This window comes from Scyliorhinus canicula, chromosome 21, assembly GCF_902713615.1.
Source record: "Scyliorhinus canicula chromosome 21, sScyCan1.1, whole genome shotgun sequence".
Taxonomy (NCBI): Eukaryota; Metazoa; Chordata; class Chondrichthyes; order Carcharhiniformes; family Scyliorhinidae; genus Scyliorhinus; species Scyliorhinus canicula.
Window position 1 is genome coordinate 62163037 of NC_052166.1, and position 144179 is coordinate 62307215.

A 144179-nucleotide genomic window follows, 5' to 3' on the forward strand; every position below is an offset into this window, starting at 1 on the left:
TGTAAGGGTTATATGGCCAAGCTTGCGAATGGCACTTTCGACTTCTATTTAAAAATGACTTAATCTGTTCAAGGGAATGATCAATTTGGTCAGAAGAGAAACAAAAATATTTTCCGCAAAGTGCATTTAGCTAACAGTCTTATTAACAGCACTGTTTTTGTACCAGTGCCACTGAAACAAAGTAGGAACTATTTGGAAAATTCACATACTTGTGAACAAATCTGTATTATACATAAATACTGTTAAGTCACTTAAATACTATGGGTGCTCTTTTACACATTCACAAAAATAATCAGCTCAAATAGAATGGGATTTTTCTTTCCAATGAGGGGGGAATAAATCAAATATCTAAGGCACATGGTTCTGCATGTTTACAATCTATGAAATATTTTATGATAATCTACATCTTAAACATGATCAACAATGCTCAGTCTAGTCACAGCATGCAAACACCCTTGGTCACGAAAGTCTTAGTTCATTCTAAGATTTTGTTTGGACTCTCTTCCCCCCCCCCCCATCCGACAGTAAGTATGTCTTACCTTAAGAAACAAAAGGTCTAAAGCCCAAGCTGCTTTCCTGAAATTGCTGCCCTCTGACCCGTTAAATGCCCAAAACATTACCAGCAAACATGAGAATATTTTCAAGACTTACCAGTTGAAAAACAAATGCTTGCTTCAGTCACTCTTCTTATGACACCACTTTATATATTATATTTAATATATAGACTTTATATATATATATTATATATATACACACACACATATATATATTTATATATATATATGTATATATAAATATATATATATATATATTTTATGTGTCTCAAAAAATATCAGTTGCATTACTCTAAATATTAAATTCCAGCTAGATAAGTTAGCACACATTGTAGTAGTTTACTTGGCCATTGCAGTGTGGGAAGAGAGCCAGATTGACAAGGATGAGAACGTAATTTTTCTTTTAAAAAAAATTATACTTTGCAATCCCATTTTCCATCACAGTTAGTGTGTTTTTTTTATATGTGCAGGTCAGTTCCATTTTAAGAGTTTGTTAATGGACCAACAGCGCTAAAATAATCTGGACACTATTTACCATCATGAAAGGCAACTTTCAAATCACCCCAGTTGCTCCTTGTTCAGGCCTTTCGATGGGGAGGAACTGCAAATTCTGTTGTCGCCTCCATAAGACGGGTTGAACTGGAAAGGTCTGTTTCAGTGTTATAAAGGCGTCTTCATTTCTTCATGACATACTGTATACAGGTGGGATAAAAGTTACGTCTTCAGGCAACGGGTACAGGTCAGTGGCTTAAATAACACTGCCAAATGTTGAGAGCGTTAGTATGCATGCAAGCCATTTCAAATAACATGATGCGCTTCTTTCTGACCACAGTGTAAATCTTCACAAGGTCCCTGCATATGTTCCATCCAGTTTGCGCATGGGTGTTTCAGATCTATTGTTTGAGGAAGCTTCCTCTTGATCAAAAGTGTGGCCTGTGCTCGGTGTGTCAGCGGCCAAAATATTAGTGCCAGCAGCTTCTCTGATTACCGACTCCGCCATTTCGTTTTGTTCACACGACTGGTCAGATTTGGGAGACTCCACGTCTATGCTTATAGGGTTTGTTCTTTCTCCAAGTAAAGTCCCAGGGTCACTTCTCTTCTCAGCTTGACTATTTTGCTCAAATGTTGTCCCAGTTCCATACAGTTCTGGCTCCAAGCTGCCTCCACCACTCGCATCGCCAATAACTGTACGGTACACTTCCATTCCGTCAGGCAGCATCGATTTGATCTTGGGAAGCCAGCGCTTGCGAACCCGACGAGCGTTAGTGCACATGTCAGCAGCAATCACATTCATCTCACTTTCTTTGAAGTTGGGAGCAAAATTCTGACAATACACTGTGAAAATAAATTCAAGCAAAAATCAACCACTAAGCAAAATATAATCTGCCTACAGAGAACCAATAGCATTTAAAACAATGCTGAGCACTAAAGTTTACTGGGATCAAAAGTTATTATTAAGTGACCAATTTAATAAGTAAAAGGGGTTCACATTGAAAAGGTGAAAACTGTGTCAATTCTTGTGAAAGCACAAGAACTGGGATTTTTACAACTTCAAGGCATCCCAAAGCACCTTAGAATCAGTGAAGTAGGTACACAGCAAGACCCAACAAATAGCAATATGTTAGAGGTATACCGCCCATGGAAGTGCTGAGGGTTTTGGGCAAGTCTCATGACCGGTACAGGCTTGGAGGGCCGAAGGGCCTGTTCCTGTGCTGTATTGTTCTTTGTTAACAATCAGATAATCAATTTCAAAGATGATGGGTGTGGGTGTAAACATTTTTTAGGACACTGGAGAGATTCCTTGCTCTTTGTAACAGTCACATGGGAGTTTTGACGTTCACCTGACAAGGCAGATGGGACCTTAGTTTAGTATGTCATCCAAACGATGGCACCTCAAATAATGCAACACTCCTTCGGTACAGTACTTAAATGATGTTCTCGAGTCTATGAAGAGGGATATGAAAGCACAACCTTCTGAGAGGTGACTGCCCTACCAACAGAGCCAATGTGATCTGTTTTCAGTCCAAAACAGTCCAGCATGTTTTCATGACTATCGCAGCCAATTTGTGCACATCAAGCTCCCACAAAGTGATAATGACCAGATAACATATTTTTGTGATGTTGATTGACGAAAGTATTGGCCAGGACACCAGGGATAACTCCCCGCTCCTCTTCAAAATAGTGTCATGGGATCTTTTGCATTCACCCAAGCAGGCAGAGGAGGCCTTGGTATGCCTTGTCCGAAAGACAGCACCTCCAACAGTGCAACAATTCCTCACTACGGCACTGGAGTGTCAGCCTTGATTTTTGTGCTCATGCCCTGGAGTGGAACTTGAACCCAGAACCTTGTGACTATGAAGTGAGATACAGGTAATACAGTCTAGATCAAAACAAAGTTATTTCAAGTTCTTCTAAATTTATAAAAATAAAACTTTGAATACCCAATTATTTTCTTTTCCAATTAAGGGGCAATTTAGTGTGGCCAAACCACCTAACTAACCTACACATCTTTGGGTTGTGGGGGTGAAACTCACGCACACAAGGGGAGAATGTGCAAATTCCTCACGGACAGTGACCCAGGGCTGGAATTCAAACCCGGTCGTCAGCGCCACAGTCCCAGTGCTAACCACTGCACCACATGCCGCCTTCAGTTCTTCAAAGATTTTTCACAGCTGGGCACCCGGTAGAGAAATTGATGTATTTTTAAAAATTCACATGTAGTCTTAATTGGGAATCAGTAATTGCAACATTTAATCCCCAACCGAAATCAGGGGCATTGTCTGACCTAATGGCATCATATATGCATGACAAGAGTACTTAAGTGCTTACCACGGACAGCATGACATTCAAACAAAGTGAACCTATCATTCCACTAGGAGAACTTCTGGCTGCACTCGATTCAAATTCCAGTGTAAAAGTTAAATACTAATCACATTTCTATTCGGAAAATCATGACACTTTGTAAAGAGCCATTTTCCAATTCTCTAGCGCTGCAGTTCTTGGTTTGTTAGCTTCACTTTCAAGGGTAAACAAGCCGAAGTTTGTGGAATTAAAGACTTTAGTCTAAGTATATATGTGAAAATGAAATGAAATGAAAATCGCTTATTGTCATGAGTAGGCTTCAATGAAGTTACTGTGAAAAGCCCCTAGTCGCCACTTTCCGGCACCTGTCCGGGGATAAAGTATATATTTTGATGATGTAGCAATATGAATCAAGTCTGTCCCATATGTTTACATTCTGAGCCTCTGCACTATAAACCAGAATTCAACAAATTTGCACAGAGCAACTCTTGTAAGCAACAGTTACAGTGTGGCACATTTTGTTTTGATGGTTCAACTTCTAAAACCTGAAGAAACTACTGTACTTGGGCAAGGCTTCCCTTCGTGGTCTTCAGAGAATCATAGAATCCCTACATTCAGCCCAGCAAGTCTGCACCGGCCCTTGGAAAGAGCCCCTTACTTAAGCCCACCCCTCAACCCTATCCCTGTAACCCCACATAACCTCTCTGACACTAAGGGGCAATATAGCATGGCCAATCCACCTAACCTGCATTTCTTTGGACTGTGGGAGGAAACCGGAGCACTCGGAGGAAACCCACGCAGACACTGGGAGAAAGTGCAAACTCCACACAGTCACCCGACGCTGGAATTGAACCCGGGACCCTGGAGCTGTGAGGCAGCTGAGCTAACCACTTGTCTTCCACTAGGGAATTTTTATAGCAAGTGTACAATGAGTGCAACCAAGGGTTGCATTAATTCAAATGTTCAACAGATTTGTGGAAGGTTGCTCTAGTTTCTCAATTGGTCTGGGGAAAAAGGAGCTGGCAAGCAAAGCATGTCACTTGTACACAGTTGGAGCTGTTGATTATGATCTCCTTGATTTCGGTCATTTTTAGGATTAATATATTGTTTAAGATTTATTTGTCCATTCAAAACTTTATCAATGTTGAAGTGCTTTCTAATATTTCCCAGGGGTTACAAGAGCAACTTCTCTATTGGTTGAGAAATCTTTCCTTTGGATCATTTGGTATAACTAATTTTGCCACTTTGTTAACCTGTCATTTTCCTAGCAATGCTTTGCCAGAATAAACTGTCCCCTATATAGATTTAAACTTCATGGATGGAATAAGCTTGTTGTCCACTTTGCAGTCACTCCTAATTTTATGCCTTGCATTTAAAACTGGCTCGGGGCTGTTCAATGCAAGTTCAATGCAATTTTAGTTCTTTGTTTCTTCCTGATGTAATATTAACTATTTGGTTCTAGTCGTAAAATGACCCAAGTTTGAGAACAAATGTGATATGCTTTTTCATTAATCATTCTAGTTACTGTTGCTGATAACCAGTGGACATGCAGATATTTACCCTCATTTCAGTCACCTCCAGGCTGGAATAATATATTGGTCACCCTCCCATCCACTACTCACCAAAAATTCAGCTCATCTACATCTGTCTAGCTCCAAGTCAAAGTCCCACTTTCAACACTGGTCAACAATGATTCTGGGTTACTTTAAACTTATAAATGTTAGGCTAATGTTTAAATTGCTCCCCAGTCTTCACCCTTTCTAACCTCGGAAACCTTCTTTCGACCTACAAGTCATTCCCCAAATTCTTAGCTTCTCGGATTCTAGCCCACCTCGTCTTCAGCAAACCAAATCCCACACCCTGGAATTGTCTCCCCAAACTACTTGACTTAATCTTCGTCTCCTCCTTCTAGGTTCTCTTAAACCTCATCTCTTTGGCCATGCTTTTGGTCACCCCACCTCATCCTCTTCATTTACCTTGCTGTCAGTTATATTCATGTCTGAAATAGTTTACTACATTAAAGGGTGCCAATTAGTGCAAATTATTGGTGATGTACTTTTTCATGTTCATGATGCCAAACATCTTTTATCTGTGCCCTAGAAATGTCTAACACCAATTATGGTGGTGGGAAGGTTCCTAAGCTCCACTGTGTTTTGAAGTCCTTTGGAGAATTCTGGAGGATTGGGGGGTGTGCAGGACAGGAGCTGGTCGCTGGGAAGAACCACAAAATCCATGAAAACTTTCTGGATACTAGATATTTCTCTAATTTCCAACATTAAACAGTACATACATTCTCACTGATAACTCGAAGACATGGCAGGAGATCCCAGACCCGTGTCATGCTCCTCGTGTGCGATGTGGGAGCTCAGGGACACGTCCACTGTCCCTGGCTCTTTCACGTGCAAGAAGTGTGTTCAGTTGCAGCTCCTGTTAGACCGCTTGACGGCTCTGGAGCTGCGGATGGACTCACTTTGGAGCATCCGCGATGCTGAGGAGGTCGTGGATAGCACGTTTAGCGAGTTGGTCACACCGCAGGTGAAAGTTACTGAGGGAGATAGCAAATGGGTGACCAAAAGAAAGAGCAAGAGTAGGAAGGCAGTGCAGGTGTCCCCTACGGTCATCTCCCTGCAAAACAGATATACCGCTTTCGAGACTGTTGAGGGAGATGGCTCACCAGGGGAAGGCAACAGAGGCCAGGTTCATGGCACCGTGGATGGCTCTGCTGCACAGCAGGGCAGGAAGAAAAATGGCAGGGCTATAGTGATAGGGGACTCGATCGTAAGGGGAATAGACAGGCGGTTCTGTGGACGCAATCGAGACTCCAGGATGGTATGTTGCCTCCCTGGTGCAAGGGTCAAGGATGTCTCGGAGCGGCTGCAGGACATTCTGGGGGGGGGGGGGGGGGGGGGGGGGGTGAACAGCCAGCTGTCGTGGTGCACATAGGCACCAACGATATAGGTAAAAAACGGGATGAGGTCCTACAAGCGGAATCCAGGGAGTTATGAGTTAAATAAAAAGTAGGACCTCAAAAGGTAGTAATCTCAGGATTGCTATCAGTGCCACGAGCTAGTCAGAGTAGGAATGTCAGGATAGATAGGATGAATGCGTGGCTCGAGAGATGGTGCAAGAGGGAGGGATTCAAATTCCTGGGGCATTGGGACCGGTTCTGGGGGAGGTGGGACCAGTACAAACCGGATGGTCTGCACCTGGGCAGGACTGGAACCGATGTCCTAGCCCCCCTGTTTTCTAGAGCTGTTGGGGAGGGTTTAAACTAATGTAGCAGGGGGATGGGAACCGATGCAGGAAGTTGGAAGGTAGTAAAACAGGGACAGAAGCAAAAGGAAGTAAGGGGAAAAGTGCACGGCAGAGAAGATATCGTCAAAAATCTAAAAGGGCGACAGTACAAGGTACAGTGACTGAGGGGAGCTCAGTGAATAGGCCCAGTAATAACAAAAGGAATAAAACTGGATATGTTAAGATTCAAAACAGAGGTAAAAAAACCAACATAAGTGTACTTTACCTGAATGCTCGTAGTATTCAGAATAAAGTAAATGAGTTGATGGCACAAATCATCGTAAATGACTATGATTTAGTGGCCATTACTGAAACATGGTTAAAGGATGGTCACGACTGGGAGTTAAATATCCGAGGGTATCAAACTATTCGGAAGGACAGAGTGGATGGTAAGGGAGGTGGTGTTGCTCTGTTATTTAAGGATGACATCCGGGCAATAGTAAGGGATGACATCGGTGCTATGGAGGATAAGGTTGAATCCATTTGGGTGGAAATCAGGAATAGTAAGGCGAAAAAGTCACTGATAGGAGTAGTCTATCGGCCACCAAATAGTAACGTTATGGTGGGGCAGGCAATAAACAAAGAAATAACTGATGCATGTAGAAATGGTAAAGCAGTTATCATGCGGGATTTTAATCTACATGACGATTGGTTTAACCAGGTCGGTCAAGGCAACCTTGAGGAGGAGTTTATAGAATGTATCCGCGATAATTTCCTAGAACTGTATGTAATGGAACCTACGAGGGAACAAGCGGTCCTAGATCTTGTCCTGTGTAATGAGACAGGATTGATTCATGATCTCATAGTTAGGGATCCTCTCGGAAGGAGCGATCACAATATGGTGGAATTTAAAATACAGATGGAGGGTGAGAAAGTAAAATCAAATACTAGTGTTTTGTGTTTAAACAAAGGAGATTACAAGGGGATGAGAGAAGAACTAGCTAAGGTAGACTGGGAGAAAATACTTTATGGTGGAACAGTTGAGGAACAGTGGAGAACCTTCCAAGCGATTTTTCACAGTGCTCAGCAAAGGTTTATACCAACAAAAAGGAAGGACGGTAGAAACAGGGAAAATCGACTGTGGATATCTAAGGAAATAAGGGAGAGTATCAAATTGAAGGAAAAAGCATATAAAGTGGCAAAGATTGCTGGGAGATTAGAGGACTGGGAAATCTTTAGGGGGCAACAGAAAGCTACAAAAAAAGCTATAAAGAAGAGTAAGATAGAGTATGAGAGTAAACTTGCTCAGAATATAAAAACAGACAGTAAAAGTTTTTACAAATATATAAAACAAAAAAGAGTGGCTAAGGTAAATATTGGTCCTTTAGAGGATGAGAAGGGGGTTTTAATAATGGGAAATGAGGAAATGGCTGAGGAACTGAACAGGTTTTTTGGGTCGGTCTTCACAGTGGAAGACACAAATAACATGCCAGCGACTGATAGAAATGAGGCTATACAGGTGAGGACCTTGAGAGGATTGTTATCACTAAGGAGGTGGTGATGGGCAAGCTAATGGGGCTAAAGGTAGACAAGTCTCTGGCCCTGATGGAATGCATCCCAGCGTGCTAAAAGAGATGGCTAGGGAAATTGCAGATGCACTAGTGATAATTTACCGAAATTCACTAGACTCTGCGGTGGTCCCGGTGGATTGGAAATTAGCAAACGTGACACCACTGTTTAAAAAAGGAGGTAGGCAGAAAGCAGGAAATTATAGGCCAGTGAGCTTAACTTCGGTAGTAGGGAAGATGCTGGAATCTATCATCAAGGAAGAAATAGCGAGGCATCTGGATAGAAATTGTCCCATTGGGCAGACGCAGCATGGGTTCATAAAGGGCAGGTCATGCCTAACTAATTTAGTGGAATTTTATGAGGACATTACCAGTGCAGTAGATAACGGGGAGCCAATGGATGTGCTATATCTGGATTTCCAGAAAGCCTTTGACAAGGTGCCACACAAAAGGTTGCTGCATAAGATAAAGATGCATGGCATTAAGGGTAAAGTAGTAGCATGGATAGAGGATTGGTTAATTAATAGAAAGCAAAGAGTGGGGATTAATGGGTGTTTCTCTGGTTGGCAATCAGTAGCTAGTGGTGTCCCTCAGGGATCCGTGTTGGGCCCACAATTGTTCACAATTTACATAGATGATTTGGAGTTGGGGACCAAGGGCAATGTGTCCAAGTTTGCAGATGACACTAAGATGAGTGGTAAAGCGAAAAGTGCAGAGGTTACTGGAAGTCTGCTGAGGGATTTGGATAGGTTAAGTGAATGGGCTAGGGTCTGGCAGATGGAATACAATGTTGAGAAATGTGAGGTTATCCATTTTGGTAGGAATAACAGCAAACGGGATTATTATTTAAACGATAAAATATTAAAGCATGCCACTGTGCAGAGAGACTTGGGTGTGCTAGTGCACGAGTCACAGAAGGTTGGTTTACAGGTGCAACAGGTGATTAAGAAGGCAAATGGAATTTTGTCCTTCATTGCTAGAGGGATGGAGTTTAAGACTAGGGAGGTTATGTTGCAATTGTATAAGGTGTTAGTGAGGCCACACCTGGAGTATTGTGTTCAGTTTTGGGCTCCTTACTTGAGAAAGGATGTACTGGCACTGGAGGGTGTGCAGAGGAGATTCACTAGGTTAATCCCAGAGCTGAAGGGGTTGGATTATGAGGAGAGGTTGAGTAGACTGGGACTGTACTCATTGGAATTTAGAAGGATGAGGGGGGATCTTATAGAAACATTTAAAATTATGAAGGGAATAGATAGGATAGATGCGGGCAGGTTGTTTCCACTGGCGGGTGAAAGCAGAACTAGGGGACATAGCCTCAAAATAAGGGGAAGTAGATTTAGGACTGAGTTTAGGAGGAACTTCTTCACCCAAAGGGTTGTGAATCTATGGAATTCCTTGCCCAGTGAAGCAGTTGAGGCTCCTTCATTACATGTTTTTAAGGTAAAGATAGATAGTTTTTTGAAGAATAAAGGGATTAAGGGTTATGGTGTTCGGGCCGGAAAGTGGAGCTGAGTCCACAAAAGATCAGCCATGATCTCATTGAATGGCGGAGCAGGCTCGTGGGGCCAGATGGCCTACTCCTGCTCCTAGTTCTTATGTTCTACAGCTTCAGGCATATGCAGAACTTCACTCTGCATCTATGTTGAAGAATAAATAATCTACAACTCACATTTTACTGCATTCAAGACCCTGCTATCCAAAGGCTTTCTGCTGGGGTCACTTGTGGAGGAACGAATCCCAGTGCCACAGCTATTTGCCAAAGTGTTCCTGAAAGGATCATGAAAAACGTCATTATTCTTGGTGGACCCAGAGTACATTAACTGAGCAAAGGATGCAACTTAATCGAACCAGAACGCTGTATGGTCAAGGCACTTTTCACTCACCTGTCAAAGAATGAGGCAAGCAAGCGGCGGAGGAGGACCTTGTGTTTGACCCCTGCACAGAGATGACAGTTCATCAGCTGACCTCGTGTGATATAAACTCCTGAACCTACAAAGGGATGAGATCATTAAATACTTGTGCTTTACAGCTGTATCTTTGCTGTATCGTTTTCACAATAGACAACAAACATAATAGTCTAATAAATGGTGGACAATCTTTGATTGTTTCAGGTGGCTTGAAGGGAAAATTAACACTTCTTTAAAGAGGGATCTAGTATACATTTGGATTATTGAAAATTATACATATAATGGAGCACCCGCCAAATTCCTGCCAGGGCCAGATGATTGATCATATGTTGATACAGCTAAATATGAGGTAGCAGAGATGCATTTAAAAAGCTAGCCATCAGGCCAGGTTGCAAAAAGTGCCAGAATAGCAACAGGAAACTCCTCATACTAACAGGAATATTCATTGGATATTCCAATTCAAACTGTTGTTAGTAGAATCAAATTTCTAAGTTTTGGCTACATATCAGAACATTCTCTAACATTTTCCAGAATGTCATGTTTCCTAATCCCAATTTGAATACTGTGTATAATTGTAACGCCACTTCTCCACCCAGATTCAAAAAATACCAATTGTTTCTGAAGTGAGCTACAGGTCCCTAAAAGTACCCAAGCACTTTAAAAAAAAATCATTGAATTGATAGATAGATAAACCTTGATAAGTCTATTTTTCAGCAAATGTGCTGTACACGGTTGAATTTTTGTTTGGCACAGAATCCATCATGATCTCTGGAGGAATTGGTGGACATAGAAACCTTAAAGGTTTGAATAATTAGAGCGCACAACAGTCATGAATAAATTGAATTTACATAAATGTTTTATTCATTAGAAGCCATTTCATTTGTTCCATTGAGGAGCTTTGTATCAACACTAGTTATGCAAGGTTGAGCATAAAGGACATACTGAAAGAGTGCAGCATATTTTCAATTTTGCTCATTGCTGCAAAATCTTTTGTAGCTAAAAAGATTATTCAATAGTAATTGGTTTTCACCTGCAGAGTTTGTGCATATTTAAATGGATGCATCAGATAACATACTTAGAAAATTTGTGATACATCATGGAGTTCTTGTTAAAATTTAGTATACAAGCATCCACAATGCTGTTTCTTAATTTATTTTAGGTCCTTAATTTATTTTATTGCCAACAGTTCCATATCTCCTTACATTGAATGAATCGAGTCTCTCAGAACTGGAATTTTAGGTTCAAGAGGGTACAGCTATCTAAAATTCACCCATTAATGAGAAAACATTTTTTTATCATGTGAGAAGTTGGAGGGTCAGCGGGTTCATAAAACTGTATGCAGAACATTTCAATATTTTATCAACAGTTCATTTAAAGAAAAACCTTCAAGGTGCGGATTTTGCTACCAAGACCAACACTTGTTACCCTTGAGAAAGTGATGGTGTGTCTTGTTGATTTACTGCAGTCTATGTGGTGAACGTTTTCCCATCGTGCTGTTAAGGTGGGAGTTCCAGGATTTTGAATCGGCAACAGTGAAGGAGTGGTAACGATACATCGTATGGGGATAGTGTGCGACTTGGAGGGAAACTTGCAAGTGGTGGGATGCGAAGATCACCGTCTGCCCTTGTCCACTGGGTGATAGAGGTCATGGGTTTTAAAGTGTTATTTATGAAGCACTGGGAAGGTGTGGTGTATCTTGTAGCCAGCACACATTGCAGCCACAGTACACCTATGAAGCAAGGAGTGGTCAAGTGGACAGCTTTGTACTGTCACGAGTTTTATTGCATCTGCATCCAATCAGAAAAGCGGAGGGTATTCCATCACACCAGTAAATTGTGCCGTGTCGGTGGTGGAAAGGCGACAGGGGTCAAGAGTTGCAATACAAAATAATTTAAATTGCATTAGCATATGGCTGTTACATGTGTTAACCTGTTTAACATCCTCTTTAAAAAAGTGGACAAGGCAGCATAGTCATACATTGCAACTTGGAGCCTTATAATCATAAGTAATAATCTGCTTGTTAGAATAAAAATTTCCTGTTTGTAAAACTTCAAAATATCCTTTTCTAAACTCCTCAAAGACTGCATTAGAACTTAAAACTAAGCACAAGTTTTGCCCCATTCATTTTTGTGCTTTATGGGGCTTCACTGATACATTGACCTGTTTATATTATTGGTATATCATCAATAACCAGTAGGGTGGTTAGAATGTGAAGTAATCGTTGCTGCAACGCCAAGCCTCCTATAAATCATGGACAATGCTGGTGGTGAACATTCATGGCCATGCTGCAAGTGAGGCTGAAAATGGGGTCAGGGGGTCAGGTCAGGAGGGGAACTGCAACCGAAAACTGCAGAAAAAACGCCAAACTTCAGTCATCGCATGTCATTCCAGCATGTGTTAAATCCCGGAATGACAAGAGTTTCCAATTACTTTCGTTTTAAAAGTGACCCCATTCAGTTGCTAGGTTGCTTGTGAGGAAACACTAAAACACTATGAATTCACAATACTCCCTCCCCCTTTAAATCAAAGGTCCCTGACACAATAAACAGTATAACATTATCAACCAGCAATATGAACAATCGATCAAGTCAATACACTCAGGGTTCCGGAGCTCATCATTCTTGGTGTGGCTTTCAGTTAATCTCGGGCATCTGCTTTTGAGTACGTGCTGCAACCTCTGGTGCTTTTGGTTTGGTGCGAGTGTCGTCAGTGGTTATCTTAACCGGAGTTGACAGTAGTTTGGAAGTTGAGAATCCGTTTGGTTAGTGTCAGGTTCTCAGGAAGGTCCAGGTTCGACGGTTCTGCCTCTGGCAGATTGGTTCTGATCACCAAAAATTGATCATCTCAGGTTTGTACAGTGTAGGCAACCGGTCGTGTGTGCATGGATGGTGCAGGAATCCACTTTTCACCAGAAATTCTGAACCCTGGTGAAAAACGCAATGTTTTGCCTTGTTCTCCTGCTTTATGATGCCACTTTCCCCTCGACAATGTGTCTCTTGGGTGGTTTTAGCAAATCAGATACGGAGTGTAGTTTACGTTTAACTATTAGCAACTTGGGCTGTTGAGTGCGCAGTATTCCAGTAATGTAGTAACCCAATATCGCTTTGCTGCACCAGCAATAGCTAGTACATTTAATAATGGGCTGCATGGTAGCAGAATGGTTAGCACTGTTGCTTCACAGTGCCAGGAACCTTAGTTTGATTCCCGGCTTGGGTCACTGTCTGTGTGGAGTCTGCACGTTATCTCCCTGTCTGCAGGATTCTTCTATCATTCTTCTCATTCAGCTACAAGGCTACTGGTGAGGAAACACTAAAACAGTGAATACACAATACACAACATGTATCAGAAGTCTAGGAGGAAAATGAAGGAATCCATGTTTCAACAGCATGTGTACTTCTGATTGTTCCTTACTGAATCTTACTGTTTCCTCCCAAGAACGGCATTGGAGATTTAGGGAACACATTGCCCTGCAGTGTGTGTGCGCGTGTGACACTGACACACACACACTTTGCAAAAATAACCATCCAATCAAAAAATTCTTCAACATTCTTCTTTTGGTCAAATAAAGTATCTTGCACTCCGGTTGTTCCAAAGCATTTTTAAGGGGAAGAATGCAGCGCATTGAAAACTGCAGTGTGCATTTTGTCTACTAAAGGCAACCATACATATGTACCAGCAGAGGTGATGTGTTAGGCAGGTTGGTTTGACGTTGACTGCAACTGGATACAGGGAAGCTAGAAACAAACGTCTGACACTGGAGATGATCCAACCCTGTTTTATTTAACTATGTACATGTTCAGCTGTGGGTTTACACTCTATTAATCCTACTGATGACCTCTTACCGGCTCGACCAGACTTACTAGCTACCACATGGCAGGAGTGCCCACTAACTTGTGCACTCTGACTGTCTCAGTATCCGGGTCCCGAGAGAGAGAGAGCGAGTCTTAATGCCCTGAGGGCTTCATAGTGGTGGTGTCCTGCCTGGTGATTGGTTATTCTGTGTTGTGTGTTCATTGGTCATCCTGTGTGTCAATCACTGCCTGTCTGCATCTCATTATATACATGAGTGAATATTATGACAAGAGGGAGTTTAGAAGAACAAATAAATTGATGTTTTAACAGCATGTGATGTTGATTCTGAATGCTCCTCACTGAGTTCTATCAAGTCCTGCTGCTTTGTCCCAAGAACATTACAAGCATTACCACCTGAAAGAGCATGGTACAGACTTGTATGTCAGCTCAGCCAGAGAAATATTAAATAGTGGCTATGTATCTCCCACTAGGAGGAAAGTAAAATCACTTGAACTATTCGCTGGCCAAACCCCCCCTGTCCACAGACAATAGAAGAAGAGAAAGCAGAGATTATTTGTACTTTGCAATCTAAGATGCCATTGGTTATTTCCATTATTGTCGTGGATGATGAACACTATGTTTGTTGCATATTGCAAATTTTAGAAAATGTCAAGTGGCTGGAAATGGGTTTCAAACAGAAACTTGTATTATACAGTTTATTGATGTAGTAAAAACATTCCGAGGCACTTAACGCTTGGTCAAAAGAGAGACAGAGATGCAAAATGACTTAGGGAGAGAATTTCAGAGCTCAGGAGGCAGAAGGCATGACCACCAATTGAAAATTAAATCAGGGTTGTGCAAGGGACCAGAATTAAAGGAAGAGATCTGATCAGCAAACTGCCTGAGGAGTAAAGCCATGGGGGGGATTTGAACACATGGATGAGAAGGTTTTTCTACTTGGAGACAGAAACAAAGTAGAGGTAAGTTGGCAGGTAACGGAGTGTAGTTGGACAAGCAGAAATCAACTTGCGGGATTAAGACATGAATAGAGGCTGGCCAGTAAGTTGCAGAAGAAAGCCAATTGTTTGAAAACAATTTTATCCTGCTAGACATAAACATGTAAAGCGTGTGCATTTAAAATTCCAGAAGCCTAATTAGCTGTTAAAAATCGCTAACTGAAAGGTGATCACCCATGGCTCGGATAAGACTTCTCCAATGAATGTTGGCTTGACAAGTTTACTTTTGGAACTGCATCATCTCTGCTTGCATAGCACACATGGAGAGGAAAGCATGATAGGACAATACCAAAACATACAATTATTGTTCATCAAGTTTAACAACTTTCCATTGATCTGTCCGATAGCTCCAAGTGTTGTAAATCTACTGACGTTTCTCAGGCAACTACTGTCCCATAATTGAAAACTATTTTGAATGGCAGCTTAAAAGCTACAATCTAGGAGTTGTTTGGGGGGGGGGGGGGGGGGGGGGGGGGAGGAGGAGAAGAAGAAGAAGAAGAGGGGCACTGACATTGTGAGATGCGTCCCCCTGTGCTCCATGATTTAGTGACTCTATTCATAATATTTTAGGCATACTTTTATTGTTTTTCTGTCACTCAGCTAACAGTTTGTTTATAAGTAATATAATTTTGCTTGCAAATGTTTGAGAAATGCCTGGATCCTGATCTCAGAAAGAAGCTGCGGTAGTGATCCGTGAAGCCTTGGCATGTCCGGATGCTATTCGGGTGAGCAGAGAAGTGAATTGCACAGATAAGGGGGTCTTTTAAGTGTAGAGCTGTACATGGACACATTGGAGTCACTGAGAAATGATAAATATGGGAAAATCGATACGCTGGCCACAAGCCTCTGTTTGGAGATAGTCTCCTTCAGGGAGGAACTGAAGTCCTCCATTACAACACTGCAAGCAGCCTCTGAACCTCAGGAAAACAGTTTGAAGAGGAACTTGAGCACTCAGCAGTGTTCTGTGGAGACCTGCAGACTGCAAAAACCATCTCCCAGTCGAAGTCAGAGGCGCAACAATATTTGCCTATTAGTGTGGATGGTCCTCGCCCTACGGAGTGTGTAGCACAGTTTTTGCTAAAACTGGAGGACAGGCTTCTCAGACCGTGCCCACAGGTCATGGTGAATGAGACCCAAGGATGGCAGGGATACACACCCCTTCATTATGCGGGTTCACGACTACCATGTTCGTGACCAGATCTTCCACCAAGCCACGAAAGCTGCTCCCCTACTCTACCGGGACAAGAGACTGTCCATATTTCCAGACTTCACCTCCACGGTTGCCAAAGAAAGAACTGTCTTCGGCAGTGTGAAGCACCTCCTGCACTAATGCCCACGAATCAACTTTGGCCTCTATTTCCCCGCCCGACTGAGAATCACTCTCCCAAGTGGAGCCGAGTAATCATTTGGAGGCTCATCTGCCGCTGCAAATCTTCATCAACCGTGCAATAAAATATGATGGTAATTCCGAAGATACAGAGGAACAGAATGTTCCCTGAAGAAAGATGCAAGTTTTAAAATTATTTTTATAAATGCATTTATCTTCATTCTGTGCATTCGCTATGTAGGTCAGAACTTTGTTAAACTATAGTCATTGTTAGCATGTCACTCAGCCTCTTTTAGCAAAGGGTTTTAGTACATAAAATCTTGTCTGGGGAGATGCTTTGAGGGTATATTTTTAGTATTTCTATTATCTCTCTTTCTCGCTTTATGTTTTGTCTTATAAAATCTGTTCGAGCATTTATAACATTGCTTGACATAGGCCAAGTTAGTTTTACAATATGTACTCCCCTATCAATGATGATGACTGAAGTTATGTTTTACCCAAAGGAAATAAGTCTCAATCTAAAAAGTCACAATGGCAGGGGGACCTGCTCTTAAGTCTGCCAGCTAGAATGTTAAGGAGTCAAATCAGCTTATCAAGCATAACAAAGTCTTGCAGCATCTTCAACATCTGGGTGCACAAGTTGTGTTCCTCCAGGAAACCCACCTTAATCTCAGATCAGTTTAGACTTTGCATTGGGTGGGTGGGCCAACTTTATCATTCAACTTCTCACCGCAAAACACGGGGTGCACAACTTTTAATACACAAGTTCTTACCATTGGTAGCTTCAACTGTTATGACTGATGCGAATGGCCGATGTTATAGTTACGGATAAGAGATACAAACACTCCTGTAATCCTTGCGAATAGATTGCTTTCATTTTTGTCGTCCCTGCCAGACATGGGCTCACATTTACTTATTTTAGGGGGCGACGTTAATTGCTTGCTGAATCCCACTTTTGATCACTCCTCTGCTAAAACCAACATGTCTTTGATGCCTGCTGAGATTATTAAATCATTCCTTCAGCAGTATGCAGTCCCAGAACTCTTGCATTTTTTCAACCCTCTAGCAAGGAGCACTTCTTCGCCTCTGTTCATCATGCATATTAGACAATAAACTTCTTTCGGCTGCCTGCTCTTGTTCACACACCATAATTATTTGTGATCACATTTCTCTGACAACAAATTTATTACTTCGTGGCAGGGCTGAATTACGCTCCGCCAACGATTTAATACACGTTTGCTCGCAGGTGATGACTTTGTTAACTTTTTGTTGGCCCAGATAGATGCTTTTATACCTATTAACGATACCCTCTGATATCTCTGCCTTTGTTCTATGAGAATCCTTGAAGATCTACTTAAGAGGGCAGATCATATCCTAAGCTGCCCATGAAAGAAAACAGGAGTAAAAAAAATTGCTGAATATCCGAATGCATTATTCAATTGGACAACATATGTGCCACTAATATATCTCCAGCTGTATACAAACGAGGATCATCTCAGATCGGCCTTCCTGAAAGTGAACCCACGGAAGGCGATGGGCCCGGACGGGATCCCTGGTCGTGCACTCAGAGCCTGCGCATACCAGCTGGCAGAGGTATTCACAGACATCTTTAACCTATCCCTACTCCACTCCGAGGTCCCCACCTGCTTCAAGAAGACCACCATCATACCGGTACCAAAGAACAACCAGGCAACGTGCCTCAATGACTACCGCCCGGTGGCCCTGACGTCAGTTGTAATGAAGTGCTTCGAGAGGCTGATAATGAAGCGCATCACCTCCATACTCCCGGAACGCCTTGACCCACTTCAATTCGCATACCGTCGCAACCGGTCCACATCAGACGCCATTTCCCTGGCCCTACACTCATCCCTAAAGCATCTCGAAAACAAGGACTCCTACATCAGACTCCTATTTATTGACTACAGCTCCGCCTTCAACACCATAATCCCAGCCAAGCTCATATCAAAGCTCCAAAACCTAGGACTTGGCTCTCCACTCTGCAACTGGATCCTTGACTTTCTGACCAACAGACCACAGTCAGTAAGAATGAACACCAACACCTCCTCCACAATAGTCCTCAATACTGGTGTCCCGCAAGGCTGCGTACTTAGCCCCCTACTCTACTCCCTGTACACACACGACTGCATGGCAAAACTTGGTTCCAACTCCATCTACAAGTTTGCTGACGATACGACCATAGTGGGCCGGATCTCGAATAACGACGAGTCCGAATACAGGAGGGAGATAGAGAACCTAGCGGAGTGGTGTAACGACAACAATCTCACCCTCAATGCCAGCAAAACTAAAGAGCTGGTCATCGACTTCAGGAAGCAAAGTACTGTACACACCCCTGTCAGCATCAACGGAGCCGAGGTAGAGATGGTGAGCAGTTTCAAATTCCTAGGGGTGCACATCACCAAAAATCTATCCTGGTCCACTCACGTCGACGCTATCACCAAGAAAGCACAACAGCGCCTATACTTCCTCAGGAAACTAAGGAAATTCGGCATGTCCACATTAACCCTTACCAACTTTTACAGATGCACTATAGAGAGCATCCTATCAGGCTGCATCACAGCCTGGTATGGCAACTGCTCGGCCCAGGACCGCAAGGAACTTCAGAGAGTCGTGAATACCGCCCAGTCCATCACACGAACCTGCCTCCCAACCATTGATTCCATCTACACCTCCCGCTGCCGGGGAAAGCAGGCAGCATAATCAAGGATCCCTCCCACCCGGCTTACTCACTTTTCCAACTTCTTCCATCGGGCAGGAGATTCAGAAGTCTGAGAACACGCACGAACAGACTCAAAAACAGCTTCTTCCCCACTGTCACCAGGCTCCTAAATGACCCTCTTATGGACTGACCTCATTAACACTACACCCACGTATGCTTCATCCGATGCCAATGCTTATGTAGTTACATTGTATATATTGTGTTGCCCTATTATGTATTCTCATGTATTTTCTTGTATTTTCTTGAATTCTGTTTAATTCCCTTTTCTTCCCATGTACTGAATGATCTGTTGAGCTGCTTGCAGAAAAATACTTTTCACTGTACCTCGGTATAGGTGACAATATGGCAGCACGGTGGTTAGCATAAATGCTTCACAGCTCCAGGGTCCCAGGTTCGATTCCCGGCTGGGTCACTGTCTGTGCGGAGTCTGCACATCCTCCCCGTGTGTGCGTGGGTTTCCTCCGGGTGCTCCGGTTTCCTCCCACAGTCCAAAGATGTGCGGGTTAGGTGGATTGGCCATGCTAAATTGCCCGTAGTGTCCTAAAATAGTAAGGTTAGGGGGGGGGGGGGGGGGGGGGGTTGTTGGGTTACGGGTATAGGGTGGATAGGTGGGTTTGAGTAAGGTGATCATTGTTCGGCACAACATCGAGGGCCGAAGGGCCTGTTCTGTGCTGTACTGTTCTATGTTCTAAATCCAATCCAATCATTATATGCCGACTTTGATACTTTGCACATCAAGCGGAGGAGACGCAATTTAAATCATGACATATGTTATGAACATGGTGACAAGGCAAGTAAATTGATGGCACACCAACTCAATCAGTTACAAAGAACATAGAACATTACAGCGCAGTACGGGCCCTTCGGCCCGCGATATTGCACCAACCTGTGAAACCATCTGAAGCCTATCTGACCTACACTATTCCATTTTCATCCATATGTCTATCCAGTGACCACTTAAAAGCCCTTAAAGTTGGCGCGTCTACTACTGTTGCAGGCAGGGCGTTCCATACCCCTACTACTCTCTGAGTAAAGAAACTGCCTCTGACATCTGTCCTATATCTACCACCCCTCAATTTAAAGCTATGCCCCCTCGTGTTGGTCATCACCATCCAAGGAAAAAGATTCTCACTGTCCACCCTATCTAACCCTCTGACTATCTTAGATGTCTCTATTAAGTCACCTCTCAGCCTTCTCCTCTCTAACGAAAACAACCTCAAGTCCCTGAGCCTTTCCTCGTAAGACCTTCCCTCCATACCAGGCAACATCCTAGTAAATCTCCTCTGAACCCTTTCCAAAGCTTCCACATCCTTCCTATAATGTGGTGACCAGAACTGCACGCAGTACTCCAGGTGCGGCCGCACCAGAGTTTTGTACAGCTGCAGCATGACCTCGTGGCTCCGAAACTCAATCCCCCTACTGATAAAGGCTAGCACACCATATGCCTTAACAGCCCTATTAACCTGGGTGGCAACTTTCAGGGATTTATGTACCTGGATGCCGAGATCTCTCGGTTCATCTACACTACCAAGAATCTTGCCATTAGCCCAGTACTCTGCATTCCTGTTACTCCTTCCAAAGTGAACCACCTCACACTTTTCCGCATTAAACTCCATCTGCCACCTCTCAGCCCAGCTCTGCAGCTTATCTATGTCCCTCTGTAACCTATAACATCCTTCAGCACTATCCACAACTCCACCGACCTTCGTGTCATCTGCAAATTTACTAACCAATCCTTCTACACCCTCTTCCAGGTCATTTATAAAAATGACAAACAGCAGTGGCCCCAAAACAGATCCTTGCGGTAACCACTAGTAACTGAACTCCAGGATGAACATTTGCCATCAACCACCACCCTCTGTTTTCTTTCAGCTAGCCAATTACTGATCCAAACCGCTATATCACCTTCAATCCCATACTTCCGTATTTTCTGCAATAGTCTACCGTGGGGAACCTTATCAAACGCCTTACTGAAATCCATATACACCACATCAACCGCTTTACCCTCATCCACCTGTTTGGTCACCTTCTCAAAAAACTCAATAAGGTTGTCCTCGACCCATCTAATTCCACAGCTCCAGACTCCTGCAGGCAAACCAATTGATTCTCAGCAGATAATAGTCAATTGAAAGAATATTATACCCCCATGCATAAATCCGATCATCCTATTGATACAGCAGCCTTTGAGAAATTTTTTGAATCTTTGAATGTTCCCACCATTAATCCCAACTCAATGAGTTGCTTAGGAGGAGCCTTTTTACCATAGATAAAATCAGTAAGGCAGCTAGAGCCACCCAATATGGAAAACGTCCAGGACCAGAAGGATATCCTACGAGTTTTATAGATTCGCAGACAAACTGAACCCTCTACTGGTTAATATGCTTAACCATCGTTTGAATCTTGTTGATCTTAAAAAATAAAGATCCCCTTGAGGGTAGTTCTTTTAGCCCAATTTCATTGCTCCATGTGCACCTATAACCAATAGCTAAAATATTAGCTATGCTTTTTGAGTGTTTTCTATATCGAGTCCATTATTTCTCCTGACCAAACAGGATTTATAAAAAAATAGACACTCCTTTTTAAATATCTGACAACTTTTTAATGTTATGTGCAGCTCCTCAATCACAAAACTCCCAGAGATTTTTATTTCTTTAGATGCCGAGAAGTTATTTGATCATGATGATTAGAACTACCATTATGATTTGAAAAAATTTGGGATTAGGCACAAATTTTATTTCTTGGGTTAAATTGTTGTATTCTGTCCTGCTGTCATCAGTCCAAACAAATACCCACTCAAATTTTTCCCTCAAAATATTTGTTATAACCATTAAGCCCCTTGCTCTTGTATTTTGCGATAGTCAGTGTATGGACCGTATGTAGTGTGGGACATCCAACAGAGGATTTCATTTTATGCAGATGGCCTGCTCCTTTACATGACAGACCCTCTCATGCGCTTGTCTAATGTTTTGTCTATTTTTGAGGAATTTGGTCATATTTTGTGTTATAAACTCAATTTAAGAATGATCTTTTTCCTTTGACTGTTGCAGTTTATAACGCTCCACTGCATACACTATCTTTTAAAATCTCCTTTAATCTATTTATCTATCTGGGGTGCGTATAACATACACATTTGACAATCTCTTTAAATGTAACTTCGCCCCTCTTCTTGCACTTGTAGAACAGTACTAAATTGTCTCTAGCAGGTCGCATTAATGCTATCAAAATTAATTCCTGTCCCAAATTTTCATATCTTTTTCAGTGTATCCCAGTTTTCAACCTTAAATTGTTCTTTCATAAACTCGGTCGTCTTATCTTTGGAATAGAAAAGGTCCCAAGACTTTTCAGAGCAATTTTACAAAGACCAAAGTCTTCAGGAGGCATGGATTTACCCCATTTCCAATTTTATTACTGGACCGCCAACTTTAGGACTATCCTGTATTGATTACAGGCAGACATTCATTGATTGAGCCGGTCTGGGTGCACTTGGAATCTTCGTCTTGTACTTCTTCCTGCTTGGTGGCTCGAATTTTACTCTCCCATTATTTGAACTACTTCTCTACACCAAGATTATTATTGTTAAGTCGGACCTTAGAATTTGGATACAATTTGACTTGCAAATATGATCAATTCTCTCCCGAACCACTCAGCGAACCACTTTTTTCTGTCCTCTATCTTGGATGGAGATTTTAATATCTGGTCCACTTGCGACATCAAAACACTTGCATATGCTTTTATAGCTATTAATGATGCCCTCAGATATATCTGCCTCTGTTCTATGAGAATCCTTGAAGACCTACTTAAGAGGGCAGATCATATCCTAAGCTGCCCATGAAAGAAAACAAGAGTAAAAAAAAATAGCTGATATCATTGATACATTTGCATCATTCCAACAGATTATGGACAAATTTTCCCTCCCCAGGACCTTCTTTTTCAGATATTTGCAGGTAGGTAACTTGTTCACAACATGACCCCTCAGTTCCCTACACTTCCCTCCCACTCTCCTATTGATACAATTTTGACTCCAGCCCTAACTGTGAGAGGAGTTATATTTAGTTTGTACCCCAAAATCATTTCTCTTCATAGTCCTTCATTATCAACTGCAAGGGCGGGAGCAGAATTTATGCAAAGAATTTATAGATGAGATTTGGGATGCAATATTATATTGCATTTATTCCTCATCTACCTGTGCTAAACACTGTGTGACACAATGGAAAATCTCCCATTGTAACCATCTCACTAAAGTCAGACTTTATAAGATTTATCAAGGTATCGACTCCATCTGTTATCGACCCCACCTGTGACAAGTGTCATCAGGCCCAGCTACCGAGATACACAAGTTTTGGTCTCATCTAACCGTGCAGAGTTACTGGGCAGCCATCTTTAAAAGTATTTCTGAAATATTTCAAACGCTGGTTGACACAATTACATTGACTGCACTTTTTGGTGTGCTATCAACAACCCTTCCATTGGCCAAACAGAAGACTGATTTCAAAGCCTTTGTGGTTCTTCTGGCAAGACGCTTAATTTTACTTAGAATGAAGTGATGCTCCCCATCACTCTCCCACAGGAGATTGGGAAAAATAAGGTGCACATTACTACACAATTCTACGAGATTTGGCATCCATTCTTAGCATATGTGAAGAAATTACAACTTACCATACAGCACATTAAAATTTGATTTCATTAGCCCGAATTCCCATTTTATTTTTGTTAGTTTACTTAGACCACCAGCATGCATGTTTTTTTTCTTCTTCTCTGGTGTGTGCATGTGTTTGAAGGGGACAGTGTACACAACTTGATGGTTCTCTGACTTTACACTATTATCTCTCCTCTGTACCACAAGACATTAATGTAACCTGATATTTACATTTTATGTTTATGCCTGGAAAATCTTAATTAAACATAAGTTTAAAAAAAAAGCTACAAGCTAAAGAAAGCGGAAAGCAAATATTTTGCCTATCAGAATTCCCCATGATATGACATACATACAAGCATACAAAAAAGACAGACAGGAAAAGACTGGCTAGCTCATTAAGTCTGTCCCAAGCAGTTGTAATGCAACAAGGTATTATGACTCCTAGTATATTCTCTTACATATAGTCATGCAAACAATCTGCCTGTCATCGACCCTGGTCCAATACTTACAGCTCACTGATTGAGATCACAAAGTTTGAAATAATGTTCTCATGAATTTGCACATATAAGCTCCTGTTGTGAACTCCTGGTGTTCTGAGACAAAAATACCAAGAAAAAGCATTTGCCCAACTTCTAGAGCATCGACACTTCAAAAAGGTAAATACTAAAAAGACGGAATTGTCTGGGCTTTAAGAGTCAGATCATCAAGATCGAGGTGTAATATATCACAGGCTGCAGCTTGGGCAATGGTGATAGAGACACTCCAGTGGTTCCAGCTATACATAATTGAGCCATGGTAGGAGGCAAAAAGAGTGGGAAGGAAAACAAAGGAGAAGAAAATGTAAAGATTGTTCCAGGATCCTTGCTGCTCAATTGCGATCCCTATTGATTGATGCAGGTGGATGTTGTCACAGTTCAACCTCAATCATTTGGTTATCAACTCACTTTATTAACAGAGCGATCTTTTATTGTACTTCAAAAATGTTCTACAATACTGTACTTAAACTAGTCAACAAAAATTGCAGAAGAAAGCCAAAAGACAAATCGCCACTAGACCAGAAATTAGCAGGACAGTGGTGTGCGGCTATTGATCATTTGGGAATGAGGAACAAGAATTCACTTCCCCACCACATACCCCACACTCCCTGCCATGGAATTTGTTTTTATGAACATCCTTTCCCTGCTGCTAAAGTTCTGCACCTGGAACAAATTGGTGTCCAGCACAGTTCTCCGAGCTACTCTGGAGAACACCATTCTCCAGGACTTCCACTTCTCACCTCTCCTGTCCAACTGGGTTACAGTGGAATTACATCATTCACAAGCATTCAAATCAAAATCAAGCAATAAAGCATGCACTAGACTCAATGTTTCTTTTTATTTAAAAAAATTGCGGTGTGGGGAAGACCTCGGAAGCCATGAGTCAGCAAACCCCATCAATTTGCTTCCGTTTATTTTTCAGTGATTCTAGATCCTTGGACCTCTTACATACACGATTGATCAAGATTTTAAATGATGTGTACCTGAGACAAGTTCTAGCTTCTCACCAGGATCACCCTCGGAGTACAGCTTTGGGTGACATCTGTAGCCAATTTGACTGATGAGACTAGCAGGAAGTGCGACCAGATCACGACGAACAAGCACACAGGAGCGATTTTCTACTGCCATGTGGTTTGCCAACTGCCCAACTTTCTCTTGTGCTGAAGGATAAATATGTAAAAATAATTAAAACTACAGCAATGCACAAAAACACTGCAACGGTGCCGTTCAAATCAACATAAATTGCTGTGGTTTGAGAGAAGGAAATTTGGGTTTATATTCCTTCATCTTAAAGATCCAAGAAAATGCAGTATTTTTTATACAATTCACAATAAAAGCAAACGGCTGTTTCTCCTTAATGCTTGAACTGAAACTATCAGTGGTTAAATCGGTGTGTAAATGTGACTAATGTTCAGTCAGAAATCTTTTTGGTCTTAGTTTGTTGTCGTCAATCATTAAGCAGCTTCATCAATCATTCAGCATCTCCTGTGATTCACAAGGAACTTCCATATAATGCTAAACCGAAAGTCTGTCCAGCTTTTGCCGCAAAATATGTTACAATTTAAAACTGATGGTTTCTGCAAATGCTGACAAAAATTAGATTTAAAACAAATGTGTCAAAAGCACAAGTGTTTAAGGGAAAACCCTGACTATTTATATACCAGGAATTCATCAAAGTTTTAAAGTTGTCACTCTTTTGCAGAATTACACTAATGAAAAGGCTTGAATTATTTAATAGGATTAAAGAATACTGCAGAGAAGGATGCCATTTGGATCATCAGATCTCCACCAGCTCTTTCCAGTTAAACCTATTCCCCCAATCTGCCCCACATCCCTGCAACCGTTTCACCCTCAAATGTTAATCCAATCAATACCCCCTGATTGCTACTATTGAATCTACACCAACACTCCATCAGGCAGTGCGTTCCAAATCCTAAACACTAGTTGTGTAGAAAGGCTTTTCTTCATGTTGTCTCTTCTTTTACAATTGTCTTAATTCTATGGTCACACCATGGTCATGAATCTAAAAACTGTATATTTATCAAATTTGCGGTTTAATGAGAGCACAGGTACAAGTAAAATGATTCAGTTTAAAGGATAGGAAGTTGCAATTTATTTACCCTGGAATTTGTGTTTATACCTTTACAATGTGGTTCAATTATTTCCCATAACATCCATACCAACATCATCATAATTGTAATTTTTTAAAAATGAAAACATCTGCAACACAGGGGGGGGGGGGGGGGGGGGGGGGGGGAGAGAGGAGGGGGGGGGGGGGGGGGAAGAGAGGGGGTTGTTGGGTTACGGGTATAGGGTGGATATGTGGGTTTGAGTAGGGTGATCATTGCTCGGCACAACATTGAGGGCCGAAGGGCCTGTTCTGTGCTGTACTGTTCTATGTTCTATGACTCCTTGTAGCAAAGTATTCTAGGCATCAACAAATCTCTGCATAAAGAGATCCTCACCACACTGACTCTCTCAAATCAGAGGAAATGTTTCCGCTATTAATACCTTGCACTTATACATGTCCCATTCCTCCTTACAGGTGTATTATTAAACGGAAGAGTTAGATTTAGAGGAGCATCTTAAAAGGAAGAGGAGAAGGTAGGGAGATAGGCAGATACTGCACCACAGTATCACAAGATTTCAAAATATCTTCACAATAATGATTCCCAATGCCACAAGATCCTGATTGGCAGGTAGGTAACTGAGGGGCATTTGAGCAATGGTTAGATAGGAGAATGTGACGTGCCACAACTTGTGTGTTCTTCCTATAGATTAGTCATGAAACACTAGCAGAGATCGCAGTGACCTGAAGCAAGTTGAGTGTGAAGGAGAAGAAATCAACTGAAAACTATCTACGTAAAGACATACAATAATTGGCAACTACAAAAACAGAAATTAGTACTATATTCAATATCAAATGAGCAATATTCTTTTTTTTAAATAATTTTTATTGAAAAATTTTGATTTTATACAACATTGATGCACCTAAGTAAAATACCGAAAATAACAATAATATTAACAATCATATACATTCGCCCCATCCCCATGAACAACCCAGCATTTTAACAACAACGCAAATTAACACACTATAAAGTTACAGAATAAACACTACAATAATACACCCCCCCCCCACCCCGGGTTGCTGCTGCTATTGACCAAGTTACCTATCTCTGAGCCAGGAAGTCCAGAAAAGGCTGCCATCGTTTATAGAACCTTTGTATTGATCCTCTCAGGGCAAATTTGACCTTCTCCAATTTTATAAATCCCGCCATGTCACTGATCCAGGTCTCCACGCTTGGGGGCCTTGCATCCTTCCATTGTAACAGAATCCTTTGACAGGCTACTAGGGACGCAAAGGCCAGGACACCGGCCTCTTTCGCCTCCTGCACTCCCGGCTCTACCGCAACTCCAAAAATCGCGAGTCCCCACCCTGGTTTGACCCTGGATCCAACCACCCTTGACACCATCCCCGCCACCCCCTTCCAGAATTCTTCCAGTGCTGGGCATGCCCAGAACATATGGGCGTGGTTCGCTGGACTCCCCGAACATCTGGTGCACCTGTCCTCACCCCCAAAGAACCTACTCATCCTAGTCCCGGACATGTGGGCCTGGTGCAGCACCTTAAATTGGATGAGACTAAGCCTCGCACATGAGGAGGAAGAGTTGACTCTCTCCAAGGCATCTGCCCAAATCCCGTCCTCTATCTACTCCCCGAGTTCCTCCTCCCATTTAGCCTTCAGCTCCTCCACTGACGACTCCTCCACCTCCTGCATTACCTTATAGATGTCAGACACCTTCCCATCTCCTACCCACACCCCCGAAAGCACTCTGTCCATCGTCCCCTGCGAGGGCAGCAAAGGGAATCCCTCTACCTGTCGCCTAGCAAACGCATTTACCTGCAGGTATCTGAACATGTTCCCTTGGGGAAGGCCAAATTTATCTTCCAGTTCCCCAAGGCCCGCAAACCTCCCGCCAATAAACAGGTCCCTCAATTTGCTGATGCCCGCCCTTTGCCACCCCCTGAATCCCCCATCCGTGTTCCCCGGGATGAACCGATGGTTGCCACCCAGTGGAGCCTCCATCGAGCCCTCTGTTTCCCCCCCGATGCCGTCTCCACTGTCCCCAGATTGTTAGGGTCGCCGCCACCACCGGGCTCGTGGTAAACCTCTTAGGGGAGAGCGGCAACGGTGCCATTACCATGGCACCCAGGCTCGTACCTCTACATGACGCCATCTCCATTCTTTTCCACGCCGCCCCTCCCCCCTCCATCACCCATTTACGCACCATTGACACATTGGCTGCCCAATAGTACCCCAGAAGGTTGGGCAGCGCCAGCCCGCCTCTATCCCTTCCTCGCTCCAAGAACACCCTCCTCGGAGTCCCATGTGCCCACACAAAGCTCAGAATACTGCTGGTCACTCACCTAAAGAAGGCCCTGGGGATAAATATGGGCAGGCACTGAAAAAGGAACAAGAACCTCGGAAGCACCGTCATTTTGACGGACTGTACCCTCCCCGCCAACGACAATTGGCAGCATGTCCCACCTCCTGAACTCCTCCTCCATCTGATCTACCAGTCTGGTGAAGTTATGCTTGTGAAGAGTCCCCCAGTCCCTGGCCACCTGCACCCCCAGGTACCTAAAGCTCTCCCCTGCCCACCTAAGCGGGAGCCTACCAATTCCTTCCTCCTGGTCTCCAGGGTGCACCACAAACACCTCGCTCTTGCCCAAGTTTAATTTATAACCTGAAAAGGTCCCAAACTCGGCTAGCAACTCCATCACTCCTGGCATCCCTCCCACCGGGTCCGCCACATACAGTAACATGTCGTCGGCATACAACGGCACCCTATGTTCCTCTCCACCTCGCACCAAGCCTCTCCACCTCTCTGAATCTCTCAACGCCATCGCCAGCGGCTCGATTGCCAGTGCAAACAACAAGGGGGCAACCCTGCCTGGTCCCTCGGTAAAGCCGGAAGTACTCCAACCTCCTCCTATTCGTGGCCACACACGCCATCGGGGCCTCATATAGCAGCCTTACCCATCTAATGAACCCTTCACCAAATCCAAACCTCCCCAACACCTCCCATAGGTACCCCCACTCCACTCTATCGAAGGCCTTCTCCGCATCCAGCGCCACCACTATCTCTGCCTCCCCCTCAATCGCCGGCATCATGATGACATTCAACAATCTCCGCACATTCGTGTTCAGCTGCCTCCCCTTCACAAAACCTGTCTGGTCCTCGTGTACAACCCCTGGCACACAGTCCTCTATCCCGGTGGCCAGGATTTTTGCCAGCACCTTAGCATCCACGTTGAGGAGAGATATGGGCCTGTATGAACCACACTGCTGGGGGTCCTTGTCCTTCTTTAAAATTAACGAGATCAGCACCCGCGACATCGTCGGGGGCAAAGTCCCCCCTTCCCACGCTTCGTTGAGTGTCCGCACCAGCAAGGGGCCCACTAGGTCCACAAACTTTTTATAAAATTCCACCGGGAACCCATCCGACCCCGGTGCCTTCCCTGACTGCATCTGCCCGATCCCCTTAACTAGCTCCTCCAGCTCAATCGGCGCACCTAGCCCCTCCACCTTCTCCTCCTGCACCTTCGGGAAAGAAAGCCTGTCAAGGAACCTCTCCATTCCCCTCCTCTTCCCCCGTTGGCTCCGACCGATACAGTTCCCCGTAAAAGTCCTTGAAGACCTCATTCACCTCTACCCCCTTCCGCACCACATTCCCACTCTTGTCTCTCACTTCTGCAATCTCCTTAGCCACATCCCGCTTACGGAGCTGATGAGCCAGCATCCTACTTGCCTTTTCACCATGCTCGTACACTACCCCTTGTGCCTTCCTCCACTGTGCCTCCGCCTTTCTCGTGGTCAGCAAATCAAATTTAGCCTGCAGGCTGCACCTCTCCCCCAGCAGTCCCTCCTCTGGTGCCTCTGCATACATCCTGTCCACCTCCAGCATCTTCCCCACCAGTCTATCCCTCTCACTCCTCTCCCTGTGTGCCCGGATGAATATCAGCTCCCCACGAATTACTGCCTTCAGGGCTTCCCAGACCATCCCCACCTGAACCTCCCTCGTATCATTCACCTCAAGGTACCCCTCAATACTTGCCCGGACCCTCCTACACACCTCCTCCTCCGCCAACAACCTCACATCCAACCACCACAACGGACGTTGGTCCCGCACCTCCCCCATCTCCAACTCTATCCAATGCGGAGCGTGGCCGGAGATTGCAATGGCCGAATACTCGGCCTCCTCCACTCTCGGAATCAGTCCCCTACTCACCACGAAGGAATCTATCCGAGAGTAGACCCTATGTACGTGGGAGAAGAAAGAGTACTCGCGTGCCCTCGGCCTCACAAACCTCCATGGATCCACTCCACCCATCTGATCCATAAACCCTCTCAGTACCTTGGCCGCCGCCGGCCTCCTACCCGTCCTAGAGCTGGACCGATCCAGTGAAGGATCCAACACCGTATTAAAGTCCCTAGGATCAGACCTCCCACCTCCAGATCCGGGATCCGTCCCAACATACGCCTCATAAAGCCCGCATCGTCCCAATTTGGGGCATACACACTAGCCAGTACCACCTTCTCTCCTTGTAGCCTGCCCCTAACCATAACATACCTACCCCCCTTATCCGCCACCACCTCCGATGCCTCAAACAACACATTTTTCCCCACCAGAATCGCCACTCCCCGGTTCTTCACATCCAACCCAGAGTGGAAAGTTTGCCCCACCCATCCCTTCCTCAGGCGGACCTGGTCTGCCACCCACAGGTGGGTCTCCTGAAGCATTGCCACATCTGCCTTTAGCCCCTTCAGGTGAGCCAGTACCCTCGACCGCTTCACCGGCCCATTCAACCCTCTCACATTCCAGGTGACCAACCGGATCAGAGAGCGTCCCGCCCCCCCCTCCCCCGTCGGCTAGCCATAGCCAGTCGACTGCCCGCCCCAGGCCAGCACCCCCTGCCCGACCCCGTCCCCATAGCGATAACCCCTCACCTCTGTCCCCCCCAGCCCCCACCAGCTCCTTCTTGACCCTACCAGCAGCAACCCGGTATTCCCCTACCCCCCCCCCTCGCTAGGAACCCTCCCAGCCGCGAACCGTCCTCCACTGAAATGAGCAATATTCTATTATACGACTATAGATAGTGTAGTTTTAGCCTGTTGTTCGGTGTGCTTTTACTTAATTGCTGTTTAATAACATTTGCTCTAGAGTCGCCATGTATCTTTCTGATACCACCACGAGGTTCAAAGCCAAGTGCTGATCAATAACTCAATACACCAGTTAGTAAGTTTCAAATCAAAACACATTTATTATACACACAGTCAATCACTACTCATGCATAAAACTCTACTTACTAGACTATCACTATAACTAAAGGCCTATACTTAGCTTTCAAATGACCCACCAGGTCAGAGCAATAATGGCCGTTGTCCGGTTCTGAGTCTGCAGGCTCCAAGCTGGTATGGAATAGTAGCTAGGAGCGCCTATCTCGTAGCGTGCGTTGACTGGAGACTTACTTGGTTGGTGCAGCTGCTAGGCAGGTCTCTCCTTGCTGAGAGTCACGGTCAAGAGTTCTTTGAGAGCTGCCGAGAGATCCTGCCAAGAGAGCGAACTGAACTTGAGGACTCTACTTTATAGTACCCAGGGGTTTCGTGCCCTTGTGGGCGGACCCTGGACTTGGTCCCAATCAATTGGACCATGTCCCAATCGGTTCTATCGATTTCTCCAATACTGGAGCTGTTCTCTGATCGCTGGACGGTTCCTATGTGTCCGTTGGCCTTCCTTTGTCCTGGCTCCCGATGGCACCAGGGAGTCTGTCTTGGTCCCGATCGCTTCAATGTTTCTAATTGTTCCTGGGGATTGCTCATTAGTATGTAGATGGCTATTGGTTTGGGTTCTGTCTGGGTTCTGCAAGTCTTAATACACAGGAAACCTTGCACCTGCTGTTTTCCTGTGCCTGGCCAATTTTCCCTGTATTCTTTGCGGGCATCCATTTTGGAATCGGGAAGTGGCCACCCCAGATGGCTACAAGCCAAGTGCTTTTCCTTGTAAACAAACCTTTTTTATCTTCAGTGTTTAAATGAAAGCAAATTGATTAGAAGAACACGTTCATACAAAAAGAAAAATCAGCCAAAAGATTGAAACTATTAAATCTTGTCTAACAGGCATAGTGCAGGCTGCCAGTAACTTCACTGAAGCCTACTTGTGACAATAAGCGATTATTATATTATAATACTGATGAATGTTTATGGAGTAGAGGTGGGAATAAGTAATCCAGCCCAAAACTACCTTGCTCGGATTAAGTTCCCTAGGCTCTATGCTCTGGACAAACAAATACCTGAATATCACTCTTTTAGCCTTCTATTATATTTGGCGATCATTTCTCTTTTCTGGAGAAGTCTAGGGATGAGATAATAGAGGTCTTTAAACTTATGAAACTATTCAATAGGGTAGACATGGAGAAAATTATTCCTCTTGTGGGGAACCTAAAATTAATGGTGATAAACGAGATTGTCACTAATAAATCCAATAAGACGTTCAGGAGAAGTTACTTCACCCATGGAGCAGTTAGAATGTGGAACAACTTCTACGTGAACAGCTGAGGCAAATAGCACAGACGGTATTTAACAGGCAGCTATAAAAGTACATGAAACAAAATGCAATGTTATGTTGATAGGGTTAGATGAAGTAAAGTGGGAAGAAGCATACGTGGAGCCTAAATACTGGCACGGACCAGTTGGCCCAACTGGCCTGTTTCTGTACAGTAAATTCTTTGCAATTCCAAGTCTCATTTTAACAGGCAGGGTAACTTCCTTTGCAATTCAGAATCCAGTGATAATTGAAGTTTTAAAAACCTGCCATTTAGAAGCTACTCATTGCAAGAATTCTGCTTGTAAACAGACCCTACATACTCACATGATGACCTTGTTGCTTTTTGCCATGTCATGTGATGGCAGTTTTATTCAGGAGATTCTAATATCTAGCCACAGCCTTTGAATTAAATGTTACCAGATAGCTGCAACTTCATTACTCTCAAAAGTTTCCAGGGACAATTGTTGTGCCCTGAAAATATGTTCTTCAAATATTAGCTCACATCCCTTGAAAATGTCTACTAAAATCAACAGGAATTAATTTCAAGTTATACATCAATAAGTTAATTTGTCTAATTTTAAAGCAGTGATGTTAAGATAAAGATGTGTGTACAGCAGAAATAATGTCTTTCCACTTTTACACTACTTTAAGCAGTAACAATCCAAGTACAGCAAGTCTTACATAAAATACATGAAATGAAGAAGGGCAAACATTCGCTACCCCAGAGTGCCGTGGATGCTGGGAGAGTGAATAAACAGATTTTTAATTAGCAATGGGTTGAAGGGTTACGGAGAACGGGCAGCATGGTGGAGATGAGGCCATGATGAGATCGGCCAGGATCTTACTGAACGGTGGAGCAGACTAGAGAGGCTAAATTATCTACTCCTGCTCCTAGTTGTTATGTTCTAAGAAAGAGCTATTATGACTAAATCCACCTTCCAGCTCTTGGTCTGTAGCCCTGTAGTTAACAGCACCCCAAGCATAAATCTGGTGTTCTTGTTTAATAAGGGGATCAGAGGTTATAGGGAGAAGTCAGGAGAATGGGGATGAAGAACATTACCATCCTCAAATGGCGGCACAGACTCGATGGGCCGATTGGCCTAATTCTGCTCCTATATCTTGTGGTCATCCCTCAAACTGCTAATTTGCAGTCTCCATGCTTTTTAAGTGCAACTTTCCCCATAGAAACATCCTAGAAACGTGCTACATTGTACAGCAATCTTTAGTGGGGTTTGATGGGTAGAAATTGGTCTATTTAATTAAGCCAATTGTTGCATAGAGTGGCCGTGGTGACCATTGAAACTTTGAATTCCTCAAAATTCTTATTAACAAAGCAAGACTTTTCATTCTGTTAATTAACCTTGCCAGATTAGAAACTTTATGTAGCCTTGCAAACACTGAAGTGACTACATCCAAACGTTTCCAGGATAAAACAAGCTAAACTGAAACATAGACTTAATAATCAAAGAATCAAGCTAATATTTTAAATCTCAAGTAACTTTTTTTGTTAATTTTAGGGAGAGAAAACTCACCCATGTTACAATGAAGTAAATGGGAAGTGTTTGGCAGGTTTCTTTGTAAAGTAAATTGATCTTTGTACTGCATTTTGGGCTTTCATAGCTATTCCCTATTCTGTGCGTTCATTTATTGAGCAATTATAAACTAATGTGCAACTTTTTATGCAAAGCCAGTCAGCCCTGAGTAAGTAGCTTACTGACATTTTGGAGGTATTCTGAAGCTTTGTTGGGTTCCCATGGTGAAAACAGGAAAATAGGAAATATAAACAACTTACATTTATATAATTTCGTTTATGTGGCAAAACATCTCAAGGGATTTCACAGGAGCGCAAACAAAATCTGGCTGTCACCACATGAGGAGATATTACAGCTGGGTAATGAGAAAGTAGTTGCATTCAGGAGGCTCTAATATTGAGCCGCAGTCTTTGAATTAAATGCGATTAGATAGCGGCAACTTTATCTCCAAGATTCTAAGCCGAGATCAAAACGGTAGGGTTTAAGGAGCAGAAAGAGGTGGAGAGATTTTGGGGAGCAACCTTTGGAACTTAAAACTCTGACAGGTGAAAGTATGGTGCAGTGATAAAAATTGGGGCCAGAATTGGAGCATACATCAACAGATAGGCAAGTTTTGACACAATATGTTCCTTTTGCAAGGGGTACAATATCCTGGGTGTAAATGGGGGAAAAAGAGACCAAGTACATCCCACACAAAAAGAAAAATCAGCACACTGTGCAATGAGATGACAACTTATACAAGGCTTCACCAATAAATCATCATGGCATTTATTTCGGAAGGCTAACAATTGAAATGTGGATGGTGGCAGAATATCATCCGCTATTTGACAGTAAGGCAGAGTTTTTTTTAGTTGCAATCTTTTTGCCAACTGTGGCATGGCTGTTCAAATAATCACAGTGACAACACTGGCGTTACAAAGGACAATGCAATGAGTTGCCAAGCAGTAAGGCAGGTGGTTATAAATGGAAAACAGAGGAAATCCAATCAATATGAATGGTGCACATTTACAAAGGATTGTGCCACAGAGGTTTAACTAGCTATACAAAACCATGTTAAATAGATCAGAACATTTCATTTACTGGATCATTGGGCAGACTGGGAATGCCATAAAAACAGAGGCCAAGTAGAAACATCAGCTTTTTGACCTTTAAATGGAACAACTGACCTGAATTTACTTCTATTACAGAAATGGCAGTTATTATGCCCGTAGTAAAAAAAGTGTGAAAGAATGAAGCCGGAAGTACCCTCAAGATTAACTACAGTTGTTTTTAAAGCTATTGTATAATCTAGGTAGTAAAGCAGGTTTTAATTTAAAAAGTATAATCTGGAATGATGGTAATACATGGTTAACCTGCTGATGAGTGATATCTATGCACGACTATGCTATTAGTTGCTCTACGGAATGTAAAACAATGGTGTCATCATTAAGTCTGCTGGAGTAAAGTAAGCATGCAACAGTCAAGAGTCATTTACAGCACAGGAGGGTGTTTTGCCCATCTGGTCCGTGTAGATCCCCCTCAGAGCAATCCATAAGTCTCACTGCCCTGGAAGTTTATTATCTTCATGTACTCCCCAATTGCCTTTTGAGATCATCGATTGTTTCTACTTCCACCAGCCTCACTGCACAAGAAATTCTTCCTCTCATTCTTCCTGCAACGCTTGCCTGAAATCCTAAGTCTGTGTCCTCCTCGCTCTTGTACCAACAGCTAATGGGAGATGTTTTTCCATGTCTAGTGTATCTATGCCTGTCATAACCTTGTATTTCGATCAAATCTTAGCCTTTGCTCCAAGGAAAACAACTCCAGCCTTTCCAGTCCAATCTTGTAGCTAAACCACTCATCCCTGAAAACTTTCTTCTAAATCTCCTCTGCAACCTCTCGAAGACCTGCAGATCATTCCTAAAGTGTGGCGGCCAGAACCAGACACAAAACTCTATTGGGGGTTTAATTAAGAGTTTTAATTAGGAGTCTTATGAAGGTTCAGCATAACTGCCCTCCGTTTGTACTTGGTGCCTCTAGTTATGGAGCCCAGATCCCATATGCTTTGCTAACCACTCACTCAATATGTCCTGCCTTATTTGAAGATGGGTGCACATGCACCCAGAGGCCCCACTGTTCATGAACAATTTGTAATTGTGCCATGAAGTCTATATTGCCTCTCCATTTGCCTTCTGCCAAAATGCATCTGCTCACACTTCACTGTATTAAATTCCATCTGCCACTTGTCTGCCCATTCTGCTAGCCCATCTATAGGGGTTGCAGGCAATTCATATAAAACTCAACTAGCCACACCGACAAGTGCACCATCATCAGCAAATGTTGAAATTTTATTCCGTTTTCCAAGATCTAACTCTTGGATATTCAGATATAGTAAAAAAAAAAGGCAGTGGTCCTAGCGCTGACCTTGGGGAACAAAACTGTCTCCTACCCTCCAGTCTAAAAAGCAACAATCTACCATGACTTGCTGTTTGTGTCATTAAACCATTTTTTAAAAAATCCAATTGGATTCCGACCCTTGTACTCCATAAGCCTCAATTTGCTGTTAATCAACCTTTATGTGGTACGTTGTCAAAAAACGTTATCTTAAAATCCACGTAATCCACAACATTCCCCATCAACCTTCTCTGTTACTTCATCAAAAAAATATCAATTAAATTAGCCAAACACAATCTGCCTTTTACAAACCCTTCTGCTCAGTGCACCTGTCGAATTTCTCCCTGATCATGGATCAAAAGCTTCACGCACCCACCACTGATGCTAAACTAACCAGGCTGTAGTTGCTAGGACGGTTGATAGTACCGCAGCAACAAAATGTATGGTGCAAATAAACAGGTGAAAAAATAATCTAGGGACCAAAGTCAAAAGATTTTGGGCAAAAAAGGTTTTTGAATACAAATGCCAGCTAAGATTTTGAACCCTCTGTTAAATTACCAAATACTGTTAATATAGAATTACAGGCTGCGATTATTCCCAACAGTAGGTTATAGCATCAAGCCATTCTAACTCCTTTACGGTTTAATTGTTTTGATAGAACAGCTTCTATAACAATTCAACAATGAATTGAAAGGTCCACTGAATTCCACTCCTTTGATAAGAGCCCACCATTTGCTGGGAAAATAACAACAACTTTAATGCATACACTCCGATTGGAATGCAAAGACCCCAGCAATTAATAGTGAAGAAAAGGGACCCCACAAATCGCAGGATGATTTGCACCACTCAACCTTGAGAAAAATTAAGCTTGCCATCAACCTCCCCGCCACTTATGCCGCAAATACAAATTAAAATCATGGCAGAAAGTTAGAGCTGCTATCTCACCGCATAAGGCCTCTGTTAATGGAATGATTTATGGTATTGACATGTGGAGGTCCTTAAATGGAACAAGATTAGACTGCGGTGTCTCATTCCTTCAGGTAGCAAACTGTTTTTAAATTTAAAAAATACTTTCTTTCTGTTCCTTTGTTTTCTCCCTCTCAACTCAATTTTTATTTGTCTTTATTTCAGTTTCGTATCTAATTTGACTCCAACTCACGCCCCATCTCCTCTTCTGTTGTCACTCAATCCCTTTCTCATTCGTTAAATCTCATTGGTTGAGATGGACTGTTGGCTGGTCATTTTGGCAGGAAGAATAAAAAAGCATATTATCTAAATGGTGTCAGATTGCAAAGCTCTGAGATGCAGAGGGATTTGAGTGTCCTAGTGCATGAATTGCAAAAGATTGGTATGCAGGTACAGCCAGCAATTAGGAACGCTAATAAAATAGGAGAGTAGGGAGGTTAAGCTTCAGTTGTACAGAGCATTGGTTAGGCCACACCTGGACTACAGGTCTCCTTATTCATGGAAGGATGTAGATACATTCAAAGCAGTTCAGAGCAGGTTTACCAGACTAATACCTGGAAAGGGTGGGTTGTCTTATGAGGAAAGGTTGGACAGCTAGGCCTGTATCTGCTGAAGTTTAGAAGAGTAACATAGAACATTACAGTGCAAAGTACGGGCCCTTCGGCCCTCGATGTTGCGCCGACCTGTGAAACCATCTGAAGCCTATCTGACCTACACTATTCCATTTTCATCCACATGTCTATCCAGTGACCACTTAAATGCCCTTAAAGTTGGCGAGTCTACTATTGTTGCAGGCAGGGCATTCCACACCCCTATTACTCTCTGAGTAAAGAAACTGCCTCTAACATCTGTCCTATATCTACCACCCCTCAATTTAAAGCTATGCCCCCTCATGTTTGTCATCCCCATCCGAGGAAAAAGACTCTCACTGTCCACCCTATCTAACCCTCTGACTATATTATGTCTCTATTAAGTCACCTCTCAGCCGCCTTCTCTCTAACGAAAACAACTTCAAGTCCCTGAGCCTTTCCTCGTAAGACCTTCCCTCCATACCAGGCAACATCCTAGTAAATCTCCTCTGAACCCTTTCCAAAGCTTCCACATCCTTCCTATAATGTGGTGACCAGAACTGCACGCAGTACTCCAGGAGCGGCCGCACCAGAGTTATGTACAGCTGCAGCATGACCTCGTGGCTCCGAAACTCAATCCCCCTACTGATAAAGGCTAGCACACCATAAGCCTTCTTAACAGCCCTATTAACCTGGGTGGCAACTTTCATGGATTTATGTACCTGGATGCCGAGATCCCTCTGTTCATCTACACTACCAAGAATCTTGCCATTAGCCCAGTACTCTGCATTCCTATTACTCCTTCCAAAGTGAACCACCTCACACTTTTCCGTATTAAACTCCATCTGCCACCTCTCAGCCCAGCTCTGCAGCTTATCTATGTCCCTCTGTAACCTATAACATCCTTCAGTACAATCCACACCTCCACCGACCTTCGTGTCATCTGCAAATTTACTAACCCATCCTTCTACACCCTCTTCCAGGTCATTTATAAAAATGACAAACAGCAGTGGCCCCAAAACAGATCCTTGCGGTAACCACTAGTAACTGAACTCCAGGATGAACATTTGCCATCAACCACCACCCTCTGTTTTCTTTCAGCTAGCCAATTACTGATCCAAACCGCTAAATCACCTTCAATCCCATACTTCCGTATTTTCTGCAATAGTTTGCCGTGGGGAACCTTATCAAACGCCTTACTGAAATCCATATACACCACATCAACCGCTTTACCCTCATCCACCTGTTTGGTTACCTTCTCAAAAAACTCAATAAGGTTTGTGAGGCATGACCTACCCTTCACAAAACCATCTTGACTATCGCTAATCAACTTGTTCTTTTCAAGATGATTATACACCCTATCTCTTATAACCTTTTCCAACATTTTACCCACAACCGAAGTAAGGCTCACAGGTCTATAATTACCAGGGTTGTCTCCACTCCCCTTCTTGAACAAAGGGACAATATTTACTATCCTCCAGTCTTCCGGCACTATTCCTATCGACAAAGACGACATAAAGATCAAGGACAAAGGCTCTGCAATCTCCTCCCTGGCTTCCCAGAGAATCCTAGGATAAATCCCATCTGGCCCATCTATTTTTACACTTTCCAAAATTGCTAACACCTCCTCTTTGTGAACCTCAATCCCATCTAGCCTGGTCGACTGTACCTGAGTATTCTCCTCGACAGCATTGTCTTTCTCCAGTGTAAACACCAATGAAAAATATCCATTTAACGCTTCCCCTATCTCCTCTGATTCCACACACAACTTTCCACTACTATCCTTGATTGGCCCTAATCTTACTCTAGTCATTCTTTTGTTCCTGATATACCTATAGAAAGCCTTAGGGTTTTCCTTGATCCTATCCGCCAACAACTTTTCGTGTCCTTTCCTTGCTCTTCTTAACTCTCCCTTTAGGTCCTTCCTGGCTAACTTGTAACTCTCAAGTGCCCTAACTGAGCCTTCATGTCTCATCCTAACATAAGCCTTCTTCTTCCTCTTGACAAGTGCTTCAACTTCCTTAGTAAACCACGGTTCCCTTGCTCGACCACTTCCTCCCTGCCTGACAGGTACATACTTATCAAGGACACGCAGTAGCTGTTCCTTGAATAAGCTCCACATTTCGATTGTACCCATCCCCTCCAGTTTCCTTCCCCATCCTATACATCCCAAATCTTGCCGAATAGCATCACAATTGCCTTTCCCCCAGCTATAACACCTGGCCGAGTTCATTACCCAGTACCAAATCCAATGTGGCATCGTCCCTTGTTGGCCTGTCTACATACTGTGTCAGAAAACCCTCCTGCACACACTGCACAAAAACTGACCCATCTATAGTACTCGAACTATAGTATTTCCAGTCAATACTTGAAAAGTTAAAGTCCCCCATAACAACTACCCTGTTACTCTCGCTCGTGTCGAGAATCATCTTTGCTCTCCTTTCCTCTACATCTCTGGAACTATTTGGAGGTCTATAGACAACTCCCAACAGGGTGACCTCTCCTTTCCTGTTCCTAACCTCGGCCCATACTACCTCAGTAGACAAGTCCTCAAATGTCCTTTCTGCCGCCGTAATACTTTCCTTGATTAACAATGCCACACCCCCCCCTCTTTTACCATCTTCTCTGTTCTTACAGAAACATCCAAATCCTGGAACCTGCAAAAACCATTCCTGTCCCTGCTCTACCCATGTCTCCGAGATCGCCACAACATCGAAATCCCAGGTACCAACCCATGCTGCAAGCTCACCCACCTTATTCCGGATGCTCCTGGCGTTGAAGTAGACACACTTCAAACCAGCATCTTGCTTGCCGGTGCCCTCTTTCAAACTTTTAACCCTATCCCTGACCTCACTACTCTCAACATCCTGTACACTGGGACTACAATTTAGGTTCCCATCCCCCTGCTGAATTAGTTTAAACCCCCCCCGAAGAGCACTAGCAAATCTCCCCCCCCAGGATATCGGTACCCCTCTGGTTCAGGTGAAGACCATCCTGTTTGTAGAGGTCCCACCTACCCCAGAATGAGCCCCAATTATCCAGGAAACCAAAACCCTCCCTCCTGCACCATCCCTGTAGCCACGTGTTCAACTCCCCTCTCCTTATTTCTCACTTCACTAGCACGTGGCACAGGTAACAACCCAGAGATAACAACTCTGTTCTAGCTCTCAGCTTCCACCCTAGCTCCCTGAATTTCTGTCTCAAATCCCCATCTCTCTTCCTACCTATGTCGTTGGTACCTATGTGGACCACGACTTGGGGCTGCTCCCCCTCCCCCTTAAGGATCCCAAAAATACGATCAGAGACATCACGAACCCTGCCACCTGGGAGGCAACGTACCAGCCGTGAGTCTCTTTCGTTCCCACAGAACCTCCGTCTGTTCCTCTAACTATGGAGTCCCCAATGACAAGTGCTCTGTTCCTCTTCTCCCTTCCCTTCTGAGCAACAGGGACAGAGTCTGTGCCAGAGACCTGTGCCCCATTGCTTACCCCTGGTAAGTCCTCATTCCCCCCCAACAGTTTCCAAAACGGTATACTTGTTATTGAGGGGAACGACCACAGAGGATCCCTGCACTGCCTGCCGGTTCCCTCTCGTTCCCCTGACGGTAACCCATCTACCTTCTTCTTTTACCCGAGGTGTGACTACCTCCCTATAACTCCTCTCAATAACCCCCTCCGCCTCCTGAATGATCCAAAGTTCATCCATCTCCAGCTCTAGTTCCCTAATGCGGTTCTCGAGGAGCTGGAGTTGGGTGCACTTCCTGCAGATATAGCCAGCAGGGACACTCGAGGTGACCCTTACCTCCCACATTCTGCAGGATGAACATTCAACTGCCCCAACCTCCATTCCCACTGAACTAACTTCCCAACTACTGAAAAACCAAAAACAAAACAACAACAAAAAACTTGTTAGTTTAGCAATCCGACGGACAGGACTTTTTTTTTTTGTTTAGAGGAGGAGGATGGGTGGGAGACACTACCTAAGTAGTGTTTCGGGTAAAGCAACCACACAAATGTGTACCTCACTTACCCAGCAGTCCCACGTGCGCTCCGCCTATAGACGAATTAAGTTTTTTAATTAAACAATCAGTCACTCACCTTCCCGGCAGTCCCCTGGACAGCACTCCCTCTCCTCCTGCTGCTGAAACACGCTGCTCTCCCCTCGCTCTCACTATGTCCCTGCCGCTCTCCTCGTGCTCTTTCACGGAGTCTCTTTTATCCTGAGTCTCCGCCGCTCTCCTCGCGCTTTCACTGTGTCCCCGCCGATCTCCTCGCGCTCTTTCACTGAGTCCCCGCCGCTCTCCTCGCGCTCTTTTATCCTGAGTCTCCGCCGCTCTCCTTGCGCTCTTTCACTGTGTCCCCGCCGCTCTCCTCGCGCTCTTTTACTGTGTCCCCGCCGCTCTCGTCGCGCTCTTTTATCCTGAGTCTCCGCCGCTCTCCTCGCGTTCTTTCACTGTGTCCCCGCCGCTCTCCTCGCGCTCTTTTATCCTGAGTCTCCGCCGCTCTCCTTGCGCTCTTTCACTGTGTCCCCGCCGCTCTCCTTGCGCTCTTTCACTGTGTCCCCGCCGCTCTCCTCGCGCTCTTTCACTGTGTCCCCACTGCTCTCCTCGCGCTCTTTCACTGGTGGCTTGACTGAAACATATAAGATCCCAAGGGGTCTTGACAGACGGATACGGGAAGAACATTCCCCCCTTGTAGCTCACTATTTAACAATAAGAGTTTGCCCATTTAAGACAAGGGGTATGGAGACATTGGTCCTCTTGAGGGCTGGTATCTCTTTGATACTCCCTTCCTAAAAAGGCAGTGTAAGCAGAGTCTTTAAATATTCTTAAGTCAAAGGTGGATAGATTCTTGATAAGCAAGAAGGTGAAAGGTAATCGGGGATAGGCAGGAACGTAGAGCTGAGGTTACAATCAGGCCAGCCATGATCATATTGAATGGCTTCAGGGGCCATATGGCCTACTGCTGCTCCTCATTCGCATGTTTGCTGTGTTATTTACCAAGTTCGCAGTCGTCACCTTGGCGTCACCTGCATTCTAACAATGTGTGGTGCAAATTAAAAGATTGGAGCTCAAAGGTGAGGATGCCTGCCACCAGCTAATTCTAGGAAATTACAATAAAAATCTAACTTAAGTGCAGCTGTCTGGAGGGTTCATAGATCATGTTTGTTTTCTGCGTACCTACTTTTGAATTATATTTCACTTAATAATTGATATTAACTCTAATTCAGCCAGAGTTACTTAATGTTGCTGGGATTGCAGCTTGGCACTATGATAATGAAGAAGCAATGCACAACATGGGACTTTTATCCCATTCTCAGCACAGAGCCTAGCACCCAGCACATCTTGCTATAATTTGCAGCTCATTCCAAAAAATGCAGATCTGCAGATTTTAGATTAACATTAACAGAGAGATCTACATTGTTGTGTTCCATAAGACCTAAAGAAATAAGAACTGGGTAGGCCCTTCGGCCCTTGAAGGCGACTCCATTCAATAGGATCATGGCTGATCCAACATCCTCACATCCACTTTCCTGCTCTTTTCCCGTATTCCTTTACTGATCAAGAATCTATCTATCTCAGCCGTAAATATACACAAAGTCCCTGCCCCTACAGCTCTCTGTGGCAAGTAGTTTTATTTCTAATATTAAAAAAAAATAATTTACGAGATGTGGGAGTCGCTGGTTAGGCCAGTATTTATTGCCATTCTCTAGTTGCCCGTCAGAGGGTGGTGCTGAGCCCCTGCAGTCCCCAAAGTGTAGGTACACCCACAGTGCTATTAGGGAGGGAGTTCCAGGATTTTGCCCCAGCAACAGTATTTCCAAGTCAGGGTGGTGGGTGACTTGGAGGGGAACCTCCAGGTAGTGGGGTTCTCAGGTATATGCTGCCCTTGTCCTTCTAGATGGTAGCAGTTATGAGTTTGGAAGGTGCTGTCTAAGGAACCTTGGCGAGTTACTGCAGTGCATCTTGTAGATGGTACACACGGCTGCCACTGTGCATCGGTGGTGGAGGGTTTGAATGTTTGTGGAAGCTGTACTGAAAAAGCTTGGCTAGGGAGGCTGCCATCTCCAAAGACTCTTAACCCTCAAGATATTCCTCCTCATCTCGGGTCTTAAATTGACACCCCTTTATTCTGAGACTATGCCCTCTGGTTCTAGACTTTCCCATGAGGGGAAATATCCTCTCTGCATTTACCCTGTCAAGTCCCTTAAGAATCTGATATGTTTCAATGAGATCACCTCTTATTCTTCTAAATTACAATGAGCAGCGTCTCACCCTGATCAACCTGGAGGCCAAATCAGTGAGAGTGTCTTTAAGACATAGATAGGTTCTTGATTAATAAGGGGATCAGAGGTTATGGGGGTGAGAAAAATATCAGCCATGATTGAATGGCTAGCAGACTCGATGGGCCGAGTGGCCTAATTCTGCTCCTATGTCTTATGGTCTTATAACCATTGCTCATAAGACAATCCCTCCATATCAGGGATCATCCCAGTAAACTTTCTCCGAAAACCACAAATGAATTAATACTTTTCCTTAAATAAGGGGACCAAAACTGCTCACATTACTCCAGATTTGGTCTCCCCACCTTGTACAGTTGCAGCAAGACTTCCCTACTCTAATACTCCAACCCCCTTGAAATAAGGGCCCACATTCCATTAGCTTTCCTGATTACCTGCTGCACCTGTATGCCAGCTTTCTGTGTTACATGCACAAGTACCCCCAAGTCCTTTGTGCTGCAGCTTTCTCCATTTAAATAATACTGTTCTTTTGTTCTCCCTTCCAAAATTAACAACTTCACATTTTCCCACATTATCCCCCATCTGCCAACTTTTTACCCATTAACTTAACCAATGAATATTTCTTTGCAAACTGCTTGTATCCCTCTCTCAATTTGCCTTTCCACTTATTGTTGGGCTGTCTGCAAATTTGGCTACAGTACATTTGCTTCCTTCCTCAAGTCATGAATATACATTGTAAACAATTACAGACCCAGCACTGATCCCTGTGGAACCCCACAGGTTATAGGTTGTCAACCTGAAAAAGAACCCCTTATCGCCACTTGCTGTTTCCTGCCCATTAGCCAATTATCTCTCCATGCCAATATACTACCTCCAACATCATGGGCTCTTATGCTATGACTTAACCTTTTGTGAGGTATCTTGTCGAACACCTTCTAAAAGTCCAAATATGATACATCTACTGGTTCCCCTCTAACCACTGTGGTTGAGATTTCCTCAAAAAACTCTAATTAATTAGTCAGACATGATTTCCCTTTCATAAAGCCATGCTGACTCTGCTGGATTAGATTATGATTTTCCAAATGTGCTGCTATTACTTCCTTAATAATGGATTCCAATATTTTTCCAACAATAGATTTTCAATCAGTTTTCCAATCCTCCGGTACTTCTCCAGAATCCAAGCATTTTTGGAAAATTACAACTAATGACCGTCTCTATAGCTTCTGCTTTTAAGATCCTAGGATGCAAGCCGTCAGGGATAAAGGGCTTAATCAGCCTTTACCCCAATTTCTCTAGTGATGATATTTAATTCCTCCCCCCTTATTTTTGGGGGGGAAATATTTTTATTAAATTTGTAATATTTATATAAACAATAATCGAACAACCAGATTTATCAATAACCTCAACAAACAAATTAAAACAAAGAACCCCTCCAACAATTATAATCCCACCCCCACAATATACCATCCCCCCCCCCCCCCCCCCCCCCCCCCCCCCCCCCCCAATGTCAACAGTAACCAGATCCTTGTAATGGATTATAAACAGACGCCATCTACAATAGAGACCATCATTCGCTCCCCTCACCGTAAACTTGACCTTCAAAGTGCAAGAACTCCATCAAGTTACCCAGCCATGGTGCGGTACTGGGAGGCGTTGTCTGCCTCCAACCCAACAGAATCCATCACCAAGCCAACAATGAGGCAAAGGCCACAGCATCTGCCATCATAGCATTCCTCCATTCCAGCTAGTCTGACACCCCAAATATCATTACTGATGGGCAAAGCTCCAAATTCACTTTTAAAATTGTCGATATGGTGTTGCAAAAAGACCCCCCAAAACCCACCAATTTGGGGCAGGATCAGAACATGTGCGTATGGTTTGCAGGCCCTCTCAAGCATGCTTGCACCTATCTTCAACCCCTTCAAAAACGGACTCATTTTGGCTGTGGTGAGACGTGCCCTGAACACCACCTTGAGCTGTATTAAACTCAGCCTTGCGCAGGATGATGTAGCATTCACCCTGTGGAGAGACTCACTCCAAACCTTCTCCTCCAAAATGAGACAAAGCTCCTTCTCCCACCTAGCCTTCACCTCCTCCACCGAAACCGGCTCTTCCCCCATGATCTGACCATACAACCTGGACGTACCAGCACCCTCCAACCCCGCACAGGAGAGAATCCAGCAAGGTGGATGGCGACAGGCCCGGGAATGTCGAAAAAGCTGGCCTGACTGAGAGACCCAGTCAAGCACCTGAAAGTACCTAAACATATCCTCCCTCCCCCCCCCCCCCCCCCAAACTCCCTCCCCCACTCTCCCAAAAGCCTTTCTCCTTCAGTCTTCCCAGTCAGCAAACCGACCCTCCAAATACAGGTCCTTAACCCTCTCCAGCCCATTACTTTACCCCCAAAAGTGGCATCAAGTTACCCCAGTTGGGATGAACAATTGCTGCAAATAGGGAACCAACTTGACCCCCCCCCGCTTAAAATAATGGCAAACGTGGAGATATACACCAGATTCGCCAAATACTTGGCTGGAGCAAAGAGCAGAGAGGCCGTCGCCAACACCTCCAGACAAGACCCCTCACATGACCCCCAGCTCTAACTGTATACAGGCAACCTCCCAATCCCTGGACCAACCTAACACCTTCTCTGCATTGGCATCATGAAACAAAAGGTTTTACAGTGCCAAGCACCCCTCATCCGTAAGACCATCCTCCAGATTGGAGGAGATTGCCCCGCCCATATAAACCCCATTATAAACTGCTCCAGTGCCCGGAAAAATACTTTAGGGAGGGAAACCTGAAGACGCTGAAACAAAAACACGATCTTGGCAATATTAGTTTGCACCCGGCCCACCAGAGACAACGGAAGGCTGTCCTATCTCTGCAAATCCGCCCTCACCATAATTGCCAGACTAGTAAAGTTCAGCACGCGAAGCCCCGTCAATCCCGCACCATAATACAGCAGAAGCTCAATCCAGCACACGAAAAGGCAGCCCTCTCACCTCAGCTCCCTCCCCCAAAATACTCCGGTTTCCCAACATTAAACTTATACCGTAAAAAAGAGCCAAACCTCTCAAATATCTCTACAATATCAACCACCACTACCCCGGGTCCCTTACATACAACAAAAGATAGTCAGCGTACAATGACGCCCTGGACTTCTCCTTCTCCTCCCTCCTGATATTGCCTCATACAACAGCCAAACCCACAATACAAACCCAGGACCAAACCCAACTTTCTCCAGAACCATAAGTAAATAGCTCCATTGAACCCTGTTGAAGGCCTTTTCTGCCTTGCCAAAGACACAATTATCTCCGGCTCTAGCCCCTCCACTGGTGCAAGAAACATACTAAGTAACAGCCTCACGTTAGAATACAACTTCCTATCCTTCACAATGCTCATCTAATCCTCCCCCACAACCTCTGGGAGACACAGCTCCAACCTTAACACCAACACCTTGGCTAGAAGATTTGCACCCATATTAAGCAGAGAGATCGGCCAAAACAACCCACATACTGGGTTGTCCCTCCTTAGAAGGAACAAAATGGAAGCCCTCCCCAACGTCCCTGGAAGGGAACCCCGTGCCAATGAATCATTAAAAATCCCCAACACAAATGGAGCCAACTGAACCACAAACCTCTTATAGAATTTTACGGCAGCCTGTTTCCAGCGCCTTCCCAGCCCGCACCTTCCCCAAAGCAGTGTGCATCTCCTCCGACCCCAATGGCACCTCCAAATCCTATCCTACCTGGTGAAACATTACCCCTTTAAAAACTCTAACATTGACCTTTTCTGGGCAGATCGCTCTCTTCTTCCCCCTCACACCTCGCACCTGCACAATCTCTCTTGCAGCTTCTTGCTGCTTTAACTGACGGGCAAAAAGATAGCTAGCCTTCTCCCATATATATATTACACCGCCCCCTTTACCAATCGCAGCTGACGCACCACCCAACACGTGGATGACAGGTCAAACTGCATTTGCAGCTAGTCCCCACGTGCCCAAAGCTCTGCCGTGGGATCATTCGCATATTCCCTATGCCCAACTGGAATCTCATCCACCAAGTCCTGACACTCCTGTCTGGCCTCCCTATCCAGATGAGCCCTGTACGAAATGACTTCTCCCCTGATCACGACCTTTAACCCATCACATAACAGAGCGAGGGAGACCATCCCGTTCTCATTCCATGCTACGTAATCCTTTATGGCCATGGAAATCTTAGCACAAAACCAGAGGTCAGCCAACAGACCGACATCCAACCTCCATCCCCCCACGCTGTGCCTGACCCACTTCCAGCTTCAAACCTAATGCAGCACATGGTCCGAAATCACCAACGTCAAATACTCTTCACTTTTTACCCCAGGGAGCAAAATCTTACCCATAACAACAAAATCAATCCTCGAGTAAACCTGGTGCACCAGCGAAAAAAATGAAAACTCCTTACCCCCACCGGTTCACAAACCATTACAGATCCACCCCTCCCATTTCCTCCGCGAATGCCACCAGCAACTGCACTATCCCCAAAATAGACAGCGACCTTGCCCTGGAGCGATCGAACTTTGGATCAAAAACAGTTCAAATCTCCCCCTAAAATCAGCTGGTGCGTATCCAACCCCAGCCACTAGCCGTTCCATGAACTTATCATCCCAATTGGGGCATACACGTTCACGATCACCACTGTCTTCCCTTCCAGTGTACCGGTAACCATTACTTACCGACCACCCTGATCAGCCACCACTCCCCGCCTAAAAACAAACCCTCTTACTAACCAAAATCACCCCCCACCCCTCCTTGCCCTGCCATTAAGCCCTGAATAGGAAACCTGGCTCACGCCTTCCGCAACCTGATCTGATTCTGATGGGAAGCACGGTAGCATGGTGGTTAGCATAAATGCTTCACAGCTCCAGGGTCCCAGGTTCGATTCCCGGCTGGGTCACTGTCTCTGTGGAGTCTGCACGTCCTCCCCGTGTGTGCGTGGGTTTCCTCCGGGTGCTCCGGTTTCCTCCCACAGTCCAAAGATGTGTGGGTTAGGTGGATTGGCCATGCTAAATTGCCCGTAGTGTCCTAAAAAGTAAGGTTAATGGGGGGGGGGGGGTTGTTGGGTTACGGGTATAGGGTGGATACGTGGGTTTGAGTAGAGTGATCATTGCTCGACACAACATCGAGGGCCGAAGGGCCTGTTCTGTACTGTTCTATGTTCTATGGTCCCGCAAACGTCTCTTCCTGCAGGAACACCACATCGCCACCAAACCTTTCAAATGGGAAAAAACCCTTGCCCTCTTCACAGGCGCCCTACCAAGCCCCACACGTTCTCGGTGATCAACCTTGTTGGGCGTGTCTCACGCTCTCCTCCCCCCCACCACCCTCCCTCCTCCCCAACTGCCTGGTGCCACATCCCCCCACCACACGAACAACCATCTAGCCTGATTGCAACCCACCCATATAAGACCCGACAGACTGTAGCCTCTCCCGCCACTTCATTCCTGTTCGCTAGCCTCACCTCTGCTCACTACTAGCCAGGGCCCCCCCACCAAGGCCCAATTCTTTAATATTAATGGGATTCTCAAAGCATCTTCCACCATAAAGACTGATGCAAAGTATCTGTTTAATTCCTCTGCTTGTTCCCTTGTTCCCCAGCTAATTTTCTACGGTGCCTATGTTTATTTTGATCTCAGTTCATTTTTATATATTTAAAGAAGCTCTTGTCAGATTTTATATTACTCGCTAGTTTCCCCTTGTAGTTTATTTTCTCTCACATCATCTTTTTAGTCCTCATTTGCTAGATTCTAAATTATCCCAACCACTGGGGCTTTCACTGACTTAAGGCTGACAAATATAATACCCCAAATCCTTCTATGGCATACTGAGGAATGCAAATAACTAGATGGAAACTTACCAAAAGGAAGGGGAAAATGATGTTCTATTCCATAACTATTCTAAACTGGTACAATCGCTGTGTGTTGATTGGGTATTTTAATTTCAGAAATAAAAAACATTGCCTTACATTTGAGAGATGACAATAGTAAATTTATTCCACAATTGAGATTATCTTTGTACGGTAAAACTACTTTTCCACATGCATTTTGCAAAAGAAACAGTTTGTACTGGTTCACCGCATTTCAGTCATTTTCTGCAAAAGATTTTCAGGAGGAATAAGACCTGCGATTTCAAAGAAATTGTCAGATTGTGTTCAAACTATATAGAATTAATGGTGCCTTGCTTCAAAAAAAAGGGACTGTTCCTGCAAGGACAAGAAAGTCTGAACTGATATTCTAGAGGTGTTTAAAGTTATGAAGGGACAGAATAGGTAGAAGATGTTGGTTTCCAATGGTGGATAGAACCAAGGCATATACGTTAGGGGAGAGGAGATTTTGGTTTCTCTCTAGTCAGTAGAGACTGTCGCGTGCAGACTTATTGACTGAAAGAAACAGAGACCATGTCAGCTTTTAAGAATAGTTTAAAATAGGCGATTGAAGCATAGGAAGACACAGGAAGAACTGCTTGTTTAGTGGACAAGTACTACACCATTGGGTTGAATGGCAGGCTTAATGTTATAATCTCTATGCAACTGAGAGGCGAAAAGCTTAAACATATTTATAACGTACAGAAAATTCTGGAAAAACCCAGGTCTGGCAGCATCTGCAGAGAGAGAAACAGTTAACCATAACTCTTCAGAAATAGAAACTATTTTGGCTGGTTGGAGAATTTAGGATGGGGAGAAGTATCTAAAAATTAGAGCAAGACCTTTCAGTGGTGAAATTAGGATACCCCTCCGCACAGAAAAGGCTGGCAGAAATTTGGAACTCTTGTGAGAATTGTAAATTTTATACGAGATCAATGGAGTTTTGTTATCCTAAGGTATTAAGGGATATGGGGCAGAGGCAAGTATATGGAGTTAGGTCGCAAATCAGTCATGATCTCTTTGAACAGCGGAACAGGCATTTCCATTAAAGGTCTTTCATCTGATGCTTCAACCCCTCTGTCACAATATATCACTAAATCCTGCCACACCAGCTGTCTTCTGAACTGCCAAACTCGCTTTTCTCATGCTTTCCACACAAGTTCAGTCTTAGTCTTTTTCTGCTGTATCTTTCTCAATCCATATCTTATATTTTAAATATTCATCGCTCGTGTTGCAGCCAAAGCTGAAACGTTATTCCTTGTGTGGTGTGATCAGTGCACTCTGAATGCTCAGCGTAACTTATGTAGGCTGTAATTTTGTGATTCTAGTTATACATCCAAGCATTGCTTTGGTCTACAGGTTTAACAATAAAAGCAACATATTTTTACATCGATCAATGTTAAATTCAATTCTGCATTACATAGAATTTACAGCACAGAAACAGGCCGATTGGCTCAACTGGTTTATGCTACTTTGTCAAACCCTATCAACATATCCTTGCAGGGCTTTTTGGTAAATATTTATCTGCACTCCCGTCATCTCTATTGCCCTTGCTCTCAAGTGTTGTTACCAAATGCAATCAATGTATAGTTATTCTTAAGGGCTTATGGAGATTAAGAATACTACAGTTAAAAACACTGACTCTAGTAAATACACCCTCGCCAATTTTATTATATTCCAAGTTCATTTTATTAATATAAAAGTAAAAAACTGCAGATGCTGAAAATCTGAAACAACGGAAACAGAAAGTGCTGGAAATACACAGCAAGTCTGGCAATATCTGTGGAGAGAGAAACAGAATTAACTTTTCAGGCGACTGGCCTGTCAGTTCTGATGAAATATCATCAACCTGAAACCTTAACACTTTGTTTTTCTGCACATATTCTGCCTTTTCTGCTATTTCCTTGTTGTTTTTATTTCTTTGTTAAATTTACTTCTTGTTCTTTTGCATGTTCTATCTCAGATTTGTTAGATCTTCAGTTCAATTAAGTCTTTCATGTCATGCTTTCTGGAAATCCAAATAAACCACATTACAGCGAGTACTGCTATTTGTCTGTAACGATCTGAAGAAAATGGAGGTGGTTTAGCAATCAAAATCTTCCCCTTTTAAATCCACGTTCATTGCTTATTAAGTTATTGCTACTGTGCAGGTCCACATAATGGGATTCACTGACTTCAGCCTTATTGTTGATACTAAATTAATGGAGCTGTAGCTGTTTGGAACCGATATGATATCCTTTTTAGAACACGGACACTGTTTTCTGCTTCCAGTCATGAATCTACACTAAAACTTGCAAGTTTTCACAATTGTAATGGCACTGTCTAAATCGTTGAAGTCATGGAGTCAGCATTTTACAGCACAGATAGAGGCCCTTCAGCCCATCATTTCTGTGCCAGCCATCAAGAACCTATCTATTCTAATCCCACTTTAAAGCACTTGGTCCATAGCTTTTCAAGTGTTAATTTAAATGCTTTAAACGTTGCGAGGGTTCCGCATCGGCCACCCTTTTAGATAGGGAGTTCCAGATATCCACCACCCACTGGGTGAAAAGATTTTTCCTCAAATCCTTTGCTCCTCACCTTAAGGGGTCATGAAATATCTTTGGCTAACAGGGTTAAGGAAAATCCCAAAGCCTTTTATTCGTATGTAAGGAGCAAGAGGGTAACTAGGGAAAGGATTGGCTCACTCAAAGACAAGAGAGGGAATTTATGCGTGGACTCGGAGGAAATGGGTGAGATTCTTAATGAGTACTTTGCATCGGTATTCACAAAGGAGAGGGACAAGACGGATGTTGAGGCTAGGGATGGATGTTTAAATACTCTAGGTCAAGTTGTCATACGGAAAGGGGAAGTTTTGGGTATTCTAAAAGACATTAAGGTGGACAAATCCCCAGGACCGGATGGAATCTATCCCAGGTTACTGAGGGAAGCGAGGGTCGAAATAGCCGGGGCCTTAACAGATATCGTTGCAGCATCCTTGAGCACGGGTGAGGTCCCGGAGGACTGGAGAATTGCTAATGTTGTCCCTTTGTTTAAGAAGGGTAGCAGGGATAATCCAGGGAATTATAGACCTGTGAGCTTGACGTCAGTGGTAGGCAAACTGTTGGAGAAGATACTGAGGGATAGGATCTATTCACATCTGGAAGAAAATAGACTTATCAGTGATAGGCAGCATGGTTTTGTGCAAGGAAGGTCATGTCTTACAAACCTAATAGAATTCTTTGAGGAAGTGACAAAGTTATTTGATGAGGGAAGGGCTGTAGGTGTCATATACATTGACTTTAGTAAGGCGTTTGATAAGGTTTCCCATGGCAAGTTGATGGCAAAAGTGAAGTCGTATGGGGTTCAGGGTGTACTAGCTAGATGGATAAACAACTGGCTGGGCAACAGGAGACAGAGAGTAGTGGTGGAAGGGAGTGTCTCAAAATGGAGAAGGGTAACTAGTGGTGTTCCACAGGGATCCGTGCTTGGACCACTGTTGCTTGTGATCTACATAAATGACCTGGAGGAAGGTATAGGTGGTCTGATTAGCAAGTTTGCAGGTGATACTAAGATTGGTGGAGTTGCAGATAGCGAGGAGGACTGGCAGAGAATACAACAAAATATAGATAGATTGGAGAGTTCGGCAGAGAAATGGCAGATGGAGTTCAATCCAGGCAAATGCGAGGTGATGCATTTTGGAAGATCAAATTCAAGAGCGGACTATATGGTCAATGGATAGGTCCTGGGGAAAATTAATGTACAGAGAGATCTGGGAGTTCAGGTCCATTGTACCCTGAAGGTGGCAACGCAGGTTGATAGAGTGGTCAAGAAGGCATACAGCATGCTTGCCTTCATCGGACAGGGTATTGAGTACAAGAGTAGGCAGGTCATGTTACAGTTGTATAGGACTTTGGTTAGGCCACATTTGGAATACTGCGTGCAGTTCTGGTCGCCACATTACCAGAAGGATGTGGATGCTTTGGAGAGGGTGCAGAGGAGGTTCACCAGGATGTTGCCTGGTATGGAGGGTGCTAGCTATAAAGAAAGGTTGAGTAGATTAGGATTGTTTTCGTTGGAAAGACGGAGGTTGAGGGGGGACATGATTGAGGCATACAAAATTATGAGAGGTATGGACAGGGTGGATAGCAACAAGCTTTTTCCAAGAGTGGGGGTGTCAGTTACAAGGGGTCACGATTTTAAGGTGAGAGGGGGAAAGTTTAAGGGAGATGTGCGTGGAAAGTTTTTTTACGTAGAGGGTCGTGGGTGCCTGGAACGCTTTACCAACGGAGGTGGTAGAGGCGGGCACGATAGCATAATTTAAGAGGCATCTAGACAGGTATATGAACGGGCGGCAACAGAGGGAAGTAGACCTTGGAAAATAGGAGACAGGTTTAGATAAAGGATCTGGATCGGCGCAGGCTGGGAGGGCCGAAGGGCCTGTTCCTGTGCTGTAATTTTCTTTGTTCTTTGTTCTTAAATCTATGCCACCTGGTTACTGACCCTTGTACTAAGAGGAAAAGTTTCTCCTATCTACCCTATCTAAAGATGTTCATATTCTTCTCACAACCAATTTTAAGTGGACTCTTATCAGAGCACTGGTATAGAGATTATGGCCCGGGGAGCCCTCGCCCTTATCCCTCAGACTGCAGTTCTAGATGTATTCTTAGAACACAATTCTGAGCCCTGTATGTTTATGAAGAGACCAAAGCCATATTCAGGAAAGGAGATAAGGAATGACCAAGGGAAATAAAAAAACAGTTAGTACTGATCGGCACACAAGTCAGCATCTCTTACCAGGGTATCCTGATGATGCCTTGATATACATCTGTCCATATTGATCTTCTGCCATTGTCTCATACGCTTCATCATCATCTTCTTCTTCCTCATTCTGGTATGAAGTTGGACTGTCCGTGGTCTGATTACTGCTTCCACCTGGGCTTGTGCGCTCTGTTTGGACATAGGTTACTGGTTGCACAAAAGGTGTGGCACCCCAGGATCCAGGATAGGAAACTCTAGGTAACTTCAAAGGTGTTGCACAGTTTAGGTGACTGGCACTCTCACGCTGGCTAGCCTCCAACGAGCGCTTGGTTGTAAGGGCATGAATGCCAGGCACCGTCAGATCTTGTTCGCAGTGTTCACTCTTCACCCGAGAAAGCAAAGGAATGGGTAAAGCTGAAGACACAACCGTTGGGGTGGCAGGTGGCTGTAGGGGGCAAGGACTCTGTGGGGCAGAGCCAGTGTCTTCGATGGAGGTTGTCTGAGAGTCACAATGTGGGGAGCTCACTTTGAACATCAGTTCAGTCCCTTTCTCGACAATGCGCTGTATTTGCAGGAAGCCTGCTGTGTACATCACCACCAGCTGCTCGCTGGCTGCCATGGTAAGCTTGCCGGTGTAACAAAAGGAAAGGATCTGCTGAAAGCAGGCAGGCGGCACTGTGGAGGGCAACTCAAATGCACTTTTACTATTGCCACTGAACAAATCCCGGAAATAGAGGCTGTTGGCTGCCAGCACAGCACGGTGCGCCTTGAAGGCTTGACCTTTGACTACGATAGAGACATCACAAAATAACCCCATTAACCGCTGCTCATTCAAGCATCCCAGGACATTATTCCCAAAATTCGGAATCTCGAGATGAAGAATCTGAGCCATGGCTGAGATGAAGTGCTGGTCCTTCCAGGGGTCACAGTGGCAACATCAAATCACAGCTGTAAACAACAAAATATAAAGGGTGGGGAGACAAAAAAAAAATCAACAGGTCAGAGCTGGCTCTATTCCACATCCTAATGAAAAGCAACCAGAACCAGAAGCAAAACTCAAATTGTGTACATTTGTTTCCAAACTAAAGCAACAAAGAATGCATCAGCACAAATTACCTTTTTTTAAAAAAAGAAATGCAGGATCAAATCCCTGCTTTAGCCAGTTCAGGCTGTACAAGTCAAGTCCCTGTACTGCTGTGCACTGAATGTAAATGAACAGGAGGGACAGTGATTAACATTCAGGCTACACACTTGAATGAAAGGAGCTTTTGACTGACGGCCCGAAATGCCCACCAGCTTAGAAACGAGACTTTCAAACACAGAACTGTTATCTTGTTGCTAAAGTGAAGTTTTGCTTTGGTACAAGCTGCAGTTTGATGACTCACTGCAAAGATGGCAGTAAGCACTGGAGGCTTTGTCTCACCGTTGAGCAATGCCTGGGAAACGGGAGATCAGTTTGAATTATGTATGTATCCAAGAGCTCCCACTGCAGTTTAGTCAATAGAGCTATTCACAATGCTAAAACATTTCAATCATTCCAAGCATTCAGCCCTGTTAAAAACATTAGACGCCGTTAAAACTTAGTTACAGTAACCGATGCACTCACCTATCAATGAGGATTTAATGCCACACCTTTTCTGTATTAATGCAAATACAGTAACTGGTCTGACTAAATATTCCAACACACACTAGTCCACAGCAGTCATGTGTCATGTTAGACAGCAAGCTCAGTGTAGGAAATGTGCCAATAATTCAAACCATTCAGTGACTATGCAGTACTGTAACGTTAATGAAATCACAAAGCTTAAAGGGGCTAATGGAATTTCAGGCTAAAAATATTTGTACTTTTACTTTCAAGTACATGATTCATAAAATCTTAACAGGACAGAAGGTGATCATTCAGCCATTATTATTGGACAGCACGGTAGCATAGTTGTTAGCACAATTGCTTCTCAGCTCCAGGGTCCCAGGTTCGATTCCCGGCTTGGGTCACTATCTGTGCGGAGTCTGCATGTCCTCCCGGTGTGTGCGTGGGTTTCCTCCGGGTACTCCAGTTTCCTCCCACAATCCAAAGATGCGACGGTTAGGTGGATTGCCATGCTAAATTGTCCTTAGTGCCCAAAATTGCCCTTCGTGTTGGGCGGGGTGACTGGGTTATGGGGATAGAGTGGAGGTCAGGGCTTGGGTAGGGTGCTCTTTCAAAGAGCCGGTGCAGACTCGATGGGCTGAATGGCCTCCTTCTGCACTGTAAATGCTTTGATTCTATGATTATGCTTGTACTCTTGAGGGTGCTATTCAATTAAATTAGTCTAACTTTCCATTCTTTTCCTATTACCCTGCAAATATTTCCTTTTCAAGTGTATATCCAAACTGTTGTTGAAACTGCTTCCAAAACCCTTTTGGGCAGTACATTCTAGATCATAACAAGTCGTGGCTTTTAGAAACAAAATCTCTTCTCCCCTATGGTTCATTTTACCAATTAGTTCAAATCTTTGTTATCTAGTTAGAGCAGTGGAAACAGTTCCCCCTTATCCACTCTACCAAACCCTTCATAATTTTAAATACCTCCATTGGATGAATGATCACTGGTCTAAAACATTATTTCTGTTTCTCTCTCATGGACGAGATGTTACCTGACCTGCTGAGAATTCCCAGCAAAATTGACGTGCAAAATTTTACTTTTGTGGAATTAGATATACCACCTTGTAGATGGGAAGGAGATAAATTAGTACACAACCATCACACTGTCTCAGTTCACAAGACAAAATTTACCCCGATGATGGAAGGTCTAAAGGCTGCTTGCAAGTCAGTACTTTATCAGGTTCAAATCTCGCATTAACAGAGTAGGTTTAACTTGGAAACCATGCCAAAAATGTGTAGGTGTTTACTGGACACTGGAATGCCTCATTAATCACCAACAATATAACATCGTAAAAATTATTTTCAGACATAGGTCATGCAAGTTCTTGAATTTCAAATGATCATATTCCTTAAACAATTTTCAGAGGTAATCATTTCTGCTTTACGTTGTGTTCTGCCTCAATGCAAAGCAAATGAGAAGATGAGATTGGAGAGAAGAAGTGGGCAAATCTCATTGTCCAAGTAATTTTTTGTAACAAAAACATGGATAATGTTTCTAATTGCCATGGGAAGCTCTGCTCTTGGACTTGTAAAAACCATGGCCCATAACTTCCTCAGAGTGGAAATCTCTGTTGGATCGCCACTCTCAACGGACTTGCTTTCACTGGATTCCGAAGCCTTCCTCACTCAAGCAGGGCGAGACAGAAGCAGCAAGGCATGCCCCTACTGCATCAGTATGGAATAACTGGAGCGCAGGGAAGAAAGGAATGTCCCTTTTTACGGCTCTATCTGCCGTAAAGGGGATGTTTATGTGGAACAATTAAAAGGCAAGTGATTCAGACAATGGGAGGGTGCACCATCCGGCGGGGTGGGGGAGGAGGAAGAGTAGTGTGCATCAGTTGAGGTGGTGGTCCCATGTATGAGACTGGATGTGGGTTTTAATTTAAAATACTGAGAGTTAAGAGGAAAAAGAATTACTTCTAACTCCAGAGTAACTACGAGGGTAAAACTGGCAGAGCAATCAAAGTTAGAGATTTAAATCGCTTTGGTCAGATGATTCCCAGCCCAGCACACTTGTCCAGAGGAAGTTAGCACTTCTGGGCAATTGCCGGATAAACCCTTGCATGGGAAGATTGGGGTTCCTCCCTAAATGCCGGGGAACCAGGAAGTTATGGACCCATGTCTCTAGGTTTTTGGATAGGCAATGGTTGTAATTCAGGAATTGATGGATATTTGCCGTGCCAAACAGTTTGAGGTTTCCTTTTATTAGAATATAGAAAGTAGTCTGCAACATCACAACAAAGTCATGAATGTTAGAACAGAGCACAGTTGCAGGGGACAGCACGCATAATGGCAATTATGCTGGACTCAGAACTCAGAGGCAGGGAGTTCAAATTGAAATTAATTTGGTAATGTATGGGCTAGCACCTGGAAAACGGCCATTCACAGGCTTTGCAAATTAACCCAACTATTTATCCAATGTCCAACAGGGAACCTGCCACTCCTGCCTTTGACTGATGTAAACATCTCCAATGCCACATTAGGAGGTTGACTCAAATGTCCTTGGTAGCTGAGCAAGCATCAAATTGTAAGCAATCAAAACAGAATGGAATCAAAGACCACAGCGGCTGAAATGGAATACAAACGGTTGCTGCCCCAACATCGCTGAATTTTACAATAAATAAATGAAATAATAGGGTTCAGGTAATCTCATGGACAATAAAGTAAAACCCATCGCCATAAAATGGGTGCAACCTCCTGGAACAAAATTCCTCAGAGGACAGAATAGTCTCAAGTGATTTGTTGAAATAAATGTACTTTTTCTTTGTAGGGTTGACAATAAAGTTTACATTGCTAGTTTGCGTTATTTGGTGTGCCATTCTTGCCTCTTCAGTCAAAAGGCTGTAGGGGTCAAGTAGTGCTGCGCAGAGTACACGCTTTCAGATGAGATGATAAACCAAGTCTTCCCCCGATTACTCAGAAGGTAAAAAAGCCCATGGCAGTAGGTTGACGAGGAGCATGAGCATCATCGTCAGTGTTAAGGCCAACATTTATCCCTCAACCATTACATTAAAAGAGTTTAGCTGGCCATTCTCATTGTGCACAACAAGCTCCCACAAATGGCAAAAAAACTGCTGCATTGGTCACATCATAACAGTAACTACATTTCCTTGGGTATGAAGCGTTTGGGATGTCCGTGGATTGTCAAAGATGCTTTATAAATGCAAGTTTCTCTTTTTCTTTCCTGTTCAGCTAAAATAAATATCATGCGACCCAAATCATGCCAAGGGTTTTACAATCATGATTCTGCAACGACCCATTAAAAAAAAATATAATAGCTAAGCTATTAAGTTGAATTAAGTTCGCCTTTATATCAATTTTTATTTATTTTGCATCCAATAGCTTTAACCGGGTACAAGTTCGGGTCACCTGATCTTAGCAGTGAAAAAGATGTGTATTATGTTATAGTTAATTTTTAATTAGATAGAAACCAGCGATACTTGTCAACATGAATAATCAAGAGAGAAAAAACGAGGCAACTTGATGAAGTTTAAATTCAACCTCAATAAAATCAATGCAAAGCATTTGCTCTTAGTTATTTTGATCTCACTTCTTAAAGATCTCTGAAGAATCAAGGATTAAAAGAAAATTCATGTCATAACAATTTAAATATGCACAGGAAAGGAGAAAAAAATGTCTACATTCAGTAAAACCAAATGGAAAATTCTTCATCCTGAATTTTTTTAACCAAGAGATCCTCCATACTGTAGGATCACACTCAAAAACTTGACAGCAACCAAGTCATCTGAGTTTCACTTTGATGTCAATGAACTGTCAAAAGGATGTCACACGCCTTCCCCTGCACTTCTGTAGCTGTTTCTTCCTTCCCCCCTACCCCCATCCCCAACCTCACCCCAGCTTGCTTGTCCACATCGTTCCCAACCCTTGTTCATGTAATATCTTGTTTCATACCACCAGTGTCGTATGAAATTCTGCAAGAAAAGAAAAACCCAACATTGCTTGTTCATCAATAAATAGGAAAAAAATCAATGCTTTCTTAACCTAATACAGTACATCTTGCATGACTCATGAGACTGGTTTCCTAAAGTTAGCTCTAAAGTGAGTCAATACCATAAAAAGTCAATTAGTGACTAGCTTCAGTGAATCAGATTCTGTCACTTTCATTGCTTCATTACCATTTATGGTGGCACAGCTTGGTATTTTATTAGCAAATCAGTTCCTGAGTCAGCATTACTCGACATGAGAACATCAGGACAGAGGGCCCATTTATTTTGCATTGAATGTTGCGAAAACAGAGTTTAGCTGGGACATGTGCCATGTACTTATTTGCCCCTTTGTGCTCCAAACAGATTACTGTTTCTGCCAGTTTGCAGATTTACTACTGAAGACATGTTAAAAATACCATTTTCCCTTCAGTATCTTTTCTTTTCACAAACTATGCAGTGGTCAGCAATGCTGGGAAAAAGACTGACGAGCTGGCTCAGCCAAGGTTCAATTTAATCTGCAGAACAAGTATCACTGAGCACAACACAAAACAGCCCAAGTTAACACATTGACATGCTAAATTAAAAAAAAATCACAAGTCTTCCAGCTGTGCTAATTATATTATACTGAAGCAGAAATGTATAACAAGGTGTTACTGATTAGTGACTTATGATACAAGTAACTATTTTATAAAAGCTGTCATCCATGCACTATAGTTAATGTCATCTCACTGTTGGTTGCTACAGACAGATTTAACATGCAAGGCCTCCATGAAGTAGTTCTGGAAATGAAAATAAATTGTTAAGAGTTGACGAATTGGCACCACATTTGAACTCTATAGGTAAGTATTAATCAATGATTGTACTTGGGAAGAGGTCTATTTTGCTCAAACTGTGGCTGGCCAAAACCTTCTTCTAGCTGAACCAGCAGAAAAGCAAACATAAGTAAAAGGACATGGACATGAAGTCTTAACAGTTTCCCCCACAGATGTGGACAGATCGGAGTACTTCCAGCATTTGTATTTCTGGTTTTTAGCATTCGCAATATTTTGCTTTGAAAAACAGACAATTCTGGAAAATAGGACTTGCCAGATCACAATGATTTTTTTAAATCTGCCCCTTTAGTAGGCTGCAGTTACTGCACTCAAATACAAAATCTATTGAAGGGTTAAGAAGAAAATCAATGGGGTTACCAAGGATCATGAGTCACAGTCATGAACTATTGTGAAGAAAGCAACTTGTCAAATGCAGGATTTTGTTTCACTGAAGGGATGGTCAGAGAGCAGTTTTCAAAATTTGAAGGATTATGATGAGCCAATTGGGGCTAGATTGTTTCCATTAGTGGACAAGATGGAAGGAAGGTACCAATCGAAGATTGTAAAATAATTAAAGGAGAAGTATCATATTTGGGATTTCTTTGCCAAACAGATTACCATTAAGAACTCAATATTTAAAAAGGTGTTTTCAAACAAGCTTTGAAAAAAAGAAGACAAAAGATGAAAAATATTGATCTGTCTTTTTCCATCTGTTAGCTTGCTTTTGTAATTGAAAAACATCTTGCACCAACAGAGGGATTTTTTTTTTAAAAACAGAAGCAGATACATGGGCAATCAGCCAGATACAGCAAATAGTGCAAAGTGAATTAGGCTTTTAACAGAAACAAAGCAGTTATTTTCTGGGGATTATTACACAAGCACACGTAGTACTCTTTAAATCAAGTATGTCAGATCCTCTTGCTCTCTACATTAACCTGTGAAATATCACAATCAACTTATTTATCCTGGGTCTCACGTCCGCAGGTATTCCCTCAAGTTTGCTTTCAGAAAGTTTAGAGGTGCCCATTCAGGGCATATGTGAAAGGCTCAAATATTGGATTTCAGTCACAGCAAAGTACTATCAATATACACAAGTGTCGTCATAGTCAGAAAACAGGCAGTATAGATGTTTAAACAGCACTGCTGGGCCCAACAGAATGTCTACAGCATAACCATAAGTTGTAGGAGGAGAAAACATTCTTAGAGGATTTTGAATTACAAAATCCTCCATCACAGAACATTGCTGAAACATGGTTTAGAAATAGCTTCAAAAACGGAATAGGTTGTTTGGAGTTCTTCCGGAGGGTCAGTGCAGAATGGGTGGGCTGAATGGCCTCCTTCTGCACTGTAGGAATTCTATAATTCTATCTACCCTGCATCTCAACCAAAAATCTTAAATGCATAACTAACTTTTGTCTGCCTTATTTAAACCTGTCCTAATCCTGTACACCTCTTATCAAATCTCCCCTTAACATTCTCTGCTTCAAAGAGTACAAATCCAGCTTTTCCAAAGCTTCAGTTGCACAGTATTGGTCTCCTTATTTAAGGAAAGATGTAAATGTGTCAGAGGTAGTTCAGGAAGGTTTACTGTGGGTGGCATGGTCGCATAATGGTTAGCACTGTTGCTTCACAGCACCAGGGTCCCAGGTTCGATTCCCGGCTTAGTCACTGTCTGTCTGCATGTTCTCCCCGTGTCTAGGTGGGTTTCCTCCGGATGCTCCGGTTTCCTCCCACAAGACCCGAAAGGTAATTTGGACATTCTGAATTCTCCCTCTGTGTATCCAAACAGGCGCGGAATAAAGTGATTAGGGACTTTTCACAGTAACTTCAATGCAGTGTCAATGTAAGCCTACTTGTGACAGTAAAGGTTTATTTATTTTATTTAATACCGGAATTGGAGGGTTGCCTTATGTAGAAGGGTTCAATAGGTTAGGTTTATATCCACTTGAATTTAGAAGAGTTTGAGGCAACTTGATCAAAACGTTTAAAGTCCTGATGGGTACTGACAGGGTAATAATAATAATAATAATAATAATAATAATAATAATAATAATCGCTTATAGTCACAAGTAAGCTTCAATTATGTTATTGTGAAAAGCCCCTAGTCGCCACATTCTGGCGCCTGCTCAGGGAGGCCGGTACGGGAATTGAACCCGCGCTGCTGGCCTAGTTTTGCATTACAAGCCAGCTGTCTAACCCACTGTGCTAAACAAGCCCCTACTGTGATAAACCAGGCCCTGGTTTATTGTAGCGGATGTTTCCTCTTCTCAGATAATAAAGAATATGGGTCACTACTTAAAAATAAGGGGTTGCTCATTTACAGAGGGAAAGAATTATTTTCCCAGAAGGTTGTCAGTCTCTGAATCTCTCTTCCTCAAAAGGCAGTGAAAGAAGAGTCTTTGAATGTTTTTCTTTCTTTTTTTAAAATTAAGGGGCAATTTAACATGGCCAATCCACCTACCCTACACATCTTTTGGGTTGTGGGGGTGAAACCCACGCAAACACGGGAAGAAGGTGCAAATTTCACACGGACAGTGACCCAGAGCTGCAATCGAACCTGAGACCTCGGCGCCGTGAGGCAGCAGTGCTAACCACTGTGCCACCGTGCTGCCTCATCTTTGAATGTTTTTAAGGCAGAGCTGGGTAGATTCCTGATTACCAAAGGGGCGATAGGTTATCAGGGGCAAGCAGGAATGTGGGGTTGAAGTTACAAACAGATCAGCCATGATCTTTTTGAAAGGAAAAACAGGGTCGAGGGACCGAATGGCCTACTCCTGCTCCTAATTCGTACTTATGTTTGTATGCGAGTGAAAAATAGGTGGTTCCGAGTATAATCTCAAAACTGAAGTGCCACAACAGTACCAGTTAAGGAGTTTCCATTAGAAATGTGGACAAATTAATCTTTTGATCGAAATGTTTGCACAAGAAGTGCGCAGACAGAAAATTTTGAATGTAATATAGATGGTATAAATATTTCCTGTTCCACTATTCATGGAAGAAATAGTTTGCCTCCAGGTCACTGTCAATGATACCATTCATATTTAAGACCAATAACTCGAGATTTTTCAATCATCCGGTTTCCACAGACTAGTCTTGAGTTCAAATTCAATGAGAATGCAGACAATGTCCATTGCCACGGATAAAATCAACCATTATCAAATAAATTGAAGCTGACCAAATCCTCTTTTCTGCTTTGCACAGATCTAGGCCAAAGGTCTGTCAAACAATGAATCACCTGGTTATCAACAATCGGTGAAAATGCCTAAAAGCTGAAGAAATTTCTAATGACCATCCAATTCCTACATAGCCATTGCGGCCCAACAAAGATTCCGAAAAGAATGACAGTTCAGAAAGATTGTAAAATTTCTTCTGGGATCCAAAATCATTTGGTATTATAGATAATGGGGCAGCAGGGTAGCATGGTGGTTAGCATAAATGCTTCACAGCTCCAGGGTCCCAGGTTCGATTCCCGGCTGGGTCACTGCCTGTGTGGAGTCTGCACGTCCTCCCCCTGTGTGCGTGGGTTTCCTCCGGGTGCTCCGGTTTCCTCCCACAGTCCAAAGATGTGCGGGTTAGGTGGATTGGCCATGCTAAATTGCCCGTAGTGTCCTAATAAAAGTAAGGTTAAGGGGGGGTTGTTGGGTTACGGGTATAGGGTGGATACGTGGGTTGAGTAGGGTGATCATGGCTCGGCACAACATTGAGGGCCGAAGGGCCTGTTCTGTGCTGTACTGTTCTAAAAAAAAAATAATGACCAGGAGTTATCGGTTGCACTGGCTTTTTCTGCACAATTAACCAGAAATCTGCCAAAACCAGTGGAATTTTGTGTGTAGATTATGGTCTGCTCGGCACAATTCAATTGTCCATAACCTTTTGTACAGGTTTAAAAACAAATTGTACTCCAAGACAATCCTGCCCCATAAAACTGGCCACATCCAGTTCAACTCAAGTCACCAATGTGTGACGAATGCAAGATTTTAGATAAATTGACAAATGTTTATAACCCAATGTAAGAATTAAAAGCCTGGGTTAAAGTGTGTTTTCAATAATAATAATCTTTATTAGTGTCACAAGTAGGCTTACATTAACACTGCAATGAAGTTACTGTGAAAATCCCCTAGTCTTCACACTCCAGCACCTGCTCGGGTACACTGAGGGAGAATTCAGAATGTCTAATTCACCCAACAAGCACATCTTTCAGAACTTGCGGGAGGAAACCGGAGCTCCCAGAGGAAACCCACGCAGACACGGGGAGAATGTTCAAGCAGATGAGAAATGGGCAGATATTCATCAAGTGGTATTACTGGTGGGTTATGAAAAGAAGTTTTTCGGCTGAGGTTCCCAGGGTGGGGCGGAGGGGGGGGGGTGACACAAAAGTATTTTTATTGGCCTAGACTGCATAAGGATATCGTTGAATTTTGAGGTACATGTCACCCATGTCAAGTAACAGGGAAACCCGAGATGGTAATCAAACCAGCACCTTTAATACCCATTCCAGCATTGGAGGAATCTTTTAAGAGGATCTTAATTGATTGTGTGAGGACCCTTGCCTCAAACAAAACGAGTAGGAATCAATATCTGTTTACAATAATGGGTGTGTCTACTAGATTTCTGGAGGCAATTCCATTAAGAAATATTGCATCTAAGAGGTTTGTAGAGGAATTAACCAAATCTCTTACCAGATATGGACTACCTAAATAAATTCAGTCAGATCAGGGATCCAAATTTATGTTGAAGTTATGGATGGCTAAGGAATAAAGAAATTTAACTCAAATAGCGTATCATCTGGAATCACAAGGGGCATTAGAAAGATGGCACCATCGCTTCTCAGCCTTTTGGCTAAGATGAGCGTGAGGTCAGGTGCAATGCCTGGATCTGGTATATCTCTCTTGTGGGGACTATGAATTGGATGCAATTTAAATTGGTTTTTGGAGCAAGCAAGGAGCTGGATTAGGAGTTTGCCTGAGCTCTAGCTTTGTAACTCTGATAAAGTAATTTAAAAAAAGAAAGATGGCATCAAAACGTTGAGTGCCTATAGTCAGGATCATCCAGAGGATTGGGGACAAAAGAACTCCATTTGTACTATTTGCTATTAGGGCTGTACCTAACAATCAACTAACTTCAGTCCATTCAAATTGATTTTTGTCATGAGGTGAGGGGACCATGGGAAATTGGTGAATCAGTGGTTGGTGAATGCGGTGTTGGACTGTGTCAAGCTTTAGGAAGAGATTAACTACGGCTGGTGAGTTTGCTAGGAAACATTTAAAATTGTTGCAACATGAAAAAAGAGGCAGATAGGAATCAAAAATTTTGTAGTTTTGTTAGTGGGGAGAAAATACTAGTACTATTACCAATGGTAGGTGAACCATTAAAACCAAAATTTAGTAGACCTCATCAAATTGAAAGGAAATTGAGTGAGGTGAATTATTTCATAAGAATGCCAGATAGAAGGAATACTCACATGAGTGGTGTCATGTTAATAGGCACAAAAGGTATTTTGATACAGAAGGAAAGGAGGTGGGAAAGGAGGTGTTAGCTGCTGTAACTCAGGGACAAGAGATAAATCCAGATGATTCAGAATTTGGCATCTCAAATTAAATTGGATAATGACAAAGTATTAAGAAATTGGGATAAATGATTGAATTACCCTCAAGAGGAAAATCAAAATGACCTAAAAGAGTTATTACAGTCCTGCAGCAGTATGTCAGAATAATTTGGGAAATTATGCATGATGTAGATGTAGGAAATGTTATTCCCATTAACATCCATACAGGCTCAATCCACTAAAGCTAACACAGGTACAAAAGGAGATTGATAGCATGGTTAAGGATATCATTGAAGTGAGTTCCAACGATTGAAGCTCACCGATTGTAATGGAGCTTACCGATCGTCATGGTACCAAAACTGGATGGAACACAACAATGGTGTGAACTATAGAAACGTCAAAGGCAGTTACAAAGTCAGATTCACATTCTATTCCTAGTTTGGGAGACCGTTTTGAAAAGGCAACATAAACAATTTTTATTACCAAACTTGACTTAAAGAATATTGGCAAGTTATGTTTTAGGACAGGACAAGTACCTTTATCAGACACGGCTTTCGAGACACCAAATGATCTGTACCAAATTAAAATCATGCCATTTTGAATGAAGAATACGCCAGCAACATTCCAAAGATTAATCAACAAGGTCATTTCTGGACTAAACAATTGTGCAGTGTACATTGACAATTTGGTTGTCAGTCAAAATTGAAAGGAGCATTTCAAAGAATTATTCAATCAACTACAGGAAGCTGGGTTGGTGATACATTTGTCTACAAGTGAATTTGCAAAAGCTCAAGTCACATTCTTATGCCGTACAATTGGACATGGTCAAATGCCTCATGGAATGTGAAAATGAAAGCTATTGGAGAGTTTCCAATACCATCAATGAGGGGAGAAGTTCTGAGATTTCTGGAGTGGCTTCTAGAGGATTGATCTACTCATTGAACTTCTGAAAAAACACAAGAAATTTCAGTGGACATCAGAATGTTTGGAGGCATTCAATAACCTGAAGACTGTTAACTACCGCATCTATGTTGATGACACCTAATTATGCCAACATATTTAAGGTGGAAGCACTCCGCCAGTGGAGGGGAGCGGTCGCATAGAGGGGCTCCGCGGGTGGGGGGGTGGTATAGTTGCGTTCCGTTCCCCCCACGAAGAACGCACGCCCGGGTGCGCGAGTTAGGCCGACTGGACCCCCGCACGGCGGGAGCGAAGGAAGAGGAGCAATCCGGACCCTGAGGCGGACCTGAGACCCAGGTGCTCGGGAACGGAGCCAGCAGCGGGGAGAGGAACGTGGGGAGGGGCACAGGGGGAGAGCCAACTCACCTCCCCGGGGAGAAGGAGAGGAGGCCACAGGGAGCCAAGCTGGAGGGAGGAAAGGTACGCTGGAGATGCCAGGGGCCGGACACCAGGAAGCAACTGGACAGTCGCCCCCCCCCCCCCCCCCCCGCCCGAACGGAGACGGCACAGGGTGAGTGAGGAGCGGGGGAAGAAAAAAATAAAACAAAAACTCCCTCTTTGAAGGGGGGGGGGGGGGGGGGGGGACAAAAGGGGAAAAAAAAGAGAAGACTTAGAAAAAAGAAAACTGTTAAAGGGACAGAACATTCCCTCTCTCCTTCCACACTTCTCAAAAAAGAAAACCAAACTTACTTGAAAAGAGAGTCTCCTCAGAAGGGAGGGGGGGGGGGGGAAGGGGGGGAAAAGAAATGCCAGAAGGGAGCCAAAGCAGAGGGAGAAAGGGCACCAAGAGCAAACGGTGAAATACACAGGCCCACTCAGACGAGCTAATTGGCACACGAAGCGGCGGAATGGAAGCCTCGCGGCAACTAAAAGAACTGGGCAGACAGGAGATTTTCCCCCCTGGGCCAGAGGGGAACTGGAAGGCAGCCTTTGCCGAGGCGCTGAGGGAACACCAGGAAGAAAGCAAGGCAGGGACCAAAGCAGACAGAGGCCGCAGTACAGGCATCAATGGCCAGTGCCCTGGCCAACTCGCCCTGGGCAGAGCAGAGAAGAAACTGGATGCCCAGGAGGAGAAGCTGGAAACCCAAAAGGAGCAGGAGAGGACTGCGACGGACATTGGCGATCGGATCACGGCCCTGGAGAAGGAGGTGGCGAGACTAGGCACAACACAGGGGAGCCTGAAGGGCAGGGTGGACGACCAGGAAAACCGCTCTTCTCTTGTCTTCTTAAAATGTCAGGATAGTGGGCCTACTAGAGGAGATCGAGGGTACAAACCTCACGGAATATCTGGCCGAGATGCTGGGCAACTTAGTGGGGAGGGAAACCTTTCCCTACCCACCAGAAATAGACAGAGTGCACCGATCGCGGCACCCGAAACCCAGGGCGGGGGAACACCCGAGGGCAGTTATAGCCAAACTGCACCGGTACAAAGACAGGGAAACAATCCTGCGCCAGGCAAAACAGAACCTGCAGATGGGAAGGGCACCTCATTAGAGTGTACGAAGACATTGGGGCAGACCTCGCCAGGAGACGGGCCAAATTCAATAGAGCAAAAGCAGCCCTTCACAGGAACAAGGTGCGATTTGGTATGCTGTACCCAGCGAAACTCTGGGTCACATACCAAGAAAGAGTATTTCTTCACATCCCCCGCCGACGCAAACAAATTCATCGAAGAACATGGGCTGGAAAACAAACAGCGAGGGTAGAAACATGGGGCCCCTGGTAAGGGGCAACAACATGCCAACAGGGAGGGGAGGGGTGAGGTAATGCCAGGCCCACCCGCCCCCACCCCCAACATGGCAAGCGCACCCTGAACAAAAAGTAAACCGCTACCCAACGGACCGACATAGCTGGGAAACCAGGCCCCAGCACAAGGGTATGAGAGTAGCGGAGAAGGGTGAGCAAACAGAGGGGGGCGCAGGGTAGGGTGGGGGAAAGAGTGGGCAAAAAAACACAGAGGCTGGCGGGGGAGGAGTGAGACAGTAACTCCCCAGAGGGGGGCCGCCGCACTAGCAAGAAAGCTAGCACCGGGGACATGCAAAAAAGCAGGCCGCAGCGGCCCCCAACAGAGGAGACGGCGCCAGGCAGAGGGCGGGTGGAACCACTCAACAGGGGCGGGAGGGCGAATGGGGACAGGAGCAGGGAAACGAGGGACAAAGGAGGGACATACGGGAGAGGACGAGAAAGGGGGAGGAAAGGGAGGGACTGGGGAGGGAGGGGAGGGATGGGGCAAGGGGGGGGGGGCGGAACTCAGGGACGGGGGGACCTGGACCGGACGGATTCCCGGCGGACTTCTGCAAAAAATTTGCGACAGCACTGGCCCCGCACCTGCGGGAGATGTTCACAGACTCGCTGACCAAGGGCACACTGTCACCCACGCGAGCACAGGCCTCAATCTCGCTGATACCCAAGAAAGATAAAGACCCAATGGAATGTGGGTCATACAGACCCATCTCACTGCTGAACGTAGATGCCAAAATACTGGCCAAGACCCGAGCCAAAAGGTTCAACTGCATGCCAGAGGTGGTCGCAGAAGACCAGGCGGGCTTTGTCAAAGGTAGACAGCTTACCTCCAACATCAGGCACCTGCTGAACGTGATAATGACCCCCGCCGGGGAGAGAACACCAGAGAAAGCCTTCGACAGAATTGAATGGAAATACCTCAAGAGGTACTGGAGCGGTTCGGGCTTGGAACAGGATTCACCTCCTGGGTAAAACTCCAATACAACACTGCCATGGCGAGCGTACGGACCGGGGAGGTGCGATGAATGCAGGATTTTAGGTATATTGGATTATAACCATTTAGCAATTTAAGGGTTAAAAGCCTGGGTTAGAGTGTGTTTGACTACAGGACCCCGTCTTTCCGTCCAGTTTTACAAAATAAACTAAAATATTAGGGTTTCAGTCCAGTGTCCTCGCCACTGATGGGGTCTGGGATTGTAATAACTGCGAGATTGCACCAAGAGCACTTGTTTGCAGACCTTCCAGGAGGATGAAAATGTAATTTCACATTCAAAATAACTGCCTGAATGGAAACTGCCATGAATTGGTGCAACAATATGCAAAAGAGCAGAAAGGCAACTGGAAAAATACACTTCTAACACCTAGCTCCATTTGGCTGCGATCTGCATGCAGATTGCCAAGTAAACCCAAAGGAGAAACAACCCCAATGTGTTCTACATCCAGAGACAAGGCATACATTATAATAAAAACTTGCTGTATGATGCAGCCTCCTATTGAGCCATTGAGAAGCTGGAATCTGACAACTCCGACATGTCTAGGAAAAGGAAATGCATCAACCAAAAGGCACAAACCTCCCAGTGTGTCCCTGCATTTCATTCTTAATGATTTACACACATTGCAGCTTCATTGTGGGGAGCATTTTTTCACCAGAAGTCCTCCGCTCTTTCCCTTGAAACCTTTGCTTCTCACTATTCCCTAGCAAAGCACATCACATAATCCTGTGTTTAAACATAGTACAATCAATGTGGCCACTAAAAATTCAAATTTTGGCAGCTCAGATACCATCCGGTCCCGGTGCCTTCCCCGCCTGCATGGAGCTTATGCTGTCCATGATCTCTCCCAGTGCCAGTGGTGCTTCCAGGCCCTGTTTTCTGCCCTCCCCCACGACTGTTATGTCCAGTCCATCAAGGAACCGTTTCATCCCAGCCTCCCCATTAGGGGCTCTGAGATGTACAGCCCTTGGTAGAAGGCCCTGAATGCCTTGTTGATCTTTTCTGGCTCTGTTTGTAATGCGCTTCTAGTATCCCTGATTTGCACAATTTCTCTGGCGGCTGTCTGCTTTCTCAGCTGGTGTGCCAGCAGGCGGCTGGCTTTGTCTCCGTGTTCATATAGGGTCCCACGTGCTTGGCGGAGTTGAAGCACTGCTTTCCTAGTGGAGAGCAGATCGAAGTTCCTTGGTAACGCTTGGTAAAAAAAATCCCACTAATAATTCATGCAGCAGAACACAAAGAGCCAACATATGCTAAATACTCTGTAACATTTCAGTTCTGGTCATTTAATTGTCGGCATTCAGTTAAGCTTCAGTTCACACGTCTGTTACAGTTGCCTGCAGTGTGTAAATAAGCTGCATTAAATATCACCACAGCAAATGCTGGCCAGGAACTGATATGGATCACATTAATGTAGCCCGTGTATGCACCATGGCTTGAGTTTCAAAAGACATCAGAATGGCTAAAGTGCATAGTAAAAGTAACCTGGCTGCACATATTAAATTTGATGGGGCTGAGGGCTCTGGTAGCTAGCTTTATAGCAGTATCAATGTGTATCTCAACATGCACTGATTGTGGTCAATGGTTGGATCCCGTTGTCAGATTCACTACTCTACTAATGGAAATGCTTATTCAGGGGCCTCTTTAAAAGCTCTGCAGCTGAAGCAGAATGCAATTCAGCCATTTTCACAAACACAAATCTGGCTTGAAAAATCATAGAATGACAACAGAATTAATTGTCAATTTGGTCATCTGTCCGCCAACATTTTTTGATAATATTCTCTCACTGCCATGCACAGCAACAGGTCTCAGCAAAATGTTGCGTTTCCACCGTCCTCCCACCACCACCACAATTTTCCCATGCCAGCTATCCTGTGCTCTCTCTGAGCATTATCTTTCTTTTAGAAAATATTTAATTAGGGCATTTATAAATTTTAACACATTTAAACAGAAAAATCCAACAGACAAAAAAATCCCACAATAACATAGCCAGCCACCCCCCCCCCCCCCCAAAAAAAACACAGACCCCAACCAACATGCTCCATGTAAATATTGCGTCTCACGGTCCTCCCTTCATTGGTTTTCCTACTCTTATTCTTCAATTCCATGCCTAGCCCCCGACCCCCCCCCCCCCCCCCCCCCCAAGCATTATGTCAACCAGGCACCATTTGTTACCCAAGTCCACTTGAAATTAATTAAGACTGCCCTAGTTCATTTAAGATCGGCCCCTGAAGCAACAAAAAATATATACAATGATCAAAAGTCCAACAATCCAACCAGAAATCTAAACACAGATGCCAGGGGTAATGATGCCAGGGATAAAGAAACCTATAATAACGGAGTAACATTCACCTGAGGAAGGAGCTGTGCTCCGAAAGCTCGTGTTTGAATCAAACCTGTTGGACTTTAACCTGGTGTTGTAAGACTTCTTACTGTGCTCACCCCAGTCCAACGCCGGCATCTCCACATTATAATAACTGATGCAGCATTCTGAATTCTAACATTCAACTAATCAGGTGGAAACACTGTACCCAACACACGTTCAGTCTATTTTGTGTCAGTGTTAAGTATGTTACAAAATGTGCCCCAGTCCAAAAAAACTCTTGGTTTCACACATACTGTGTGATAATTCAATTAAGTAAAAACAAACTGCTAATAAAATCATTTGATTGCAATGATTTAACAGCTTTAGAGGACAACTCAAAGGAGGGAGAAGTTACACTGATTCTCAGTTACTGTTATATTTGAGAGGCTGATCAACTGAGAAAGTATCATATTTTGATCAATGCTCCAGTCAAGGAGCTGTTTCAGAGACAAGATAAGACAAACATTCTTAGTAAAAAGTACAAAATGTTTATGTCTGTTGCAAGGCATCAATGAGATTTAATCATACTGTACTATGTTTGCAGCAGGAAACCCAATGGTGCAAAAGAGAAAAAAAGTTTCCACATTCAGGCATTCTGCAAACCAACAATTCAACGTACACTGTGAAACCACAAGACCAGAATTTCCTTTTAACATTTATTGCAACATCAAAAGATTTTTTATGTACTGTAAATCCTGCTGATTCAGAAGAGAAAAATGACAGTCATTCATAAGCACAGAGGCTGCAAATTAAGTGTGCAGTATTAAACAGGCACAATTTTATTTGCTCAGCACACTGTCACATTTGGATGATTTTGAGCCAAGGATGAAGCTAAGCTCAATAATCCTTCTCTGCTGCTAAGTGCTCCATATTTCTTAACAGGCAAAAGATCTGATTCAGTGAGTGAGAATGCTAAATTTCAGTGGCTGTCAGATTAATATTTCTAACATGTGGCAGTCAAGGACAATAACTCTCTGGTGTGAATCAATTAATGATCAGCAGCAGTACAAAACGATCCTGAATTCCATCACGTTCTATCGAGACTTGCACACACACACACCACCTACACAAAAATAATTTGGCACCTGGGTTCCAATCCAGCCCTGACTCAAAGATTCTACACACAATTTGAGTGAGATTGGTGGGCCACAACACAAAACTAGCATTTCATTGAGAGAATATTGCCTCCGTCCTTGGTGGATGTCTAGATTACAATGGAAAGATAAGGATTTCATCACAATTAATTCACTATTCACCCCCAAGTGTCCATTAGAGGCCTTAAATTCCACCCATTTTGTGGGAAGACCACCATAACTCAGCTACCAAATGAGTTGTAGAGCTCTCTCCCACTCCTCATTTGAGATTGGCAAAGAATTCAGCTGCAATGTCGGCTTTCTTTGATGTAACACTCTCCTTTGAATCAAAGTGCCACTCCAGAACTTGAGGGCAATAACCAAGGCTGACATTTCAGTGCAGCACAGAGAGTGATGAACTGTTCGAGGTGCCATCTTCTGGATGAGATGTTAAACCAAGGTCCCATCTGCCTATTTAGGTGTCTGTATAAACTCCCACGGCGCTACTTTGCAGGGTCATAGGGAGAAGTAATCCATGGTGTCCTGGTCAATATTTCTACCCCCATCAATAGCACAAAAATAGATTATCTGGTCAATATCACATTTCTGGGAGTTTGCGATGTGCAAAATTGGCTACTGTGTTTCGTACATTACAACAGTGGTACACTTCAAAAATACCAATAGCTGCAACAGGCTTTGAGATGTCCAGTGGTTTTGAAAAGCACTATTATTAATGCGACTCTTTCTTATATATAAATTCAAGTATTCTGGCATTGTAAAAAAGATAAATAGTGCCTAGAATTTAGGAAAACAGTACATCTTGAAATCAGCCTTTATTAGATTTCCTTTGACAAGAATTGCCCAAGTCTTTGCCCACCTACACACCAAGCCACAGGTATCAAATGAAAATTATACTGGAAGCCTCCACCTTGTGAGATGAATCTGTGGTGTTCAAATTAACTTGATCTTAAACATACATCGATTCCAATATATAGACAGCCACACTATTCTGGAATCAGAATACACAACAGCTTCATAACTCATGTACATTGGTATCATTTTCTGCACTTTATTTTTCAAAAAGGGGGCATAAAACCATTTGGCCATCCTCTAATGAAAACACGGAAAAGCTGAGAATTCAAGTCAGTCAAAACTGCCAATTGCTGAATCAGCAATTCTAGATCGATCAGCAAAGCTGTCACCTTCCCCTCCCACCCCAGAGTGCTATTATTTTATTGACTGGAGTTTAGCGAGTGGGCAGAGAGAAGAAAAAATAAAAACAGAAAGGTTCCTGTTCCTATTGGCTACCCACTGATAACACTGCAAACAAACAAATGTTCAGTTTCACATATGGACAGTGAAGATATAACCGAGCTGTGCTGTGATACCCATGTCAAATAACCTGCTGGCAATTACTTAGTTTTGCGCATCATTTGGGCTAAGGTATTTATGGAAAGCCAGCAACGGCAGCAACATCAGGGCTGAAACCAACTGCTCTTTTAAAATAAAAGAGGGGAAATATTTCACGATCTAGATTCTAGGCACAGCAACAGTTAATGCAGCATAATCAGGCAGGTCCAAGTGCACTACAATGAAAGCCATCCAAATTAATACAGAAAAATCAGACCGGATTTCTTCAGAGGCAGGCTCTTAAAGGTCTTAGAGCAGTACATGAAAATCTGCCCTGAAATCTTCAGAATACATCGGGTGATTAATGACAGACAAAAAAATGCTTTTAAATTAGACCAACCAGCAGATGCATACCTCCGCCACTTAAGATTTATCCAGTCTAATTTCACTAAATGATTTTCCATAATCCATTGCTCATGTATCCTCCATTATGCATGCATATAGTACCTAAACCTATCCATTTCACAGCACTACCCTAAAATGAGATCTCACTTTTTTTTTTTAAAAAGCATTCAAGTGACAGTAGATTTATCAGTTTGACAGGAGAGAGTGATAATTTCAGTGCTCCAACCTCCAGTAATGCTGTACATTACAACTATTTCTTTTTAAACCCAGAAGAAATGATGGACATTTCTCCAAGCGGTCTAGAAGAACTCCAACTTTATTAGGCTAGGCAAGACACAGTCAACACACTCCGACGCCTGTTTGAGTGAGAGGGAGAATTCTGAATGTCCAATTCACCTAACAAGCACGTCTTTCAGGACTTGTGGGAGGAAAACAGAGTACCCGGAGGAAACCCATGCAGACATGGGGTGAACGTGCAGACAGTGAACCATGCCGCGAATCGAACCCTGGTTACCGTGCCGCCTTGAATCATTCAAAGGGGAATTAGTCTGTTATTTGAAAAGAATGAATGTGCAGGATCACGGGGAGAATGGAACTTGGTAACTTGCTCATTCGGAGAGCTGGTGTAGATGGGCCATATGGCTTCCTTCTGTGCCATACCCATAACAACTCTGATTCACAAAATGACAGAACCCCTCTTAGACAATAGGAATGTCTCTGCTCAGAAAGCTAAAGAAATGTAGAATCACAGAACCTTATGGCACAAGATGCAGTCATTTGACCAATCAAGCCTATACTAACTGTTTGAAAGAGTAATTTTAAGTGCATGTCCAATTGCCTTGTATTTGGAATCTGATTCCACCATACTTTCAGGTAGCGAGTTCCATACCTTAAGTCACCCACTGAAAATAAATTTCTCATTTATCTCCTAATTCTTTTGTCACAATACTTTAAGTCTATGACTTTTAGTTACTGACCTACTTGCTGGAGCAAAGAGTTTCTCTCAAGTTGCTGGCATGAAATTCCAGTTTTGACACCGGAGTGGGGAAATAGTCCCAATAACGGAGAATCCAGCCCAACGGCTTTAGTCCAACCACAGCAGCAGAGGGAATTTAAATTTAGTGAACCAAACAATTCTGGAATAAAAATCTTGAATTAGTAAGCGTAACTACCAGTCTGTTTATTTTTATTTTTTTAAATGAGGTTCACTAAATCAATCTGGCTCAAATGTGACTCCGGACACATGATAATGTACTGTCCTCGGAAATTGCCCAGCATGCAACTCAACTGTACAGGGATGTGCAATGAATGCATACACCGCGAGCAACACCCACATCCTGTGAATAAAAATTATAATCCAATCCAGACTAATGAGGTGGGAATTCCATTATGTGATCTCCAATGGTCACAAGTCCGTAGCATTGAACTGACAATGAATTGCAAATTTGAGTTTGTACGGGGAAATAGAAGGGTTCAGGAGGAGCTTTTCTCAGAGGCTGGGGTTCAGGCTCACTATTGGGGGGCAGTGCAGAGTTGCTTTACACTGTGTTTGATGCGGGTACTTGGAATTGCCCTGAATGAACAATACTATGCTTGATGGGACAAAGAACACAAAATATTTCAATCAGCAAGCTCACGATAAAGTAATCAAACCACTTGTGCAATGAAATCAGAGCTGTTTACTGTTATCCAAGAATGTGAAACCTTACTGCTTTCAGCTGCCAGTTTACTTCATAAAAATAGAGGGAAATGACGCAGCACTGAAAAATTCCAAACTATAAATATAATCCAGTCTATATTTTAAAATGTATATTTTTAAATCCACCCATCACTTTTTTGCCACTTAAGGCATTAGAAATTATTTGGCAATTAAGATAAACAATTGTCATTGGCTAGTTGAGTCTGAAACTGTTATGTGACCCACAACAATACATGACATTGTGATTATGATAATTAGATACACAAAATAATTATCCACAACCACAGCAAAAAGCTGAAAAAAATCCCTAGTAGAAAGTGGTAGCTTATAAAAACAGAATTATCACATCACCACTGGTTTCCTTCAAGTCCTGTACATAATAATCTTTATTATTGTCACAAGTTGGGGGCAGCAGGGTAGCATGGTGGTTAGCATAAATGCTTCACAGCTCCAGGGTCCCAGGTTCGATTCCCGGCTGGGCCACTGCCTGTGTGGAGTCTGCACGTCCTCCCCGTGTGTGCGTGGGTTTCCTCCGGGTGCTCCGGTTTCCTCCCACAGTCCAAAGATGTGCGGGTTAGGTGGATTGGCCATGCTAAATTGCCCGTAGTGTCCTAATAAAAAGTAAGGTTAAGGGGGGTTTGTTGGGTTACGGGTATAGGGTGGATAAGTGGGTTTGAGTAGGGTGATCATGGCTCGGCGCAACATTGAGGGCCGAAGGGCTTGTTCTGTGCTGTACTGTTCTAAGTGGGCATACATTAAATACTGCAACAAAGTTACTATGAAAAGCTCCAGTCGCCACACTCCAACACCTGTTCGGGTACACTGAGGGAGAATTCAGAACCTCCTACTGCAACAAAGTTACTATGAAAAGCTCCAGTCGCCACACTCCAACACCTGTTCGGGTACACTGAGGGAGAATTCAGAACCTCCTACTCACCTAACACCACACCTATCGAGACTTGTGGGAGGAAACCGGAGCACCCGGAGGAAACCCACGCAGACACGGGGAGAACATGCAGATTCCACAGAGTCAGTGACCAGTGCCGGGAATCGAACCTGGGACCCTGGCGCTGTGAAGCAACACTGCTAACCACTGCTACCTATTAAGGCAAAGTTGCATTCATAAAGTTCATGTGTCAATGTATCATAATGCAATCACTTAAAAGTGAAAATTGCTATCATGAGCACTTATTTTATGTACATTAAGATCCTACAAAAAGCATCAAAATTAAATTGGTTTATATAAAACAGTAATATGAAAGAGTAAGATGCACATCCCCTCCTCCTCAAGTAATGGGAGCCCATCACACTAGTGAAAAAGACAAGGCTGAAGCATTTATAACTTTTTCAGACCCCATACTTCAATCTGTTGCCGACTCATGACTCCAGTCTCAATTTTACAAACGTCCAATATGATGGCTTCGTTACCCCACATGGTGCAGTTCAGAAAATAATCTGAATTATGTTGCCTTTCCTTTATCTCTGCTCTGGTTTAGGAGCTGGTTTAGCACAGGGCTAAATCGCTAGCTTTTAAAGCAGACCAAGGCAGGCCAGCAGCACGGTTCAATTCCCGTACCAGCCTCCCCCGAACGGGCACCGTAATGTGGCGACTAGGGGCTTTTCACAGTAACTTCATTTGAAGCCTACTTGACAATAAGCGATTAATTTAATTTTTCATTTTGCTACATTGATTTCTCCCCACCATTCACAATTTAGTTTTGCCCAATAATATTAATGCAAATATTGGATTGAATTTCATTATAACGACCTTCAACCAGGAGTGTTGAGTGACTAAACAGTTAATTACTGTTTACATAGTTTTTGTTTGTGCTTGTTTGTTTATGGGGAGCTGCTCCATTGTATTATATTGTACTTCTTCCTTTGAAAACCAATAAAAAGAAATCAAAGAAAGAAAGAAAACAAGTACAGGGATCTAAAGAGCAGCTAGTTAAATGAAGAGGTGTTTCCAAGAAGTCTGTGATTAAAGATACTAGAACAGAGAACTGTTCAGTAAAAAGACAGAGAGCAGAGAAGCAAGGTGAGACATCAGAAAGATATCGGAAGTGATTTTCAGGTTTGAGAGATTTGACTACAGCCTGTGGAACACGAGCCAAAATAATTATGGAAATCGGTGGCCAAATTACGGTGTGTATAAAAGCAGTTAAGACATAGGAAACCCCGGCACTGGAGGAGTTCTGGAAGGGGGTGGCGAGGACGGTGTCAAGGGTGGTGGGATCCAGGGTCAAGACGGGATGGGGACTCGCGATTTTTGGGGTTAGGTGGAGCCGGGAGTGCAGGAGGCAAAAGAGGCCGGTGTGCTGGCCTTTCCATCCCCAGTAGCCCAGCGAGGGATTTTGCTACAATGGAAGGATGCGAGGCCCCCAAGCGTGGAGACCTGGATCAATGACATGGCGGGTTTTATTAAGCTAGAGAAGGTCAAATTCGCCCTGAGAGGATCGGTCAAGGGTTCTTTAGGCGGTGGCAACCTTTCCTCGACTTTCTGGCTCAACGATAGGGTACTGGGACAGTAGCAGCAGCAACCGGGGGGGGACAGACGATGACTATGTTTGTTTATTTAATTTATTTTTAAGTTCTTTTGTTGGGGTGGGGGGGTGGGGTGGATATGATACATGCGTTGAGGCGGTCTGGGGGTGCTACAGTTGTTATGGGTTATTTTGTTGCATTTCATTGTTTGTTGTTATATTTTATATTTTCTGTAAAAAATTCCAATAAAAATTATTTTTTTTAAAAAGACATAGGAAACCTAAAAGGGAATGGTTTAAAATTCTGGACTGGATTCACTGTTAGGTGGAGTGGGATGCTTTGTTTAGAAGTGTAATTTGGAAAACCTGGTCTAGATTTCGGAATGCAAGCTGCAAAGGGAAAGCATAATTATTGAAGAAGATTTTAAAGCATATTCTTGAGCGTGGAGTTTGCAAGCTCTCACATGACAATCATCTAGGGGGGATGCGGAGAAGACATTCACATTCACTAGGGGTTCAGAGGAGAGTCATCTTTTAATATATGTTTTTACTGAGTTTTTGGTTTACGGAGCAGATATATAAATATGAACATACATGATGAAACAAAACCAAAAAAACAAGGAGAGAAATCAAAACAAAAATATCAAGTAAAACTAAAACTATTTACACATACATCAGCTTCACCTATTTAATCCATACATCGCAGATTCCCTTTTTTTTCCTCCTTGCGGTATTAGCAGTGGCCCCCTGCGTACCTTCTCCCACCAGTTTTCTCTTTGTCTTCTCCTCCTCCCCTCTTTAGTTCAGGTTTTTGCACTGCCCCCCCCCCCCCCCCCCCCCCCCCGCCCTTGTGTCTCATGTTTCTCTTGTTGGGCTTAGTTGAGTTTCCCTCTCTAGCCTGTTGTTGGTGTAAATGTCCCTAACTGTCAGTGTTCCGAGGAGAGTCATCTTGTGTGCTTAAAAGCATTAAGATGTACTTTGTAATCCACATTAATCCTAAAACATGTGTAATTGTTAACGGGGGGGTGTAAAGGTGTATTGTATCATAATCAATTTTTTCCATGTCTAATTAGCAGACCCGTGACTCTGCTCCTCTACGTTTCGTAAAGTAAATGTAAAAGTTAAGGTCTTTTGAGCCAGGGTTCCATTCTGGGATGTTCCTGTCCAGTTATAACAACTGGGATCGTAACAGAACAATTTATACTGCATGAAAAAAGGGTGCTGTCTGGCCAGGTTAGCTCTGATTGGCCGAGACATAGCCAAGTCAAATGCACCAAGGCGCTATAGCCCCTTTGCTTTTGTTTATTCAAAAAAGATCTCCTGCCTGGACATTTCCTTTTGCCCATAGGAGACAGGTTCCTGCATATGAATATATGTTGCTTCCAGCAAGCATAATGAGATATGTCGCAAGCCCAAATGATGATCTAAAATTGGTTGTTAGTGTAATTAGCACATTTGGGATTGTTCAGCAAATGCTACCTAATCACAGAATCACATCTAACGTTAGATACTATGGTCTGAGTTTTGCAAGAATGGGTTGTTTAAGTACGGTCAATACTTTGCCTTTTGCGAACAGTTGAAGAGATGTACTATTTGATCTGAACCGCCACTCACTGGGACTTTTTTTTAAATTCATGGGCTCGTAGGCTGTGCCAGCATTTATTGCTCATCCCTAATTGCCCTTGAGTGCCAGTTAAGAGTCAACCACATTGCTGTTGGTCCGGAGTCACATTTTGGCCAGGCCAGGTAAGGATGGCAGATTTCCTTCCTACAACGGCAGTAGTTTTATGACAATCGACAATGGTTTCATGGTCATTAGACCTTTAATTCCAGGTTTTTATTGAATTCGAATTTCACCACCTGCAGTGGCGCATTTTGAACCTGGGACCCAAGAATACTCTGGGTCTCTGAATTACTAGCTCCCTGGTGCATTAATCATAGTAACATCTCAACCAGAGCCGACTTGCTGACCAACCAACACCTCTTTTCCCATGCACTATAGCTTGTTGTTCCCTTTGGAATTTGACATTTTTGTATCTATGATGAGTACAAGATGAAAAGCTTCAACAACACTCAGGCTGGGGCTATTTTTAACAAAACAAAACCACTGCAACAGCTTCTTTCAAACAACCACAAAAACTCACTTTGCATCTTGTCTGAATGAATAATGCCATCACCATTAAGATGTACAAGATCAATGCTCAAAGATATCCAGTCTTCCTTCAGTAATTTTTATTAAGCTCTGTTTCTGGGCATAAGTATTTTCACGCAGGGTTTTCCCATGACTTTTACATTGATGGGAAAATAAACTCTTTTCCAAACTTTAGGAATAGGGTAAACAAACGATGTCACCATTCAATGGCCATCCATGAAACTTCAGTTCTTCTGTATGAATTTCACCGGGCTGCAATTTGGCAAGGGCTTTTCTGCACTGATCCCTCGATGGCCTATGTATTGACAATGCTGCCCCCTCATTCACAGGTTAAGATTTAGTAAGTCTTTGCATTCACTTTCTCGTTCAACAATCGATTCTTAAAATCACCCGTTGTTGTATGTTCCATCCAAAACTCTGACTTTAAATATGCTCTTGAGATGTGAGCAGCACTTTGTGTATTTCGTGTTGAGCTGGGTCTGGGTAGGGCTGGCAGAAGAACATTAGTAAATCAGCTCACAAATGATCAAATTTATTGAATTGCTAGTCCAGGACAACACTATGGCACACTTGGTGTGAAGCACAAGAAATAGGTTGAAGCTTATGTAACAGCACAGTGGGAGAGGATGCGCAAACTGATGAACAAAATTAGTTTAGATGACTTACAGAAAAGACCTACATTTATGCAAGAGAAGATTTAATAGAGGTATTCAAAAACTGAGATGGGGGGGGGGGGGGGGGTCTACATCTCAGTAAACAAAGGAATCAGATTTATAGTAAGTAATAAAAGAATCAGAGGGGAGACAAAAACTTTTTTATAATGCAGAAAATCATGATCTGAAGTACATTGCCTGAAAGAGCAGATTCAATGGTTACTTTCAAAAGGTATTGGAGGTAAAACCTGCAGGGCTATGATTGGATTGGATTTGTTTGTCACGTGTACCGAGGTATAGTGAAAAGTATTTTTATGCAAGCAGCTCAACAGATCATTCAGTACATGGAAGAAAAGGGAATTAAACAAAATTCAAGAAAATACATGAGAATACTAAGAGCAACACTAAGGGCAACACTAAGATATACAATGAAACTACATAAGCATTGGCATCGGTTGAAGCATACAGGGTGTAGTGTTAATGAGGTCAGTCAATAAGAGGGTCATTTAGGAGTCTGGTGACAGTGGGGATGCAGCCCAATAGGATGCTTTCTATAGTGCATCTGTAAAAGTTGGTAAGGGTTAATGTGGACATGCCGAATTTCCTTAGTTTCCTGAGGAAGTATAGGCGCTGTTGTGCTTTCTTGGTGATAGCGTCGACGTGAGTGGACCAGGACAGATTTTTGGTGATGTGCACCCCTAGGAATTTAAAACTGCTAACCATCTCCACCTCGGCCCCGTGATGCTGATAGGGGTGTGTACAGTACTTTGCTTCCTGAAGTCGATGACCAGCTCTTTAGTTTTGCTGGCATTGAGGGAGAGATTGTTGTCGTTACACAACTCCACTAGGTTCTCTATCTCCCCCCTGTATTCGGACTCGTCGTTATTCGAGATCCGGCCCACTACGGCCGTATCGTCAGCAAACTTGCAGATGGAGTTGGAACCAAATTTTGCCACGCAGTCGTGCAATCGTGAGGAAGGGCGATGGAGTGTAACTAATGCAATAGCTCTTTGAAACAGCTTGCACAGGCATGATGGGATGGGCTTTCTCCTGCGCTACTTGATTCTATATTTATGATCTTATAGCATCTTTACAGCTAATAGAGAGACAGCAAAAGTGTTTTAACTGCTTGAAATGCAGAATTCTTGGCCAGACACAGAATGTGTGGCATAGAAACACAAAATAAGGGTTTCTTCAGCACTACAAATATATGCAACATTTAAAGTCCTCAAACATTTTACTTCAAAATTACACAGAAATCCACCTTTATAAAGACACACACCGCATAGTGCTTTGAACAGAAAACCAGATGTTACCCATACCCTAAAAAATGGTTGGAATAAATCCTAATAATAAAGGGTCAAAAAGCAATAAAAATAATGAGTAGTTTGGAATACAATAGCAGGGCTTTATTGCCCCTCTCTGCCATTATAGGGACATACTTCTCAAGTTCCACTCGACAGGCAAAATCTGACCCAGGACATAGTCTATCATAAATGCCTGAATCTTATTCAGAGTGACGACCCTGGTGACCTACTGCTACCTGGAGCTGGAATACCTGACCGTGAAGTGCCGCTCGTACTACCTTCCACGCGAGTTCACTTCAACCATTATCACAGCGGTCTACATCCCAGCCCAGGAAGAAGGTGCTGGACGAATTGTACACAGTTATAAATAATGATGAAACAAAACACCTGAAGGCCTTGTTCATCGTGGCCTTGTTCAACAAGGCCAATCTCAAGAGTCTAAAGTTCACCAACACATCTCCTGTCCCACCAGGGGCGACAAGACTCTCGGCCACTGCTACACAAAAATTAAGAAGCCTACCAATCCATCCCCGACAGCACTTCAGAAAATCGGATCACAAGACGATGCTCCTTCTCCCGGCATGCAAGCAGAAATTTAAGGAAAATCCGGTTAAGAAGTTTGTGCAGTGCTGGCCCAGGTCAACAGAAGAGCTCCTAGGTAACTGCTTGGAGTCAGTGGACTGATCCATGTTTAAGAACTCAGTGACCAACCTAAACGAGGATGCCACAGACATCATCAGCAAATGTCTAGATGACTGCTTGCCAAAGAAAGTAGTATGTACGTTCCCCACTGGAAACCATGGCTTAATCAGGAGATTGATGTCATGCTGAAGGCCAGGTCTGACGGGTTCAAGTCAGACGACCCTGACCTTTCCAAGAAATCCAGGTACGACCTTTGAAAGTCGTCAGGGATGCCAAAAGACAATATCAGACCAAGCTAGAGTCACAGACTAGCGTTACAAAATTTTGTCAGTTGTGGGAAGGCTTAAACAACATAACAGGCTACAAAGCAAAGCTGAGCAGAATGTCTGGCAGCAGCGCACCCCTCCCTGATAAACTCAATGCATTGTGTGCTTGGTTCCAGCAGGAAACCATCAAACTGATGTTGAGTGCCCCAGCAGCTCCAGATACACCCACACCCACCGTCACAGCTTCCAAAATCAGATCAGCCTTCTTGAAAGTGAACCCTCATAAGGCGACGGGCCCGGTCGGGGTCCTTGGTCGCGCACTCAGATCCTGCGCTGATCAGTTGGCAGATGGGTTCGTGGACATCTTCAACCTCTCCGTTCTCGTTTTGAGGTCTCCACCTGCTTCAAGGAGACCACCATCATACCGGTGCCAAAGAAGAACCAGGCAACGTGGCTCAATGACCATCGTTCGGTGGCATTGACATCGACTGCAAGTGCTTCCAGAGGCTGGTCATGAGACACATCAACTCCATACTTCCAGAATGCCTAGATCCACTGCAATTCACATATTGCCACAACCAGTCAACAGCAGACACCATCTCCCTGGCCCTACACTCATCCCTGGAGCATTTCGACAACAAGGACTCCTACATCAGACTCCTATGTATTGACTTCAACACCATAATCCCAGCCAAGCTCATATCAAAGCTCCATAACCTCAGATTTGGCTCCCCACACTGCAACTGGATCCTCGCCTTCCTGACCGATAGACCACAATCAGTAAGAATAAACAACAACAGCACCTCCTCCACGATAGTCCTCAATACCGGGGCCCCAGAAGGCTGCATACATAGCCCCCTACACACACACGACTGTATGGCAAAATTTGGCTCCAATTCCAGCTACAAGTTTGCTGACAACACGACCGTAGTGGGTCGGATCTTAAACAATGATTAGTCTGAATACAGGAGGGAGATTATTTAAAAACCTAGTGGAGTGGTGTAACAACAACAATCTCTCCCTCAATGCCAGCAAAGCTGGTCACTGACTTCAGCAAGCAAATCATTGTGCCCCTGTCTGCATCAACGGGGTCAAGTGGAGATAGTTGACAGCTTCAAATTCCTAGATGTGCACATCACCAAAAACATGCTCCACCCATGTCAATGCTACGACCAAGTAAGCATAGCAGCGCCTATACTTCCTCAGGAAACTAAGGAAATTCGGCACATTCACATTGACTCTTACCAACTTTTACAGGTGCACCATTGAAAGCATCCTATCTGGCTGCATCACAGCCTGGTATGGCAACTGCTCAGCTGAAGACCGGAAGAAACTACAGAGAGTTGTGAGCACCACCCAGTCCATCACACAAACCCATGTCACATCCACTGACTCTATCTATACCTCCAGCTACCTTGGGAAAGCAGGCAGCATACTCAAAGACCCCTCCCACCCGGCTTACTCACTATTCCAACTATTCCATCGGGCAGGAGATACCAAAGTCTGAGAACACGCACTAACAGGTTCAAAAACAGTTTCCTCCCTGCTGTTACTAGACTCCTAAACGACCATCATAAGGACTGATAAGACTTATGGACTGATCTTATCTCGCTACACATCTTCTCTACTGAATAGTATTACACTCCAGGATGCTTCACCCGATGTCGATGTCTATGTATTTACATTGTGTATTTTATATTTGCACTATTGTGTATTTTCTTTTCATGTACGGAATGATCTGTTTGAGCTGCACGCAAAACATACTTTTCCCTGTACTTCGGTACATATGACAACAAACCAACCCAATCAAAGGTCTGTAGTGGCCAGCATTCTAGGTAAGTCGCGATCAGCATTCTCCACTTAAACGCCGGTCGCGTGGAGATAGTTGACAGCTTCAAATTCCTAGATGTACACATCACCAAAAACATGTCCTGGTCCACCCATGTCGACTATGGGTGGGCGCTATTCTGCGATCACTGTGACCGATTGCTCAGTGACCCTCCTGATATCCATCCGCGACCCACTAGTCGGTCGTTAAGCCCAGTTTGAAAATCCCTGCTATATACCATAGAACGTACAGTGCAGAAGGAGGCCATTTGGCCCATCGAGTCTGCACCAACCCACTTAAGCCCCTACATTCACCCTATCCCCCTTTTTGGATACGAAGGGCAATTCACAAAGGGGCTGGTTTAGCTCACTGGGCTAAATCGCTGGCTTTTAAAGTAGACCAAGCAGGCCAGCAGCACAGTTTGATTCCCGTACCAGCCTCCCCGGACAGGCGCCGGAATGTGCCGACTAGGGGCTTTTCACAGTAACTTCATTGAAGCCTACTCGTGACAATAAGCGATTTTCATTTCATTTCATTTCAATTTATCATGGCTAATCCACCTAACCGGCACCTCTTTGGACTGTGGGAGGAAACCGGAGCACCCGGAGCAAACCCACGCAGACATGGGGAGAATGTGCAGACTCCGCACAGACAGTGGCCCAGCAGGGAATCGAACCTGGGACTCTGGTGCTGTGAAACCACAGTGCGAGCCACTTGTGCTACCGTGCTGCCATGGAGGCAGAAAAAGGAAGCAGCACTGGAGCTGTACCTTCCTGGAATTGGAGCCCAGCCAAAATGCCAGGAATATCGTTCCACCTTGCTTTGTTAGTTAATTTGCAACTCACAGAAGTGCACACTAAGTATATTAAGCAACAGGAGACTAGCAATACTGCAGTCCAGTGCCGAGTGCTTCATTGTTGGAGGTCCCATGGTTTGCAAGTTAAACTGAAGCCCTACATGCTTCGTGGGCTGAAGATATATACAAGATAACAGCACATTTGGAAAAAAGGAATTTCTCAACAGTTTGGTAATTTTTTCTCTCCCATTCAACTCCAAAAATTAATCAACTTCTCACATCATTGCTGTCTGCAGGACCTTGGTTGAGCAGTTACTCAATGGAAGTGCACGAAAGAGCACTGATCAATCTTGTACACGCTGACTGACCTACATTGACTCTGGGTTGAGAAATGCCTTCGAATTATAGAATGCCTACAGTGCAGGAGGCCAATCACTCCTTACAGTCTGCAAGCAGGCCCCCAAGCTTCAGTTTCAACTCTTTTCCACTCTGGCCTTGCTGTCATCGGTCTCCCATTCTGTTCAGTGGAATCTAGAGGAACATCCTCTCATGTGTTGATTAGGTACATAACAGCCTTTGGGACTAAAACATTCAGTTCAATGATTTCAGATCAGAACCATTGCTCCTTTTTCCAGATGCAGGAGCTTTGGACTGTGGAAGGCAATGATTCGGTTTGTTAAATCAGTTCTGCCTTCCACCCTATCATGGATTTTCCATTTTGACCTTGCCCCATTCTCTCTCCTTTTCCCAATTCTATATTTGCTTAAACCCTGCTACACACCTGCAACATGTTCCAGTTCTGACAAAAGGTCACACACTGGAAGAGCTGCAGGCACCCGTTTTTTTCTCTCTCTCTCCACAGATGCTGCCTGGCATGTTCTGTCTACACTTCATATTTACAGCATCTGCAGCATTTAGTATTTTATAAAAAATAATTAAACGGTGTTGAAACAACTCCATGAGGTTCAAAGACATGTACTGAAACCTATTCTCACATCAAATGGCAAAGAAGTCTCTAAAAACCTTTGCAACAGAAGAGTCAGAATACTATATCTCATCACTAGCTGAAGCCTATTTCTGTGACATTGCTTGTTTGCCCAAGATTCAGACACATGGTCAATTAAGCAAAAACTCAATAATTTAAATGATCATTCATTTCTTTGCCTGTGGATCTGGTTGGACACCATATAATTGGGACTATTTAACTGAAAGCATAACATGAAATCTATAACCCAAAGCAGTATTTTTCAATCCCCTTTGTGCTCCACCAAGCAGAGCATACCATTTTAGCAGGAGGCAAGTAAATCAAATGGAAAAATTGGCATGATAAAGGGATTTTTCTTATTCATAACCAATTTCACACAGGGAAACTTTATACTCCTTTATTCAGCAGCACCATGCCAAGCAAAAAGCTTCCACGTTATGCAATTAGACTTGTAATTTCCATCTATTCAAAACTAATAACCTTAACACATTTTGAAATGTCCGTGGCCACTGCAGTCATGAGTCATACAGCTCCCATATCTGGAAAAGAAAGTCTTCTGTTTCCAAATATCAGATTAGTGGGCTCTAAGGAACTGCATTGCTGTGTTAATAATCTGGCAATTGATCTTAAGGTTTCTCTATATTCGTAGCATTGCATCAATTGTAATATTTAGCATGTACTAACAGACATTCTTGTGGTGTTCTTCAAGAGTACACTGTTTTAGAACGAGAGGGACATTATTTCTAGCTCCACCTTTCCTGAAGAACAGAAGTCAAACAAGGGGACCCAGGTAGATTAGGGTAACATGTACATGGTAGATGTTCTTCGGTGTGCATTAACAAAAGGTGCTGAGACTGCTCAGAAGTGAAAGACAGTAGGAATACAAGACAAAATGCTGGCAAACTACAGGATATATACTATGGGATCAAAAGGTATTGATAAATATCTTCAGCAGAGATGGGAAACACGATGTTGGGGTACTGAACCAGAGGGGCATAACATAAACATCCAAGGCAATTAGGCAGCACCTTCCAAACCCATGACCACTACCATCTAGAAGGACAAGGGCAGCAAAAACATGGGAACACCACCACCTGGAAGTTGCCCTCCAAGCCACTCATCACACTGACTTGGAAATATATCCCCGTTCCTTTGCAGTCTCTGGGTCAAAATTCTGGAACTCCCTCCCTAACAGCACTGTGGGGTACCTACACTACATGGACTGCAATGGTTTGAGAAAACAGTTCAACACCTTCTCAAGCACAATTCAGGATGGGCAATAATTGCTAGCCTAGCCAGCAATGTCCACATCCCACTTATTTTTGGTTAAAGAAACAATCAAAGGGTACAAGAGATTGAGGGGTATGGGGATATTCGAAATGCATTTAAACTTTAACATAGCTGGTAACGTCCAGGCTATTATTAACATCCTAGTACCAGAAAGATGTGCTAGGGAATCTCTCCCGCAAGTACCTAGGTAAGGGCTTTAGTAGCAATTGTCCAGAAGCACTACTTCCCCTGCACAATTGTGCTGCACTGGAAACATCCGATAAAATGATTTAAACTTTGGATGGTTCTGCTAGTGTTGCGCTAATAGTTATACAAAGTAGAAATAAAAATACTTCTAACTTCAGCATAACTGGGACTCGTCCCAGATTCCACACTACCCTGTGATGAATCTCTCTCTTCTCCCCCCCACCCCACCGCCCATAAGCAGGGAATTCTCATCCCCCCTCCCCATTCCCACCCCACCCATATGGGACTCCCCGACAGGCCCAACTCCAAGACCTTCAATGACACGACTCAACTGACCCGACTCCAGACATTGCCAGATCAAGGTCCCCCATATACCCTGCCGTCTGTCCTTCCGCCTGGCCCGGCCCATCCTTCCCCTACTGACATGACCATCCCATTCCATCCACTTACCTTCTCCCTGGCCTGTCAATTTCACTGAGCCATTTAAACCCACGTGAGGAAGGTGTGGCCTCAGATTTCACCGGCGTTGTATGGAGTGTGGGCCTGCAGAGTTTATTTTGCTGCAGGCATCAAGTATCTTCAGCTAGCGGAGGTTTGAACAAAGTTTTCCAGAGCAGCTCAGTGCACTTTAAATTCTTGTCATTTCAACTGGCCACTGCGCACGTTGTTCCTGGGCCACTCAAGCTACACAAGGCAAAATATACTTATCGGTGATATTTTTATAAGATTGATCTCAGCATGATTTGCTAAGAAAGAACTCAAGTTCTACAGAATAGGGTAGCAGTTACTGAGGGAGAGCAGAGGAAAAAGGGGTATGAAATATTAAATTGTCCCAGTCCTCCTGTGAAAGCTATTTTGTTCCAAGTATATATTTCACAGGGCTTCCAAACATGTGGAGATCGGGTCAGAGGTGGATCAGGTCAGTCCTGTATTTAACTCCAATCAAAAACGTGCATTCAATATTCCCAACCATGACTATAAAAGTACTTAATTAATGATGATATTAGAAGTACCAGGATAAATGCAAGTTTTTTTTACTTAAAGGACAATTGCACAGCACTGAAAAAATCCCCAGCTTGTTTAATCTAGTTTTCCAATTGATGTAATCATACATGAATGAACACTGCAGTCAAATCCAAAGGTGCATGTTCTTAAATGATAAAATAAAACTACCAACCAAAAATGAGGATTCAAGCAAAGATGGTTAGCAAATCGCTTCTCGGCCTTTTGGCTAAGATTGAGCGTAGATTGAGCCTTTTGGCTCAGATCTGGTATGTCTCCTTTATAGGGACCATAAATTGGATTCAATTTGAATTGTTTTTTGAAGCAGGCAAAAAGCTGGATTAGGGGTTCGCCTCTGTCCACACTCTGAGCCCTGGCTGTGTAACTAAGATAAAGTAATAAAAAAAAAAGATGGTTAGCAAAACAAAGAGCCTTGAACAAATGTACTCATCAGTATTGGGTCAGTGTCCATGCATGCAAGTAAATCAGCTAAAAATCTAACAATTGAGCAGTTCACAGAAAGCAGCAATACCAGTGCTGCAATGCCCTAGGAATGCACCTAAGGGGAAATATAGCAAAACGAGCCAAGAGCTAAGTACTATGGAAGCCCTCTATAGGGAACCAAATGAAAATTTTAAACATTAAAGCATCACCTTTGAGCAAATTTGAAGATTTAGATCTGGATTAAAGTAGAATCTACTTGCTAAAAGTATGACTTATTTGGTGTGTACTCCACTGGATAAGAGAATAAAGATGTCTGCTGAAACAAACTTGGATCATTTTCTTCAGTGATTTGATTGCCTGAATTAACAATTTAAATGAAACCAAACTGATTGAAAAACTGAAATCAGTACCAAAAAAACTAAAAGTCTACATTTCAGCGTGGTGAAGTGAACAAGGTCATTATCTGAGCCAATCTTGTACACTATTGTAACAACATTGTACACTAATGGTAAATGGCATCCCATGAGACTGGGGAGCATAGTATATATAATTTTTGGATGCTATGCCGTAAGCAGATGCACTATGCAAAAGATTGGAATTATATTTTAAAATCAAAGAACTGCACAATTAGCAGATTTGCCTACAGTAGAATAGGTGCAGCAGCTGGCACTGTGCCAAACTCCATGCTCTGCTGTGGCCCATTCAATGTTTGCATGAAGAAAACTCAAACAAATTACGCAATTATTCCTGAACTAAGCACTTTCAGTACATTATAAACTTAGGCAAAGGTCCAAAGCACTACCACAGCTAAAAGGAGTTGTATGCGCAGATAAATTAGGTGACACAGAGATGGATATTCTGAAGCCTATAGCTTACACAAAAAGGGAAGTTTGAGAGAGTAAGAAATTATACACCTTAAAGATGCTGAATCCAAAGAGTACAAGAGATGAGTGTGCCTATTTGAATTTCAACATATTGCTATACAACCTTTATTTTTATTGAAGGTACATTAACTGCAGATCTTTATTCAACCTCTTTCATACAATCTATACTCAAGTTTTTAAATTGGTCATTAAGTATTATCTTCAAAGTGTAGTGGAGCTGCCAAATGGTGATACAATATGATGTCCGGGATTCTCCAATAATGGGGCTATGTCCCCACCCCAGCGTTAAAACGTGGGCATTTCACTCTGGACTTTCCTGGAGTGCTCCTCACAGCTCTGGTTGCGGATACGGGGCCCTGCACATCCGGTCAGGAGTCTGCGCATGCAAACGTCGGCGGGCTGCGGCAGCCACCCCATGCGACATGGCGGACTCACACCGAGGACCATGATGAACGAAGTAGGTCCCTTCAAAATCGCGCGTGCCCGTGGATCGGTGTCGTCCGATCGCTTACCTGGCTGTCTGTGAGGCCCTGCCCGGTGAAGGATCCCCCCACTCCCCACCAGAACGGCCGCGGACCGAGTCCACAGCCGCCACTGACCCTTCCCAACAGGCAAAACGTGGTTAGAACCACACCTTCGGGAACTCGGAGTTTTCCTGGGAAAATCGCCGCGGGGGCCTCCGCCAGTGGCCTTACCCGCGCCGCTTAGACCGCGTGGAGAATCGCCCATTCTCCACACCCACGCCGATTGCGATTTGGGTGCAGAGAATCCAGCCCAATGTATTTTAGAGCTCGGAGTTAGACTGAAGATTGTCAGATGGATCTCTGCTACCCCTCTGGAAATTATGCAAACCAATGCCCTTCAAAAGCTTTCTAGAGATTCAAGCCATCATTCTCCTTAACTATTGGAGCACTGGAACGAGATTATTTTGCTATCAGCCCTGACCAGATTAATGCTCACCTACAAAGAGGAAGACTCTTCTCTAACCCAAAGGGATCAGTGCATTCACCCAAAGAGAGTGTCATAATTAACAGGGCAAAAGTCTTTTGCAGCAAAGACACCAGCCCCCTCTCAGGAGGGGAACATGGAGAGTCCCTATTGTAGGGTGGGGGTGGGAGGGGCAGGAAAGCAGTGGTCTAGTAACTCTGCCCAGGAATGGAACACCACCTGCCTACCATTTACGGAATTATTTGGAAAATTGAGATGCAGTGTGGTCAGAATTTAATTGAAAATTTGTGTTATGCTGTGTATGATTGACATTCTATGTTTGCATGGTTTATGGTTTAATCTAAGAAATATTATTAAAAGCTGCATTGTTCCTTGCACTTCTGTTTTAATCTCATAGAAAAAAAAAGTGCCAAAACACGTGAAGAGAGTACTCAGTAGTAATACGATCCCAGATCATACCCAAACAGTGGCTAGGATACTGGACAGAGACCTTAATGTTTTATTTTAATTTTGTAAGACTGTGAGGAAAGGATACTTCACTCCAGGAGTAATTAAACAAAGAAACATGGATATGGTATATTAAAACAAACATTATTACTAGCACAGCATTAAAATCTTCAGCACACCAGAAAATAGCTTACAATTGTTTATTTTAAAACATGATTGCAACAATCACATACACACTAACCCAGGCTTTTGAGCCTTACTGCACCAAAGACAATACATATTGGCTTGGTTGGGTCCCACTCAAGACGTGGCAAGAACCAGCAGGCAATGGCTGCGAGTGCCTATGCCCCAACCACTGATGCCCATGCCGAGCCCAAAGGCGGCTTCTACTCCACCCTGACACCATCCTGTCCAATATTCCATAGGAAGATCATCCTCCTTGGGCTCTTCTTTCCAAACACGACGTTGAACTCCCAAATCTGGAAAGGGACCATCGGAAAGGTAGGAGTTGGCAATTGCAACTCCAAAAGGGGTTTCCTGCTCGCAAAATGCACGCGGAACACCAGCTCGTCATCATGGACACACTGTACCGACAAAAAGACAAGTTCATAATTTCGCGGAGACGTACATGATCAAAGCACTGCACATGGTTGACTTTGTCATCATGCAATCCAGAGACCAAAATAATACTCTCATCACCAAAGCAAATGACTAGCACAGATGACTGGAGAGACCATTGGGTCTTCCGCTCCTCTATGCCCAAACTCCACTAGAAGCAGAAGATAAAAAAAAAGCTTAGAGAAACGATCAACATTGAGCAGCTTCACAAGCCAAGCTTGCTAGTGAACTTCCATCAATGTCTTCTCCAAAATCTCCAAAGTGTAATGGAGTGGAGGAAAACTGGAAAGGGCTGAACATAGAACATACAGTGCAAAAGGAGCCTATTTGGTCCATCGAGTCTGCACCCACCCACTTAAGCCGTCACTTCCACCCTATCCCCATAACCCAATAACCCTCCTAACTTTTATGGCCACTAAGGGCAATTTATCATGGCCAATCCACCTAACCTGCACTAATCTTTGGACTATGGGAGGAAACCGGAGCACCCGGAGGAAACCACGCAGACACAGGGTGAACGTGCAGACTCCGCACATACAGTGACCTAGCAAGGAATCGAACCTGGGACATTGGCACTGTGAAGCCACAGTGCTACCCACTTGTGCTACCGTGCTAAAGACAGCCATTGTCGCCCACACCATCCAAGATCTCATGAAGAGGAAATCTCTCCGTGCCTGAAAAAATGACAGAACCAACAAGACAAAGAGGAGAGCTTGTCAATTAACCACGGTGGAGGTACAAAGAACTAGGAAAATCAAGAAGCAATAGTGGACTGAGAAAGCCAAGAAGCTGCAACTCCTTGCTGACAAGCGTGACACCCGGGGCTTCTTCAGTGCCAAGGCACCCAATGCCCTAGGCCTCAACACAATGCGGAGTAAGGACAGAAACCTCTTGAGAGAAGGAGAAAACATCGACCTTCAAAGAACTGCTAAATAGAACCATAGATGGGGACGCATTTGAAGAAATCCCCCAACTCCTCATTATTGGACGTCCTGGACTCTCACGAAGCATGGGAAGCTGCCATTAAACACATGAAGAATGGAAAAGCCACAAGGGTCCCATCGAAGATTTTAAGACTTTTAGATTTTAAGAAGAGTTCACCTGTCATCTCCATCAGCTGTTGCTAAAAATCTGGGACAGAGCATAAATTCCTGCTCACATTAGGGATGCCGTCGTCGCCACCATCTGCAAAAGGAGGGAAAGCGGCTGTGAGAACTACCAGAGGAATCTCCCTTCTGTCCATCGCCAGGAAGATCATCGCCCAAATCCTTGCTAGCCACCTTCTCTCAGTCTCTGAGAAAATCCTTCCAGGAACACAGTCTCGCGTCAGCCCAAACCGTGGAACAGTGGACATGATATTCGTTTCTCGGCAACTTTGTGAGAAATGCCAGAAGCAACACTCACCAACAGAAATAAGACTGAAACCTTTGAGGTCAATAATGGAATCATGCAGGACCTTCCTTCATCTTGTCAGGAGCAAGTTTCCCAGTAGAGTAGACATAGTCTACAGGATGGATGGAAAACCTTTAACTGGTTAAAATTCAAGAAGAAAACACGACACTGAACTTGGTCTCAGCCTCAACCTCAAGTTGATTCAAGGCCTTTACCAACCCACCCCTAGACAAGATCCAGTCTGTCCCATCATAGGTTTACCAGACTGATTGCAGGGATAGCGGGACTGTCACATGAGGAGCGATTGACTAGATTGGGATTGTTCTCGCTGAAGTTCAGAAGAATGAAGGGGGATCTCAGAGACTTATAAAATTCTAACAGGACTAGACAGGGAAGATGTTACCAATGATGGGTGTGTCCAGAACCAGGGGTCACAGCCTGAGGATTCAGGGTAAACCATTTTGGACAGAGTTAAGGAGACATTTCTTCACACAAAGAGTGGCGAGCTTGTGGAATTCATTACCACAGGAAGTAGTGCTGGAATGGCGGAGCAGGCTCGAAGGGCCAAAAGGCCTCCTCCAGCTCCTATCTTCTATGTATCTATGTATGTATCAAAATCAACGACTTTAGGGCAGCACAGTGGCCTAGTGGTTACCACAACCGCCTCTCGGCGCTGAGGTCCCAGGTTCGATCCCGGCTCTGGGTCACTGTCCGTGTGGAGTTTGCACATTCTCCCCGTGTCTGCGTGGGTTTCGCCCCCACAACCCAAATATGTGCAGAGTAGGTGGATTGGCCACGCTAAATTGCCCCATAATTGGAAAAAATAATTGGATAATCTAAATTTTTTTTTAAAGAAAAAAAAATCAACGACTTTACCAACCCATCATGGGGCAAGATCCGGCCTCTCCCATCAAGGTCAACGGAGAACTTTTTCAAAGCGCTGGACAAACTAATCATGGCGTTCCTATGGGGGGAGAATCCTAGGATCCCAAAGAAGGTCCTACAAAAAACAAAATCCGGGCTAGCCCTCCCAAACCTACAATTCTACCACTGGGCGGCAACAGATGAGCGAGTAAGGGGATGGATCCAGGAGCCAGAGGCCGAGTGGGTGCGCGCGGAGGAGGCCTCCTGCGTGGGGACCTCCCTCCGGGCCCTCGCCACAGCAGCACTCCCATCCCCACCCAAAAAACACTCCAGCAGCCCAGTGGTGACAGCCACCCTCCAATCCTGGAACCAACTGCGGCAGCAATTTGGCCTGATGAAAATGTCGGACAAGGCTCCCATCTACAACAACCATAGGTTCACACCAGCACTGACTGACGCCACCTTCAAAAGGTGGAGGCAGGACGGAGGGACACTGACAGTCAGGGACCTATACACGGACGGCAGGATCGCTACACTGGACGAACTGAGACAGAAATTTTGGCTAGCCGGGGGAACGAGCTACGGTATCTGCAGTTCAAAAACTTCTTACGAAAGGAGACAAGGATGTACCCACAACCGCGACTACTGGAAGACCTACTGGACGCAAGTATCCTAGATAAAGGGAACTGTAGCGACATGTCTGACCGACTGGTAGAAAGGGCCGACACCATACTGGACGCAACAAGAAAGAAATGAGAGGATGACCTGGGGATTGAGATAGGGTGGGGACTCTGGAGCGAGGCACTGCATAGGGTCAACTCCACCGCTACGTGCACAAGGCTCAGCCTGACGCAACTAAAAGTGGTACATAGAGCCCACTTAACAAGAACCCCTATGAGTAGGTTCTTCCCGGAGGTGGAGGGCAGATGTGAACGGTGCCAAAGAGGCCCGGCCAACCACGCCCATATGTTCTGGTCTTGTCCCAGACTTGTGGTGTACTGGGCAGCCTTCTTCGAGACTATGTCCAAAGTGGTGGGGGTGAGGGTGGAGCCATGCCCGATAGTGGCAGTCTTCGGTGTTTCAGACCAGCCAGATCTATTCCTGGGGAGGAGGGCGGACGCCCTTGCATTTGCCTCCCTGATCGCCCGCCGTAGAATTCTGTTTGGCTGGCGGTCAGCAGCACCACCCAGAGATGCAGACTGGTTGTCCGACCTCTCGGAATCTCTCCAAATGGAGAAAATCAAATTCGCTATCCGAAGGTCAGACGACGGCTTCCACAGAACGTGGGAGCCATTCATGCAACTGTTCCAGGACCTGTTTGTGGCCAACGAACAAGAGGAAGAATAGCCGAGTGGTCAAGAATCAGGGGAAAATAGTTGGGAGTCAGGGGAAGGTAGCCGGGGCATGGAGGGGAGAGATGGACTGGGGGGGTGGGGAGTCGGCTAAACCTGAGGAGGGGCGAACCACAGCACAGCCAAATATCGCACACTGTGATTTTCACCCCGGCACCCAAAGGTGTGCTTGCCCCCCCAGTCCCCACCCCTCCCGCAGGCAGTCGCCTACTTATGTGGTGTGGGTAATTTTGCCAGATGTACGGAGATGCCGCTGTCGAGCTGGTGCACAATACCCCACTAGTTATTCCATTTTATATGTTATTGTATTTTTTTTTATGTTCAGGTGTGCCCTTCGCCTCTAAATGTGTGTGTATATATATATATATATATATATATATATATATATATATATATGTATGTGTGTTTCTTATTCTGTGTACATAACAGTAATTATACCTAGTTCAAAAAAAAACCAATAAAACCATTTATTAAAAAAAAGATCAACAGAGAAGCCCTCCAAAAGGTGGAACATTTCCCAAACATGGAAAGCCACCGCTTTTCCAAGGCTGATATTGATGCAAAGATCCAACACCACAGCCAAGATCGCCTCCTTTGAACACCCAAGGACAAGAATGGTTTCCAACCACGACATCCGGTTGACACCAAGATGCTGGTGTATAAGGTGGTCGTCCTCCCAACTCTTCTATGGGGCTCAGAAGCCTGGTCTACTTTGAACCAGACGACACCTCAAGCCCTGGAGAGGTATCATCCATCCAAAGACAGATACTCCGCATCAGCTGGAAGGACAGGTATATTAACATCAGTATCCTTGAAGGAGCCAAGAGCACCAGCATCGAAACCATGATCACCCAAAATCAACTCTGCTGGGCTGGCTATATGCTTCGATGTCACTGTGTCAACTGCCAAAGCAAATCTTCTTTATTCAGCTCAAGGAAGGCTTCCGAACAAGAGGAGGACAAAGCAAGTGCTTGAAAGACCCTGAAGGCTTACCTCAAAAAATGCAACAACGACGTTGATGCCTCAGAGACCCTTGCTCAGAAGAGACCTACTTGGAAGAACCTCCGGATTGAAGAGGCACAATTCTTCGTGGACAGCTGACGGCAAGAGGAGGCCCAGAAAGGGAGCCCGAGAACCAGCGATCAAGAATCCAAGAACCAATCCCACCTCCTGGAAACATCTGTCAAGCTTGCAGTCAAAGTTGGGGCTCTAGGATCGGGATCGCCAACCATGCAAGAACAGAATACATGGCCAGTAACAAGAAGTTTCTTAGAATGGACAATCATTCTCATTAGACTGCCGAAAATAGTGAATGAAATTGGCACGGTTCGGTCCCACACAAAAGACTTGGATATCACTGGACGGGCAGAATCATCTTTTCTCCTTCCCACATCATACAATGAAATCCTATTTAAATTACATAGGTTAAACTCAACTCAGTTTATTAAAATTTTTATTTTGTTCTTAAAGTTACAAAGTCTTTTTTTTAAGTTTTAGAGTACCCAATTCATTTTTTCCAATTAAAGGTACAAATCTAGCGGGCCAATCCACCTACCCTGCACATCTTTTGGTTGTGGGGGTGAAACCCATGCAAACACGAGAGAATGTGCAAACTCCACACGGTCAGTGACCCAGAGCCGGGATCAAACCTGGGACCTCGGCGTTGTGAGGCAGCTATGCTAACCACTGCGCTACCGTGCTGCCCCCAAAAGTTACAAAGTCAAAGTCAATGTGTAGAGTAGACAGGGCAAGACCTTAAGCTATCTCCTTGCTTGTGGCAAAAAACAATTTGACTGAAATTTAATCAAATTCATGGTATCCATAAGAGACATACAAGATGGATGCAGACATGAAAAGGGATTGCACCTCACCTTCGGCTTGATCTGATTCTTGATCTAAGCCAAAAGGCCAAGATTACAGTAGCGATTGGGAACCAGCATTGAAAGTATGAGAAGCTTTAATATATGCTCCAGTGCTCATTCTTCTGAAATAACTAGCAATCACACCAGCAGCTTTGTGTGAAGTTCTCAGCTCAACATCTCAATTTTTTCCTACCAAGACTAGTAACTACCAAGCCATTGCTCTCGTGACAGATAGCTGTAAAAAGTCTCCAGATACACCCCAAACTTGGAATGTAAAAAGCTATCATTTAATTCCACAGCTAGGGCTTTCTCAGAGCTCAATTAAATACATGCTCAGTCTCGTGTTTCACTCCAATCTCAATGAAATGCACATCATTTCCACAATTAGTAACCACTGTCCAGTTACAGTTTATTCCTGGTAATGCCAAGTACTTTTTGCACTACAAAATTGTTTTTAAAAATGATCAGAGAGTGTAGGTTAAGTAACTTTGAATGAGGGGTAGACCTTACCCAGATTGCCCAGTGAGGCAAATTAAATAAACTTGAAACAGGTAAAAAGTAGCCTGTTGAGCTGGATCCTAAAATTCGATTATCAATTTGAACTTTATTAAATGCATGCAATTAATATTGCAGATTTAAAGATGTAATTTGGTAGCAAATTTGCAAAAGTGCAATATTTGAGCAACTGGATGAATTACCACCAAATATTCTAATCAAGCTCCGAGTCAATTGTGCATTCATAATGACCAGACTTCTCCTACCTGATTCCAAACAGAACTATTTATTTGGAAAGATTTTAAAGTCCATTACTAAAGATAAGATCGCGGAGTGCTTGGAAGTGCATGATAAAATAGGACTGAGTCAGCATGGCTTCGTCAAGGGGAGATCATGTCTGCCAAATCTGTTAGAGTTCTTTGAGGAAGTAGAACATAGAACATACAGTACAGGAGGCCATTCGGCCCATCAAGTCTGCACCGACCAACTTAAACCCTCACTTCCACCCTATCCCTGTCACCCAATAGCCCCTCCTAGCCTTTTTGGGCAATTTATCATGGCCAATCCACCTAACCTGCACACCTTTGGACTGTGGGAGGAAACCGGAGCACCCGGGAGGAAACCCATGCAGACACTGGGAGAACATGCAAACTCTGCACAGAGTGGACCAGCGGGTCAACAAGTAACAAGGATGTTGGACAAAGGAGGACCAGCGGATGTGATTTCTTTAGATTTCCAGAAAGCCTTTAACAAGGTGCCGCATAGGAGACTGTTGAATAAGTTAAGAGCCCATGGTGTTAAGGGTAAGATCCTGGCATGGATAGAGTTGGCAGAAGGCAGAGAGTGGGGATAAAGTGGTCTTTTTCAGGATGGCAGCCGGTGACTAGTGATGTACCTCAGGGGTCGGTGCTGGGACCACAACTTTTCACAATATGCATTAATGATCTGGAGGAAGGAACTGAAGGCACTGTTGCTAAGTTTGCAGGTGATACAAAGATGTGTAGAGGGGCAGGTAGTATTGAGGAAGCAGACGGGCTGCAGAAGGATTTGGGCAGGCTAGGAGAGTGGGCAAAGATGTGGCAGATGGAATACAATGTGGAAAAATATGAGGTTATGCATTTTGGAAGGAGAAATGGTGGCATAGACTATTTTCTAAATGGAAGATGCTTAGGAAATCAGAAGCCCAAAGGGACTTGGGAGTCCTTGTTCATGATTCTCTTAAGGTTAATGCGAAGATTCAGTTGACAGTTAGGAAGGCAAATACAATGTAAGCATTCATGTCAAGAGGGCTAAAATACAAGACCAGGGATGTACTTCTGAGGCTATACTTCTGGTCAGACCCCATTTGGAGTACTGTGATCAGTTTTGAGCCCCGTATCTAAGGAAGGATGTGCTGGGCCTTGGAAAGAGTCCAGAGGAGGTTCACAAGAATGACCCCTGGAATGAAGAGTTTGTCGTATGAGGAACGGTTGAGGACTCTGGGTCTGTACTCGTTGGAGTTTTGAAGGATATGGGGGATCTTATTGAAACTTACAGGATAGTGCAAGGCCTGGATAGAGTGGACGTGGAGAGGATGTTTCCACTTGTAGGAAAAACTAGAACCAGAGGACACAATCTCAGATTAAAGGGATGATACTTTAAAACAGAGATGAGGATGAATTTCTTCAGTCAGAGGGTGGTGAATCTGTGGAACTCTTTGCTGCAGAAGGCTGTGGAGGCCAAATCACTGAGAATCTTTAAGACAGAGACAGATAGGTTTTTAATCAATAAGTGGATCAGGGGTTATGGGAGAAGGGGAATGGGGATGAGAAAAATATCAGCCACAATTGAATGGCGGAGCAGACTCGATGTACCGATTCTGCTCCTATGTCTTATGGACTTATGGTCTTAATGCATAATAATAGAATAGGGATGAAAATTAACAGTCTGCTGACCAAAACCAATAGTTTTACCACAAACCAACAAAATTTGAGAAAACGCACCAATGAATGCTAAATCACAAAAGTACCAACATTTTAAATTTCATTGGCTGTAAAGGGTTTTGGGAACATATCTTCCTCCTCTCCAGCCCCAGATACATCTACCCTGAATGGCCAGACATTCCAAGATAATTCTTAAAGTATATGGTTCCTCTTCCAATACTGAAGTCTCGCTGAAATAGCAAGACAAAGCAACATTTCTTGAAACATTGCTTATATCCAAAGTTTACAGGATTAAAAACAGAAACGAAAGTCCCTTCTTATAGAAACACTGGTGCCACAGAGCTTCCTGAACACATTTCTCCTGAGAGAAGTGTCCAGCATATAAATTGTGAAATCTTGCAAGGTTTTAAGTCAGTAAAATATGCCATTTCCCACCCCACCCTTTATATATTAGAAGCATGTTTTGCAATAGATACAAACTGATCAAAGCACTCCCTCAAAAAAGGAACCAAGTCCATCAGCAATGCTTTGAAGGTCATCAACTTTCACAAAGTATTTAGATCGCCGCTAGCCAGAACGGTATTTGATGCCCACAAATATACATTCCTGAGCCATAAAGAACCAAGTCTGTAAATTACAATTTCTCCACGCATCCTTTAACAAAATTTCCATTTGAGCAGGATACAGCTTCACAAACTATCCAAATTTTTTATACCCAAAATACAATATTGAATTGCATGAGTGTAAACTAAATCAAGTTTATAACAAAACCAGAAAATGCTGAATAAACTCAGCATCTGTGGCGAGAGAAACAGAGTCAGCGTTGAGTTCATATTATTGTTCAATGTAGAAGTCATATGGATCCAAAACATTAACTGTTTCGCTCCCCACAGATGCGGCACACCTGCTGAGTTTATCCAGAATTTCTGCTGAATTTATCCAGCATTTTTTTTTAAATATAAGATTTCCAGCATCTGCAGTATTTTGTTTTCAAAACTGGGTCAATGAGGAAGTACTGCAGGTTTTATATGCAGCGACGAGGTCATCTCTAAATAACCAAGTCCACAATGGATCTAATGGGAAAATAACTTTGCTTTTTAAATACATAATCCAGAAACAATAAAGTCAGGATCAGAGGCCATTTCAAAGGACAATACCAAGGCTGCAAAGGGCAACACCAAGGTTGATGAGGGAACAGAAGGTAAATCACAAATTGACAACACGATGACGCCAACCTCACAGGTAACAGAAGGAAAAGTTGATTAATGGAGATAAAGGGCTAAGTTGTCAGGTTTTAGGAAAGAACAAATAAATGTGGGAGACTGTTGAGTGAGCACTGATTTCAATCACATGAGATCTCCTTTGGCTTTGCAGGAAGAAAAAAAGACTAATTTATAAAACATTTTTTGCAACCAAAGCACTTTTGGAGTGTAGTCACTGCGGCAACCAATTTGCACACATCATCCACTCATAATTCAGGGGAAAGCGATCAGATCAATTTTTGAGACTTACTGAGCATGGAATATTGGCCAGGAACACAAGGAATCACTTCCTTGTACTTTTTTTTTTAAATTTAGAGTGCCAATTATTTTTTCCAATTAAGGGGAAATTTAGCGTGGCCAATCCACCTACCCTGCACATCTTTGGTTTGTGGGGGTGAAACCCAGTCAGACACGGGGTGAATGTGCAAAGTCCACACGGGCAGTGATCCAGGGTCGGGATTCGAACCCGGGTCCTCAGCGCCGTAGGCAGCAATGCTAACCACTGTGCCACCGTGCTGCCCCTACTTCTTTAAAATCGGGTCATGGTATGTGTTTATGCCTGATCTGAAAGAATGCGCTTGATAGTACAGCACTCTCGATACTGAGCCCTGCACCGGAATGCCAGCCTTCCCAGTACTCAATTCCGGGATTGGGTCTTAAAGCCTACAACCTTCTGATTTAGAGGAGAGTTTGTTGGAAACTGAGCTATGGCTGACAAGCCATAAAATGCAAATAGTGCAAATGTTAGTCAGTGCTGAGATTTATTTTCATAATCAATATGTAGATTTCATCAACTCTCTTTTTGCTGTAATATGATTTATATAGTATCTTTTAAGGGAATGAAATGTCCCAAGTTACTTCACAGGAACACTATAAAGCAAAGTATGGCACAAAGCCACAGAAGGAGATATTAGATGGCTAAAATCTTGGTCAGAGTTAAAGGATCAAAGCAAGATAGAAAGGTGGACAGGTATCAGAGGGCGAGGTATTCCAGACCTTAGGGCCTAGGCAACTGAAGACAAGGTTGGAACAATTAAAATTAGGGATGCACAACGCGTACCATAAAGGAAGGTTGAAGCAAAATAGAGATGCAGTTATGGAGAAGCTAATTAAGTACAGGAGAAAGGAACAGAAGTATATGGTAATAGGGTTAAACAAGTAAACGAGGATCACGTGGGTATAATGCTAGCATAGAGTAGTTAGGACATTTTTTTTTCTTTCCCAGGATATGGGTATCTGTGACCAGACCACCATTGGTTGCTCATCCATAATTGCCCTGGAGAAAGCGGTGATTCGTCTTCTTGAACCACTGCAACACACCCATGGTGCTGTGAGGAAATGTGTTCCAGGATTTTGACACTGATATAACTTCCAAGTGCAGATGGTGTGTGGCTTGGAGGGTATCTTGCAGGTGGTGGTGTTCTCATGCATCTTTTGCCCTTCGAGGTGGTAAAGGCTGGGGGCTTGGAAGGTGGTGTCAAAGGAGACTTAATCACTTGCTGTAGTGCACCTTGTAGATAATACACACTGCTGCTGCTTTGCATCAGCGTGGTGGGAGTGAATGTTTTAGGTACTGGAGGGGATGCCAATCAAATGGGTTACTTTGTCCAGGATGATGAGAGGTTCTGGCGTGTTGTTGGAGCTGCACTCATCCAGACAAGTAGAGAGTATTGCATCACACTCCTGACTTGTGCCTTGTAGATGGTGATCAGGCTTTGGGGAGTCAGGTTACATAATTCTTGCTCTTATAGACATAGCAATTATATGCCTGGTCCAGTTCAGTTTCTGGGCAATGGTAACCTACAGGATGTGGATGATGGGGGGCTGAGCACTGAATGCCACAAAATGTCATGGGGAGATTCTCTCTCATTGGATATGACCATTGCTGGCATTTGTGCAGAACAAATGTAAGTAGCCACTTATCAGTGTGAAGGTTGTCCTGGCCTTGTTCCGTATGGACAGTGACTGCTTCATTGTCCAAGGAATCACAAATGTAATTAACATTGCGCAATCATCAGTAAACATCCCGACTTCCAACCTTATGATGATGGTGGAAAGGTCATTGATGAAACAACTGAAAATGGTTGGGCGGAGAATACCACCCTGAGGAACAGCTGAAACAACGTCTAAGGATCGAGATGACTGACCTCCAACAACACAAAATCTTCCTTTTGCTAGGTATGTCTCCAACCATAGGGAGTTTTCCCCAATTCCAACTGACTCCAGTTTTGATAGGGCTCCTTGAAACCAGCCCTCCGCTTCCCTGGATTACCATTTACTTCAATTTTGCTCTGCGATGCCGCACTCCATTAAATGCTACATTGATGTAACCTCACCTGTTTGGGCTAAAACTATAATGAGGTCAGGAGCCAAGAGGCCCTATCAGAATCCAAACTGAGTGTAACTGAGCAAGTTATTACACTGCAAGTGCAGCTTGTTAGCACAGTGAACAACACCTTCCTTAATTTTGCTGATGGCCTGTTTGTACTGCAAATCCTATGTAAAATAAATTTTCTGCACACAGCATTCTGTAACTGAAATCTTTGTTGTGGTTCTTCAGGCATTTTGCGGAGTTGGTGAAATACCTGCATAAATCAACCATTGCTATATATGCATTGTCAATGGTATAAAAATAAGCTCTGCTGGGATTCCCGAAACAGGGAAGCACGGTAGCAGTGGTTAGGACTGCTGCTTCACAGCACCAGGACCCCAGGTTCAATTCCCGCTTGGGTCACTGCCTGCGCGGAGTCTGCACGTTCTCCCCGTATCTGCGAGTTTCCGGTGCTCCGGTTTCCTCCCGCAAATCCTGAAAGACATGCTTATTAGGTGAATTGGACATTCTGTATTCTCCCTCTGTGTACCCGAACAGGCGCCGGAGTGTGGCACCTAGGGGATTTTCACAGTAACTTCATTGCAGTGTTAATGTAAGCCTACTTGTGACAATAATAAAAATGATTACTACATGCAGTTTTAGCACTAATCAGCAGCTTATTTTAAAAACGAGATTAAAACCACACTGCCAGACCATCACTCACCGTCAAACTTGCTCTGTGCCCTCCCTGCCAGCCTTGCCTTCTCCTCTCTAATAAAGTAGATTCAATTGCATAGAGATATTGACCAACAGATTAACTAAACTGGATAAACATGAGAATAAAATGGAGTGTCAAGAACTTAAAAAAGGAAAAAAAAGAAACATTTTCGGAAGATTAAATGCTAACTCTTCAATACATCTTCTAGTTAGCCAATTATGAATCTTCAGTCCATGATGCATCATGCTGGTAGTTAAACTGCTTACAGTAGTTAAGACTTGGATGGATCACGCTGTGCATTTAAAACATTAATTAACAGCACCAACAGCAAATGGTATTTTCAGCCCACAGACTGAAACCATGCTGTTACTTCGCATCGATTTGGGAAGTTGTGAAATGACTCAGGAACGCACACATTGTGCTCTTTACATATCATCATAGCTATTGCCCAGACTTGCACATTTTACTTAACCTTCTAATCCAGGTCGTGTAAATAAAATATACTGTGAGCTGTTAGTTCAATCAGCGGTGAAATAGCTATCACACAAACTCTCATTTTAATATAAACAAAGTGAGACAAGTTCGTACTGCTTGGAGCACAGGGTGAATTAAAGGGGAGAGACCATTTAAAATTGCAGCATGAGGCAAAGATCTGATTTCCAGTCCGTCAGACTCTCATTGTAAAGTATCCCAACTAATAATACTTGATTTAAACTATTTAAAGCTAGTTCTATAAATAAGGCTATGTTTATTATGCAATAGTTATAGAATTTTATTAGTAGTGGAGTTAGCCACTTTTAACTTCTACACAAGCCCTAAATATTCTTCGTGGCAGTAGCTTGATTCTTTTCATGGATCGCAAGAACTGCTATTTATATCATATAAAGTAGGGTCCAGAAGGTTTTGATTGATTGTCACATATACCGAAGTACAGTGAAAAGTATCTTTCTGTGGCCAAGGGAACCTGCACAGTACGTACACAGTAGACAAAACGAATAATCAACAAAGAACATCGACAAAGTGATTGGTTACAAAGCAAATACATGAGCAAGAGCAGCATACGGCATCCTCCTATTTTAAAATACGGAAATGGACAGCATGTGCGAGCGACAATAAATCAAATGTGTATTTTACTATTGTCTGTGATCAAAGTGTTTGCGTGAGGTTAGTATGTAATTATTTTCCCGTGGTGTGGCTGTCCCAAGCTATGGTGAATTTTTAAAATAAAGATTATTTATTATCATGCATTCTTCCAAGGTTTTAATGCAATATCTCACATTGCCACACAAAGTTGAGATACAGATGAAGAAAAATTACAATCAGAAGTGGCAATAATTTTGGTATTTTTTTGTAGTAAGCTGTAGTTTCTCAGTAAGAATTGATACTTTTGTTAGATTGTCAGCCTTGAAAAACAGAGGAATCACAGTAAGTTGTCATGCTTCTTGCAGTTGAATTTCCAGGAGGCTGGTTTTCATGTGAGCTTGAAGTCAGATCAGGCATGGGGACACCACCTCCTCCCTCATTCAAGGTATAGATATTCTAGCAATGCTGAGGAGGTTCCTAACCCTTGTGGCAGATTCTAGGACCAGAGGGCACAATCTCAGAGTAAGGAGTGGCCCATTTAAGACACTGGAGGAGGAATATCTTCTCTAGAGGGTAGTGAGTCTGTGGAATTCTTTACCACAGGGAGCTGCAGAGGTTGGGTTATGTTCAAGGCTGAGATAGACAGAATTTTAATCAGTAAGAGAATCTTGGGAATGGAGATAAGGCAGGAAAGTGGGGTTGAGAATCATATCAGATCAGTCATGATCTCATTGAATGGCACAGCAGACATGATGGGCCAAACGGCCTATTTCTGCTCCTACTATTATGGTCGTATGGTGTACCTTTCAGCAGGTTCAATGGATTTTCGGATGTTGTTTCATATCTAAACAGCTTCTTTTTTTTAAAAAAAGCACCGTTAACAAATATGGCTGCCATAAATCATGTGACCAATTACCTGTTCAAAGTCCTCCATCCCAAAAAAAGTGGGTTGTTTTTGTCCCCCCCCCCACATACTGTGTTTTAGCCTTTCACACGTTGCGAGCTTTTGAGATAGCCAAAATAGCCATTCAATTCAAATTACTCTTGGAATGTCTTTCACGATAAGGACAATGAATTTTAATGGTTCTATTGCCCAGGATGACAAGAAGATAATGCCAAAATCAACATGTTGTCAGCTTTCTTAAATATGTAGTTTTAAAATTTGTAATATCTTTAGGCCTGTACTGACCACGACAAAACCATGCCATTGATCTTTTAAATCACAATCTGTTCTCTTGTAATGTCTTTTTTTATATTAATGTGCAGATTCCTTGAAAGAAAAACATCAAATTTAAATGAAGTAATGCTGGTTAATGGATAATTCTTGCCCTTGAGGCCAGTTAGAACTCTCCTCCCCTTCTTTGTACAGCCTTTAATGGCTCATCCAAAAAAACAGCATCTCCTACACTGGAGGGGACAAAGTCAGTCAGTGACCCCACAAACTGACACCTATAGAGAAAGTATCCACTGAATAATTGAACTTGCTATATTGGTCAACAAAGTGAGGGACCTATTGCTGGCATACCAACACAGCACAGGGTGAGGAAAGTGTAGGGAAAAAGACTGCAATTACAGCAAGGATATAAGAGGTAAACTTGGCACATGATATAAGCAAGTAACCAGAATGGTGTCCAATACTGATAATCTCAGTTAATACTACTCACAAGGAGTCATCCGCTATAGGGAAATTGAAACTGCCAACCCATCAGGCTCAATCACGCATACGAACATTAGATTGTGCTCTGCTAAAAATAAACCGATTAAATCAATACTGCATAATATTCACAAACTTCAGGGCTAGGAAAGATTGTACTTCTTAGAGACCCACAATCCGTGCAGCATGCTTCTATTGTACAGTAATTTAAGACTTCATGAATTTATCACCAACTCTTTGCACAGATTCTCAACAGGCTAACTTAAAATACATCATAAGATATCTCTGTATGTTGTTTCTCTGTCGAAGACCCAAAGTTACGTTTTGCTGGAGTGAAGATCCCATGTTAACTAATTGCCCTGGGTAACAACCAGTAGGCAAGGGAACCAGTGCTTGCTAGTTATCTGCAATGGGGATGATGCCAATCCTGGCCTCTGCCAGAGAGTGCTGCATGATGGGGAACATAAGCAACATTCTCCTCACAAGGAAAATAACTTTTACCCTTTTAGAACAAAATCTTTTGAAGCTCAGTAACATTAACCTACCATGACATGTTAAAAGGTGTCTGGCAGGATTTAGAAAATTCAATAGTTAATTCGAGAATCATAAAATTTACAGTGCAGCAGGATTCAGCCCAGCGAGTCTGCACCGGCTCTTGGAAAGAGCACCCTACTTAAGCCGATACCTTCACCCTATCCCCGTAACCTAGCAATCCCATCTAACCCAAGGGCAATTTAGCATGGCCAATCCATCTAACGTGCACATCTTTGGACTTTGGGAGGAAACCGGTGCACCCGGAGGAAACGCACGCACACATGTGGAGAACGTGCAGACTATGCTAACATGCTACCCCAACTAAGCAGCAGAACTAGCAGTGGCACATAGACACACTAGATACTGGAATATTGGGATGATACATATTCGATTTCCACAGTTCATTGATTAACCACATAATTTTAATGAACTGTTAAATAAGTTCAAAAAGACTATATTATTAATACTATCAACTTATAGTGAGGCTATACAACAGCGTGTTTCTCCTCTATTACAGGATATATATCTATGCTACAATACTGCTGTCTTTTACTTTTAATAACAAACACAGGCAAAGATGAGAAAGTATTTGGGAAGTACAAGAGATAAGAGCTCAAAAATGATCATGTTGAACAATTTCAGCTGAGAATGCCCTTGGATTGCCCTTTAAACTGCACTGCATGCTCTCGTGATGAAAATACATTCTTAGGGAAGGAATCATGCCACATTCTAGTCCTCAAGAAGTCATTAGCAGAGAACACAGAATCAGACTTTTACTTTTGGACAATTAAACAACCAACTGGAATTGGAAGCTCCACAAATATCTCCAGCCTCAATGATTGGGGAGTCCTGCATAGCAATGCAAAAGAGAAAAGCTGAAGCATTACAAAACACACAAGTGAGGCTCAAGGAAGAACAAGGGAATACTGTCGTTCAGATTTGTACCCTTGAGTTTGTTCGCAGAGTATTATTAACTTCAGGAAACTTTCTTTATTGCTTTACTATTTCTTTCCCATGTGCATTCCTACATATTTCTAATTTTAGACAATCTGTATGAAAACTGTATTTAATTGATTGTGTGTGAATTATGACAATGTTGAGCTATAAAGATATCGCAGCTGAAACAAGATGGCAACCGTACAGCAAAAATGCTTACTTGCCAGACGCAGCTAACTAAGCCACTCACATCAAATGCCTTTCAAAACATGCTGTTGTATAGCCTCAGCATAAGTTGATGCCTTTCGAAAATGAGTTTTGCAGAATGAAAAACCTACAAGAATGTGCACATTAATCATCGGAATTTAAGCTAATTGAGCACAGGAATTTCCAAATGAAAAGAAAAACAGCCACAGTCTATCTAGTTCTGACGGGACGGAGCACATTCATACCTATTTGAAGAAAGATTCACATCAAGTGAGCCGATAAATGACAGTACAAAAGTGTATAATGAATGAACTGAAATAGCATTGGGAGACTCAAAGGGTCCTGCAAGTAATAGTAAACGCAGCACTTCCAAAGGGGAGACAAAAATATGGACATAATTAAAAATACAAAAAGAAAGAATATTGGATGCAGAACAGTAAAAGAATGCTAACTAGAGTACATAGAATTTACAGTGCAGAAGGTGGCCATTCGGCCCATCGAGTCTGTACCGGCTCTTGGAAAGAGCATCCTACCCAAGGTCAACACCTCCACCCTATCCCCATAACCCAGTAACCCCACCCAACACTAAGGGCAATTTTGGACACTAAGGGCAATTTAGCATGGCCAATCCACCTAACCTGCACATCTTTGGACTGTGGGAGGAAACCGGAGTACCCGGAGGAAACCCACGCACACACGGGGAGGATGTGCAGACTCCGCACAGACAGTGACCCAAGCCGGAATCGAACCTGGACCCTGGAGCTGTGAAGCGATTGTGCTATCCACAATGTTACCGTGCTGCCCACACTCAGTAGTGATGTAATTTTGGTTACTATGTCTTCCAACAAAGGTCATGCATGCACGGGGGAGAATCACAAGAATAATCCCTGGTGGATAAACTGTGAGAACATATATGGAAAGAGCCGATTTTAAAAAATTGATTTCTTGAGATGTGGGCATCCTTGGCAAGGCCAACATTTATTATTCATCTCCAAATGTCTTTGAGAAGGTAGTTGTGAGCCACCACGAATGCCACAATTTATGCAGTATTGATACACCCAGAGTTCTGTAAGGGATGGATTTCCAGCATTTTGACCCAGCAACAGTGAAAGGACGGCCGAATAGTTCCAAGTCAGGATGGTGTGTGACTTGAAGGGAAACTTGCTGAATTGTGTTCTCATATGCCCTTGTTCATCTAAGGGGTAGAGGCAGCAGGTTTAGAAGACCCTATCAAAGAAATCCTGGCATGTTGCCGCAGTGCACCTTGCAGGCAATGCACACTGCAGACACAGTGTGCCAGTGTTAATGTGCTGGATGTAATGCCAATCGAGGGGTGGGAAATTGGGGAAGGGGCAAAGTATAATTGTATAATTTTCAGAAGTCTGTGTATATAAACACAGCTCACAAGCCTGATTCCATGCCAGCATTTTATGTAAATATTTATAATGGAAAAACTCCACAGAAAGATGTCAGCATTTATATTGGGGAAAAAAATCACATTGAAAACTGTGAGCATATTTCATATGTGCAAAACATATTGCATATTTCATAAGTGCAAAACATATTGCCTCACATTTTGTTTATATACCAAGTGAATAAGTCAAATTTCCATTTGAAATATTTTCACTTGCTACCTTTTCTCCAGTAACATTTTTAAAACTTCAACAAATTAAGCTTACCCTGTATTTTGTCTGTTTTAATGCCCTTCTTACAGCCCAAAACTGTTTCAAAAGTTTTGGGCTTTAATTGGTTTATTTTTAAAACCTCCAAATGGTTCTGACCAAACCTTTGCACTTTGATTATATGCAGTCAGCCAGATTCCCCAGCACAAATTTCCAAACCTTTACTTCAAGCAAGTGAAATACTTGGGTTAAATTAAAAATGCATTGTCAACTGCTTGGTCAGACCGATGCACTAGTGATCAGCTTTTGGGGCTACAGTTTTTTAAATAATAGTTATTAAAGAAACATTTGTTTCAAATGTATGATTTTGTTTAAATGACTTGCTTCTTTAACTGGATTTCAAACTGCAATAGAAAAGTGTTTTGGAACATCTTTCAACATTTTATGATATTAAAAGCTATAAACAAATTTGTATTTTTAGATCATGTGTGCTTATGGAACTTACATGTTTAGCACCATATAAAATGCAGCTGGATTCAAGGCTGTATGATTCTGAGCATTTGAACAATAATGGTTGATGGGACAATTGGACCGTTCCTCATTTTTGACGATAATAATAAACATTAAAAACAAAATAATAGGATTTCAAATCAGATTATTTTTAGGCAGTCCCATTCACTTTCACATGGACATTTGTTTTTAACAAATAACTGATACATTCAGTCTTTACAAGCCAGTTAGTCAATACAACTTCCCCATCATCCTCAAAAACAGGAAGGCGAGTAACCAAAAAGAACTGCACAATTGTGTTTCTGCAACAGAATTATCAGCTTTATGCACACATGCAAAATTGATAACCCAGTAACACACTGCCAAGAAAAATGCACTGCTGTGACCTCCAGATGTACTTTTTACTTCCACTAGAAATATTGGACCCAAACCTGTGGCATTATGCCCATACCCATTACATACAAAACGAGAGAGAAAATATTGGTAAATTGAAACTACCATGACTCACAAGCAAATTTTGACACCATGTCACAGCAGGGTTATCCAAGCTTTGTTCTTTGTCATCTACTTAAAAGGTATTGTGAAAGCCTTGGAGGTCACACCTAAAGATTAAGTATCAGTTCCATTCATTTCTGCATCTCAAACTGCTGACACCAACGTCTCAATGCTCCGATTCACAATTTATTCAAAAGGGAAACCACATAAAGGAGATTCCGATCTTGTCCCGCCGCATCAATATTACAGAGTAACTTGGAGAATGCAGATTAAATATGGTTACATGTTTAAGAACACATACAGCCAAGTTCACCCAATATTTTCATTCTAAAATTACAGAACTGACCTACCAGAGAGAAAATGCCCAATTAGATATGCCCCATACAAACTAGATGACAAGCATAATTGAAAGCCTCAGTAATGTACTGGCAAATGGTACAAGTTAAATTTGCACAGGTTTCATTTTACAGTAGCGCTATGACATGGTTGTTAAACGAAAATATTTTAGCCGTAACAAGTCACGTAATATAAAATCTATAATAAATCTAGGCGTCACTTTGTAAAGTCATCTTACTATTTAGACATGCTAAAAAGGGGTGTACGGCTGAAATACATGCACCGAAATGTACAGTTGATTTAAATAATATCTGCAAAAATACGAATCATGTCTAACGCAATGAATCTCAACAAACGAGTACAGTTCCTGCATCTATCTGAAGGTATTGGCGATGGTCCATTCCCCGCAATAAAAACGCAAGTATTATGCAGAAAGCGCATCGACAGATCAGCGAGTGTTAACTGTGACTTTTCCCCCCTCCAAAAAAAAGCATTTATTACATGTTACTATTCAATAGAGGATTGAGACGCTTGCAAATATTTAAGAATATATGGGGGGGGGGGGGATGCCTGCATCAAATTTGCACTGCTGAGATGATTCGCGAGCTGCTCATGCCCCAGCATGGAAATCGGGGGGGGTGGGTAATTTCTGCAACCAAAAAAAAAAGGTGGAAAATAGGGAAGGCTGCAGAAATTGCAGGGATCTTTAAAACAGTAGCGACCCCCCCCCCCCCCCCCCACCCCCCCACCCCCCAATCCCATCATCAGCCTTGCAGTCTGTGCGAGAAGGGGGCGGTTGGGTTGCTGCAGAGGGAAGTTTGGCTGAAGTTCTTGTGATTCCTCTGCAAACTTCCCAGGCTTGAAGCGCCCGCGCGCTCCGAGGATGCCCACCCGGGGACGCCCACTGGGCAGCGCAGTCCCGTCCGGCCCGCCGGCCGTCGCTAGGCGATTGCCCGGCAACTCCCGGCCTTCGCACTGCGGGCGCTCGGTCCCAGTTAACCCCCCTCACCTCGCAGGCCTGTTCGAATCATTCGGGGTTGGGGGGGTGAAACTCTTTTACCCGCACTTTATCTCCATTGAGCGGCGATCCCCGCAGTGTCTCTTTCTTTTCTTTCACACTCTCTCTCTCTCTCGGCGCCGGAGAAACAAGCGCAGCTCTCCCACCGCACCGGAAATCAGCCCGCTTGGCAACGGAAGTGACGTCCCCGCCGGCCACGCGGTATCCCGGCAACCGGCCCCGCCCGCTGGTAAACAAAGCCAGGCGCCTGTTCCAGGGGCGCTGCCCCGCGCCCAGGAACCCAGGAGCAGCAGCAGCTTCACTAGCTCATGGCTGATCTTCTGCCTCCATGCCATTTAATAATAATAACAATATTTTATTAGTGTCACAAATAGGCTGACACTGCAATAAAGTTACTGTGAAAAGCCCCTAGTCGCCATATTCCGGCGCCTGTTCGGGTACATAGAGGGAGAATTCAAGAATGTCCAATTCACCTAACGAGCACGGCTCTCGGGACTTGTAGGAGGAAACCGGGGCACCCGGAGGAAACCCACGCAGACACGGGGAGAACTCGACGACTCCACAATGACGGTGACCCAAGCCGGGAATTGAACTCGGGATCCTAGTGCTGTCAAACAACAGTGCGAACTACTGTGCTGCATTGCCGAATCATAGGGTTCCTACAGTGCAGAAGGAGGCCATTTGGCCCATCGTGTCGACGATGACCCCCCCCCTCCCGAAAGAGCACACCCGACCCAATTTATGCACGGGGAGGGCTCGTTGGATTCCATCGGAATCCCGATATTGGGCCACCGTTCAGAGCGGGTGGACAGATACCGAGGTCCTGCAGCGCGGCACCTCTCCCCCCCACAACGGGTTAAAGGGAAATGGGCAACAGGAGGGGAGGTGGATTTGAAACCACGGAGAGATCAGCCATGATCTGATTGAAAGGCGGAGCAAACTCGAAGGGCTGAACTGCCTACTTCTGCTCCTAATGTCTATGTTCTATGTCCAGCCTGTCCCCGGAAACAAACCTGCATATCCAGGACACTAAGGGGCAATTTAACGTGGCCAACCCACCTAATCCATCCAACTTTGGATTGTGGGGGGAAACCGGAGCATCCAGAGGAAACCCACGCCGACAAGGGGAGAAACTCCACAGTCACCCTAGGTCAGAATTGAACCCAGGTCCTTGGCATACTCTGAATTCTCCCTCAGTGTAGACGAGCAGGCGTCAGAGTGTGGCAAATAAGGGATTTTCACAGTAACTTCATTGCAGTGTTAATGTAAGCCTACTTGTGACACCACTAAAGATTATTATTAAACAGTGCTAATCACTGTGCCACCATGCCGCCCACTGCACTATCCCCATGTTTCCATTTATTCTGTCATGAGATGTGGCTATCACTGGCAAGGCTGGCATTTGTTGCCCCCAGCCCTGATTTCCCTTGAATCGAGTAACTTGCTATAGCCAATTCAGAAGGTAGTTCAAAATCAACCACATTAAACCTGGAACCCCATGTAGGCCAGGTCAGGTAAGGATGAGATATCCTCCCCATTAGTCACTAGTGAAGCAGATGGATTTTTATGGCAATTGATGATAATTTCAGTCATCCTTACTTAGACTAGCTCTCAATTCCAAATTTCATTAATTGAATACAAATTGCCATCGTCACAGATACCTTTTTGGAAAAGAAGATTCATGAGTGTAGCATTGGAGCAACAGAACAAACAAACCTACACGTATTCCCCCTTTTTCATAGACACTGGAAGTACTTTTCAACATAACAAAAACAAATTTCTAAAATTAAATCATAACAGTGTGTCTATGAGATGCAGTGGTTTGTCCAAACAGTACTGTGGGTGCACCTATAAAGGTTGGCATTGTCCCAGATGATTATAGGCTGCTTTCCCCTTTGAGAGGGAGAAATTACAGGTGGTGATTTAACCAGGTGAGGAACATGGTTGAGACGTGGCTTTCATGAATAACCTCAGCTAATGCAGGAATTGAACCTGCGCTGCTGGCTGTGCTCAGTATCACAAACCAGCTATCTAGCCAAGTGAACTAAACCAGCCCCCAGGTGCTCATGGAATACAGCGATTCAAGAAAACAGCTCACCACTACCCTCTCAAGGGCAATTAGGAATGAGTATTAAATGTTGTCATCACCAGCAATGCTCATATCCTATTGAAGAACAAAGAAAAAAGACACTCTATTCCTATCCACCAGTCATGGAAGGACCTTTCAATGATACTGCTGACCTGTTAGGTATTTGCAGCATTTTTTCTTTTTCTTTCTTTGAATAAACATTTTATTGAGGTATTTGTGGTTTTACAACAACAACAAAATAAACAGTGTACATGAATCTATAAACATAGTGCAAAAGTCTGCTTCCTCCCTTACAAGTCCCTACTCTAAGCTAAACTAACCTCCCCCCCCCCCCCCTTCTGCTGACGATTAAGTTTCCGCGAAGAAGTCGATGAACGGTTGCCACCTCCAGGCAAACCCGAACAGTGACCCTCTCAAGGCGAACTTGATTTTCTCCAAACAGAGAAAGCTAGCCATGTCCGATAGCCATGTCTCCAACTTTGGAGGCTTTGAGTCCCTCCAAGTTAATAAATCCGTCTCCGGGCTCCCAGGGAAGCAGAGGCCAGACGTCTGCCTCTTTCTCCTCCTGGATCTTCTGACACCCCTAAAATCGCCACCTCAGGCCTCGGTGCCACACTTGTTTTTAACACTGTGGACATGACATCCGCAAACCCCTGCCAAAATCCCCAAAGCTTTGGGCATGCCCAGAACATGTGGACATGGTTCACTGGCCCTCACACACACCATGCGCACCTATCTCTTACCCCAAAGAACCTTCTCATCCAGGCCACTGTCATGTGAGCCCGGTGAACGACCTTAAACTGTATCAGGCTGAGTCTGGCACATGTTGTGGACGCGTTGACATTACTCAATGCCTCTGCCCAGACACCATCCTCTATCTCTCCTCCTAACTCCTCTTCCCACTTGCGCTTCAGCTCTTCAGTCTCCGTATCCTCTGACCCCATGAGTTCCTTATAGATGTCAGAGACCTTCCCTTTTCCCACCCTCAGTCTAGAAACTAACCTATCCTGTATCCCCCTTGGTGGTAGGAGCGAAAAGGTTGAGACCTGCTGACGTAGGAAGTCCCGCACCTGCAGGTACCTAAATTAATTTCCCCTCGCCAATCTGAATTTCTCCTCCAGCTCCCTTAAGCTAGGAAAGCTCCCCTCAATAAACATATCCCCCATCCTCTCAATCCCTGCCCTCTGCCATCCCCGAAACCCCCTTCCGTCCTTCCCGGGGCAAACTGGTGATTATTACATATTGGAGACCAGACCGATGCTCCCTCTGCTCCCACATGCTTCCTCCATTGCCCCCAGACTCTCAGTGCCACCACCACCACGGAGCTGGTGGAGTACCGTGCCAGCGGTAACGGCAGAGATCCGTTATCAACGCCCCCAAGCTGGTGCCCTTACATGAAGCCGCCTCCATACGCTCCCATGCCGACCCCTCCCCCAACACCCACTTCCTGATCATGGCTATATTCACCGCCCAATAGTAGTTACTGAAGTTTGGCAGCGCCAGCCCGTCCTCTCCCCGGCTCCGCTCAAGCATCCCCTTTTTTACTCGGGGGGTCTTGCCCACCCATACAACGCCAGTGATCACTTTGTTAAACCGTTTAAAAAAGGACTGCGGAATAAGGATGGGGAGACACTGGAACACAAACAGGAACATTGGGAGGACCGTCATCTTCACCGTCTGCACCCTCCCAGCTAATGACAACGGAAATTGGAAATCATCCTTCATCTGGTCTACTAGTCGGGCCAGATTTAGTTTGTGGAACCGTTCCCATTCCCATGCCAGTTGGATGCCTAGATACCTAAAGCTTCCCTGTACCACTCTAAACGGCAGTTCCCCCAGTCGCCTCTCCTGTCCCCTTGCCTGGATCGCAAACATCTCACTTTTCCCCATATTTAGTTTGTACCCCGAAAACCAGCCAAATTCCTCCAGAATCCTCATGATTTCATCCGTCCCGTCTGCTGGGTCCAAAACATACAGGAGCAGGTCGTCTGCGTAAAGTGAGACTCTGTGTTCCACTCCCCCGCCCCCGGACCAGTCCCTTCCAGCCCCTTGAAGCTCTCAGCAATTGCCAACGGCTCTATGGCTAATGCGAACAAAAGTTGGGAGAGGCGGCATCCCTGTCTCATCCCCGATGCAGCCTAAAATAGTCCGATGTTGTCCCATTCACCACAGGAGCCTGATACAGCAACCTGACCCAGTCAATAAAGCCCCACCCAAATCTGAACCGTCACAGTACCTCCCACAGATATTCGCATTCTACTCGATCAAAAGCCTTCTCTGCGTCCATTGCGACCACTACCTCCACCTCCCTGCCTTCGGGGGGCATCATGATCACATTTAACAAACTTCTTACATTGGCCACCAACTGCCTTCCTTTAACAAACCCCATCTGGTCCTCCTGAATCACGTCCGGAACACAGTCTTCAATCCTAGAGGATAAACATTTGGCCTGCAGTTAGCTGTCCACATTCAATCGGGATATTGCCTGTAGGATCCACACAGCTCCGGGTCTCAATTCAGGATCAGCAAAATCGTGGCCTGTGACATTGTCGGGGAGGGGGGGGAGCACCCGCCTCTCCCTTGCCTCATTGCATGTCCTCATCAACAGCGGCCCCAATATCCGAGAGAACTTTTTACAGAACTCCACTGGGTACCCATCCGGCCCCGGGACTTTAGCCGACTTCATGGCCTTCAGCCCCCCCCGCTCTCTCTTCGAACCCGATCGGGGCCCCCAGCCCTTCTACCAGCTCCCTGTCCACCTTCGGGAAATTCAGCCCCCCTAGGAAGTGCCTCAACCCCTCCGGCCCGGGGGAGGGTTCCGACCCATGCAGCCAACTATTAAACTCCTTAAACACTTTATTCACCCCTGCTGAGTCGCCCACCAGGTTCTCTCCATCCTTTACTCTCCCTATCTCCCTGGCTGCCTCCCTCTTTCTAAGCTGCTGTGCAAGCATTCTGCTGGCCTTCTCTCCATGCTCATAAATCGCCCCCCTCACCTTCCTCAGCTGCTCTACCGCCCTTAACAAGCTGAACTCTGTTTGTAGCCTCCACCGTTCCCTTAGAATCCCTACCTCTGGGGTCACCGCCCTACCCCCCTACCCCCCCCCCCCCCCCCCCCCCCCCCCCCCCCCCCCCCCCCCCCCCATCTGCTCCATGACTCCATGAACCCTTTTAGTTCCTTAGCCATTGCTGGCACCCTGCCTGTTTTTGAGCTTGACTGGTCTAAACCAGGGTCAATAACTGTGTTGAAGTCCCCTCCCATGACCAGCTTATAAAAATCCAAGTCCGGTATCTTCCCCAGCATCCTCTTTATAAACTCCACATCATCCCAATTTGGCATGTACAGATTTACTAGTACCACCGGCACCCCCTCCAATTTCTCACTGACGATAATGTATCGGCCTTCCACATCCGAAACTATTCTTCCCGCCTCAAACACCACTCGCTTGTTGATCAGGATCGCGACCCTCTAGTCTTTGAGTCCATTCCCAAGTGAAAAACCTGTTCGACCCAACCTTTCCTTAACCAAATCTAGTCTGCTATTCTAAGGTGCGTCTCCTGCAGAATTACCACGTCCGCCTTCAGTCCTCTCAAATGCGTGAACACGCGTGCCCTCCTGACTGGCCCATTTAGTCCTCTTACATTCCGGGTGATCAGTCTAGTTGGGGGGGGGGGGGGGGCTCATCGTCCGCCCCCCTTCGCTGATCAACCATCCCCTCTCTTGGGCCAGTCTCCAACCCGTAACCCACGCCTCCACCGGCCCGCCCCCAGGCAGCCTCCGCCCCCAACCTCCTCTCTGCCCCTCAGCAAAAGTCCCTCCCTCGTCAGCAGAACATTTCCACCCCCTTCCCCCCATGGTAACAGCACAAAATAAATCAATCCCTTTGATAAGCCTACCATCTGCTCACCCCCCACTATGTTTCTGTAAGCTAGCCCACCCAGCTAGTTTGGTGGCCCTTGCCCCTGGCGCCAGATATTCACCCACCTATTGTTCCCTCCCCACCCAACCGCCGCTCATACATACATATTCGAATGAAAAACAATCCCAACACAAATGCTCGACAGAGAAAAAAAACCCCCAGCTAAACAAAGAAAAGGTCAAGCAAAAGATCCAGCATCTAGACAAACACACCTCCATCCCCCAACAGTGCAAATGTAAACTTTAACTCACTCAGCTCTGCAACTGGCACAAATCAAAACAGAAGGCATTACAAATAACGTCCGCAAAATGAAAAACAATAAACTTTTTGTTGTAAACATAAATGTTGCAGCAGAGTTCAAAGTTCTCAGTCCAACACCAGTCCTTTCCTTTTCGCAAAGTCCAGCGCTTCCTCAGGCGACCTGAAATTAAAATGTTGCTCCTCGCATGTGACCCAGAGGCGGGCCAGATACAACAGCTTGAACTTCACCTTTTTCTTAAAATGGATCAAACTTATCTGGTTAAACCCCGTTCTTCTCCTGGCCACCTCCGTACTCAGGTCCTGATAGATCCGCAGGATACTCTTGTCGCATTTACAGCTCCGTGCTCTGCTTGGCCCACTGTAAAATACGCTCCTTATCCAAATACCTGTGGAATCTCCCCACTATTGCCCTCAGGGGGGGGTCTCCCATTCACGGCTTCCTCGTGAACGTTCTGTAAGCCCTGTCCACCTCCAAGGGTCAGGGGAATGCCCCATCCTCCAGCAGCTTCTCGAACATGCCCGCTATGTATGCCCCAGCGTCCGCTCCTTCGGACCCCTCCGGGAGCCCAACGATTCTCAAGTTCTGCCTGCGGGACCTATTCTCTCAGTCCTCCACCTTCTCCAGGAGCCTTTTCTGCTGGTCTTTCAGCATCCCCACTTCCATCTCCACCGCAGTTGGATGTTCCTCCTGATCAGCCAGCGCCTTCTCTACTTTGTGGATCGCCCGATCTTGGGCATCCAATCTAAGCTCCAGACGCCCAATTGGCTCTTTAATCGGGTCCAAGCTGTCCCGCTTCTGCTTGGCGAAGCCCTCCTGGATAACTTGCATCAGCTGCTCCGTTGACCGCTGTGTCAACAAGCCAGAGCTCCGGTCATCCGCCATGCTGTCTCCCACTGCAGCTTCAGCCTTCTCTGTTCTTCTGTTTCTGCCTTTGCGAGAACTTCTAGTCCTTCTCTCCACACACCGATGTGGGAATCCAGTACACAATTGCCTCTGTTATCGGTTTTTCAAATCAAGTCCGGTAAAAAATCGGGGGGAAAGGTCCAAAAGTCCCGAGTGGGAGCCACCAAATGTGCGACTTTCTCCTTCATAGCCGCCACTGGACGTTGCAGCATTTTTTCATTTTCAACCATTTCCTGCCACTTAATAACCCTAATAACGCTTTGTTGCATGATGAATGGAAAAGAGGACATGAAACTGGATAAGTGTGAGGTTGTCCATGTTGGTGGGAAAAATGGAAAATAATTGATTATCTAAATGGAATGAAAGTTCAGAGTGCTTGGGTGCAGAGGGATCTGGGTATCCTCGTGCATGAATCTCAGAAACCCAGCATGCAGGTATAGCAGATAATGAGAGGTAAATGGAATTTTGGCCTTTTTAGCTAAAGGGATAGAGAGTATAAAAGTAGGAAGGTGTTGCTGCAACCGTGTAAGGCATTGCTGAGACCTCACCTTGTGAGTATTGTGCTCAGTTTTGGTCCCTTATTTGAGGAGGGGTGTAGTTGCATTCGAGGCAGTTCAGAGGATGTTCACTAGATTGGTTCTAGAGATGAGGGCTATGTCTTATGAAGAAAGACTGAGCACTTTAGGCCTCTACTCTCTCGGGTTTAGAAGATGATAAAAGATATTGACAAAGTAGACGTGGAGCAAATGCTTTCTCTTGCTGGGCAATCTAGAACGAGAAGTCATAGTTTTGGGATAAGGGGTAGCAGATTTAAAACAGAGATGAGGAGAAGTTACTTCTTTCAAAGGGTCGTGAATCTGTGGAATTCACTACCCTATAATGCAGTGGATGCCGGGACTTTGAGTAAATTTAAGGTAGGGTTAGACAGATTTTTAATTTGTAATAGGTTGAAGGATTATGGAGAATGGGGAGGAAAGTGGAGTTGAGGCCGATGGGAGATTAGCCACGATCGTATTGAATGGCAGAGCGGGATCGAGGGGCTGAATGGCCTACTCCTGCTCCTAGTCCTTATGTTCTAAGTGAACACTAAATTATTACATTTAAGTGTAAGAGCATGGCCCTGATTGTAAATCCGAACATTTTACACTGCTTGCACATCATGTACATGAAAAAATTTAATTATTTTTTTAATATATAAATTTACAGTACGCAATACATTTTTTCCTATTAAGGGGCAATTTTGTGTGGCCAATCCACCTACCCTTTTGGTTGTGGGGGTGAAACCCACACAAACACGGGAAGAATGTGCAAACTCCACATGGACAGTGAACCAGAGCCGGGATTGAACCTGGGACCTCGGCACCATGAGGCAGCAATGCTAACCACTGTGCCACCATGCTGCCCCTGAAAATTTTAATTTTAAGTTACTTTTTATTGACATGACTTATTGCTGCATATAAATACAAGTTGTTGTTGTGTAGAATTAGTCGACGATCTGTTCTACAATATGTTGTATCTAATTCACTGGCATCAGCTCAACACAGACACACATCGTGTATTAAAATAGAGGTATCCAAGGGGATTCATTTGTTCAGAAAAAGATCTACCCTCATTACTTAATATTTTCTTCTAGCAATCTAAAATGGTTGGCAAGCTGCGAGGTTGTTAGTACCAATGACACAAGAAGAATCAAGAAGCAAAATGCTGTGCTTATTAGCAGTATTTAGATGTAGCAGCTTTCAGAAAATTAGTTATTTCAGAGCCCTGCCTTGTGTAATGTGACTGTTGCATTCTCCAGGATCCTGCCTTGCAACTGAGCATTTATGGGGATTGGCAGCTCAAGAAACTGACATATGCTGATCTCGCAGAGAACGGTTTCACATGAATTCAACGTTATGTGCCTCATTCATTTTAAGTCAGTTAATTGAGTAATACCAGAGGAATTGTATTTGCAAGCAGCTACTGTTAGTACATTATTTTTTCGCACATTTCTGAGGAAATTGCGAGTGGGAAGTGGGAATTTTATTTATACATTCTGTGTAACTTGCATTTGAAAACACATTTTCTCTGAGTTTAGAAAAAAATGTGATTCAATTAATTCAACGCACTTAGTGAAGACAGCAACCGGGCATGATCTTTTTATTCAACCATTGCATCAAACGGAGTGGGTCACTCAGTTGTTAAATGTTCCTCATTATTGGCTAAGTAAAGGTAGCATGGGGACAGATACCTAGTACAGAATTTTCTATTCCCTTGACCCACCTGCAGTGATGTCAAGATTTGAGGAGCCCCCTGCAAGCATAAAGAATGAAGGTCAAGGTGGCATTCTTTTGGACAGAAATTATTTGGAAAGAATGTTCAGTTTTCCAGCAAAGTATATCCTCACGGGTTTTTATAATGGCTCATTGACAAAAGGTAACTAACATGTTAATGAAAGTTGTTTTGCCCAAGGTACAAAAACTAAGTAAATTGCTAACTTGTCTTCGTAATGAATAAATCTGCACTTTGAATGTCTCGCATCCTGACCCAGCTGAGGCTGAGGATAACAGAACACGGAAAAAAGTAAGAAATCAGTATTTCAAAATACATTAGGGCATTTTACGAGATTAAGAGGTCAGAAAATGAAGGAACAGTTAGAAATTATTTTGTTCTCCCTATCCCTTTTAAAATTGTGCGATTACATTAGCTCCCTCCAATCTGCAGGAACTGTTCCAGAGTCTATAAAATCTTGAAAGATGACCACCAATGCATCCACTGTTTCTCCGGCCATTTCCATAAGTACTCTGGAATGTAGATCATCAGGCCCTGGGGATTTATCAGCCTTCAATCCCACCAGTTTTCCCACCACTATTTTTCTCCTCATACTGATCTCCTTCAGTCAAACTTTGAAAATGTGTTAAAATATATTCATTGATCAGAATGCAGATATCTTTTTTGTTATAAATTTAGATTACCCAATTATTTTTTTCAATTAAGGGGCAATTTAGTGTGGCCAAATCATCTACCCTGCACATCTTTTGGGTTGTGGGGGTGAAACCCACGCAAACACGGGGAGAATGTGCAAACTCCACACGGACAGTGACCCAGAGCCGGGATCGAACTTGGGACCTCAGTGCCGTGAGGCAGCTATGCTAACCACTCGGCCACCATGCTGCCCTCCGAATGCAGATATCTGACATGTCACAAATATGACATTAGTTTTTTTCAGAGCAGAGAGGTTGTCCGTCAGTAGTTATGAATTGAGCGCACCATTAGCAACCCAGTAACACCTCAAAGTAGACGTTTTCCTCAAAAGACAGACATGCAAGCTACCTCTTACTAAACCCTGTGTTGCCCAACGTTTCTGATATCTTATTTGTGTCCTCCTTTGTAAGGGCAGAACCAAAGTATGTAAGTAGTTGGTCAGCCATTTCTTTTCTCCTCATTATAAATTCCCCTATTTCTGACTGTTTCCCTCCTTCACCTTCTGCATCGAATGAGGATTCTGAGAAAAGTTCCTAGGGCCACTTGATCCATGATCACTTTTGCCTCCTTTCTGAAAAGATATATTGAAGACCAGAATGTGAAAGGATGTAGAAAAAAAAGGTGTGAATGAGAGACCTATGAAATAAGTCAGACAGCTAAGCTTTGGCAGCTTAGATTGCAATGTTCCTCATGCTACTTTACCCGTGGGACACAAAATGGAAGATTGCAAGGAATGCAGGGAAAATGGACATGTTGTAAAGCAAGCAGCTTGCAAAGCGATTGTATATTGGGACGGCTGCAGAAACCAGTTTTGACTGCTGTAGAAACCAGACAGCACTGTGAAAAGAAACCAATTAACATACCAATGAGGCGATACCGGGCGATCCCCAGATACAATGGAAACAAGCTAAACACAGATCGATACATTCAATGGAAGGCCAGACCCTTTGGCGCCAGAGAAGCCCAAAACAATAAGTCCCAAGAACCGCCCCAGTGACCGAGGAACTGCCCCATGATTGGGGGGTTCAAACATAATCGATTGGGAAGAGACCCAATCGATTCCAAGCAGGTAAAGGAGTCCGCCCAAAGGGGCGCGGATCCCCTGGGACCTATAAAAGGCAGGTCCCATACATGGTTCAGTCTCCTGCTCCAGGCTTCGGACAGCAGCCACCAACAAGTAAGTGCCTCCCAACGACCGCTACCAGAGATAGGCACTCCTGACCCCCTTTTTAATTGATACCAACCTGAAGTCTGCAGACCAGAGCAGAGCAAGAGGCCTTGTTCCCTGCCCCAGCAGTTCCTTCGAGATAAGTATTAGTTATTTAGCGGTAGGAATAAATTTAATCCTTTTAGCGTGTGCATGGGTAGTTATTATAATTGTATTATAATAAACTCAGCTGTTTGGACTTACTAATTGGTGTACGGTTTTATTGCTTTGAACTTCACCTTGAAGCTTGTGGCGGTGTCTTAACGACACCTGGCGACTCCAGAGCTTAGAACAGAAACAGAGCCAAATTGAGTGTTCAGCACACTCACACATAGGTCACAACATGTGTTTCCCCTGTGATTGGTGGGGGGTGGGGGGGGGAAGGGGGTGGGGGGGGGGGTTAGGGGGGGGGTGGAGGGGGTGATTGCCCACCTCCTTCCCAAGGTCTCCCTTTTGTGTCCCTCCAGCCTTTTCTCCTCTTCCCCCACCCTCCCCACCAGGGTGCGCATTCCTATGGTTCCCCCCCCCCCCCCCGTCTTTATTTTTTCTTTTCCCTCTCCCTTTTCTTTCTAACTTTCCCGTTTCCCCATCTTATCCGTTGTTTCTGGCCTCGAGCAGGTTCTGGGACAGGTCGACAAACTGTCCCCATGCGTTTAGGAAACCTTCCTCCAACCCTCGGGTGGCGTACTTAATCTTCTCCAGGTGGAGAAATTCCGAAAGGTCAGCGAGCCAGTCTGCAGCTGTGGATGGTGCTGCCGATCGCCAGCCGAGCAGAATTCTCCGGCGTGCGATTAGGAAAGTGAAAGCAGGGCATTGGCCCCCTTCCCCATGTGGAGCTCTGGTTACTCTGATACCCCGAAGATTGCCACATTTGGCATAGCTTCACTCTCACCCCCACAACCTTAGACATTGCCGAAGAGAAGGCTGTCCAGAACCCAACTGGACAAGCCCAGAACGTGTGGGTGTGGTTGGCCGGGCCCCTCAGGCACCGTTCACATTTGTCCTCCACTTCCGGGAAGAACCTGCTCATTCAGGTTCTGGTCAGGTGCGCTCTGTGCACCACTTTGAACTGATGAGGCTCAGCCTTGCGCAAGAAGAGATGGAGTTGGCCCTGCTCAGTGCTTCGCTCCAGAGTCCCCATCATACCTCTGTCCCCGGTTCATCCTCCCATTTCCATCTGGTCTCGTCCAGTGGTGTTCGAGCTCTGTCCAGCAACTGTCCATACACTTTCCCACTTAGTCCCCCTTTCTTTACTGTCTGTGTTTATCAGGTCCTCTAATAGTGTAGTTTCTGGGGCCCCGGGGTAGCCTACTGTCGCTTTGCGGATGAAGTGCTTTATTTGCAGGTGTCTCATTTCCTGTCTTGTCGGCAGTTCCCACTCCTCAGTCCGTTCGTCCAGTTTCCCTAGTGTGTGTCCTATGTAAAAGTCCCTAACTGTCAGTGTGACCCCGTCCCATCTCCATTTCCTGAAGGCAGTGTCCAGCATGCCTGGGTGGAATGTGTGATTGCCGCAGTTGGGAGGCATGGGGGATCGTGTCGCGTCTTTTCGTCCGACGTCATTTCGTCCAACGACACTTCGTCCACGTCTTTTGGTCCAACGTCTTTTTGTCCGCCCGTCTTTTGGTCCAACGTCACTTCGTCCAATTAACCAATTACAAATCAACTCCGTATAAAAGCATTTAATTGATAGAAAGCAGGCACAATACAGCAAGTGAATTTAATTGCTAAAATGCAAGTAATTGATGAAATGCAAGTAAAATGCAAGCTGAAAAATGCAGTTAAAAAGTTAAAAAAATCTAAAAATGCATTTAAAAAGATCTAAAAGTTTACTAAGGATGAATTCCCGAAATTACTTAAAATTGATGTAAATTGTGAGCAACATTCCTCAAGAAATCAATTTTCGCTGTAGGAACATATTCAACGACCAATCTTTTGAGGCGTTCAGTTATTTTCTTGTATCGCGCACATGACGTCGACTGATCTCCCCGAAGAATTTGAGCCTTTTTGCCTATTATTAGCCCTTCCCTGAACTTTGCCATTTCTGGATGGGCGAATTCGGGATTAGGAAAGAGACCGATAATATCTATCCTTTAACGAGGCTCGTTAAAGGGGAGAGAACGATAATAACTATCCTTTAACGAGGCTCGTTAAAGGAAAGAGGCTGGTAATAAAGATCCTTTATTGTATATTATGTGCATTTGAGAAGATTTCTATTTACAAAAGTTAAAGTGGAGTGGAGTGCTACTAAGCAAGTTTGGTCATGCTAAATTACTATGCTACTAAAAAAGTCTTTGACAAAAAAAATCATCCGACAAAAACACGTAAAAAGTCACAAAAATTCTTTGACAAAAAAAATCATTCGACAAAAACACTCAAAAAGTCACAAAAATTCTTTGACCAAGAAAATCATCCGACAAAAACACGTAAAAAGTCACAAAAATTCTTTGACGAAAAAAATCACCGGACAAAATGACGTTGGACCAAAAGACGAGCGGAAAAAAAGACGTTGGACCAAAAGACGTGGACGAAGTGTCGTTGGACGAAATGACGTCGGACGAAAAGACATAGCACCATGGGGGATATCCTAGTCAGCCCCAAGTGCTGCCCACGTTTTCGGTGTGGCCGCTATCACTGGCTTGATGTGTACCCCCCCCCCCCCCCCCCCCCTCCCCCCCCCGCACTAACACCATGATTAAACTGTCTACGTTTTGGAAAAAGGCCTTGTGGTGAAGATCTTGATCATCTGCATTCTTCCCGCCAGGGAGAATGGGAGTGCGCCCCACCTCTGTAGGTCCTTTATAACTTCCTCCACCAGGCTGGCCACGTTTCACTTGTGGATCTGTGTCCGGTCTTTGGCAATTTGGATCCTCAGGTACCGGAGTCTGTTCTGGGCTGTTTTAAACGGGAGCCCCTCCAGCTCTGCCCCTCCCCCATTTGGGTTCACTGGGAATGCCTCAATTTTGCCCAGGTTAAATTTGTAACCTGAGAAGGTTCCAAACTCTTTTAGGATCTGCATGATTGCCTTCAGTCCTTCCTGCGTCTTCGAGACATACAGAAGCAGGTCATCTGCATAGAGTGAGACTCTGCTCTCTGACTACTCTCTGGATGCCCTTCCAGCTTTTCGTGTCCCGCAGGGCTATCGCCAGGGGCTCGATTGCTAGCGCGAACAAGAGCGGGGACAACGGGAATCCTTGGCTTGTGCCTCTTTGCAGCTGGAAGTATTCAGAGCTGGTGGTGTTGGTTCGAACGCTCGCCTTGGGAGCATTGTGCAGGAGTCTCACCCAGCGGTGAATCCCGCTCCTAGCCCCAACTGTTCCAGTACCTCGAGGAGATACTCTCATTCGACTCTGTCGAAGGCCTTTTCTGCAGCCAGGTAGACAATCATTTCTGGTGTTCTCTCCTCAGGTGGGGTCATTATTACATTCAGCTTGATGTTCGCAGTGAGTTGCCTACCCTTGACAAAGCCCGTTTGGTCCTTTGCGACCACCTCTGATACGCAACTTTCCAGCCTGTTGGCCAAGACCTTTGCGAGTATTTTCACGTCTACATTCAGCTGTGAAATGGGTCTATATGATCCGCATTCCGTCGGGTCTTTATCCTTTTTGGGTATCAGTGAGATTGTGGCCTGCGCTAGCGCAGGAGGCAAAGTGTCCTTGCCAGCGAGTCCATGAACATGTCCCTTAGATGAGGGGCCAGGGCTGGTGTGAATTTTTTCATAGAAGTCCACCACGAACCCGTCAGGTCCCGGCACCTTCCCCGCCTGCATGGAACTGATGCTCTCCATGATTTCGCCCAGATCTATTGCTGCTTCCAGCACCCCCCGTCTGTCTTCCCCCACAACTGGTAGTTCCAGTCCGTCGAGGAACTGTTTCATCCGTGTCCCCGTCGGGGGAACCAATGTGACTCTGAACTCCACTCTTTGATTTGACATAGCTATTAGCATTCGGTTGCTCATGGTGAGTGAACGGACTTTGGCAACTGATGAATGGTATTAATTGTTAACCCGTGACACCCTTCACTGATGAGATGGCAGATTTGATGCACTTGTGCTCTACACTATAGCCTTCACTCTCCAAGGCTGTATTCCTATCGTCCATTATGTAGCTTTGGCAAATTTGACATGAGGGCACTGAGTTGTGCCATTCCCTTTGAAAGCTGTGGCTTGCTGTTGCTTCCTGAACAATGGAGTCTCTGTGTAATAGACCTGGATCCTGTACTTGTAATGGTAGATATTCTCACCCTACCCTCTGAGCCTACGAGGTGCGCATGCCACATGTGGACCTGTATCCATCCCATCTGGTGGCTGTGTGCACCCCTCCATTTCCCCCCCTCCGCCCCCCAGTCCCCCGCCATGCCAGCCTCACATTCACCCTCCCAATATTATGTATTCCATATCTACAGGAAGCAGATGCTCCCTGTGACTATCAGCATACCCTCTGTAGCTTAGTACAGAGCCCGCCACACCCAGGGACATAGACTGTAGAACAGCTCTGCACACCAAGGTGTGCATTGTTCCTTTGGAGCCAACTGACCTTGCTCCTTGCTGCAGCTAGGGTACACCATGCTGCCAATAATTTCACCCACTGCATGCTCGTTGCACTTCTGCTACGTTCCCTTTCTCTGACTGCAGACTGTGAGGTCCACAAAACCCCTGGACTGCCTATCACCTCTGACTCCTTTCCATTTCACAGCAGGAATGCCTGTACTGTATGACTCCTGTCTGCCAGCCCCTGAACGTAAAAGGGAACCTTGACATAGTGCCCATTTCCAAAGACAACAGTGACCTTCACAAACCACTGCAGCCCCAACCTGTTTAAGTGTTCGGGCGAACCATCCCTCATGTGTCAAAGTAACAGGCCCCTGCCCCATATTCTGTAGTCTGAGTGCATCCCTTTCCCATAATACATGTTCTATCACTTAGACCAGACATTGTCAAACTCGGGGCATGGCCCACGGCTGGGCGGGTGTTGGGAGGGTCGCGGAGCCGTCCGTCGCGGCGCTCCTGATCGCGCAAAGCCAAATGCAACAGCCGCAGCAGCCGGCTTTTAACTATGCCGGCTGCGAGCGGCCTTAAAATTGGCCAGGAACAGATAAAAAATATGCGGCCGCACTGCGTATGCGTGCGCGATCCTGGCTCATGGGCACCGATGGTCGGGCACGCATGTGCAGTGTGGCCGCATTTTTTTTATGTGGTCGCAGACTTTGTTTCAAGTTTGGGGGGCCAAAGTGATGAAAGAGACAAAGGGACCATTGGGGCCAAAGGGACCCAAAACCATTTCCTCTATTTTTGTCAGTAACAAACAAGGTAAGAGAAAATGGTGAGTCACGAAGGTCGGCTGGCGTGGGTCGCGAAAGTCACCTGGCGTGGGTCGCGAAGGTCGGCCGGGTTGGGTCCCGAAGGTTGGCCGGTTGGTAAAAATGGGTTCCCGGAAAAAAAGTTTGAAAAACACTGACTTAGACCCCTGTGCTGCAGGACTCATGTAGCTACTGCAACAAGGGCCTAAGTCCTGCTGGGGTAGGGTTTAAGGTGAGGCTGTTTGGGGCGGGGGTGGAAGCTTCCCTTCCCTCGGTCTTCTCTCTGCCTGCCACTGTGCGTCTTCTTCATCCACGTCCTTGCCCCTCTGCCTGCCATTGTGCATCCTTGCCATTTCCTCCTTCTTGCACAACCAACCCTCCCTCCACATTGTCCCCCTTGTTTTTGCCATTCCCCTGACCCACACCTTGCACAGCCCTCCTTCCATATCGCCCCCCCCCCTGCCTTTATTCACCCATGTACCCCCCCTCCCCCCCCCATCCACCCCCACCCCAAACAGCCTCACCTTAAACCCTACCCCAGCAGGACGTAGACCCTTGTTGCAGTAGCTACATGAGTCCTGCAACACAGTGCTGTCCAGATAGACACTGATGTTTAACGCCAGGGGGAAGGAGATGCCTGCACTCCCCAACTCCAGATCAGCATTGATCTGAGTTGGTAACACAGGAGGCTTCATGGGTCCAGCAGCTGTCCATGAGGCCCAGCACGGCATGGAGAGTGGGGGCAAGAACACGGCAGAGTGGTGTACAGTGCATCAGGAGCAGAACTGTGGTAGAGAAGCTTTGTAGGTTGAACTCACCTCTAAGTCTCTTGGGAATCCCTATGAGGACCACGGGTAAACCATCATTGATCTTCCCTAGGACTAGTGTACCAGCTTCCCCAGATAGGGGGCGGAGGCCTCCCTCCTGGGGCTTATTATGTCCTGATATAAAAGCTGGCCCAAAGCTTTAGACAGACGAGTCTCCCAGCAAGAATTGTATTGGAAGCGTGATGCTGCTTTACACAGAAATTTGTATATAGTTAAAATAAATTAATGTTCAATTTTCACCTGCTTCCTCAAGTTACGAAAGACTGCCTCATGCACATCACTCTTCACCAATCAGGTTCTAGACCGATGTCATTTCCTGCTAGCGTGACGCAAGGTTGGAAAGCCAGACGGGATTCCAGTGGCCAGCTGCTTTAATGAGCATTCATGAGATGCAAATGAATGAAAATGGCACCAACGCCACCAGCCGGCAGGAAGGCCGATCCACCATTAACCTGCCGCTATGTGTTTTTACGCCGGTGGATTTCAGACTTTTTGTCTCCCACTAGATTCTCCACTCCCGCCCGTCACCAAACTTGTGATGGGGGAATTCCAGCTGCTGTTACACTCCTCTACTCGAAAATGTGAACCAACTCCCATAAAAGTGTGATGCTTGCAAGACTTAACCAGGGAATGATATCACTGAATCCAATAATGTTTCTATAATAGATATTAAACTTATAAAAGTGACTTAGGATGTAGTTCCACTCTCACTTTTTCATGTCCTCTGGGCTGGGATTCATGTGAGCGAGAATTGTGTAGGTATTTCCCAGCGTGTCCCTGACCAGGTGGACCAAGGGGAGTTGCCCCCAAAATCCATCAGAGGGCCACCTTCCCCCCAACAATGCAAATACTTCTGCCCCACTACCAGAGACCCATCAAAGGCAGTTAAGTCCTTTCTGCAGAGAAAAGGAAGTGAGAGCACTTAACAGGCTTTGATGTGGTCCCAGAGCTGTCAATCATAGTTAGATATTTATAAACATTGCGGTTAGTTTCACAGCAGGTTATCTGAAATACATTCAAGCATGAAAGGAAATGAAATTAAACAACCCAGCAGCTCGGTGCAAACTGCCAATCAAAGCCTAGAAAAATCAATTTCACATTGACATGAATGAAAGCCTTACAGATCAAAGGTCTTAGGAGGTTTAAACATAACTGATGTGAGTTTCCACTTCTAGAAATTCGCAAGAGCTGCTTTCTCTGCCTGAGCCAGCAGGAGCAGTGTACAGATGAGTTTCAAAGTAATGAATTGTATCACTGTCTCTGTCTAGATTGCTCTCTAGCTGTCACAAAGGAGTATCTGTAATAGGGGGCTTCCAAGCAGGGTCTCTCTTAAGGGGAGCTTCCAGGCAGGGGTCTCTCTTAAGGAGTCTTCCAGCCAAGGGTCTCTGTAAAGGAGGGCTTCTAGGTTGGGGTCTCTCTTATGGCGATCTCTGGATGGGTTCTCTGTTTTGGGTGCTTTCTTGTTGGGATTCCTCTCATGGGGGGTTTCTCTTATGCCGGATTGTAGGGGGGTCGGGTCACCCTTGTATTATGGGGGTGGGTTAACCCAGAAAATCCGTTGGTTGAGGGAGTGGCAGGATTGCATTGTGGGGGTGGGGGGGGGGGGGGGGGGGGGAGAGATGGTGCAATGTTTATAAACATCTAACTATGATTGACAGCTCTGGGACCACATCAAAATGGCCGTCCAATGGCTGGATTCACACAACGGAATCCCTCGCAATCCTGTCATGCATACACATGCATGGCAAGATATAGTGAACCATCTTTGATTTGCGCTTCCAGCATGACATAAATCAGAGGCGATTTATATCCGGCAGGAGAACGTAGTCTCCCCAACAGAGAAGTCAGCCCAGATCTTTTGTCTATTTCTTTAACGCAGCGACCTGTCATAGGAACGTAGGAAATAGATGCAGGAGCTATCCGGCCTGTTGAGCCTGTTCCACCCAGTCAGACAAACCATGGCAGCTCATCTACTTCTACGCCTTTCCCCCCATAACCCCATTTAAAAAAAAACTGGATGTGGGTGTCACTGGCTAGGCCGGCGTTTGTTGCCTTCTTGAATCACTGCAGTCCATGAGATGCAGGAGGGAGTTCCAGAATTTTGACCCAGCGACAGTGAAGGAATGGTGAGATATTCCCAAGTCCGGGTGGTGAATGACTTGGGGGGCGAACCTCCAGATGGTAGTGTTCCCATGGAGCTGCTGCTCTTGTCCTTCTAGATGGTAGTGGTGTTGGGTGTGGAAGGTGCTTCCTAAGGACCCTTGGTGAGCTCCTGCAGTGTATCTTTAGAGGGTACACACAGCTAGCATTGGTCTCCAGTGGTGGAGAGATTGAATGTTTGTGGAAGGGGTGCCAATCAAGTGGGCTGCTTTGTCCTGGATGGTGTTGAGTTTCTTGAGTGTTCTTGGAGCTGCACTCATCCAGGGAAGTAGGGAGTACGCCATCACACTCCTGACTTGTGCCTTGTAGGTGGTGGACAGGCTATGAGGGTCAGGAGGTGAGTTACCGCAGTATTCCTAGCCTTTGACCTGCTATTGTAGCCATAGTATTTATATGGCTAGTCCAGTTCAATTTGTGGTCAATGGGAACCCATAGGATGTTGGAAACATGCATAGAAAATAGAAACAAGAGGAGGCCACTCGGCCCTTTGAGCCTGTTCCGCCATTCATTATGATCATGGCCAATCATAAAGTACAATATCCTGATCCTGCCTTCCCCACCAAATCCCTTGATTCCTTTAGCCCCTAAGAGCTATATCAATCCCTTGATGTCATTGGTATCCATAAACCTATTGATTTCTGTCTTGAAAATGCTCAATGATTGAGCTTCCACAGTACTCTGGGGTACAGAATTCCCAATATTTGCCACCCACTGAGAGAAGAAATTCCTACATATTTCAGTCTTAAATAGCCTATCCCTTATTCTGAGACTGTCCCCTTGCTCATTCCTGACCCTTTGCCAGTGGGGCTTGTTTTTCCCTATTTACCAAAACCACACAATATTATATCTTCATAATGTAAATGATATAAAAATGAAACTAGTGCACCATCTGAAATGGTAATAATTCTTCAAAATCCACAATGAGCAAATAACCCTTTACTGGATTTTGTTTTTGATTTGTTTTGTTTGTTTATTGTCACATGTACCGAGGTACAGTGAAATGTATTTTTCTGCGAGCAGCTCAAACAAATCATTTAGTACATGAAAATAAAAGAAAATAAAAGAAAATACATAATAGGGCAACACAAGATACACGCTGCAAATTCATAGACGCCGGCATTGGGTGAAGCATACAGGGATGCAGTACTACGAGTCAGGTCAAAAGATCCCCTCCACGGGCCTCGGACAATCTTCAAACCTGCAAGGGAAGATAAAAGAGAAAGGTTAGTGATAATATCAGTGTTAGAATTAATTTTTTAAAGATCAGTAGGATTATAAGAGATGAAAAAAGAGGATCTGTTTGGGAGAGCTCGCAGACAGTCGCCACACTCCGGTGCCACCTTGGAAATTCCTCACTGTATCAATGCTCAAATAGATAGTCGGCGCGATTTTCGAATAGCGTCTTACCCGGTGACGGGTGAATCGCGGAAGAAGCTGAATGGGGCGTGAAACGTTGCGTGAGTCCTCCGACTCGTGGAGCCTGGCCCGATCAAGATCACGCCCAGCCATTAAACATCCGGACGACATATTTAGCCGGTACCTGGGTGTCAACAGCTGCACCTGCGAGGCCTCAACCAGACGCCGATTAACACTGGTTTCCATGGGCAGCATGGTGGCACAGTGGTTAGCATTGCTGCCTACGGCGCTGAGGACCCGGGTTCGAATCCCGGCCCTGGGTCACTGTCCGTGTGGTGTTTGCACATTCTCCCCGTGTCTGCATGGGTTTCGCCCCCACAACCCAAAGATTGCAGGATAGGTGGATTGGCCACGCTAAATTGCCCCTTAATTGGAAAAAATAATTGGGTACCCTAAAAAAAAATAAAAAATTTTAAAACACTGGTTTCCACAATCGTAGACCAGGTGTGATGGCACTTCGAAGGGTCTTGGAAGCCTTTAGAACATGACGGGTGGTTGGGGACAGGGCATTGCAAGGCATTGCACCAGAGGCACTGACACAGTGCCAGGCTGGCATTGCCAAGGTACCAAGGTGCCAGATTGTCACTGGCTAGAGTTGGGACCTGGGAGGGCCATGCTCATCAAATGGGGGGGGGGGGGGGGGTGATGGGGGTTTTGCGGGGCCTCAGAAATGGAAGGGGGGGCTGTAAAGATTGGGGCAGCCTTTCAAAATGGCATCCCAATCTGTGAGGAGCCAGTCCTGCTGGTGAGCTCAGCTCCCCAGTGCCGGAAAACTTTAAAAGCATGACCTCGGTGGGGAGAAACCCCCCCGAATCCCCAAAAACTGCTAAGTCCCATTGAATAGCGGTCTCAATCTCGACCTTGCAGCCGTCGCGAAACACCCGACAAACACGCCCAAAACCGGACTTTGACATTTTTCCGGGGAGTCGCACCCAGTATTCCAAAGTTAAACAAATGTTTGTGCTGCTCATCATTACTTAATTGAAAATAAATGCTTTTGTTCCTTTACTCATTGTTAATCTTCGGAATGCAGTCCTGCTAAGAGTAGATGATCATGAATGCGTAGATACAGGAATAACAGGAGCCAAATCTGGCTTAGGATTCATTGAGAGAGAAAATACCAAATAAACCTAAATTATAACAAAGTGATCCCTACACCTAGAATTATTGTACTGCACAGAAATGCAATTTTCCTAATATATTCAAGTCCGTTAATGGGTACTGGAATATTTAATTAAAGAAAGCATTTGATGAAGCAAATTTATTCCGTGCACGTGTTAATGGAAAATGCTATTTTATAGTTCATAGTTTGAGATTATTGCCTTCTCAGCAGCATTCCGAGGCAGCACCATAACTGATGCATTGCTACACAGTTTGATTTAAGTATGAGGTGCATTGGAGCGCGAGTCCTACAGTTATAAATTTTGATTTTTATAGGACTGTTTATTCACTGTAGTTCGCCGAAGCAGATCCTGTCTCCTGCAACTCCTGCCCATTTGTATAATCTGTTATTGCAAAACATCATTGCTCAAAGACTTAACAAGTATTTTCATTCACAGTAACCTGTTTGAAGGATTTATTGCTTCATTCTGCACCACTGTCACGACCAGGTGAGAAGGGGTGAACTGGCGCACCTTTATTCAGCCACAACAAAGGCTATAATTTCTTTTCATGAGAAAGTGCTTCGACCAAACCAGAATGTACTGAACTATTTAAGATGTGAGCACTAAGGAGCCAATCAAACAAGGTTTTCTTTGGTCAAAGAAAGAGCAAATTTACTGACTAACAAATCTGACGCCGGCGTGCGAACAGTGGCGTTTTACGCCCGCAAAAATACCGCAAAAACTCCGCCAATCCTCCATGTGGTAGGGGGCTAGCAGGCACACAGCGAAAAGCGCCTGACTCTAGCTGTGGATATGGCCGAAGTACGCCATTTTGGAGGGGACGGAGCATCGCAAATGTGGCGCGACCCCCGATTTCGGTGCCAGTAGCGATTCTCCGGCCAATTGCCGAACGCGATTTCACCGTCAGAGACTGGTGTTTATTAAAATGGCTTTAATAATAGCTCCTAACATTTTCCCAATGACAGATGTTAAATTAGCTGACCTGTAGTTTCCTGCTCTCTGTCTCCCTCACTAAAAGAGTCACATTCGCTAATTTCCAATCTAATGGAACCGTCAACAAATCTTGGGAATTTGGGAAAATTAAAACCAATGCATCAACTCTCTCCTTAATCACTTCTTTGAAGACCCTACGATGAAGTCCATCAGGACCCAAGGACTTTGACAGTCTGCAGCTCCAACAATTTGCTCAGCATCACTTCCAAAAGTCACATTTTCAAAAATAAATGGTCAGAGCAGTGGCACCACGGCTGTCTCTGATGCTCAGCAGGGAGGGTCAAAACGCAGAAGAGCAATAGTCATAGGGGACTCTATAGTCAGGGGCACAGATAGGCGCTTCAGTGGATGTGATAGCAATTCCAGGATGGTATGTTGCCTCCCTGGTGCCAGGGTCCAGGATGTCTCAGAACGGGCAGCGGGCATCCTGAAGGGGGAGGGGAAACAGGCAGAGGTCGTGGTACATATTGGTACTAATGACATAGGCAGGAAGGGGATGAGGAGCTAGGCAGAAAGTTAAAAGACAGGACCTTAAGGATTGTAATCTCGGGATTACTCCCTGGGCCACGAGCCAGTGGGGTTAGAAATAGGAAGTTAGAGCAGCTAAACACGTGGCTAAACAGATGGTGTAGGAGGGAGGGTTTCAGTTATCTGGATCCACTGGGAGCTCTTCCGGGGCAGGTGTGACCTGTATAAGAATGACGGGTTGCATCTAAACTGGAAAGGCATAAATATCCTGGAAGCGAGGTTTGCCAGTGTCACACGGGGGGGTTTAAACTAGTGTGGCAGGGCGGTGGGCACCAGAGCAATAGGTCAGAAGGTGAAAACATTGAGGGAGAACTAGGAAATTGGGCCACTCTGGCTCTGAGGAAGAGCAGACGGAGATGTTCTGACCGGCATGTTCCTGTGAGGAAGCAGGACAAATATGTCAAATTTCGCAATCCTTGGATAACGAGTGATATTGTAGGCCTTATCAAAAAAAAAGGAGGCATTTGTCAGGGCTAGAAGGCTGGGAACAGACAAAGCCTGTGTGGAATATAAGGAAAGTAGGAAGGAACTTAAGCAAGGAGTCAGGAGAGCTAAAAGGGGTCACAAAAAGTCATTGGCAAATAGGGTTAAGGAAAATCCCAAGGCTTTTTACACGTACATAAAAAGCAAGAGGGTAGTCAGGGAAAGGGTTGGATGGGGCAGCATGGTGGCGCAGTGGGTTAGCCCTGTTGCCTCACGGTGCTGAGGTCCTAGGTTCGGTCCCAGCTCTGGGTCACTGTCCGTGTGGAGTTTGCACATTCTCCCCATGTCTGCGTGGGTCTCACCCCCACAACCCAAAGATGTGCAGGGTAGGTGGATTGGCCATGCTAAATTGCCCCTTAATTGAAAAATAAAATTTAATTGGATACACTAAATTTATTTTTAAAAAGGGAAGGGGTTGGCCCACTGAAGGACATGGGAGGGAATCTATGTGTAGAGCCAGAGGAAATGGGCGAGGTACTAAATAAATACTTTGCATCAGTATTCACCAAAGAGAAGGAATTGGTGGATGTTGAGTCTGGCGAAAGATAGTCTGGGTCACATTGAGATCCAAAAAGACGAGGTGGATAATCCCCAGGGCTTGATGGGATCGACCCCAGAATACTGAAGGAGGCAAGAGAGGAAATTGCTGAGGTCTTGACAGAAATCTTTGGATTCTCACTGTCTTCAGGTGATGTCCCAGAGCAGTGGAGAATAGCCAATGTTGTTCCTTTGTTTAAGAAGGGTAGCAAGGATAATCCAGGGAACAACAGGCCAGTGAGCCTTACATCAGTGGTAGGGAAATTACTGGAGAGAATTCTTCGAGACAGGATCTACTCCAATTTGGAAGCAAGGGGTGGTATTAGTGAGAGGCAGCACGGTTATGTGAAGGGGAGGTCGTGTTTTACTAACTTGATAGAGTTTTTCGAGGAGGTCACAAAGATGATTGATGCAGGTAGAGCAGTGGATGTTGTCTATATGGACTTCAGTAAGGCCTTTGACAAGATCCCTCATGGCAGATTGGTAGAAAAGGTGAAGTCACACGGGATCACAGGTGAGCTGGCAAGATGGATACAGAACTGACTAGGTCATAGAAGGCAGAGAGTAGCAATGGAAGGGTGCTTTTCTGATTGGAGGGCTGTGACTAGTGGTGTTCCGCAGGGATCAGTGCTGGGACCTTTGCTGCTCGTAGTATATATAAATGATTTGGAGGAAAATATAACTTATCTGATTAGTAAGTTTGCGGACGACACAAAGGTTGGTGGAATTGCTGATAGCGATGAGGACTGTCAGAGGATACAGTAGGATTTAGATTGTTTGGAGACTTGGACGGCGAGATGGCAGATGGAGTTTAATTCAGACAAATGTGAGGTGATGTAAGGTCTAATACAGGTAGGGAATATACAGTGAATGGTAGAACCCTCAAGAGTATTGACAGTCAGAGAGATCTTGGTGTACAGGTCCACAGGTCACTGAACGGGGCAACACAGGTGGAGAAGGTGGTCAAGAAGGCATACGGCATGCTTGCCTTCATTGGCCGGGGCATTGAGTATAATAATTGGAAAGTCATGTTGCAGCTGTATAGAAACTTAGTTAGGCCTGGTTAATTCTGGTCGCCGCACTACCAGAAGGATGTGGAGGCTTTAGAGAGGGTGCAGAAGAGATTTACCAGAATGTTGCCTGGTATGTAGGGCATTAGCTATAAGGAAAAATTGAATAAACTTGATTTGTTCTCACTGGAACAAAGAAGGTTGAGGGGTGACCTGATAGAGGTCTACACAAATATGAGAGGCATAGACCGAGTGCATAGTCAGAGACTTTTTCCCAGGGTAGAGGGATCAATTACTAGAGGGCATAGGTTTAAGGTGCGAGGGGCAAAGTTTAGAGGAGATGTATGAGGCAAGTTTTTTTACACAGAGGGTAGTGGGTGCCTGGAACTCGCTGCCGGAGGAGGTGGTGGAAGCAGGGACAATAGTGCCGTTTAAGGGGCATCTTGACAAATACATGAATTTGATGGTATTAGAGGGATACGGACCCCAGAAGTGTAGAAGATTTTAGTTTAGATGGGCAGCATGGTCGGTGCAGGTTTGGAGGGCCGATGGGCCTGTTCCTGTGCTGTACCTTCCTTTGTACTGTACTTTGTTCTATAACCTCATAACATTGGTAAACATTAAAATGAAATATACAGCAGCCTTTACTATTACATTTATTTACGGTTAAATAAATACAGAGAGGTCTTGTCGCACAGTGGGTATTGCCCTGTCTCTGAGCCAGGAGCTCTGCGTTCAAGTTCCACTCCAGGACATATGATGGAGAGAAATTGGAGCCTTTACCATCACTATCCATTGCTCTGGAGTACAATATGCAATGTAAAGCTGTTAGTCGCTACAGGAATTTGTGTTCCTCGGGGGGGGGGGGGGGGGGGGGGGGGGGGGGGGGGTGGCTGGTTGGCTCAGTAGGCTGGATGGCTGGTATGAATCAGATTGGTGCCAACAGCATTCCGGCTCGTGTGGATCGGGGACCTGCCTCTTTGCCCTGCCCGTGTTGGAGATTGTGATGCTGTGTGGGCTGGACCTGCCCTAAGGCAGAAAACCCAAGAAGGTATCACAAATCACAAAACATTCAACCAAGTATTAATGAATTCAACCTAAATAACAATGATGATTTATAGAACGTGGGAGTGTATTGGGATAATTCAGTCTGGAGGTAAAGAAGGCATGATGGGGGTTTCAGCAGCACATGAGCTGAGATGGAGCAATACGAGGTGATGTCATGAAGGTGGAAAGGGTGGCCTCAATGATGGTGCAGACGATTCCCGGCTGGGTCACTGTCTGTGTGGAGTCTGCACGTCCTCCCCCTGTGTGCGTGGGTTTCCTCCGGGTGCTCCGGTTTCCTCCCACAGTCCAAAGATGTGCAGGTTAGGTGGATTGGCCATGCTAAATTGCCCGTAGTGTCCTAATAAAAGTAAGGTTGGGGGGGGGGGGGGGGGTTGTTGGGTTACGGGTATAGGGTGGATACGTGGGTTTGAGTAGGGTGATCATGGCTCGGCACAACATCGAGGGCCGAAGGGCCTGTTCTGTGCTGTACTGTTCTATGTTCTATATGGTTGGAAAGTCATCTAAAGGGCCATATATGACACTGAGGTTGTGAACTCTCTGATTCCGCTTCAGACAGTTGCCAGGGAGAAGGGATGGAGTTGATAGCGACTGCACAATTAGGAAGACCATATGGGTTCCTTACACCACATTACGAAGGCTTCCTCAGAATCAAATTAATCTCTGGGGATTTTTATAAACAAAGTCTGGATTACTGAAGAAACCAGAAGGCGCATCGCCATTAGAATCAGAATAACACAAATGAAAAGGTTTTCTTTGAACAGAATGTTGAAATTGAGTCTCTTATCTTCTCCAAGAACTGAAATTGGCAGAACTTCAGTATTTTTTCCAATATGCTGATTTTTAAAAAAAAAATTTAGAGTACGCAATTATTTTTTTCCAATTAAGGGGCAATTTAACGCGACCAATCCACCTAACCTGCACATTTTTGGGTTGTGGGGGTAAAACCCACGCAGACACGGGGAGAATGTGTAAACTCCACACGGACAGTGACCTAGGGCCGGGATTCGAACCTGGGTCTTCAGTGCCGTAGGCAGCAGTGCTAACCACTGTGTCAAGTGCCGCCCTCAATATGCTGATTTCGAGTATTCACTTAATTTTAAGTCAAGTTTCCAGACAGTTTAATAGCAATGCAATACATTTTTAAAGCCACATACAAGAATTTAAATACATACATTTTGAATATATACATTTTGAATATTTATATTGGCATTGTAACAGGAGATGGAGGTTATGGTAAAAGGTCTTTTGTGTTACTGGGAAGCCTGTGTCCAGTGGTGTACCACACGTATCTGTTGCTGGTCCCTTGCTATTGAATGTGGAGTATATGATCAGCACCAGCCTCCCCGAACAGGCGCCGGAATGTGGCGACTAGAGGCTTTTCACAGTAACTTCATTTGAAGCCTACTTGTGACAATAAGCGATTTTCATTTTTCATTTTTATTTCATTTCATAAGTTTGTAGATGACATGAAAACTGATGGTAAATAGCAAGGAGAAAAGCCTTAAGTTCCAGGACAATATAACCGGGCTGGTCAGGTGGGCAGGACAGCGGCAAATGGAATTTAATCCTGAAAAGTGTGAGGTGATGCATTTTGGGAGGAGTGACAAGGGAAGGGAATACACAATGAACTAGGAAGTACAGAGAACCAGAGGGAACTTGGGGCGAATGCCAACAGATCCCTGCGGGTAGCAGGACAGGTACATAAGGTGGTTAAGAAGGATACTTGCCTTTATTAGTCAAGGCGTAGAATATAAGAGCAGGGAGGTTATGCTGAAGCTGTATATAATGCTGGTTAGGCCACAGCTAGAGTACTTTGTGCAACTGTGGTCGTCATACTCTCGGAAGGAAGTGATTGCACCAGAAAGGGTGCAAAGGAAATTCACCAGAATGTTGCCCGGGCTGGAATGTTTCAGCTATGAAGAGAGGCTGGATAGGCTGGGGGTGTTTTCCTTAGAGTAAAGAAGGCTGAGGGGGTTCTGATTGAGGTGTACAAAATTGTGAAGGACATAGGTAGGGTAGATATTTAAAAAAAATTTCCCTTAGTAGAGGGGTCAATAGCCAGGGGGCATAGATTTAAGGTCAGGAAAAATATTTTCACCCAGAACTCACTGCCTGAAAGTGTGGTTAAGGTGGGAACCCTCACAGCACTGAAAAAGCATTTCAATGAGCACTTGAATTGCCATACATACAAGGCCAAATGAGATTAGAGTAGATAGGTGTTTGATGGCCATTGAAGACATGATGGGCCAAAGGGCCTCTTACTGAGTTGTAAAATTCTATGACTTTATATATATTTTGAATATATACCTTTTCAATAATTA

General features: G+C 44.3%; 1 protein-coding gene across 8 annotated transcripts; it reads right to left on the reverse strand.

The window, feature by feature from the left end:
* Nucleotides 1–962: 962 nt before the first annotated feature.
* Nucleotides 963–115249, reverse strand: LOC119955702 (nucleus accumbens-associated protein 2-like). Of its 8 annotated transcripts, none has more exons than XM_038782171.1 (7): nt 115121–115247; nt 95601–95684; nt 55076–55987; nt 25093–25269; nt 10042–10147; nt 9828–9925; nt 963–1889 (listed from the first exon to the last, which is right to left on the reverse strand). In XM_038782171.1, exons 3-7 carry the CDS (start codon nt 55929–55931, stop codon nt 1396–1398), a joined length of 1731 nt encoding a protein of 576 aa, XP_038638099.1. In that variant the 5' UTR covers nt 55932–55987; nt 95601–95684; nt 115121–115247; the 3' UTR covers nt 963–1395. The 8 variants fall into 8 exon arrangements, with proteins under 8 accessions (XP_038638099.1, XP_038638100.1, XP_038638097.1 ...); XM_038782172.1 differs by having other exon boundaries at nt 115115–115247; XM_038782169.1 differs by lacking the exon at nt 95601–95684 and adding an exon at nt 76847–77005 and having other exon boundaries at nt 115121–115246.
* Between the last annotated feature and the right edge of the window lie 28930 nt (nt 115250–144179).

Excerpts from the sequence above, each read along its gene's own strand:
- LOC119955702 (XM_038782167.1), bottom strand. The coding sequence starts at position 55,931 with ATGGCTCAGATTCTTCATCTCGAGATTCCGAATTTTGGGAATAATGTC. Across the intron at positions 25,270-55,075 it reads GGCATCATCAGGATACCCTG|CACAAGAGAAAGTTGGGCAG; the intron begins GTAAGAGATGCT and ends TTTATCCTTCAG. Across the intron at positions 1,890-9,827 it reads GGTCTTGAATGCAGTAAAAT|TGTATTGTCAGAATTTTGCT; the intron begins GTGAGTTGTAGA and ends TTATTTTCACAG.